The 111,641-nt window shown below is 42.7% G+C and overlaps 5 protein-coding genes across 11 annotated transcripts; 2 read left to right on the forward strand and 3 right to left on the reverse strand.

The window, feature by feature from the left end:
- Window positions 1–1,113: 1,113 nt before the first annotated feature.
- TMEM61 (transmembrane protein 61) lies at window positions 1,114–13,669 on the reverse strand. 4 transcript variants are annotated; one of them, XM_083619389.1, is made up of 3 exons: window positions 13,515–13,669; window positions 3,278–3,703; window positions 1,114–1,828 (listed from the first exon to the last, which is right to left on the reverse strand). In XM_083619389.1, the coding sequence occupies exons 2-3, from the start codon at window positions 3,628–3,630 to the stop codon at window positions 1,537–1,539; spliced, it is 645 nt and encodes a 214-aa protein (XP_083475515.1). In that variant the 5' UTR covers window positions 3,631–3,703; window positions 13,515–13,669; the 3' UTR covers window positions 1,114–1,536. The 4 variants fall into 4 exon arrangements, with proteins under 4 accessions (XP_083475515.1, XP_083475516.1, XP_083475517.1 ...); XM_083619390.1 differs by lacking the exon at window positions 13,515–13,669 and adding an exon at window positions 13,296–13,402; XM_083619391.1 differs by lacking the exon at window positions 13,515–13,669 and adding an exon at window positions 12,372–12,940.
- Window positions 13,670–22,074: 8,405 nt separating this feature from the next.
- Window positions 22,075–33,877, forward strand: DHCR24 (24-dehydrocholesterol reductase). Its single transcript, XM_083619383.1, has 9 exons — window positions 22,075–22,859; window positions 25,091–25,246; window positions 27,021–27,126; window positions 27,354–27,472; window positions 27,560–27,823; window positions 28,675–28,818; window positions 29,859–30,056; window positions 30,203–30,381; window positions 30,820–33,877. Exons 1-9 carry the CDS (start codon window positions 22,629–22,631, stop codon window positions 30,971–30,973), a joined length of 1,551 nt encoding a protein of 516 aa, XP_083475509.1. The 5' UTR covers window positions 22,075–22,628; the 3' UTR covers window positions 30,974–33,877.
- Window positions 33,878–35,005: 1,128 nt separating this feature from the next.
- On the reverse strand, window positions 35,006–50,123 carry CIMAP2 (ciliary microtubule associated protein 2). Its single transcript, XM_083619393.1, has 10 exons — window positions 49,985–50,123; window positions 47,371–47,458; window positions 45,046–45,216; window positions 43,854–43,976; window positions 41,087–41,215; window positions 40,689–40,832; window positions 39,394–39,558; window positions 38,304–38,432; window positions 35,799–35,929; window positions 35,006–35,322 (listed from the first exon to the last, which is right to left on the reverse strand). The coding sequence occupies exons 1-10, from the start codon at window positions 50,035–50,037 to the stop codon at window positions 35,277–35,279; spliced, it is 1,179 nt and encodes a 392-aa protein (XP_083475519.1). The 5' UTR covers window positions 50,038–50,123; the 3' UTR covers window positions 35,006–35,276.
- Window positions 50,124–50,156: 33 nt separating this feature from the next.
- On the forward strand, window positions 50,157–76,063 carry TTC22 (tetratricopeptide repeat domain 22). 4 transcript variants are annotated; one of them, XM_083619373.1, is made up of 9 exons: window positions 50,162–50,293; window positions 51,675–51,779; window positions 59,720–60,464; window positions 63,268–63,323; window positions 65,968–66,083; window positions 66,482–66,600; window positions 67,882–68,043; window positions 68,852–69,004; window positions 70,136–71,970. In XM_083619373.1, exons 3-9 carry the CDS (start codon window positions 59,904–59,906, stop codon window positions 70,664–70,666), a joined length of 1,698 nt encoding a protein of 565 aa, XP_083475499.1. In that variant the 5' UTR covers window positions 50,162–50,293; window positions 51,675–51,779; window positions 59,720–59,903; the 3' UTR covers window positions 70,667–71,970. The 4 variants fall into 4 exon arrangements, with proteins under 4 accessions (XP_083475500.1, XP_083475499.1, XP_083475501.1 ...); XM_083619375.1 differs by lacking the exons at window positions 50,162–50,293; window positions 51,675–51,779 and adding exons at window positions 50,796–50,901; window positions 75,930–76,063 and having other exon boundaries at window positions 70,136–70,634; XM_083619374.1 differs by lacking the exon at window positions 51,675–51,779 and having other exon boundaries at window positions 50,157–50,293.
- An 11-nt stretch (window positions 76,064–76,074) lies between these two features.
- LOC310765265 (lanosterol synthase-like) lies at window positions 76,075–98,405 on the reverse strand (the record flags this gene model as incomplete). The annotated part of the gene is made up of 19 exons (XM_083620040.1): window positions 76,075–76,254; window positions 77,162–77,240; window positions 78,214–78,384; window positions 78,724–78,804; window positions 80,933–80,998; window positions 81,725–81,830; window positions 82,816–82,912; window positions 83,920–84,069; window positions 84,316–84,366; window positions 85,025–85,096; window positions 85,477–85,530; window positions 87,237–87,355; window positions 88,865–88,973; window positions 89,726–89,861; window positions 91,208–91,304; window positions 94,342–94,463; window positions 96,053–96,161; window positions 97,274–97,412; window positions 98,367–98,405. The coding sequence occupies 19 exons, from the start codon at window positions 98,403–98,405 to the stop codon at window positions 76,075–76,077; spliced, it is 1,977 nt and encodes a 658-aa protein (XP_083476166.1).
- Window positions 98,406–111,641: the final 13,236 nt, after the last annotated feature.

The following is a 111,641-nucleotide window of genomic DNA, read 5'->3' on the forward strand; positions in this document are numbered from 1 at the left end:
ATCACCTCAAAATAAACATGTGACTCAGTCCTAATACTCCCCCGTAACAATTACTTTTTTTAACATAAAAAAACCTAGGAAAATAAACTGTTCATTCTCATCTGTTAGATCCTCACAGAATCCAAATATAGATGCACGCAGTGGTTCCACTAAATCGTCTTACTTCCAGGGAAGGCAGTCCTGCTGCCCTCTTCCTTCCCCCCATGTTTCAGATGACATGGGATTCTTCCTCAGCAGCAGCAGAAGCATATTATCTTTTGTAACTTATGAGTAACCATCCTAATAAGAACTGGGGATTGTCTTCCCTCCCACACCTTCCCTGGGCCTACTTCAGACTTGTATGTCCTCAGGCAGAGATGGGCAATCTCAGCCTAGGGGCTAAATGCAGCTCTCCAAGGCCTCTCTAGCCGGCCCTTGAGACTTTCCCCAGTCATGCCCTCTTCTCAGGCTATGCCTCTCACTGGGCTTGCTCTGCATCCTCCTGCTTTTGCCTGGATGAGGTGTCTCTGAACTACGATGATGCCTCTTGCTTGCCTGCATGGAGAGCTATATCCATAAAAACCACTGAAACCAGCACCACCACCCTCTCCATCCCAGCTCACAAAAACCTTCTCAGTAACTCATCAGCAACATTTGCAAAGCACCCCCAGAAACACTCCAGAGCCCATCATAAATATGAAAAATAATGTGGTCTCGATAGATAGTATTTATATTCAAGACTGGGATGCTGGCTTTAAACTGAATTTTGTCCCCATTAAGTATGACCTCATTAAGAGTAACGTTTGGCCAAATATAATCAAAGAATGGCTTCTAGGGGCTACTTAGGAAACCTTTCAGCATTGAAAGAAACCTTTCTCTACCACAATACATGGGGTTGTAATCCAGCAGAGTTGTACCAATGCCATGGGACTTCCATTTCCTTTCTTCCTCCTTCCCCCGAACCATCCCCAAAAGAAATCTGCTTCACAAGGTTCCCAACCCTCTGGAGGTGATTTTGAGAAGCTGGAGGGCTCAGGAGAGGAAGAGGAAGTTTCATTGCATGCACTGGATTTTGCCTTTGGTGTTCAAAACTCAAACATGTTTGCCTATATCCCCGCTATGCATATAAAACAATTCAGAATTGATAGTAATTTTATTAAGAGCATTTCAGAACATTTTCAAAATGTCATATATCCACAGCCTGGTTACCCAAATTCGCTGTGTACTGTCCTTAAAGGCCTGTAACCTATGAAAGCAGTTCTTTCATTTAGCGGAAGTTTGAATTTTCTATGCACTTAGTATGTGCTTCTGAAGCATCATTCTCGGCACATGAAGCATTGTATTCACATTAGTCGCACACTAAGAAAGCAATGTCGAGACTGACCTCCGACAATTCGGCAGGGACCCCTACGAAAAGACAAAACAGTTGTTCGTATTTTTAATAGCTATTTAGCTTTTCCACTCCAGCTTGCCACAAATAACTAATTTAAGAAAAAGGCAGGTGTCAGCTCAAAAGTAATCAAGAGATTCCCAAGACAGGTGAACCCAATCCCAAGATCATCCGTCGCACGAGCGAACACTCTCATAGCTAGGGGGTGGAGTGTCGCAGACGACGCTCGAGTCGTCCCACGATGCTGACTCCAGCCTCGGCAGAATATTCCGGAATAAAACGCTATCAGAGGAACTGCGCCTACGGCCGGCATGGCGTGTGTCATTTTCGTCCACCACTTGATACAAGGGGGGCCTGCTGTCCTTCAGGCTGTTGGGCTGTGTGCTGTTTGGGACGTTTTCAGCAGGCTGACAATTCAAGGCTTCTTCATAGGAGGGAATACTGCTTGGATCCCAGGTGCTGAAACAAACCAAGGCAAAATAAAAACCAATTAAGCATTATTTTTAAAAAGAGGTATCTCGATGCAAAATAAGGTTTGCAAGGGCACATGCAAGCAAGATTAATAATTTTAGCACAATTAGTAATCTTTCCACTCCACAGTTAGTTATTATTATTCCATTGTAGTTATTACTCTTGAAGTCTCAATGTCAAATGTAAAGAGAGAGAAGAAGAAAAACCCACCACCCTCTTTCATGTGTTCCTCAAGGACAATGTCACACATGACGTGTAAATGCAGGTGCAATTCTATGCACACTTACGTGGGATATGCATCTTATTGACCTTATTTCTTAGCAGGTATATACAGGATTGCACTGTGGGTCTCTTGTGCACTATATAAGAACATAAGAAGAGTGTGCTGGATCAGGCCAATGGCCCATCTAGTCCAGCATCCAGTTATCAGAGTTCTTAGCAGATGCTTGGTGGGAAACCCAGAAGCAGGGCCTGAGCACCAGAGCAGTCTGCCTTCCTGCAGTTTCCAGCTACTGGTGTTCAGAAGCCTATTGCCTCTGACAGTGGAGATGGGACACAGGCATCAGGGTTAGCGGTGACAGACAGCTGCATCCACCACAAATTTGCCTAACCCTCTTTTAAAGGCATCCAAGTTGTTGGCCATCGCTGCCTCTTGTGGGAAAACCCACATGAATAGACAGTGCTTTCTTTCGGGGGGGACGCAGGGGGACGCATACCCCTAAACATTTTGTGAATCTAACTTTGGCCTCATTGAGTAGGAAAATGAGAGTTGGAAAATGAAAGTACCCCTAAACATTTTTTTTTTTAGGGAAAAAGCACTGGGTATATAGAAAGCACAAGAGAATTTTCTTTAGTCGAATGTACCTTCTGTGGGTATATTAGAATTACACAGACAGGAAGTGCAAAAAATAATAATAAATGCATACAACATCAATTTAAGTGAAGAATTTGTCCCTGCATCAGATGCCTCCAGCACTTTAGCAGTACCCGTATATTACGGAGACTTGTGCCCTTTCACAATATTTTGAATATCAAGTGTCAGACTTGACCACATTCCCACTGGTTAATGTGCATTTCATGGGCCACTGATCATCACCAGGCCGCAGCGATTACTTTTTCCATTGTGCTTTGCTAAGCAAACATGGCTTGTATACAGGTGAAACTTTCACATAACCTTTGATCATTTGACTTCCCTTTTCTTTTCCAAGGGGTAAAGGGTTTATGTGTGGGAAGCAACAATATACTGAGATCGCAGAGTTCACCTTGAAACAGTGCTAGCCAGGGAAGATGCTACGCTGTAGATCAAAAGCAGCAAATGGAAAAAAAAATGATACCACAAAGCAATATTTTATCATTGTACATCATAGACGTCGTATCCTAGTTTTAGCTAAGCATCAATCTACCCCCATCAAGTTTGGGCGCAAAGATTGTGCTGACCTGCAGGTCTGTTTCTCAAGAGGCTCCACGGTGGAGTAATGAAGGTCCCTTGAAAAATGGTACTGATAGCGGCGAGAAATTATCCCTGCATTGGCTGACCACAGAAGGCCAAAAAGGAGGAGGAGACCGCCAATTCCACAGCAGAAGAAGCTTATGGACCTGAGCATTGCATTAGATGAGGAAGAAGAGCTTGCCACTGGTCCGACCTCTCCATCAGGCATGATTTTTGGCTCACTGCTAGATGGGGCGGCTCCCATCTCACCATCACTCCACCAAGCAAAACAGAGAGTCCCCGTCACCAGCAGGATAGCTCCAGTGATGGTCACTCCATGGCGCAAAGTAGCACTTGCCATTTTAAAAACAGAGGTTGATGATACAGGTCATCTAAAGTTTCACCAGGAAATAGGTCTGATGTCCTGATTCATGCTGGGGGTGAAAGAAAGGGAAGGGGAGAAGAGAAACCATCACAGTGGGAAAAGAATAGGGGGGAAATAAAAAATACAAAGCATGAACGGAGGACGAGAGGAATGCTGTCCTCCCAACACACAAGAAGCAACGTAACGGCCAGTTAATTATTGCAGGTAGCAGTTTTTGTCACAACTTTTCATTAAATGTGCTGCTGCCGTCCCTTCTGTCAAACAGACCACGGTTAAAGCAAACCATTTTGCTTGTTACTATGTTATGTATTCTTGCATTTTTATATTGTAAACTGCCCCGTGATGCTCAAATGAAGGGTTCTATAGAAATGTAATAAATAATAACAAAGACTGATCCTTCTGTGTGATCATCAACCAATATCTGACTTTGGGCGTTTCCAGACTAGCACTGTTTTCAATCACATACTGGCAAATTTGGGTGGCCCAATGAAAGCTGATTTGGCCATCTTGTTCAAGAAACCCACTGCCCTCAATATTGGACTTTTCGCAATAAGGTAAGTGACAGGAAAATGCACTGGAAAGTGTGGGATAACAACTGTTTGATGCCACAAACCTTCCCACAAACAAATCAAACCAAATGCTCAATGCTATCTAACCTCCCTGAAAACCTGGTGCAAACAAGTAAGGAGGAATGCTCAATAAACAGGTCATCTGGAAGCGACCCAAATCACCAACCAGATTCCAATCCTAGATTACCACTGTGCTCGCCCAGGCATTTATTGCTTAAATTGTTTGTGCCTATAGCCCTGACTCTCTGTTTTAGCTGCGCTGCTGAATTTCCATCTGTGACTATATTTTTTAGTTTCTGGGATTTTATTTTATTTTTTACTTGATAAAGGGTGTGTTAGAAATCCTATTAATAAATAAAACAGTTTTGCAGTCCACAACTAAGATTCATTGTGTGGAACAGACTGGGCGAGTATGAAAATAACCCTAATCTACTGGCTCCCATGGGAGGCAGTGACAGGCACCATCTTGGATGCCTTTGCAAAAGGATTGGAGGACAAGGCTATCAATGGCTACTAGTCATGCTGGCTGTGTTTTACCTGCACCGTCCCAGGCAGGTTGCCTCTGCATGGCAGTTGCTGGGAATTGCAAGGAGGCAGATGTGCTCCTGTCTTGTTTGTGGGCTTCCCACAGGTATCTGATTGGCAACTGTGAGAACATGATCCTGGACTTCGATGGATCATTAGATGGACCATTGGCCTGATTCAGCAGGTTCTTCTTATGCATGAGCTGAAGGCCACTGCCGTTACCAGCAGATTCACACATAATGGCAACTGACTACTTGTTGTCTATTTATGATACGAGAGCCATAACTCCCAGGTCGTCATAATTCCATAATTATTGATGCCACTCATGCTATCTAGATTTTGGAGAGGAGGCTGCACAGGATGTACCCCTAGATCTACGGTGTAATAATCACTGTAATTGCACAGTTGAGTCGATAACCATGCAAAAATGAATATGCTTTGTATGAATCAGGTGTTAATCATAATATGCAAGGTTTCGAGTGAAGGGAAAGTGCAAGATGAAATGGGAGAAAAACGTATTCCAAGGACTAAGTGATTTAGCAATTATCTTAAAAGGCGTACAAGTTGTATTGCTGCGGGGAGCCTTAAAGATTTGTTTGGATATTAATTTTTTTCATTATAATTTTCTAACACCTGCAACAATTAGACAATGCACAAAAGATTGCAGTATTTCAAAGCGTGGCCCAGTCTGAAGGTTCACAGCAACCTATAAAGAGAGAAAGGGGAGGGAATTGTTTTGATAAATCTCTAAGAGTGAATAGCCCTGTGTTTGTTCTGAAATATGCAATCTCAGATCTGATGCAGAGGAAGAAACCTAAAAACTGGGATTAATTTGCCATCTTCAGGACGAGTGGAAACTGCACTTTTCACATGAGCTGGGCAAGCTAATTGGGAAACTGAATTACGAGGCAGTGAAAGAAATCCTGGATGATCTTATCCATATTTAATGAAGAGATGTGATGAAATCAGATTTATTAAAGCTGCAGACAGATTGGATGAATCTGAAGTGTATTAATCTACTGCCTCTTTCAGCTTTGGGGAATGCATCCCTGGCACAGCCCAACAATTCTTGAATCACATAAACATGGGACTACTCTGGAACTGATTCTGTCCCATATGACATGGCCAAGTCAATGGTCTTTGTCAGGAGTGCAAAAACAAAAATGCCTAGCCACCGCTGGTACCTAAAAAACTGGATCTGGGGACTGGCATCTGGGCTGCTGCAGATGTTACCTTCAGACCCCCTTTGCAAGCGTGCTCAGGTCTTTCTCTCTACTCTGAACCTGGCTAATTTTTACTAAGATGTTCTAAAGATTCTCTAAACTTTGGATAATTGGTGTGGGCCAGGGAGTCTGGTGGCCCTCCAAGTGTTGATGGGAACAATTCCTACCATCCCTTACCATTTGGTCATGCTGGCTGGGGCCGATGGGATTTGGAGTCCAACAACGTCTGAATTCTGGAGAGCCACAGGTTGCCTTTCCCTGCAGTAAGGTTTCCCATAGTAACGTACTTTATGCCAGAGAGAAATTGAGAGGGGAGATGGGGATTACTGTCAGGGACTCTCAGGTTTGTACCTTTCAAGGTCAGCAGAACTGATGCATTGTCTGTTGCAGTCTCTAAGGCCCTGGAAATACACCTTCCAAGTCTATGAAAGGATCTCCCGCAGCACCAACAATTATATTAGTATGTGCCCCTGTGGGAAATGGTGGTATGAGACCACAGAAGACAAGCTGTCCCAGAAGACATTGCCTTGTGTGCCCCTGCTTTTCAAAAGCCTGAACAGCCAAAAAGGGGTATAGCAGAAATAATAATAAGGTGGTAAGATTTTCTGATATTCAAAGGTTCTGTGGAAGACAGGCAATAGATCCAAATCCAACCCCTAGAATGGAATAGTCCTGTGATCAACAAGTCCCAACTGTAGAAGCCCTGGGCAAGGTATTCTACTTGTGCAACTGGGCTTCCCCCCCTGCTCCCCCAAAAAACAGCTTTGGGGAAGGGTCCGGAGAACCCCGAAAACAGCACGGCGAAGAGGAGAGGGGAGTTGTTCTGTCTGGAAAGTTGAAAAGTTTGCACTGACAGAATGTTCAACGAAGCACAATGCTGAACTCATCCCAATATTTTTAAATTGCTGCAACCCACCCTGGTCCCTTTTGGTAAATAACTGAATGAATAATATTCAGATATGCTGCAAATATAAAAGAGATGCTAAAATGTGAGCTACCTTTGTTGCTCGATCCATGATCTAGCTTCGTCGCCAACAACTCACACCGGTTTCAAAGGAATATCTACTTACCTGCTGGGTCTACAAAATGTGGGTGAGTCAATCCCTTCTTAAATCCACTTGAAGGATTATACGGGGCTTAAGCCGAGGTACGCTGCCTGTCTTAACAACACCAGTTAATTAACCTCACAGAGACAGTCTGCTCACAATAAATTGGATTACAGGATCAGGCTCCTTGCATACCACACATTTCGTGGGATGCCTCTGTGGCCATCAGGAGCAAAGCCAAGAGATGCGACTCAACCATTTTATTAACTAAGATGCTTCAGTCAATGCTTCCCCCCTTCAGGCCCCTCTCCACCAAACAAAGAGGGCAAAAACAGATCATATTGTTATGAGTTTGTGGGTGCCAGACACTTGTAATCCTAGCCAGCTAATCAAGGGAGGCTAGCTTCCTGATGAGGTAACTGGCCATTAAGAGAGCAAAGGAAAGGGCTCTGTGCCAGATGTGAAGTGGGGGGGGGGCCTTCTCCAGCTCTCGGATAGTTAGAAGGACAAAGCTGGGGTCTGAGGGCAGAGTTTGCTGTGATGTGGCCTAGAAGAAAAAGTGGCAGGCTGGAAAAGCAGAGAGAGAGAGAGCGCCATGGCTGATTTTTGCTAGAATCCACGGCTGTGGCTATGGGAGAACAAGACCCGTTGGGGACATTGATGCTGTGAGCACCTCCATTGCAGGCTCAGGTTGCATATATGTGTGAACAAACCAAAAATCATCAAGACACTACTGTCTCCACAGTGCCTCGTTCCCAAAAGGAAACACAAACCCTGGGCGAGCGCCTGGATCCCCTCAAATCTCGCACCGTTGGAGATTGGGGCGGCACGCAGCAATATATTATATAATTTACAGACTGGAGGAAAAGCCATAGAACCCAAGCCTTTAAACACTATATAAATGTGGAGGGATTGTGATGATAATTATAATAAATGCCCATTCTTTCTCTCAAAGAATACAGGTCACTGTAGTTTGTAAAGAATTCCTGGGAATCATAACTCTTTGAGCGGTAAACTACAGTGCCCATAATTCTTTGAGGGAATGATGCTCTTTGACTGTGTTTTAAAGGTATAGTGTTGTGGACACAGCCTGTTGGTTACTGCTAACACTTTGCATGCCAGCAGGTTGCAAGTTCAACCCTCCAACAACAACAAAATCAGGTGGTAGTAATGGGGAAAGATCTCTGCCCAAGATCCCAGAGAGCTTTTGCCAGTTACAGTGGACAGTAGGCTTGGTGGACAGTCTGAACTGGTATAAGGAGGGTGAAAATAGTGATTAAGCAACCACAAAGAGGCATGGGAGGAATCCATCTTTGTGGACAGGAAGGATGGTGACTCAGTCAGGTATGAGAAGTTAGAATCGGAGAGTTTTTCTACGAGTCAGCTGAAGACCAGCTTGCCATTTGTTTTGCATCTGAGGCAACACAGCGAACACTTTCCAGTTCAGCCTTCTAGGATGATTTTTGTGGGGGAGGCTAACAGCTTAACGCAATTTTTATCGCTTACAAAATAATAAGGGAGATTGACAGTTTCATAAGGAAAAAAGTCCTCTCTTCCCCCTTGCATAAAAGCTGCAGCAGTGACATTTTCAGCATCCTCAGCCCACGCTTCCAGAAAAGGAGGAGGGGAATTGTAGTGGATCCCTCCTCACACCAATGGCTGCGAGATCAAAATCCCAAAACTTAGCAGCGCGATCCTACACTTACTTCACAAGTCAGTTCTACTCAATCCAGGGCTTAGTTGCTAAGCTACATGTATTTAGAACTGCACCTTTACAGTCTTGTTTCAGCTATTCCTTGCCTTGATAAGAGATCTGCATTTTTTTATTTATTTGTATTTCATCTTGTTTTCACACACACACACACACACACACATACTCATATCCATGTGTTTTGTTAGCTGTCTTAGGCAGCACCAGATGAACAGGAAGGGTATACATTTACTAAAATACGTAAATACAAAGGCTGAGAAAGTTCAAAGCTTTCAAAAGATATGGAAAGGGAGAATACTGAAAAACTGGGGGGTGGGGGTGGTAAGAGCATCCTTGAAAGGGGGTGCTTAATGGCAGGAATTAAGTGCAGGGGTCCACAGGTCCCCACGTATGTGTCAATAGACTAGCTAGTAAGGCTGCAATCCTAAACCCACTTAACCTGGGAGTACAGTAAGTGCCATTGAACTCAATGGGTCTTACTTCTGAATAAGGCTGCTGCTGCCAGGCTTCCATTCCAAACACACTTACTAAAGAACACAGAGCATAGTTAACATGCATGTTGTGGATACTAGTCTTAACACTCACAAGCAAGACTTAAGTTGCAGAGTGTGGGGCCTCAGGCTCAGGGGTGGGTGGGATACAGCCCTCTAAGCTTCTCTGTCTGATTCTTGGGACTCTCCCAAACCATGCACCCTCCCCAGCCACATCCTTTCTGCCCAGGCCTTTACACCACCCTTGAGTCTTCTCGACTGGCAGGAATGTGTCCCTGAACTGGGACTGGACCTTTTGCTTGCCCAAGGAGGATGGGGGGGGGTGTAGGAGAAATTAGCCTCTGCCCATTATTGCCTCGTTCCCCACCCAGTACTGGCATGGGCCCAGCAAGGCCAAGGTTATTGAGAGGGGAACGCTGGCGGCTTCTAAATCAGCATTCAGATACATAACGGTTTGGGCTGATCGGGGGCATAGGAAGGGGGGTGCAGGGGGTGCGGCCTGCCCTGGGTGTCATCCCTGAGGGAGTGACAAAATGGCACACCGGGGGGGGGGCAGTTACTGTGGGGCCTGGCTTGCAGCGCGCCCGAGCCACACCTCTCCTGGGAGTGACGCAGTGGCTCAGGGCCCCGCGCTGCCCCTGAGGCTGATGCCTTTGAGGAAAGAAAACTTTTCTGCCACCAGGCAGTACTTTTTACACCTACTAAGACTCCCCTCCTGCCGCAAATTCTGGGTGGAAGTAAACTTTAAAAAGTTTTCATGGGCAGGGGGCCCCAGGAGAACATATTGGGAGCATCTAAAGATGGGTTGCACTCAGGCTTCCATAATTGTTAGTACAGGCATAGGCAAACTCAGCCCTCCAGATGTTTTGGGACTACAATTCCCATCATCCCTGATCACTGGTCCTGTTAGCTAGGGATCATGGGAGTTGTAGTCCCAAAACATCTGGAGGGCCGAGTTTGCCTATGCCTGCATTATTAGTTATCACTTTTCATCAGCTGACAATTACCGTATTTTTCGCTCGATAACACGCACCTGACCATAACACGCACATAGTTTTTAGAGGAGGAAAACAAGAAAAAAAAATTCTGAATGAAACAGTGGATGTATCATTTTTGTGCTTCATGCTGCGGCCACAGACATGTGATTTGACGGTGAGTTTGGGGTAGCCCAATGCAAAGATCCTGAGGATCCATGTGGATCCATGCTTTGTAACCACGTTTTTGCACCATTGCAGCCCCAGGCAACAGTGGGTGCATGATTTTTTTGGTGCAGGCTGTAGCCATGGACATGCTGTGTGATCTGATGGTGAATTTGGGGTGACCCAATGCAAAGATCCTGAGGATCCATGTGGATCCGTGCTTTGTAACCATGTTTTTGCACCATTGCAGCCCTGTTTTTGCATCAGATCATTGCTATGTGATCTGATGGTGAATTTGGGGTGACTCAATGCAAAGATCCTGAGGATCCATGTGGATCCGTGATTGGAACCACGTTTTAAGTAGGGAGGGAAGGAAAAACATAGAAGCGACAAGGAGAGGTGTGTGCAGAGAAGCAGCTGGCTAAGAATGCAGGAGAGGGGTTTTACCGGAGGGAGGAAAGGAAGGCAAAAGTCCCCCCCCCCACAAGCCAGCCAGCTCTCTCTCTCTCCCCCCCCCCCCAACCTGCATGTTGCCTTCAAGTCCCAGACGCACGGAGAGGACTTAGAAGGACGCTCGGCTTGCCTGGAGGGGAGGGGTTTTCTCTGCTCTTTGTTCCGTTTGAGCAAACACAGTAAGGAAACAGAAGCGGGTGGGCAGTAAGACCCTGAGGCAGAATGCAGGAAAGCAGCAACTTCCTCCTTTCCTCCCTTCTCCGGACGTTTTGATATTTGCCTGATTTTTGCCTTCACTCGCGCTTGTCAGCTCCAGGGACCACACATTCGCTCGATAACACGCACAGACATTTCCCCTTACTTTTTAGGAGAAAAAATCTGCGTGTAATAGAGGGAAAAATACGGTACTTGAAATGCCACTCCTATGGAGGCATTTTTGGATGGGTTTTGTCATCTGCCCGTTCTATGTATTGCCCAGTCAGAAGCAACACATTGCCACATTCTTTTCTTGATCTCAAGGAAGAAGAAAAACCTTTGCTTTGGGGGAGGTGGAAAATGAAGGTGGAGGGCACGCTGGGGCTAACATATTGCGTAAAATATAGGAGCTACCTTATAAAGAATCAGGCTATGAGTTCCATTTAGCTCAATGTTATTGACACGGACTGGCAGCACCTCCCCAGAATTTCATTCAGGAGTTTTCCCCATACCTACTTGGAGATAATAATAATAATAATAATAATAATAATAATAATAATAATAATAAAAAATCATTTATACCCCGCCCATCTGGCTGGGTTTCCCCAAACCAAAACTGAACCTGGGAATTTCTGCCTGTAAAGCAAGGCTCTACCACTGAGCTACTGCCCTCTTCTAGTGTATGGCTTCTATAAACAGCAACAGGATCCTTAATATGTAGGGTTATCCCCCCAGATAACACCATCCTAGCAGGGGAAACAAAACATTAGCATGCACATTTCTTTATTTGAGGTCTCACCGGTGTTAGAAACTGAGATATGAAAGCTAGGAGCTAATGGCACCTTAAACCTAGGTTATGGGTGCAACAATGGAATGGCTAGGCACACTTTTTTATAACAAGAATACAAAACTGAAAATGAATGAACTGCAGCTAAAATCCTATGTTCATTTTTCATGTGGTTTAGTCCTTCCCCTGCCCACTCCTCTAATATTCTTAGGAGGGTCTCTTCTCCAGCCTTCAGAGAGTAGCTGGAAGTGGGGAGGCAGAAAAAGGTCCTCCTTTCCTTCCACTTTGCAGTTTTAGCCTGAAATCTTAGGCGCAAGCACTGCTCCCGGAGCTCAGAACCTGCTCGCACTGATGAAATTCCCTGTCACAAAATGTGCCTAGAACAATGGGAGTTTTGAACACTGGGTGTTCCAATCCCACCTTTTGCCATAAAACCGTCACAGAGCAGATCGCACAAAGCCAATTACAGATAATGAATCCAACACACCTGGATACATCAGAATCAAACTGAACTCAATCTGCATGCTCCTCCACCACCCATTAGGTACCTGAAACAAACTAAGCTTCAGGTGGCTTACCTGTGTAGCTGTAAGCACTGAGCAGTGATGAACCCTCCTTTCTCCACAACTTGAGGATACACCATTTATGCAAGTTCAGAATATTGGATATATTAAAGTACACCATGCAACCACCTGTGTGCTACACGTTTAGGAACCCTAGCTCTGTATTTTACTAATTACAGCTCTGTGAGATGCTTTCTGTTACAAGTGTGGGCTATTCTTAATGGGAAATGTCTTGCAGGAATAGATCTAAAGTCACTGTGTGCATGGCAGGGAAGGGAAGGAAGAAGAGATCTGGTCGATCCAACAAGCTTAATAGTTGTTGCAGGGTAAGTGCACAGAACAAGTTGTGCAGAATGTGGTCGAGAGGCTCCGCTAAGCTTTATGATTCATCAGCAAACAGATTAAACTGGGTTTATACAAATATGGGTCTAAACTGGCTTCACCAGGCTCGAGGATCGCACTCTTTACTAAACAAAATCTAAGGACGCGAGATTCTTGGCTCCTCCGTCCCACTCAGAAAACGCAAGTGTGATGATGGCATCTTCCCCCGCCAATCTTTCTGCTTTCTGCGTCCATCCAACGCTATTAGCAACCGCAGAAATACAGCAGGGAGGCGAAGAAGCGCGATGCGAAAGCACCCATCAAGCCTAGATGGAAATGGGTTCTGTATCCCCCCCCCCCCCTTCTCACCCGCCCCAGCTGTACTCAACTCTTACAAAGAAAATGCACTGGGCTTTTAAGATACAGGATGAAAAAGCTCTGTTAATGCTATTATCATCTCCGCGAGTGCCGGCTGGAAGCAAACATGCAAAACAAAAAACACACACACAAACGAATGAGGCTTCGAGCAAAATAATCGTGCTTGCAAAAATAAAATAAAATAAATTGCCAGAGTTGCCACTGATCTGGGAGACTTGCAGACCATTCTGAATCCCTTACTGGTTGCAGCGTCTACGACGGCTAACTTTTAAACGATTCGAGCCAAGGGCAAGGCGCAACTACCGAAGCGGCTGGCGCAACGCAGCAAGACAGCGTAGCATCGCCCGCAACGCCCCGCGCAATCCAAGCGTGCTTCAGCAAGAGATCGAGCTTGCGAAGTACGCGCGCAACTCCTCGTCGCGCTTTGTCCCCTTGCAGCCTCGGCCCTGCCATACTTACTTCGCTCGGCGGCAGCTTCGCGGGTTTCCCCCATGCACTTCAAAGGCAGCCAGCGCAGCCGTGCAAAAAGGCGACTCTCCCGAGGGGACAGAAAAAGAAAGCGCCGCGCGCGCAGCAGGTCGGCTGGCGAAAGAATGCCGCCTTACAAACGCAGCTCCCGCGGGGAACTTGGGTTTAGCAGCAGCGCCCTCCGGAGGACAAAGGGAGAACTTCCCCCGAAGTACACCTGGACTGCCAGGCAGGCGGATGGCGGTGGTGATAACGCCTGTTTCTGGCGAGTGCCTCGCATAAATCAGACATGGAGAGGAAAGGAGAAAGGGCAGCTGCCAGAAGGATAAGGAGGTGCTCGGCTCCTACTCCTGTCGGCCCCAGCCAGCCCAGCCATTGGTCTGGGGTGATGGGAGTTCCAAAATGCCCCCTGGAAAAGTTTCTTTCCAAAGTTTCCCTCTTTCCCTACCATACTAAAAGACCACACGTCTTTGGTAAGTTTAAAAATGGTTCACTAACAAACTCTCCAGGTTCGATTGCTTCAGAAAGTTGCACAGAGGCAGTAGAACTTGGCTTAGTTATGAAGTAGTGAAAGTGCCTAAAGTACAGTGGTACCTCGGGTTACACACGCTTCAGGTGACAGACTTGGGTTAAGAACTTTGCTTGGTTGAGAACAGAAATTGTGCTCCAGTGGTGCGGGGGCAGCGGGAGGCCCATTAGCTAAAGTGGTACCTCAGGTTAAGAACAGTTTCAGGTTAAGAACGGACCTCCAGAACGAATTAAGTTCTTAACCCGAGGTACCACTGTATTGGTATAAAGGAACTCAAGAATGGCTGGTGAAAGCCATGTGGCTGGGCTGGAGCAACCAGCTCAAACCTCTTCACACTATGAGGCTCTCAGGTAGACTGGGGGAGAACAAAGGCTTGATTACCTCCCAAGGTGAGGGGAAGTGGACATAGCTAAGCCTGGCAGGACAGCTTACTCTATGGTATTAACCTCTTCATGTGTTAATTAAACTTAAGCATGTTGGTTATATGAGGCTGGTAATCCCATAGTTTGGCCCTACACTGTATGTTCCAAGCATCTTTGATGGCACTGAAAATAAATAAGAAACTTTTGGGATAAAGTTATTAATGTAATATACAATGTTAAAGAGAATAAGATATAAACCAATCCCAAAGTTATTTCACTTGGTAGATTGGATGGGTGGGATACTATCTAAACACAAACAATTTGTAGGGAATAAGTTAGCTTCTGCTGAAAGATTAGTTGGCAAAAGGCTGGAAGAAACAACTCCCATTACTAGAATGTAAGAATAAGCACATAATAGTACATAATACTAATGCCCAAGATTCCATATTATAAGAAACTGTGGAAAGAATAAACACAAGGATATTAAAAGTAGCTATGTTGGTCCATAAGAAAAAGTCCATACCAGGGCAATATCTTTATTATGCCAACAAAAATGTCATAAAATAGTGTACAGGACATGCTTTCAACAGGCTCTCCTACCACCACTATTAAGTTGGGTCCTCCACCACAGCAAAGCCTCCCCCCCACACCAGCAACAGTTCTCTCCCCCAGCCCAGGCTGGCAAAGAAAAACCTATGTAGGAACATAGGAAGCTGCCTTATTCTGAATCAGAGAAGTGGTCCATCAAACTCAGTATTGACTGCCAGAAGAGAACCTGGGACCTTCTGCATGCAGTGCAAAAGCTCTGCCTCTGAGCTAGGGCCCTTCCCCTGCAATGTGTTGCGTGCCATCCTAATACACACACCCAGCCATCAAAGGGATGGGGAAGGCAGAGCTGCCCTCAAAAGTGTTAAACCAGGACCATATTCTCGGTCACTCGCTATATGACAAGCCAGAGAGAAGGCTTCATGTTGCATAATCAACCGTTCTACTCAGCAATAATTCTTACAGCTTTTTTAATAGATCTAAAGGACTCTGCCTCCTGAAACTCATATACTGTACCTTCCCTCCCCGCAACCTTCTCTGCAGCAAAGAGCTCTATTTTGGGAAGTTTTGTGTGACAGGCATTATCTCAGGCCCTTGCAGTGATGAATTGAACGGGGACACAAATGCAGCACTTTTTCCTCCCTCCTTCCTTTCACCCAGCTCCAACTAACTTGAATTTATTAGGGGGGGGGTTCCCACCCCCAGGGATCAAATGCCTCATATGTATCAGTTTACAGGAAGGGAAGTGGCCACAGACTACCCTTGCAAAACTTATTTCATAAAAGGAGAATAGTGTAAATAAGCAACCTCAAGAAGAGTCTCCGTTGAACTGACAAATCTCTAACTTGTGAATGCTCTGCTTCCATGGCAGAGATGCAACCACTAGGGCAGGAGTGGGCAAACTGCAGCAGCCCTAGGGCCACACGAGGCCTTTAGCCAAATTTTATGTGGCCCTAATTTCAAAAGCCCTCTGTATGCAATCAGCTGAAGATCTGGGTGGAGGGAGGTAGCAGAAAGAAAGTGTGAGGAAAGGGGTCACCCCACCCACTTTTGGTTTCGGTCTCTGCCTCCTTGGGATTAAAATATAAACATATAAAATATTCCACACTGTGCCAAGCAGCATCTTCACAGAAACTCCACTCTGCGCCACTGCATGTTTCCCCTTGTCCTCTATCACCATTGGTCGAGTCAGTGCTGATTTCTGTGACCTCGCCAATGGAGGACATCTTTGGGTTGTTATGGATGAGCACAGCAGTGATCAAGAGGTAGAAATGGTCACCACTACTTCAGCGAATGCTGTCACCCCCAAATTGGACAAATGCTTTTCATCTAATGGCCTGCCTACTACTGTAAATAGTGACAATGGACCACCTGTTCAAAGTGTGTAATTTCCTCATTTTTCAGACCATCTTGGATTCAAATATCAAAAACATTGCCTCTCGTTGGTCTCAAGCAAATGGGGAAGTTTAGAGATTTATGAGGACGCTTGAGAAAGACTTATGAATTGTCACAGCAGAGGCAGCCAGTATAAAACAAGAATTGTTTCCATTTCTCTGAAGCTCCGAAACCATACCCTCAGAACTTGCATGGCACCAGCTACCATGTTTGGTGGAAAGGTAAGGACAACATTTGCTCAAATTGACTTCCCACACAGGGATGCACACTGCACCAACGTGATAATAAGGCAAAGCTTGCAATTAAAAAGTATGCAGACCAATGCAAGCGAGACACAGTAGTGCATTTCATAAGGGAGAGAGGGAGGTGATCTATGTTAAGAGCTTTGCAACAAACTTTCAATGCCTTTCAATCCTGTTCCATATGAAATCACAATGATAAATGGCACAATGGTCACTGCAGAGGCGTGCTCATAAAGTCACCAGAAATGTGTCTCACAAACCATTTCATAGCATCACTCAGATTCAAAGACCTTACGATAATGATGACTTCAGTAACTTCTCATCCACCACTCTTGCTGCCTGGAACCCATCAACTCCATGCATTCCAGTGCAGTGTTAGAGATATGAAATCTAGAAGCTAAATGGCACCTTAAACCTATGTTATGGGCGCAACAGTGGAATGTATAGGTGCGCTTTAAAAAAAAAAAACAAGAATACAAAGCTGAAAATGAATGAACTGCAGCTAAAATCTTTCACATGGTCTAACCCTTCCCCTGCCCGCCTCCCCCTAATATTCTTAGGAGGGTCTCTTCTCCAGCCTTCAGAGAGTAGCTGGAAGTGGGGAGGCAGAAAAAGGTCCTCCTTTCCTTCCACTCTGCAGTTTTAGTCTGAAATCTTAGGCGCAAGCACTGCTCCCAGAGCTCAGAACCTGCTCGCACTGATGAAATTCCCTGTCGCAAAATGTGCCTAGAACAATGGGAGTTTTGACCACTGGGTGCTCCAATCCCACCTTTTGCCATAAAACCATCACAGAGCAGATTACAGATAATCTGTAATAAAGCCAATTACAGATAATAAATCCAACACACCTGGATACATCAGAATCAAGCTGAACTCAATCCGCATGCTCCTCCACCACCCATTACGTAACTGAAACAAACTAAGCTTCAGGTGGCTTACCTGTGTAGGCGTAAGCACTGAGCAATGATGAACCCTCCTTTCTCCACCACTTGAGGATACACCATTTATGCAGGTTCAGAATACTGGATATATTCAAGTACACCATGCAAGCACCTGTGTGCTACACATTCAGACAGTAGCAGGAAGGAGGGAGGCAGAAAAAGGTCCTCCTTTCTTTCCACTTTGCAGTTTTAATCTGATATCTTAGGTGCAATACTGCGCCCAGAGCTCAGAAACTGCTCGCGCTGATGAAATTCCCTGTCACAAAATGTGCCTAGAACAATGGGAGTTTCAAACACTGTTCCAAAGATCTCACAAGGTGTCACCGGAGGCCATCACTATGGATCCCTGGCAGCAGGGCTGACACTACCCTGTAGGTTTCTGCTGCCTAAGGTGGGCTGCTTCACTCTGCCCCAAGCTGGCTCTGTTTTGGCTGGCCCTGCCAGTTGGCGTATAAACAATGATTTTGCAAAGAAGTGTAAAAGGGGAAGAAGGGAAGCAGATCTGGGGCTCAGAGTAAAAGACCCAGAGTTCAGGCATTATTTGTTGTGGCAAGTGGAGAGGCTGCTCTTTTAGAGTGACACACATACACACACACACACACAAAAAAAAGATGCACACTATTTCGTGTATAGCTCTGGAATGAGATTGTGGCATATTATCATGGAATGTGGAAAGTGCTCTGATGGAGTAAGATTGTGAAATATATTGTGCGCACGCCCTTGGTTTGGAAGGTTAGCAAAACAATACATGACTGCTGGTAAGAGAATGCTTCAAGTAATTATTTATGGAACTCCGTGTACTCCTGAGAGTACACCAAGTAATTTTTCAATAAACCAGTGGCAACAAGGCTGATCTGAGCAATCCTTGAAACTTTAGCCTTAACCTTCCAACTGAAACTAAGACATAAGAAGCAGCATTTCTCTTCCAGGGGGTGGGGGGGAACCAGGGAAAGAAAACAAATATATTTTCAAGTTGCTTTCTGAGACAGTGGAGACACAGGTAGGCAGCCTGACAGACAACTTCTTGTTTTCTTCACAAAGGCATTTAAGCAGCCCACAAAGAGGCAATATAAAGACTTCACATCTCCCCAGCCTTCAGTCTGCAGAAATGGCTTAAAAGCAGAGCTTTGGGAATGGGCAAAGATACCAGGCTCCAACAAGCAGCATCCATATCTGTCTACTCATAAATGAGGTTTCCGTTCTTCAACTGTAGATCTATCTCTTTAGCTGCTAGTAGAAAAGTCCCTTTAAAGCCAAGGCCAAAGAGACACCAGCATCTACATTCCTCATGGACAGTCCCTTGCCAGGTATGACTTGGTTTATTCTGTGCCAGAATGCTGATATCTATTATATGGTAAACTTTCCAGTAGTCAGAGTATGAGCCAAACTTCATCTTAACCATTTGTTGACATGCTGATACCTCCATGTTGAAAGATATATAAATGCTCCTCACCCCATGTGTGAGAATGTGAGGTTCAATTGTGTATATCTGTCTAGCAATCTGAAGAGAAATCAGGGTATGTAGCAATTTGGAGTAGCCATTGTAGAGATGAACTTTATGTAATTCAGTATATGTTCTTGTACATGCATTTGGCAGTATCTCACAGCCGGTGCACTATTGAGGAATGAAGTAGGCCTCCCTTCTCTAAAAACTGGGTATGTTCAGCCTGGAGAAGAGGAGACTGAGAGGAGATATGATAGCCATCTTCCAATATCAAAAAAGCTGTCACATGGAAGCTGAAGCAAGCTTGTTTTCTCCTGCTCTGGAGAGTAGGACTCAAACCAATGGATTCAAGTTAAAGGAAAGGAGTTTCCAAGTAAACAGCAGGCAGGAAGAACTTTCTGACAATAAGAGCTGTTCGACAGTACTGTAGAATGGACTCCCTCAGGAGGGTGTGGACTCTCCTTCATTGGAAGTTTTTAAGTGGAGGTTGGATGGACATCTGTCATGGATGCTTTAGTTGAGATTCCTGCACTACAGAGGGTTGGACTAGGTGACTCTTGGGGTCCCATCCAACTTTTCGATTCTATGATTCTATGTATACACAAACACATTATACTGTACTGTGGTACCTCGGGTTACAGACGCTTCAGGTTACAGACTCCGCTAACCCAGAAATAGTACCTCGGGTTAAGAACTTTGCTTCAGGATGAGAACAGAAATCGTGCTCCGGCGGCACGGCAGCAGCAGGAGGCCCCATTAGCTAAAGTGGTGCTTCAGGTTTCAGGTTAAGTACGGACCTCCAGAACGAATTAAGTTCTTAACCCGAGGTACCAATGTATTACAAAAAACTATCAGTGGTGCTAGATCAACGTTTAGCAAAATTGTGTTTTTAAGACTTACAGAATATAGAAGGTTGGACACAATTTAGCAGATATTTGATGGTAAGCTACTTGATTCTCACAACAAGGTCAATGCAGGGTTCATCTGACTGTAAGAGCTGGGATATAATTTTTTTCAAAGATGCTAAAAGAAATATTGAATACATGAAGAATTTTAAGTCTGCTGTCTGGTACAGTGAAATCAAACCAGACCATGAAAGGGCCACCTATCTATCAAAATTTACTCCACCCCTCCCCCTGTTCCAGACATGCTTTTACCGAGTTTGGATTCCAAGCCATGCCTATTGATGTCTAGATATGGTTGTAGATTTTCTAACAGACTAGCAAAGGATGGTTTGGGCTTGTGCAGAAAGGCCGAATTGAAGATGTGATGCACTGTATCTTGTACCATCCATTATAAAATTATCCAGTGCTTATGTTTATTCTTCCCTTTCAGGCTTTCTTACAAGGCCAGATGATTTTAACTTTGATAACTTTATCTGAATCTCCTATTTTCATTTCTGTGTTTTAATGGGATTGTTTTATTGCGTGTTTTAATGATGGATGTTTATCTTCTAATGTTTCAATGGATAGGTCAGCTGGCTAGAGCATGGTGCTCATAATGCCACGGTTGAAGGTTCAATCACAGTAAAGGACAGCTGCATATCCCTGCATTGCAGGGGGTTGGACTAGATGATCCTCAGGGTCCCTTTCAACTCTACAATTATTTTATTCTATGCCGCTCAGTTGCATCCATACATAAAAACCTGCTCGATTGCAGGAAGCCTTTTGCAAAATTTGGTTGTATATTAACAGATGTCCAAACAACTTTCCAAAATATATAAAAGTAGTTAATTATGGATTTTTGTTTTAATGTTTTGTAACTGGTTATTTAGAACTGCTTAGAAGAATGTTTTGGCATTAACTGTATGTATGCAGAGCTTTTTGTTACAATACTCACAGGCACAGAAAACAAGCACCTCTCTTTTTGCTGCCCATGGCACCCATAACATGCTTACCAAGATATGAGAACTGGCACATCATTTATTTTATTTTATTTTTAGAAGAACACAGTATGTTTGTATCTTGCTGTGTGTGCAAACTTTCAAAAGTTGCAGTTCCCCACCTGCAATCTAGGGGGTACTGTTACAGAGAATACTGTACCAAGAATTCTGCCAACTCACTCATCCCTCTCCTTCTGCTAATTATTATTAATTTATTCAATTTATATACCACCCTTTATCCAACGATCCAAGGGCGGAATACAACACTACAAACATAATTTAAGCAGAACAACAACAACATAACACACAGCATAACAATACGCAGCAGCATAATAAAACGAGCATAACGATAATGCGTAGGATTGAGTTCTGCTTTCACAAAGAGCTCTCTGTTTAGCAAGCAACGTGAAGATTCAGAACTTGGACACGGCTTCTAACATGGCGAACGCCCAGAGGCTGCAGATGGTTCGCCTCGTGCCGCGGCACTGTGCCCCGGACAAAGGGGGCAGGATTACAACGTTCCAGGCGAGGTGCCACCAGGCAGCACGTGGCCTGAAAGGATGCCCCCCTGGTGCTGCTCCAGACCCTGGCTGCCGTTTCACCCCACCGTGCCAACTGCATTTCCGAGCCCACAGAACTGTATCTGCAGGGCAAGGCAGGGGAAAGTCTCCCTTGGCACGCGAGTTGTCCCATGAGCAGAGGAGGAGGCACATTTGCCAAAATACTTAAGCGCAATCCTATACCGATAAACTCTCAGGTGTGTAAAGGATTGCAACGTTATTTCCCTCTCCTATGTTTTGGTATCCGAGCAAGAGGCCTCTTTGTTCTGACTGCAATTTAGGACGGGCATTCCCCCGTTGCATGGCTTGCGGGAAACCCTCCACAGTACCAGAGACGGGTCACTATTCGTCAGTTCACGAACAGAACCGGGGGTTGGGTCCTCCATACAAAAAAAGCATGCCTTGCAGCGTCATCCCCCCCCCCCCAAGGCGAGAGCACCCAGCCTGCATGCCTGCCTAGGGCGGGGAGGCGGCGCGCGGCACTCGCTCCGCCAACTGGCCTCGTGCTGCTCCGAGGCACCCGGCCGGTACGGGTGTTTAGCTCCCCGCCCCCTCGCCCCCCCCCTCGCCAGCCAATCCCGCCACTCGGCGCCTGATCCGATCCAAACGGCGCCACCCCATTGGTTGGACGCCGTCCCTCTCCTCACCGCCGAGGAGCCCGACCGGCCAACCAGGAGGGAGGTGGGCAGCGCTTCGAGTCGGGCCGGGGGCGGAGCGCCGGGTGTTAAGCGCCGAACGTTGGCTCGGCTGGGGCTGTGCAGGGGAGCGCAAGGAACGGTCGACTCGCGAGCTGGGGGTGACGCCGGTCCGCGAGCGGGTGTGACACGGTCGTGGGGAAGGCGCGCGCGGGTCCCCGACGCGGTTCTTCTGAACCCGGGTCTCCAAACATACTCTGTAAAGAGACTTGCCCCGTTGCGAGGAAAGGAGAGGGGCGAGTGCCCGCCTTGCTTTGCACAGGGCGGCGGCGCTGCTAAGACGGTGCTGACCGTTGTACGTGGGAAGAGGCGGCGGAGGGTAGCGGGGTCTCGGGGGTTGTTGGAACAGGTGGCTGCTAGGTGAGCCAACTGGGGACTGAAGAGGCCGGCTGTGCAAAACAAGTTGTGCCGGCTTGTTGGGTGCTGCGGGAGTCGAGCGGATCCGATTAGGAGAACGACTTGGGTTGTTAGGCGCGTTGCGTGTGAGTGAGTGCCGGCGAGGGTTCGCGATGGGTCCTCTGCTGTCTCTCGGGGTCGGGCTTCTGCTGCTCATCCTGTGGGCCCGCTACAAGGGGCTCGGGTACGTTCTGGTCCACCACCGCTGGGTCTTCGTCTGCCTCTTCCTGCTGCCCCTCTCCGTGCTCTTCGACATCTACTACCAGTTCCGCGCCTGGATGGTGCAGAAGATGCACAGCGCCCCCCGGCAGCACAACCTGCGTGTTCGCAACATCCAGGAGCAGGTGAGAAGGGCGGGCGGAGGGGGAAAGTCCCCCCAACAGGGTTTACAAGTTGGAAGAAGTGCAGGCTGTTCAGTTTTCCTAGTAAGACTCCGGGTGTTCCTGGCCTTCCTTCCCTGGAGCAGAGGTTTTCAAGCATGGAAGTTGGCCAGAGGTTTGAATGAGGCTAAATAGAAGTCTTGAGTTGCAGATCAGGACTACTCACAGCAACCATTGAGTCTGGTGCCCCCCCCCCCCTTTTAGCAGTTTTGTGATATTGCTGATATTGGAAATTTTTCTCATGCAAAAACTCAGAGGAGATATCCTGACAATTATGTTGTTGCCCTGTTACTTTGGGTTGTATCTCTGGCTGCACCCTTGGACCAAAGCAGGGATGGGAAACCTGTGGCCCTCCAGATGATGTTGGACTACAACTACCATCATCCCAGCTATTGGCTTTGCTAGCTGAGGCTGATGTGATTTGGAGTCAGTTTCGCCATTCCTGACCAATCAGCTGTGGGCCTGTAGCAGTGATACAGTGCTAAATTAATATCTTATTTACTTATATACCATGTAATGCTAGAGTAGGTTTCTGAGCAGTTTAGAAATTATTTAAAAACCCAGCCATTAAAATACACTAGAAAACAGTACCATTAAAATTAAAAGGTGGGAAAATCAGATGATGCTCATCTAAGTGGGTTGCCCCAGATGAAGATATCAAGGGACACATCTTGCAAACAGGTGTGTTTTCAGAAACTGGCAGATGGTCAATACAAGTAGTGATGTATTTCAGCAGAGAAGGCATTCCATTACTGTTACACAAACCAATTGTAAGTGGAAGGAAAGGTGCTTCAAGAAAGCAGTGCCAGTATTTGGCACATTATTGCTCTCTAGACAGTATCTTCTTCATATAATCATAGCATTGTAGAGTTGGAAAGGACCACAAGGGACACCTAGTCTTCAGTGGTCCTCTTGTTTATGGATAACAGGCATAAACATTAGTGGAGTCCGTATGTGGCTTGCGTAGGTATGTGCCTGATGCTAGGGAAGCATCAGGCACATAAATCAGGAAGCATTCAAATTGCAGAGAGCCTATTCTGTGCCATATGTCTCCCTGACAGGTCATAATAATAATAATAATAATAATAATAATAATAATAATAATTTTTATTTATACCCTGCCCTCCCCAGCCAAGGCCGGGCTCAGAGCGGCTTACAAGCAATAATAAAAACAATGATTACAACATTATACCAAACAAGCCTTTACTCTTTCGTTCCTGTTGATGAAAATAGCAACTTCCTGTGTAGAAAGGTTACAGCACTTGGGGCTTTTTAGTGTAGAGAAAAGGCCATTAAGAGGAGACAGGCTAGAGCTAGAAGAACACGGTGCACACCAATGGCATTGTATAATCATCATCGTGGGGTTCAGTAGCATGAGATACTTTAACCTCACACTGCAGTTTTCTGCTCATCACAGTGCAAACAAGGCCAGACTGGCCTGTGCTGTCATGCTTTTCAGATAGTAGAGTGTGTTCACATTACCACTTTAAAGCTCAGTGAAGTCCCTTCCGCTGCCCCAATGAATTTCGCAGCACAGCTCATTCTGTCCCCCCTCCCCAGCTTTTCACATCAACATGGCTCCACTAGTGTAAGATTTGTGTCTGTTTGTGTACACACTAGGGTGCATTGGTAGGCAGTGACACCTTTTCCCTATGTAGAAGTGTTCACACCTTGGCTGGAGATGAATTGCAAATGGCTTAAGGACTCTCAATCAGTGTGAAGCTAGTTTGGGGGGAAACTTATAAAACAGTAGTGTAACAAAGTCCAGGATGCATTTGCACCGGAATGGCAGTGAGCACAGTGGGAGTGTGAACACAGCCCTAGTAGGCTCTTATTCTGTCTTAATTGCAATACCAATGCAAATTTTAAAACCTTTTGTGTTAAAGGTACTATCTTGAGAACAGGCAGAAAAACCATTAAGTGGTCCACCAAGACCCTCAAGAGTTTTCAAGTAATCTGGGGGAGGGGGAGTTCAGGAAGTGTTGGCTTAGGTTTTCTAAATTAAGCAGTATATAAATTTTGTTAAGTAAATGTTTGCTTTCAGTTGCCCCATTATATTTAATGGGACTTCCAGGGAAGTGTACGTAGGATTCTTCTAGTCAGAATCAGTTTTCTCAGATGCAGATCTGTTTACTTGCAAAAACAACATCAAGTTGTTATATATAAGGTGTTAAATTAATCTTCCTTTCTTGCAGGTACGAGAATGGAAAAAAGAAGGGCTAAAAACATATATGTGCACAGGACGTCCTGGCTGGCTTACGGTGTCTCTTCGTGTTGGAAAGTACAAGAAGACGCTTAAAAATATAACAATCAACTTGATGGATATTCTGGAAGTGGACACTGAGAGAATGGTAAGCTTGGAATTGATCCTTCTATTTTAGTGATCAACTTTTGTTCAAGGGATGTGGCCATTGCTGAACATCATTGAGCCTGTTGGTTTTTGTGCTTTCTGGTCCTCTTTGAGGTGCCTGACCAAGGATGAGGCACGTGATTTCGAAGCGGAAGAATCAGACCTTGGGACACAGGACCTCTGGTGTGGCAGTACTACTGAGGATGTTTCCCCACTAGCTGGTGTCTTCAGAATTGCTATCTTTTGCTCACTCTGTCTTAGTAGCAGGCAGTGGGGCAGCAGCACTTACCTGACCTCATGTCACTCCAGCTTACTGCAAGGGGCCAGGTTGGCGCAGTGCAAACTCGTTGGTGGAACCAATCTGGCACTCCTTGCACCTTCCTGTCTCCCTCCCAGTAATATGTAGAAACACCAGTGACGGAAGGGCAAGTAAACGCTGCCATCCCACTGACCACTACTTCTCTGTGTTTATGGAGAGTTGCCTACGCATCTTGGATGTGGGAACTACTCACCTTCAGTGCCTTCACCTTGGCAGGATTCAAGCTCTGCTTGTTTTTCCTCATCCATTTCACCACTGCATCTAAGTGGCGCTGTACAGCCTCTCCCACTTCAGATGTTACGGAGATAGAGCTGAGTTTCATCAGCATACTGATGGCACCTTGCCCCAAAACTCATAATGACCGATCCCGATAGCTTCATGTAGATATTACCGTATTTTTTGCTCTATAGGACGCACCTAGTTTGGGGGGGAGGAAACAAGGGGGGGGGGGTTCTGAATCCCAGAAGCCAGAACAGCAAGAGGGATCTGGCTTCTGGGATAGCCTCTTGCTGTTCTGGCTTCTGGGATAGCTGGTGGGATAGCTGATCTAGCTTTGATCGAAGCCTCCGCAGGGCACGGGGAGCTTCGCGGGGCCATCCAAAAGGCAGAATAGCTAGAGGGAGCGCTGCACAGCGCTCCCTCTCCCTGTTCTGGCTTAGCCGGGCAGCCTGCATTCGCTCCATAAGACGCACACACATTTTTCCTTAATTTTTAGAAGGGAAAAAGTGCGTCTTATAGAGCGAAAAATATGGTAAATAGCATTGGAGATACCTGTAAGATAGTACGCTGTGGCAAGTTCATAATGTAGCTACCAAGGGGTTGAAAGGCACTCTCAGTGCTACTCTCTGGACTCAGTTCCAAAGGTAGGGTTGGAACCACTGCAAAATGCATTTATTATTATTAAAGAAGGAGATCAATGTAGATAACTGCTTGATTGTGAAAGAAATGAAACTTGCCATTTCTGTATGCTAATTGAAGGATGAGGCTTCTGTTCATGGGAAGTTGGCTTACACAACTCTGCCTAGCAAGTGGAAGGTACAATAGCCAGGAACAGAGGCATGATCCTACACTTTGTTCATGCACTAGTATATATGTTTGTGATAAACAGTGCAGACAGGAGTTTCTTGGGCCAAATTTTCAAGTTTTTGGTGCAACCTTAGCTGCCTTGTCTGCTGCAGAAAGTACTGTTGTGCTGCTCAGTCTTAAAGCATTCATGCTACAGGTTTCCTAGTTGTAATTTGCCTAATTACATCCAGGATAGGCAAGCATGATTGCAACACTAACCTGTTTAAAGTATTTCTTTTCCACTGTATTTCCTGATTCACAAAGACCGGGGTAACTTTTAAGGTGTGCACCAAATGATGGGGCAGAGTGCATTTCTGTGTTATTGCTTCGGCATCAGATATGTATTGATGGCGGCATTCAGTCTTGGCATATAAAATGTGTTCTTCCTTAGGTTGTCCATGTGGAACCCTTGGTCACAATGGGACAATTAACAGCACACCTCAACCCCATAGGCTGGACTATTCCAGTGGTACCAGAACTTGATGACCTTACTGTAGGTGAGAGGTCTTGGGATTTGTAAAATATAACTACAACTCTTAAATATTTCAATACAGTTCCACTTAGCAATTAAAAGCAAATTATTTTTATACTTTTCTGTGATGCATAAGATCTAATGCTCACTGTATGATTCCCAAGCTGTGAAAATTCACTTGTTATTTAAGTAAGTCCTCTGGAAAATGAAAATACAATTCATGTGATTGTTGTGCAATGATCTCTTGTTCAGGGGGTTTGATCATGGGGACTGGTATTGAATCGTCCTCCCACATCTATGGACTGTTTCAGCATTCCTGCGTGGCCTATGAACTTGTTCTTGCTGATGGGAGCCATGTGAGATGTACACCGGTAAGATAACATTTTAATTTGCTGTGGTTTGTGACGTTATTCCTGCTCTGTATCTGTATGCGCCTTAGTGTTGCGTGCTTTTTGCAGGAGGAGAACTCAGACCTATTTTATGCAGTTCCTTGGTCTTGTGGCACACTGGGCTTCCTGGTGGCAGCAGAAATAAAAATGATCCCAGCGAAAAAATATGTGAAGCTGCATTATGAGCCTGTGAGAGGACTGAAGACAATCTGCAAGAGATTTGCTGAAGAATCTGAGAAGAAAGAAAACCATTTTGTGGAGGGTCTGGTTTATTCTTTAGAAGAATCTGTCATAATGACCGGAGTTTTGACCAATGAAGCTGATCATAGTAAGGTAACAACATTGATTTTTCACTTCTTCAGGTAAATAGGACACCGGCGGGGGGAGAACTAGCCAAACTTGCCTCTGAAAACCAATCTCTTCCCTTCATTCATTCTAAAGTTTAGAGAGCCCATCTGCAGTACAGGCTTCCTTTAGTTTTTATGGTATTTTTAATGCCATAGCTTCCCCTAGAGAACAGTAGTTCATTGAGAGTGTTGCGAATTCTTTTTTGGAGCTCAGCCTCCCTTACAGAACAGTAGTTCCCATGGTTCTCTGGATGGAGGAGTGACTGTTAAACTAGTTTAACAAAATACTGGGCAGATCAATTCCATGAGTGGAATGTCTTGCACATAATTAATCTGGTGGGAGAGGTCATTCTACAAAACTATTTCTCCCACAGGCCTGGGGCAAACCAATCTGCCTGATAGAAGTGCACAGAATTGGCCTGTAGGCAGTTCTTATCTACAAAAAAAAATTGCCAGTGTTGATTGCATACAGACATTTGCCTGTAAATGATGTACATTGCATGACTTGACATCAAGGATAGACAGTGTGTCAGCCTACAGACGTTGTTGGACTGAACTGCCAGTCGGCCCCAGCCATTGCTGGCCAATGCTTAGGGGTGGAGGGAATTGTAGTGCAGCAACATCTGGAGCAGCAACCCTCATAGCGACCCTTGATCAATACAACCTGTTGTTGGTGTTTCCTTGGCAATCTTACTCTTAACAGTTGCAGAAATGTGCTGAACATTAAAAGAACTTGTATTCAATTGCAGCTGTAATTAGAGCCACGTTATGAAACTTTGTCATCTGGCAAAGTAGCTTTTGTGCTGGTGTGTTCATTGTGTTTCTGATTATGTTAAGATCAACAGAATTGGGTGCTACTACAAGCCGTGGTTTTTCAAGCATGTGGAGAACTATCTAAAGGCTAACAAGACGGGAACGGAATATATCCCTGCAAGGCAATACTATCACAGGCATACACGGAGCATATTCTGGGAGCTCCAGGTAAGGTTCCAGTTCGTGCCATATTTGCTGTCAGTCAAGCCCACAGACACATCCTTATCAATTCAACCCTCTCTCTGGTAATGATAAACCTAGTTAGCGAAATAGCTGACTAGGCCAAACTTCTTCCCCATATTATATATCAGGGTAGGAACTAGATCTGACCAGTTGACGTGTCCCAGTTCCCATGGGCCAGTTTGACAGCTGCCTACCTGTTGGTTGCCTGATATCAGTTGATCAGTTGTTTCCTGCTTGGCAGGGGGTTGGACTCGATGGCCCTTGTGGTCTCTTCCAACTCTATGATTCTATGATTCTATGATCAGCGGCTAGGGCAAAAAAAAAATTCATTTGCCCACGCCCTTCGATTTCAAGCCACAGGAGCAAAGGGTAGGCATTTCCCCTCAGGGCTTGTCGTAAGCGCCAATGTGAGCCAACTGGAAAAATGGTTGCGGTCATTCCCCAGACTGAAAAGCATCATATTGCTGCAGCTCACTGCACAGAAGATCCTTCCAATGTTATGTGGGATTAGTCGCTAATTAGCTAAATCCATATGTGCTGTAGCTTTATTTTATTTTATTGTATGTACTAATCAGTGCCACTAGTAATTGTAATCGACTTGATTTTTGTAAACTGCATACAGTGGTACCTTGGGTTACATATGCCTCAGGTTACATATGCTTCAGGTTACAGACTCCGCTAACCCAGAAATAGTACCTTGGGTTAAGAACTTTGCTTCAGGATGAGAACAGAAATCGTGCGGCGGCGGCAGTAGCAGCAGGAGGCCCCATTAGCTAAAGTGGTGCTTCAGGTTAAGAACAGTTTCAGGTTAAGAACGGACCTCCAGAACGAATTAAGTAGTTAACCCGAGGTACCACTGTACAGGTTTTATTTCAATCAAGCAGCATGTGAATTTTGTTAAAATAAATGAATGATGAAAAAGAGTTGAGGTGATGTTTTTTAAGGCAGACAGTTATTTCTGAAGTCGGCAATCCAGATTTGAAACGCGTAGCTTTCTCACAACATGCATTTGGTCTGTTTTCTAGGATATCATCCCATTTGGCAATAACCCTGTTTTCCGCTACCTGTTTGGTTGGATGGTTCCTCCTAAAATCTCCCTCTTAAAACTGACCCAAGGAGAAGCAATTCGGAAGCTCTATGAGCAGCATCACGTTGTACAAGACATGATGGTCCCCATGAAAAGCCTTGAGCAATGTATCGAAACCTTCCACAGTGACATTAAAGTAAGAGCATCTTTCCTACCTTCTAGGTTGTTCTTAGTAGCAGTAGTTAAACAAAACATGTCTCAACTACAGGATTCAGAAGGGCTGAGTAGTGGCTCCCATGTATTGCTTTGTCGTGATTTTTTTTGTTCTTCCGTTGTCTCTAGGTTTATCCTCTGTGGCTCTGCCCCTTCATCTTGCCCAATAACCCTGGCATGATCCACCCAAAAGGAGATGAAGCAGAGCTCTATGTGGACGTGGGAGCCTACGGAGAGCCCAAAACAAAATACTTCGAAGCTAAGGCTTCCACCAGGCAAATAGAAAAGTTTGTAAGGAGTGTTCATGGGTAAGGGTCTAAGTCCCGAAAGGGCATTCTCTCATGTTGTTAGGAGAACTCTCTTGCAGTTACCTTTTCAGCTTGCTGCATGACGATGTTGCAAAAACAAAAAGAATTTTAACTTAATTTTTTATTGGTCAGGGTTTTTTTAAGGATCCTTTTTACCTGAAGGCATATATTATTTAACAAAAACGTGCTTCATTATAAGCTGCTATGACAGACTTCCCTTTTGGGACTACTGGGCAGTCTGAAGTGTTTTCTGCTCTAAAATTCAGAATTGGTTTCATGGGGTTCTATTGGAGTACTGGGGACTAGACAAAAGGGTTCCTTTAGGATAAGATCTGAACGTTTGTGCTGGCAAAATAGCCTGCTCTAAGAAATGATCAATAGTTTCTGCGGCCTTCTGATGCAACAATTTTAAGATCTGTTTTTCGTTCTTCCTTTTAGTTTTCAGATGTTGTATGCTGATTGCTATATGACCCGTGAGGAATTCTGGGAAATGTTTGATGGCTCGCTGTACCACAAGCTGAGGAAGCAACTTCATTGTAATGATGCTTTTCCAGAGGTGTATGATAAAATCTGCAAATCTGCAAGACATTAAATCGGACTCACCTGAGCAAGAAATCGGGTGAAGCTGGATTTTACAATAACTAATTGCTCTGTCCTTAACGAAAGCATGTTGTTGCTGTCCCAAAGACTTCAAGCATATTTGTGATTTAAGAGATATAAACTCCTGCCTTTATATGAAAAAAAATCTACACTTAATAATCTTATAGCTTAGAAATGGAAATTCCTATAAGGTTTAATTATAGGTTTGCTATAGATCTTTTAGTGGTTTCCTGTAGAAAAATGGGAAAAATCTGAGTTTTGAGGATGCTAGAACTGCAGTCTAGCTAGCAATTGCCAGTGGGAGTTTGATAGGAGCTTCACTACTACAAACGTAATGGGATGGGATCCTGTAATTTAGAACATCACCTCTACGCGAGGGTAGTGCCAAATACCTGCCAAATGAGACTGCCTTTAAATTACGTCACTGTTGCCTATACCATATCACTAAGCTTTCCCAGGATTTCCATTTGAATTGTTAAAAGTAACCATGCATTAGATTCACAGTTGTAGACCTGTCTGTCTGAAAGCGTTGGAAGTTATGGTTTGCAGGCAATTTGAATTGTTCAGCCTCTCTCTTTTACTTTGAATTACATTTTTCTTTAGTTGTGTCCATCAAGGTTTCTTTGATGCAGGGGAAGACTTGCTGGTATGCACTGTGGAGGGATTGACGCATTTATCTTTCCTGTTTATAAATGATGTTGCTTTTGTCTGTTCTCCCTCTTGCCCCCAGTTCTACAAGTCTTCCGTGCAAACTGCCGCTGGATGGCCTTTGTTTGTTTGTTTTCCTGTGTTGCTTTTTGGTATTGCTGCTGCTGCTACAAGATACAGAATATGCTATGATTATCTGTTTTTTGGGTAACAAACACTGGATTAGCAGTTTAAATGGATTGTCAGAAATGCAAGATTGGCCTCATTTTTCATAATACACGGAGAAGATCAACACTGATCAGACACTGAGCAAAGTGGATTCATTTTGTTGCCTAACTAATTTAGGCTTTATTTTGTTTTTGAAATGTGTAGCAAATTATGGGTTTTGTGTGGTAGATGATGCACATAACTTTAGTTTGAAAGGCAGTATTCACCATGGGTATCTTTTATTTTTAGGAAGTTTTTATTTTTATTTTTAGTGCCTTAATCAACTGGAAGAGACCTGGATCATTTTAGCCATCCTATTTTTTAGACTTCATTAGCGTTTGGAAATGTGGGTGGGGTAGGAATAGATATCCAGATTTTTAAAATGTCGGAACATGCACCCCACATGTAGATGAAAGGAAACTTAAGCTTTTGTATGATGTAACTCAATCCTATGCACATTTACCCACAAGTCCCACTTTCAGTAAGCCTTAAGAGAGCCACGTACATCCAGAAGCCAAACTTGCACGCAGCCAGCCTTGTAGGAGGACGGATACCATTTCTTCATCCTCTTTACCCTCATCCTGCCCAACAAAAGGCAGAGGGTTTGGATGAAGCAGAGCTGTCCTTCTGCCTAAATCTGTCAGTGAGAGAGATCTCTTGCCATCTGTCAAGCCCTCCAAAGTGATCGCTCAAAAGGTGGGTGACAGATACAGCTGGTGATATTCAGCAGAAACCTGGGGTTGAGAGACCAACACATGATCAACTGGATCCTGAGCCATCCCAGCTGCTGGCAGCCACAGGCCCGAACTAGGCCACCAGCCCAGCCCTGGGAGCTGTTCTAGTGAGGGGGAATTTTGCCCCCTGCTTCTTCCACACTGGCTGGTGTGTTGTCAGTAGGGCTGTGGAAGTAGCAGTGGCTACAGTTCATTAAACCTAGCCTTAGTGGTCCAGGGGTTTGGGTTGCGCACTAGTGAGAGAGGAGTGGGCCTCAACTTTACTTTTATGTGTGCCCCCCTTTTCCATACATTCTGATTAATGTTAAAATGTTAACATGGCTGTTTTCTTTTTCACAATTCTACAAGTTAGTGGTTTTTCTGTTAGGGTAAAGCTTCTGCACCGAAGCAATAAGCCCCCAACGCCTCTAACATCAATGCTTCCTAAAAACTTAATGTAATAGCAATAGGTTAAGTTTAGCTGGGGCCATGAACTTCCCCATAATAAAACTCGCTTCACATCTGTAATCAGTTTTACAGGGGTTAAGTGGGTTTGGGTTTCTTCTTTCCTTTTCATTGCACCAAGTTTAACCAAAATCTGATCCAAAGACTAGCCAAGACTCAAAAATTCTCACGTGGAATTATTTATCTGAACATAGGGAGAAATGTTCGGCTTGGTGAGACAATATGAAAACATCTTACTGTCTGTGGGGTTTTATTTATGACCAGCTGATGGTTTTATTTATTGGAAGAGAATAAACAAGAGCATATTTTAGCTACTCAGTAATGCACATGCGTTTAGACTGATGCATCTGATAACTATTCCTTGTTGGGGGAAAGCCCTGCATACACTGCTGTAGCACATCTGAAAACCATTCTCGTAATGTTTGTGAGAGTAGGAAGTGGCAGTAGCAGTAAAAAGCCACTGTAGCTGTGCCAGATTGTTGGGCATAGGTTGAATCCAGAAAGAGACTGAGAGTTGACAGCGCAGTCCATGCTTGCCATTATTTATCTGTGCAGGAATGAGTTCTAAAGGCAAAGGGGGGGAAAGTGCCAGAGTCTGTAATCTGTAGAGTATGTCTTTGTGTCGCACACGGTTCTGTTTCTCATCACAGGCTGTATCTGCAAGTGTGTTTGTCCTCTTGCTACAACCATAGTGAAAAAGAGTCCCAACCACTCAGATGTCCTAATTTTATACCAGCAGCCACAGTGTACTTACGTTGCAACTGTCAGCTGTTTTGTACTGCTGCTCTCGGGCAGAACTTGCGCTACGACCATAAAAAAAATATGCTATTTTGATGTGACTGAATAAAATGGTGTTGAGAAGATCTTTGCTGTACGTCTCTAGCATCTCAATTCACTTTGAATGGAAGACACATTTGAAATGTCATTTATTGGGCAGAACTCTTTGAAAACTTTCAAGTAGGTCTTCATAGAAGCTGGGTTCAGGAGCTTTTTGAAGTGCTCATAGGATTTTTGAAGCTATCAAAATTCAATCTTTAGCTTTTTCCTAGACTTAATTGTTATTTCTAATCATGGGATCACATCCATATTTAGAGAATATGTTGTATTGCATCCTTTTTTTAAAAAAAGAATTTATGCCTCCATTAGACTATAAAATGTCTCAAAAGTAAACCTTGCCATAAATTTCTACAGGGTCTTGCCTGGCATTATTTTACCACATTATTCAGCAGTATAATAAAATGTCCTTAAAGGAATTGATAAAATGAATTAATACTTCAATTCCTTGTGCTTCAGTACTATCTAGTTCTGAAGTAACGAATATGTGCCCTCTAAACATTGTTGGCCTCATGGTCAGGGATGATGGTCCTTGTAGTTGCATCAACATCTGGAAAGCATCCTGTTGGCTCATGTTGGTCTAGTTAAATAGAATTTTTCGTACACCAAATAGGATTGAACCATTTAGTGTTCAAATGCTGTGACAGTCAATGCTACCCTATGAGATCTGTAGGGAATATGCCCACCCACAAAAAAAGCAAGAAATGGTGTTAATCATCAATAAAACAACAAATTGATAGGAAACACAACTACTTGTATTCATGCCAATCATCCCTGTCTGGATACAGTCTTATGTCTCTAGCAACTGCTGCTATTCTGTTCGTGTGACTGCATTGAAGGATTGCACAAGGTTTATATGTGCACATACGTTGTACACCTGCCAAGTTAACTTCAGGTATTACACTGGAGCCAAGAAGCTCCTCCTCCTCCATCACCACCAACCAGTATGTATTGGTGCTTCTGATACGAATTCAAACTTTCCAGGTAGATCCCTGGCAGAGGAGAGGCACTTTAAAAACATCTGACCCTGATTGTCTGCAATATTTGGAGGAACCAGTAGCAACTGCCAACTGTGATTTCTTTACTCATACAATCGACTAGTACAATTATTATTATTTTTTGCTTGTGTGGACTACGTGTAACAGTAAGCAGTTCAGTTTGTGTCTAGCATTTTTAATATTGATATAATTACATCAGCACGCTGGTTTTCAAAAAACACATTAACCATATTCCACCAAGTGTCTTGATTTGAGTGTTATACATAATTACCAAGAAATGATTGTAGGTGGGTACGGGATACAATATAGCAAATGTTGAGGTGTCTGTGTCCTCTTGGCAGGATTTTTTATGGACATTAACTAGAAATGCAGCTGATACCTGGTGACTTAAATATACTATGTTTCAGGAAGCAACGAGTCTTCAGGTAGATTAACAGAGTCTTTGGGGGCCTTTATTAACAGGCGTGATCCTCTCCCTGAAAAAGAGGATTGAATTGTGAGAGGAGTAAGCCTGCAAAATGTTTACCTTCAAAGAGATGCAAATGAGCTGAAAATTGCACCCAATTCAATAATTAATTTTAGGAATTCTAGTTAAGCTCCACTCCTGGGTTCTAGTTTATTGTTCCCCTGGTTTGTTTAGCCTTACGGAAGCAGAATGGGCAACATCTTTTTATCTCCACATGAGACATTTTCACTCTAAACGCTTCCTGTCCCACTGGCCTGAGCCAAATCCTCAACATTTCACAAGCCCAATTCTATTACTATTCTAGATCCTGAAGAGTTTCCAAATTCTAAAACTAAGTTACAATCAAAACTTGTCATCCAAAACAAGGCATGCAAATTAGGCCAAGTGTACAAATTCAAATGAATTGCTCAAGCACAATTTCACGTACTGTACTTCTAGAACTTAGAAGTTGCTGCTTCCTCTGTGTTTTGTAATTTTTTTACTTACTGTAAGCACTTGTCCCTCTCCAGGTTACTAAGGTAACGCTGTGTATCATGCATATAAAGCGAACGGTATCTGATCTTCTTTCGGAATTTCTCATGTTTCATAGTATCATAGCGGCCAACTCCAACTGGGTTCTATAAACAGGAAAGCAGACAAGGAGCAGCTTTGGGTATCCTGAGATGCAGATCTGTAAAGCCCTTGAGCATCCACTTCTTGTCTGGCCAATGGAATGAAAGTAAGCTCATGCTGGGGAGATGAATGGGCATTAAGCATTCCCTCTGTGCAAAATCCCCTTTTGGCATTAGACAGTAGAAGTGCAAAATGCACAGGTTTGGACTACTTTCACAACTGCTTGTTAATGTTCCCTGGTATGTCTGAGACTTTCTGATTTTTGTGAGCGACATCATGAATGTTCAACTGTGCACTATAGTGAAGATGATACCACCTCACATCTTTATAACACAGGAACAGACATCCACTTCATTGATACCCAATATATATCTACATATCTTGTCATAAGGTCCTCCAGATGTTGGTGGACTACAGCTTCCATCGTCCGTGGACATTGGTCATGCTGGGGCTGATGGGAGTTGTAGTTCAACATACAGAGAGCCACAGGCTCCCCACACATGTCTTAAAGGAAGACTTCTGATCCTCTCAAAGGGAGAATGGGTTGAAAGAATTGTGAACATTGCCTTAAAGGCTTTGACATCACAATCCAAAGGCTCACTCCACTTGTTCATGAATCTCTATAAGTGCAGTGGATTAGTCTAATGAGTAGAATGATTTCAAACCCATCTATTTGGACAATATACCAATGGCTTGACCCTATATTAGGCCATGCCATCTAGTCCTCCAACAGCCCCCCCCCCCCACGATTTCACACTGGGATTCCTGTCACCAGAAATGTCAGTGGCCCTGCTAAAGGGAAATGTTCCACAATCCACCTAGCCTTTTATTGGGGGCAAAGCCTTCTCCCTTGCTGCTGTTAGGAAGTTGCCTAAAAAATAAATTGGCCCATGTAATTCAGCACTGTCTGCACTGACTGGGAGCCGCTGTCCAGGGTTTCAGGTGAAAGTCCACCCACCCACTGACTGAGAATGACAAACATTGGACCTGGGACCTTTGGCATGCCAAACACTGGCTCTTCTTCTGAGCTATTCCTCTTTTCCAATGTTGCCATCAGTACAATTGCTGTAGGGAGAGGCCATGCATCTAAAACGCCTCTGCAAAGGGTCCTCCCCGTCCCCTTGGGGTAAGAATGGCAGTAGAAATGAGAGAGGCTGTTCCGGCTATCAACAACACTCCATTTGCATGTTTTGTACTTGAGAACATCAATCCCCTCTTTCATTTCCATACGTGTACAAGAATTCTCATTCATTTCACCAACTCTGGCTATTTGAACACAGATCACTGAGGAGGCCCCTCTGAAGTAGGCTTTTTTTAGATGTCCCAGTGGCCAGAGCAAAACGATTTGCTCCTCCATTGCATTAAAAACTCTCGAACCGCCGGCAGGTAAGTTCAGTTCTCTGCCAACTTTATCCATGACACTTAATCACCACCAGCAAAGTTCCCCATCAATTATGAAAGAGCCCTTCATTCTTGACCTCTTTTAAGTTCCCTGCTCTCCAGGATCAAGGAGAGAGAACAAACCCTGCCTGGGAGTCCTTACCTGTTCCCTAAGTGGAAGTGAACTCTTTCAAATGAAAGCTTTCGCTGACTGAGTCCTCCCAGCTTTGTTCCAGTTCACCACAGGAACCCAGAAAAGATGAATGCAGATGATACAAGAAAGGGCACAAGGAGAAGGAGGAACAGAGCCAGAGCCATCCCTTTGGCACATCATTACTAAAAGGAGTTTTAGCCTATCAGCAAAAGGGATGCGACACTATCAAACAATCTAAAATAGATTCCCTCAACCCAGCACAGAGTAAGGGGCACTTGAGCCTAGTGGAGACAAAAGTATTTTATTTGAGCACTGCAAAATTCCTGATCTTAAATGTGTTTGCTTGGGGGGAAATAGTCCTAACTTCTAAGTAAGTACACATAGGAGCGTGGTCAAAGTATAAGGCAGGGATGGCCGGGTGTGTGTGTGGCCCCACCTGCAACTGGGCAGTGGCAGAGGAAATGTTTCCAACCAATCCGATTCTCTGCTACTTCACCATTCGTGCCTTTGCCATGCTTCCTGGTGGGCTCATGTGAGATGCCCATTGCTCCATTGAGCCCCTTCTCAGGACAGGCAAATCTATCCATTTTGATTTCTCTCCGTTTCTCATTTTCCCATTTAGTACATACATTACTTGGCAGGAGAACTGCACTGGAATATCTGGAGAAGTGCAAATTTTGAAAGATGGCTGTGTTTCGATTTCCATAGTTTTTCAGGAAGGGCAAGTTAGGTAGCTGCACCTTTATATGCAAACTGAATTCAAATTCTCTCCCTTTCTGCCACTGGGAAAATTACGGTAAGCGGTCTTTCTTAGTCAAACTCTGATCATATAATTTCCCACTCACAGCATTTCCAACAAACAGACGGTATGCTTTCCTGTCAAATCTTTTTGCACCAATCCAGAACGGTGGCTGATTTTCATACTCTTTTCTCTTGATGGGCTTTATGTCGTATGAGCCTGGCCCTGTCAGGTACTGTAATAAGTAAAATAAATTACTTTGAATCAGTGAATGCAACAGTTGTGTAGCAGCACAAAGAGTATAGAAAAGCATCCTGGGGGAGATACAGCTAGCTACATTGAGCCAGAGACACAGCACAACGTTTTGCTAGAGATTCCCCTTGTTCACTTGACTAGCAATATTGTGTGATTGAGTGCTTACCAGTTTGGACGCCACATAAAATACTGGCTTCTATGTACTTGGAGCAAGATATGCCTATGACATTTATGAAACAAAGGTTGAAACACAACCTCCAAAACATATATTAATTTGATGCTATCTCAGAATGGCCTGGGACATGGGTGGCACTGTGGGTTAAACCACAGAGCCTAGGACTTGCCGATCAGAAGGTCAGTGGTTCGAATCCCCGCAATGGGGTGAACTCCCATTGTTCGGTCCCAGCTCCTGCCCACCTAGCAGTTTGAAAGCCCGTCAAAGTGCAAGTAGATAAATAGGTACCGCTCCGGCGGGAAGGTAAATGGCGTTTCTGTGCACTGCTCTGGTTCACCAGAAGCGGCTTAGTCATGCTGGCCACATGACCCAGAAGCTGTACGCTGGCTCCCTCGGCCAGTAAAGCGAGATGAGTGCCGCAACCCCAGAGTCGGTCACGACTGGACCAAATGGTCAGGGGTCTCTTTACCTTTACCTTTACATCTCACAATGGACTCTGCCCCAAACCCCTAGACTCCAGGTGCGTGGCTGGTTGCCCTCAACTCTGCTTGGCTGATTAGCTGCAGTTCGGCATCTACCTAAAGCTGAGGAGTTAGTCCAGCTCTTTGGAAAGCCTGGGGCCCATAGTAGACTGCCCTAGGAGCCTGTTTGTTCTTTGTTGTTTGTTCCCCACCCACCCTTTTCACATCACACGACTTCCCAACCCGGCCATCCGGAAGAAACTGGCACTGTGATTGCAACCAAGAAGCAATGGAAAGTCACCTACTTGTTCACGTGGACACTGGCTGATAGTGGCCCAGAAGATCCGATCGGAGGGGCACTTGGGATTCCAAACATGACTGCCGAAAGTGCCGTGCTTCCTTTTATCCCTTGATTCTAGTTCTTCCAGGAAGCTCTTCAGTGTGGTGCCACTCAGTTCGATGGACTTTTTCTAGAAATATTAAACAAGGAAAGGAGATACAGTTGTACCTTGGATCTCAAACGCCTTGCAACTCAAATGTTTTGGCTCCCGAATGCCGCAAACCAGGATTCCGTTCGACAGCCAAGGTACGACTGTATGTGTATATCAAATCTGTGCAATTTTACAAAAGAATAAGAAGAAGGAAGGAAGTCAACTGAGGGTACTCTTGTTGCTGTTCTTTCATGGAATACAGTTATAATTTTCACACACAACCCCCCAGCTCAATAATCTGAAGGAAGATTGTATCATTGTATCAATGATCTTATATAAAATGAATTTTCAACATGCATTGTGTAGGCTTACAACAGTTAAAATGCACGTAATGCAATTGAATTTGTTGAACTGTAGGATCTGCCCTGATTCTGCTTTTTGTCTACCACTGCTGACTGGCTTCTTTTTCTATACTGTTTTCATTCAACCTGTAAATTTATCCATTTTGGAAAAGGAAAGCAATGCAATATTTATCACTGGCAGAAAATTTAGAAGAAAGGGCCATCCCCAAGATTTCCTATGCCCACCCTCCTCCCAACAGCTGCATTTATTTGCATTGTTCAGCCTCAGATCCATCTGTAGTATTGTATAATACAAGATTTGTTGTAAGGGTGCTGAGATAATTAATGGAATATGTGGTGTATTGGAACACTTGTGACAAAATGCTAAATAAGTACTTAATCATCAATATAATCGGAATAGTTTGCTCCCCCTGGTCTGGAGTGTTAGAAACATTAAAAACAATATTGCAGTGGAGACATTTGAACTCTTACAAATGCCTGTCTAATAATTTAGACATTTTTCATCTGAATCACCAGTGTTCCAAGTAGCAGAACCTGACAGATCACAAAACTTCAAAATTTAACACATACAAAATTTTTTCTTTTTGTGTTTCTATATTTTCTTCTTTTTAAAGACAATCAGAATCTTCTTTAATTCCATCACTCCAAAAGTTGGGGGCTTAAAAGAAGCAGTGTGGGGACGGTTCGTGGACTTTCTGATGTTTTGCCAGTCACTCTGAAGTCTGGCAACTCTATCATTTGAATTACTAACCAGCAACATGACGCTTTAAAAAAAAGTTTGCAAGCAAAGAAGATGAGCGTACATACATCAGTAGCATAATGCCCACAGACAATAGGCTTTGACCTGTCTCCTGTGAAGGTTTCATAAGGGCCTTTTAAGCTGACTACGCGTTTCAGCATCTCATCCACCCCATTTTTGATATTGTAGGTGCCAGGTCCCAAACCACTGCCCTGAAATCAAGGATTAAGAAAGTATTAGGGAGAGGGAGAGGCTTCTTAAGCAGTTTGCAAAAGTGTAGCATCTGTTGCGTTGAATAGGCGAGGACTTGGTCCTGATGTGGCTGTAGGTGTATGAAACTACATGGGATCATAATCCCGTGCCAAAGGTGTGCCGCATCAGCAACACAAGCCTTCTCCAGCCAGTTCAACAGGAAGACTTTGAAGATCAAGAGCAGCTAAGCAGAGAACTAAGAAACTAAACTTGCCACATTGGGAAAGGCGAAGCATTTTGAAGTTTTACTGTCCATTATTCCAAGTGCAGTCACAGAGCGTTTTTCCTTTTTATCTAGGGCAGCATAAGGATTTCCATAGGTTCCTGGGCCAGGATAACATTCCTAGGATGTTAGGGTGGAGAGAAAGAGAGAGAGAGAGCGCATTAACATAACCACAGCAGAGCAATGCCCATCTCTTATCTGGACTCCACATTGTTTCCAATGGTACTTCGAGACTGCTGCTGTTTTTGAGCTGAATGCAACCACATGCTGGCAATTTCATGTTATGCAATTATAGTTGATTTTGATCTCCTGCTCACCAAGTGCATCTTACCAAAATACTGGACATTTTGCATTAAGAGAAATGATGGGGAATTGCACTAGAAAGCACATACATAGTCACATTTAGTATGACACCATGTCATCTAACCTTCCTGCAAACGAATCAGACTCTATGTTCATTAAATAGCTAGTGTCGTCTAATCACCTGGCAAACTACTCAATAATTATTAGCGAAGTCTTGGGCTGGCAGTTCTTATTTGGTAGGGCTCATGTGAAAACAGCAGGCATTCAAAGGGTGGAGCTTTCCCCAGCAATTGGATGGGGCAATGGGAAAAGTTTCACCTACAGAATGAATTTCTGCTTGTCACACTACTGTTAAAGGTACAGCAGGCCTGCCAGAGGAAAAACTCTAGATCAGGGATGGGAAACGTGTGACCCTTCAGATTTTGTTAGGCTACAACTCCCATCATCCCTGACCCTGGGTCACACTGGCCAGGGCTGACGGAGTCCAACAACATCTGGAGGGCCACAGGTTATTAATCCCTGCCTTGCTGTTTTCTGCCACATGTACATAAGCTGGTTCTTCATGTCTACCAATTGCTTCCTAGTTGCCTCTTGCGGAGGAAATAGCTCAGGTTCTTGTAGGAAGGCAAGGAGCCTTCCCTTGACTTCAGGAGCGAGGAGGTGTTATGAGAAAACACCCTTTTAAAAAAACCACACACACACACACTTTTACTGAGATTTGTATCAGCTACAAAAACAACCAAAACCTCGCACACACTAGAGTATTACATATGTCCATATCCTTTGATACTTTAAGACAGTTTCCCTTTTGTGGTACTATTGATATCATCTTTGCTACTGTGACATAAGTGAGGGTAGAAAAACCTGGCTTTTTGGAATATGTCGATTATAGAAAAACATTACAAAAACAATTCCTGGAAATTCTGCACAATAGTTCAGAACAAAGAAAACAGTACAATGCAATGAATAATACTGCGATTAAAGGTATTTTGCAGGCAAAGCAATCTTTCCAGCAGTTAAGAGTTGTAGTATTTTTTTTAAAATGTGTTTCACCTACTAATCCACTGTGAGTCACTCTTGCTTCATAAATGTGTCAGTCCGGTGATGAATAATTTTTATTTTGCTGGTGCTAAACCACAAAACCGTTGGAAGACAGCCAATATATCTGTCCTTCATTCCCACCTCCATGATTCACAAGGAATGGAAGGTGTGCGGACAGCTGAATCTTGAGCCATTCACCACGCCAACTCTCCATCTACATCAAAACCTTTCTTTTTTTACGACACAAGCTCAGTTGTTGTAGCACTACAACTCCCATTATTCCTCACTGTTGGCTATTCTGGCTGGGAATAATGGGACTTGGGAGCCTAATACATATGGAGGACCACAGGCTTCCCACCCCTACTTACGGACTCCTGAGGTAATGAGCAGGTGGTAGACTCTACAGGTGATAGGAGCGGAGGAAGGAGGAATGTACACACTGAAAGGAGCACAAAGCAGGTGACCATAGCAATGGCAGCCATTAGTACATGCATAATGGCTGCAATCTCATTTATGACACGTTAGAACAAGGGGTTTTTAGATGTTGAGCCAAATGTAAACCCAGAGGCGGTTTTAAGGTAGTGTGACCAGTTCGGCTGCACTGGGCACTGTGCTGCTGGGGGCATCACAACAATGCTGTAGAGCGGAGCAAGAGAGGTGAAAGGTGCCAAATTTTAGTGTCAAATACACAGAGCGCCACTGTAATTTGAGAACCCACGGTCCGCCTCTGGTAACCCCCCTAGTAGGAACAAAACCCAAATGGTTGACTTCTGTATGCTGATGCTGTAGTCCCACCCGCCTTTCTTGATGCTCTGGAGAGACATGGGCTCACATTACTGGGGACAGTGGCTTCATGGTGTGGTTTCTCTAAGCCTACTTTTCAGCCTAGACCCATAACGTAGGTTTTAAAGACCGAATGTTCTTGGTAGGTTGTCAATTCTCCTTTTTTAGCAGAGGTTGGATGGCCATCTGTCATGGATGCTTTAGTTTAGATTCCTGCATTGCAGGGGGTTGAAGCAGATGAGCATAGAGTCGGGGATCCCTTCCAACTCTATGATTCCTTTAAAATGGAGACAATTTCTTTTAATAAAAATCTCTATTATTTTCATAATGGAATATGTTGGCGTGGTGAATGGCTCAAGATTCAGCTGTCCACACATCTTCCATTCCATGTGAATCATGGAGGCCGGAATGCATAATGGAATATGTTTTGCATCAATACGGAATTGCACCACAACTGGTGGTTTGAAAGACAGGATCAAAGGAACCAAGACAAACAAATAAAACCCCACAATCCAGGTAGCAAAGTTGAAGACTATACTAAAAATAGCAAATTCAAAGTAGATATGGCAAAAACCATTTGCAAAGAATGTTGCATTTCACACAATTCATTCTGACAAGGACAGATGCCTACCCTGATGCGGTCTTTAAATCTCACTGCTCCGGTGTCACATATTCCTCTAATGCTGTGTGGACGTTTCTCTTGGAGTTGTAAAAAATCTGAGTACTCATAAGTCCCAGGACCCAGCTTTGCTTTCTTGGAGAGAGAAAGGATGCACGTGAATAGGGTTAAGAGATGGCATGTGCAGCTTTAAAACAGCCATCTGGTATGTGGAGTTTGTGGCAGCACAGGAATGAGGTGGAGCATAGCTCTAGGCTTTATTTTATTTTTCACAGCAGATTGTGCCCCCGGCTAGTGGCAGAAACGAGGGTGGGGGTGATTGAAAGGTAGGTCTGACCTGGTACATGACCCCTTTGTTAGGGAAGCCAGGCTCAGATATGAATGTCATAATTCATCAGGAGTTATTCTGGAGTGTATATGCCAAATATTGGAAATAACTGTGTTATATATAATTGGCAGATAGAAGAGTGGAAGCACCTCTTTTTTTGTTTTTGCTTCCTTCCTACTTAGTTTTTGATAGTATTTTATTAATATTAAATAATACTGTTTATGGTTAAGGTAAAGGACCCCTGGATGGTTAAATCCAGTCAAAGGTGACTATGGCATGTGGCACTTCTCTCACTTCAGGCCGAGGGAGCTGCCATTTGTCCACAAACAGCTTTCCGGGTCATGTGGCCAGCATGACTAAACTGCTTCTGGCACAACGGGACACCGTGACAGAAGCCAGAGCACATGGAAATGCTGTTTACCTTCCCACCACCTATTTATCTATTTTCACAGGTATGTTTTTGAACTGCTAGGTTGGCAGGAGCTGGGACAGAGCAACAGGAGCTCACCCTTTCACACGGATACGAACCACCGACCTTCAGGTCAGCAAGCCCAAGAGGCTCAGTGGTTTAGACCACAATGCCACCCGCGTACTTGCCTGAGAAATAGACAGGGGTGACAAGATTCCCCCTTACACTTGCCTGATGCCCATTGTTATGCTTGATGGGCCTTTCCTTCATATTTCACAATGATAACATTCTTGGTTATGTAACAAAGACAAACCACATGCTATTTGGAAAATATTCTTAAAGTTGATACCAGTCTCGGAGAAAACTGTGGGCCCGTGTCCTCGGATGTATCTGAAATGAAACTGGCCAATATTTTAACCCCCTGACTAAACCAACATGTAACAAAGAGCTCGAAGCCAAACACTCACCAGAGCTTTCGCCCTGCTGCATATTTCCTTAAAATTGAAATGTGGCATTTTGGTGAGCCTTGCTGCCTCCTGGGCTTTCGCCCAACTAGAGCTTGACATCTTCTTATGCAGATGACTAGAACTGAAGCCTCCATAGTCAATACTGTAGGTGCCTGGTCCTAATTTTCGGTTCTAAAGGAAGATATGGTTATTTTCTGCATTTGCTTGCATAGCTACAGTTCTTTGGAAAAACAGCATCGTCAGGGCTAGATAAATTATTAGGTGAAAAGTCTGTACATTCTGAAGCACCCTGGTTCAATGGGTATCCTTCAGCATTAGTTATCCCTTTTCAGCAGGATATTTTAATATGCTAATGAAGGCCTCGACTGATATCTGTTAGATTACAGATATTGCTCTTGGATCTCCACCCACCTACCCATATCACTGATTAATAGACCTCTGACATCCACAAATGAAACCATAATACTCCGTTTCCAGCATAGCCTAATTCATATTCTAGAACGGAATGGTATGAGGTTAGTTGCACCAGTGGGAAAGACATAGAATTGTAAAGTTGGAAGGGACCACAAGGGTCATCTAGTCCAACCCCCTGCAATGTAGGAATCTTTGACTTGAACCCATGACCCTGAGATTAAGAGTATCATGCTTTACCGACTGAGCTATCATTGTAGAGCAGAAGCAAGTAATAAAATGAGTGAGGGGGCGGGGAAGAAACAGAGGGTATCATAAGTTTCTTCCTTCCTTCTAAAAGTAATGCTACCAGGTGAGGGACTTAGAGGATAGGTGGGGTCAGTACCGAGACAGTTATGAAGATTTCCATTTAACATGTACCTATAAGTAGTTCAAATTTAACCCACTGTTTACCATCCCTTCTACTTTGTAACAGCTTTCTTGTGTTAATATTCCTCCAAGGTTTTTGATAGGAGGGGTTCAAAGCATTACACTCCCAGAGGGTCCTGTTTCTCCCAGTGCTGCTGCCTTGGATTCAATCTCTCTATCCACATAACGCTTTGACCACCCTTTTGTTGCATTTAACAGACTGACACTTTTTTCCCCTCATTCACACCACAGCCAACTGAAATCCTAAAACTTCCTCTTAACAAAAACTCTGGCATTATCTTCTGATTAACCATCACAGAGCTCAGGGAGGGGCTCTTCCCATTTGTTGGCTGCCAGAGAGTCCGTTGCTTTCTTGATGGCTCTGTCCCTTCTCTTAGTCCTCTTTTAATAGTCTGTCTCCCCAGGTGATTTACCTGCCATGGGAAGCTGGTTTGACGTGTATTTTAACATGCTAAATCCAGCATCTGGCAGCCCACAAGCATTGATTCAATTCTAACACCAAATTCAGGAATGGTGGCTGCTTTGCACCCACAAACTCTGGCACCCCAACTCATAACAATATGATGCCGTCGTCCTTCTGCTCGAGGAGAAGACAACTTTCACCCTCTCCAATAGCAAACTCGGGCTGTGAATGCTGACAGAAATGAGGCTAAAACGCAGGCAATGAAAAACAAGGAGGTGGCATCATAATGCTTTGAGAGACCCCGAGATTTCCAGAACTATAAACAGTGCTATTTTCTGGGGGGATGCAGGGGTACGCATACCCCTAAACATTTTGTGAATCGAAGTTTGGCCTCATTGAGGGGCAGTATTTCAATATGAGTAGGAAAATGAGAACACCCCTAAACATTTTTTTTAGACAAAAAGCACTGACTATAAAAGATATTAAAACAGACCCTCAGGGGGCAAAATATCTGCCAAAAGGGGAAAAAAGGAGGATCAAGCACATTTAGTAGCCACAGAATGTTGAGTATCAGTTGGAAAGGAAAAGAAAAACTGAAGTGGGGGTGGAATAGCATATCCTGGAGGAAAGCATGGCTGGATAGAACCATGAAAAAGAGCACTCCTATTAGGACTCGGAGTCCCAGTCCATTTCATTAGAGAAAAGCCAAGTATGTCTTGACCGTGCTCTAGAATGATCAAGGAGTGGAATTCCTCTAGGGCTAGGCAATGTACGTCTAAATTGGCTTGTATGATACTCCACAAGGGTGGCATGCAAGCAACTGCTTCTATGAGCAGACTACTCAAATGAAATAGTTTGACATCACAACAGCAAACTCCCAAGAGATTGTCCCTCTGTAAATAGTCAGTTTGCAGCTATAGTGGGAGACAAAGTTCTGGATGGTCTAAAGTAGATGCGGGGTTGGGGTGGTGGTGGTGGAGGGAATACTGTACATTAAAAAAGTATTGTTCAATCACGCATACAGTAAAACTGAAGACTAGGTTTGCTTTGTGCATGTGAGGCACCCTGAGATATAGACTCACCAAGTCTGAGCAGACCGTTTTGGTGTATGGGGCCTGCAGGTAAGTACTTGGTCTCTTGACATCTGGATAAATTGCTGACACATCAAATCTAGCCAGAGAAATACAAATATGGAGAGCTGAAGGATCCCGCTGGGGCCATTTGAATCAAAGTCATGTAACACAGTTGCTTTCAAAACAATTTTTGACACTCTAGCTATATAACCACAATAATAGCTTCAGGGTATATATAGGCAGCCAACCTGTGTTTGGAATGATGCAGAGTGCTGCTTCAAAATCCAGATCCTGCATCTCAGTGTCTCCAGCAGTGCTATTATTCGAGAAAAAGAGGTGCCAGAACTCCCCTTGTTCTCTTAGAAGGGCAATGGCACCCACCTGAGAGGTGCTGGAACTTGAGTTCCAGCAAATTCCAGCTGAGAAAAAGCCCTGGTCTCCAGTTAATCTGTCTATAAGGTTAGAACCAGTCCAGGTGTTTTGCTGTCTGGCTTGGAGCCTGGAGGACAAGATGGTGCCTCCCTCCCTCCCTCCCCCCACTTCCATATACAGAAGCTAAGCAGGTGGGCACTTGACTCTTACTTCAGTGCTGCCTGGTAATGATGAGCAGCAACCCCCCCCCCCATCATACGTGAGGGCAGCAGGGGGTACATGCCACTTGATCCTTCAACACCTTCGCACAACTCCTTACCTACCAGCATCTGCTGCCTGAGGTACTTGCCTGTCTGCCTAATAGTAGGACCAGCCCTGTATGAGGTTGTTTCAGAGCTCGATCTGACTTGCAGGATTCTGGTACAGGGTAATCTACATTAAAATCCTTCCCCCCATATGCCCCCCTGCCCCTTGAAATTGGTTCAAGGGGCTGTTGGGAGGATCCCCAGAACAGCACATGAAAGGGGGTGTTTGTTTCATCTGGCAAGCTGGTGTGCTTACAGAGATAAAGCATTTGTAATAGAAGTAACATTTGAATTGAATTTGAAGTGTCTAACAGCTGAGGCAAATGGGAAGCCCTCTAAGGTGTGAATTAGGGGCGCCCAACTTGTGACCCTGCAGATGTTGTTGGACTCCCTTTTAAAATGTTTGATGTTTTATGATGCGTTTATATGTGCTGGAAGCCACTCAAAGTTTCTGGGGTAACCCAGCCAGATGGGTGGGGAATAAATAATAAAATTATTAGTAGTAGTATAATTATTATTATTTTATTGGCACCAGCCAGTGTGGCCAATGTTCTGGGATGATGGAGTCAAACATCTGCAAGGCCACAGGTTGCACACTCCCGCTATGGAAGGAAACTACAACCCTATTATGTCTTATTATGAGTACATTTTTGCGGTTGAAGTTGTCTTCTATTAAGGAGCCAACAGATCTGTGTTCTAGGTTGATGTGATGCGCAGAATGCAGTTCTGAGCAGGTTCAGGGGTAGGTTTGTTTGCTTGTGTAGGATTGTGACTTAGGGCATGTCTACATGGACTTTGAACCAATGCAGTTCTGAGCAGGTTCAGGGGTATGTTTGTTTGCTTGTGTAGGATTGTGACTTAGCGTATGTCTACATGGACTTTGAACCAAGATAAATACAGATCTACAAGACAGAAACTGTATATGAGCCATACTTGTGTGAATATTTGTATGTGACAACTTACATTTCTTGCAAAATTAAAATCCATGGTGAATTATTTGTAAGCACTGTACCACGAACACAAGTGGTATATGAACTGTAGCTTGGTTTTTAAAACACAAAATGCCTGCATTACTCAAAGCTGCCAGAAAAGAGCGCCCTCTGCTCAAAATCCCAGAAATCTGGAAGGATGGCTGTGGTTTCTCTCTCTCTCTCATATTTTTTTTTAAATTCAACCAGATATCCACATACATCATCCCAAGAACATAAAAGAAAAAGACAATAACAACAACAACAACATCCTCAACAACATCTACATCAAAAAGAAAAAATCCTAAGCACGATGTTAAACACAAAATGACAAACTGAAAATGGTCTTATTACTATAGACCCGACTTCCTGTCCACTCCTTACCTCAGATAATCTTCATTAGTTTACTGCCATTACACCATACATTTGATCAAAATGTAAATACGATTGAACTATGTTATCTCTCACTGCAAACTTAAAACTGCTACTAAAGTTATTCAAATGCTGCGACAGAATTTAAACTGGGATAATTATTTTTCAAGTATATTTTAAAGGCTTCCCATTTTGTTTTGATTTGTTCTTTATTTTTTCAGACAGGCTATCTAATTCCGCATATTCCACTAACTTTGAAATCCATTCTTTCTTTGAGGGTATTTTATCACTCTTCCAATTTGCTGCTATAAGAACTCTCGCAGCCACCATGGCATATAAAAAAAATTCTTTTGCTTTTTTGGGAATATCCAGGTCTGTAATTCCCAAAAGAAAGGCTTCTGGTGTTTTTCCTAAGGGAAGGATGGCTGTGGTTTCTCAAGTGGGAAAGTCACTCACCACATGCTCAGAGACTCTTATATTTTCCGTCTTTCAGGACTGATCGTTGACAAGCCCTAGCACAAGTTATGCCCTGTCTTCGAGAAGGTGTAATCTTTTTTTTATTTTTAAAAAAGAAACCAACCCGATTCCTGTGGGAGCAGCCCTTACCTTGCCGTTTGACTCCAAAAGGGGGCACCTGTGAATCCCTTTGGCTCCTCCATCCTCTGATGCTTGGAGCAGAAGAAGGACAACCCCCTTCCTTCTTGGAGATTGCTTCTGACAAGAGCTCTGGAACTTCACTGCCATGACAACACTAGATGCTTGGCTTTCTGTTTCCAAGTGGCTGGGAGGAGCAGGTCTTCAGACAGCCTGATATGCTCATGAGGATTTCTTGGTGCTGAAGGCACCTGTGGTGGTTCAGTGCCAGAAATCCCATGTGGTACAAAAGGACATTGTTGTGATTTAGGTCATGTCCAGGTGATAAGAGTCTTCCACAGTTTATCTCGCACTACAAGCTGAAGTAAAAATATGGGAAAGGTTTAGGGAGTGGGAGAGGTGGTGTACAACGGTTGCTCTTTCAGGACTGTCACCACTTGTCTTGATCGTGACATGTGGAAGGATCAGCCCCTCCATCCAACCTTCAGGAGCCAACGCCTTTCAGCTAAAGGGAGAGGCAGAGAAACAGTTGTAGTTTGCAGCCAGTTTTGCAGCAAATAAAGAATCATTTATATGTTTATGATACACCAGGATTTCTATATATTTGTATATATTATATTATATTATATTATATTATATTATATTATATTATATTTATATATATATTCTGAAGACCTTTCTGCGTGGCCTCCAGGCTAGATGACAGTAACTGAAAGGTGATAATAGTACAAAATAATACAACAACGAGGTTCTTTGACAAGGTAGTGGTGACTTATAAACTTCAGGGTGGGGAGGTGATAGTGGCAGTTATCCCTCTCCAGGCCTCAGCTGATGTGGCAGTTTCAACTGCTGCTTTTCAGAGGTTCCGTGGGGACCACAGAGGAGACTAGCACCCCCATCCATGAGAGCTCCCCAGCAACCATGACCAGGTAGTACCAGGTGTTTTAATCACTGGGAGAAAGGCATCTCCTCACACATGCAGTTAGATCAGGCATAGGCAAACTCGGCTCTCCAGATGTTTTGGGACTACAACTCCCATCATCCCTAGCTAACAGGACCAGTGGTCAGGGATGATGGGAGTTGTAGTCCCAAAACATCTGGAGGGCCTATGCCTGAATTAGACACTCTGCTGTTGGGAGCAGTGAAGGACGATAACCGAAACTATTCACATCCCAGCCTGGTGGTGATGGTAGTGTGGCTGAGAGTTCAGATCAGTGGTTTGGAACCTCCAGCCCATGGAACTATTCAGGCCTGCTAGGCCTCAGAAATTGGACTGCCAAGCCATACCTACCTTTCCCATGTCTGCTGTCATATATGACATCAAGCAGGGGAAGTTCAAGCCATGAGGTCCTCATTTCTTCCTTGGTAGGGAAAACTGGCACTTTCAAAAGATGCCAAATATGAAAAGAGCCAAGTCTTGGCTGCAAAGGAAAAACCAGGAGCGCATTTCTGATTCGTTATTTGCAGCTGCAGCTTGAATTCAAGCCAGGGAGGCAAAGGTAGAGTCTTCTTAAGGAGCTCCAGCTGCAAAGGGAGCTTTTTCCTTCACACCTGAAGGTACAATCACCTGATAGACAGATCCAGTTCCCCATCCCTGTTTTAGATGGAGGTAGGTAAATGGGGGTGCAATCTGAGGCTGTATCGGCTGCACTCTGATGCAAGGTTAGCTGCTGAAGGAATGTTTTTGTCTTCACAATACAAGCAATAAAATTCTTATGAAGACACCATCAATCTCCAGGGTTCTCCAAAGGAAACCCAAGACTACCTCTGGAACTTCCCACCCCTAGGGGAAAAGGAACAAGGAATGGTAATTTGTCTTTTATATTTCTGTGAGTTTGTGGGTGCTAGGCTCCTATAACCCCTGGATCCAGCAAGTGTTAGCATTTAATCAAAGCTGATATTGTTAAACTGGGTGCCAGACCCATTCTTTTTTTTTTCAAAATAATTTTTATTGATTTACATCAAAACAATAAACAAATTAGTTCACATCATTTGTTTCACAGTTTACTTTTTTCCTAGACTTCCTTCAGCTTTTCCGCAAATCATTCGTAGCCATCATCTAAATTACGCATTTCTTAGTTTTATATTGACATTCTTTATATCTATCAATTTATTCCCTTTAGACAATATTTCATAATTTTTCACAGTGCTTCTTTAAATCCCCTTAGCGTTATCTGACCATTACTTATACTTTCCAGATATTCCACGAATTTCCCCCAGTCCTCGATGAAAATTTGGTCTCTTATATATCTGATCTTTCCTGTCAATTTGTCTAACTCAGCATAATCTAACAATTTTGTTCTCCATTCTTCTACAGTCGGTATTTCCTGTTGTTTCCACTTCTGAACCATTAACACTCTTGCCGCCGTCACCGCATAATGAAAAAATTTGTGATCTTTTCTTTTTATCTCATTTCCTAAAATTCCTAGTAAAAAAATTTCTGGTTCCTTTTTAAATGTGTATTTTAATATCTTCTTGAGTTCATTATATATTTTTTCCCAGAAGTCTTTCACTTTCCTGCATTCCCACCACATATGGTGGAAGGAACCCTCCTTATCTTTACACTTCCAACACCTGTTGCTTGTCTTATACATTTTTGCTAATTTTGTGGGTGTCATATACCATCTGAAGAACATTTTCATAACGTTTTCTTTTAGTTGCATGCATGCGGTGAAGTTTAGACCCTCTTTCCATAGCTTTTCCCAATCCTCAAATTGTATGTTATGACCCACATCTCTGGCCCAGTGTATCATTACCGACTTTACCTCTTCGTCTTTTAGATTCCATTCAAGCAACAACTTATACATTTTGGATAAGATTTTTCCATCATTGTCTATAATTTCCCTCTGAAATTTGGAGTCCTTATCTGCATACCCATGTTCTTTACACTCCTTTCTAAACATTTCATTGATTTGAAAGTAATGCAGCCAGTCATGTACATGTTCTTTAACTTGCTCAAATGGTTTCAATTTCCATTTGCCTCCTTCCCTAAATAATAGTTGATTGTATGTTATCCATTTGCCTCTCATATTTAATTTCTTTACAGTCATGACTTCCAGGGGAGATAGCCAGTGTGGAATTCTAGGTTCTAGTAGGTTTTTATACCTCTCCCATATTTGAATTAAAGGACCTCGGAAGATGTGGTTCTCAAAACCTTTGTGTACTTTCCTTTTATCATGCCATAAGTAAGCGTGCCATCCGAATCTATTGTCGAACCCCTCTAAATCAAGAAGTTCATTATTTTCTAGTTTAATCCACTCTTTCAGCCAACAGAGGCACGACGCCTCGTAATAAAGTTTCATATCTGGCAGGGCAAAGCCTCCCCTTTCTCTTATATCTGTCAACAGCTTAAATCGAATTCTAGGTTTTTTGCCCTGCCAAATATATCTTGATATCACTCTTTGCCGCTCTATAAAAATTCTATTCCCCTTAATTATAGGGATGGTCTGAAATAAAAATAGCAATTTTGGTAGCACGTTCATCTTAATTGTGGAAATCCTGCCCCAAAATGACAGTCTCATTCTTCCCCACACTTCCAGGTCCTTTCTTATTTCATTCCATACTGACTCATAGTTGTTCTTATATAAGTCTATATTTTTGGAAGTTAGCCATATTCCTAAATATTTAACCTTTTTAGTCACCTCAATCTGTGTTTGTTGCTGTATTAGCTCTATTACACTTTGATCCATGTTTTTCACAATCATTTTTGTTTTTTTTAAATTTAATTTGAACCCTGCCACATCTCCAAATTGTTCCATTTCATCCATTACTTCTTTTACTGTATTTATTGGCTCTTCCATCATGATTACCAAGTCATCTGCAAATGCTTTAGTCTTGTATTCTCTTTTGCCGATTGTCACTCCTTTTATTTTCTCATTTTGTCTAATAGAGTTTAGAAGCACTTCTAACACTGTTATAAATAATAGTGGGGAAAGCGGGCATCCCTGCCTCGTTCCTTTCTGTATTTTTATTTCTTCTGTAACTACATTATTTATAATCAGTTTTGCTTTTTGTTCTGTGTAGATTGCCCTTATTCCGTTAAAGAATTCTTTACCTACTTCCATATATTCTAAATTTTTCAACATAAAGTCCCATGTTATATTGTCGAACGCCTTCTCCGCATCGACAAACATCATTATAGCTTGCTTATCAATCCTGGCAGATAGATATTCTATGATGTTAATTATATTTCTTACATTGTCTTTCATCTGCCTGCCTGGAAGAAAGCCTGCCTGGTCTTTGTGGATAATTTCTAATAATACGTTCTTCATCCTCTTTGCCAAAATTCCTGCAAATATTTTATAGTCAGTATTTAGCAGTGAAATCGGCCTGAAGTTTTTAACTTGTGTTAAGTCTGAGTCCTGTTTAGGGATAAATGTAATATATGCCTCTTTCCATGTTTCCGGGATTTCTCCTACTCTTAAGATATTATTCATAACTTCTTTTAGTGGTGTCATCAATATAAGTTTCAATTCTTTATAATAACACGCGGTGAATCCATCCGGCCCTGGGGCTTTTCCCCTTTTTAAATCTTTTATTGCCTCGTTGATTTCTTCTATTTCAATTGGGGTGTTCAATCGTTCTTTTTTATCTGTCGGGATCTTCTGCACTTTTTTATCTTTCAAAAATCTTTCTATTTTCCTGCAGTTATTTCTTTCTTTATTTTTATATAGACTTCTGTAGTAATCAATAAACCCCTTTCTGATCCCCTTCGGGTTAGTTATCTCTTCTCCATCTGATATTATTCTGTTTACTGTACTTTGTTCCTTTCGTTTCTTAATTTGCCATGCCAGCCACTTTCCTGATTTATTTGAGAATTCGAAGTTCTTTTGTCTCAATTTCTTAATATTCCATTCCACTTCTCTATTTATAATAACCGCAAACTGGGTTTGTAAAACCTTAATGTTTTCTTTTATTCTCAAATTATTTGGTTTCTTGATTAATTTTTGTTCGTTATCCATTATTTGTTTCAGGATTTCTTCTTTACCCTTTTCTCTAATTTTATTCTTAATCGCATTTTGCTGTATGAAGAACCCCCTCATTACTGCCTTACTTGCATCCCATACCACTTTTAACTTTGTTCCCTTGTTACAGTTATCAGCAAAATAATCTGTTAACTTCTTTTGCGCATTTTCCACTATTTTCTGATCATCCATAAAATAATCTTTTAATCTCCATCTAAAGGTTCTCTCCTCAAAACCTTTCAATTGGAATTCTATTGGGTTATGGTCGGAAATTACTTTCGGCTGGATTTCTATTTGTTGAGTCCTTGGGATCAGTTCGTTCGAGATCCAGATCTGATCTATTCTTGACATTGACTGGTTCGGTTCGGAATAATAAGTGAATTGTTTGTCTAGCGGATGTCTAAGACACCAAATATCCATCAAATTATAATTTTTTATCATTGAGAAAAAAGATTTGGGTAGCTTCCCCTCCTTACTTATTCCTTCTCTAAGTCTATCCATTTCTAATGAAACTACCCCGTTCATGTCGCCCATTAGTATGATTTTCTGATCCATATATTCAAATAGTTTTTCTTCTAGGGTTTTGTAAAATTCTGTCTTATTTCCATTTGGCGCATAGATCCCAACTAGAATCAGACTTTCTCCTTGCCAATTAATTCGAACCGCGATTATCCTTCCCTCTTCATCTTTAAAAATTTGTTGGGCTTCAATTTTGTTTTTAATATATATAACCACTCCTCTTTTTTTCTCTTTATCCGAAGATACAAATTCTTTCCCTAATCTTTTGTTAATTAGCACTTTCCTATGTCTCCTTGCCACATGTGTCTCTTGTAAACAAATGATATCTAAGTTTTTCTTTTTTAAATACTGTTCAATTTTATTCCTTTTCTTTTTTTCATTCATCCCATTAATATTCCAGTTCCAGATTTTTAGCATCATAATTTTCAAGTTTTTAATAAATTTAATTTAAGTCCCTATAATTTAGCTAGTTCTTCTTCTTCCTCTTCTTCTTCTTCTGTATACCCTCCGTTTTCTCCCTCTTCCTCCTCTGGTCTTTGTTTTCCTGGTGAACCTCCCTCTGCTCCTTTAATTTCTTCTGCTTCTGGTCTTAATTCTTTATACTTTCTCAGAAATTTCCCCGTTTCTTCCGGGTTTGTCAATCTGTGTCTCTTGCTTCTATACATGAATGTAATTCCTTCTGGGAACTCCCATCTGAATTCAATGTTGTTTCTCTTCAATGTCTGTACCAGAGCTTTATAGGGATCTCTTCATTTAAGTAGTCTAATTGGTATGTCTTTAAAAAGAATTATGAAATTCCCATCTATATTCAATCTTTTTTCTCTATTCTTCTGTAGGATCATATTTCTCATTTCTCTATCTTTAAATGTAATCAGACAATCTCCTGTAAATCTTTTTGTTTTTGTTGATTTTACTCTCATTCTAAATACGTTTTGAACTGATTTTGCCATTTCTTCTATTGATAGGTCCAACCATTGCGCTAGTTCTTTTATCAATTTCTCCTTAATATTTTCTCCTTGTAGCTCTGACACAGCTCTAAATCTCAGATTAACCTCCCTCTGTCGTAATTCATTCATAGCTATTACATCTTTCATATCCTCTTGTGCTTTATTTAGTTCTAACATCTCTGCCCTTATCCTTTCTTCTTCCCGCTTAACATCTTTATTTCCAATCTTGTCTTCTTCAATCCCTCTTCTACCGATTGTGTCCTTCTAAACACTTCTTTAATTTGACCTTTCAGTTCCTTAACTGTTTCATCAAATTTTTTATCCATTCTCCCAATTTTGTTGTCTACCTGCTCTAATTTAGACTCTAGGTTCTTTTCGCTCTGTCTAATTTCTGCAAACATTCTTAGAATATCAGCCTTGAAGTCTGCTTCTTGCTTAGACCCTTTCCTCTCCGCAGGTGTCCCCCCATCAGTCCCCTTCTTCAATGGGTTAGACATTTTATTCTATTTAATCCCACCAATAAGAATAGTAACCTCTTGCCAATCCCTCAGAATTTACCAATTTAACCTTTTTCAATTATTCAATTTCGGATTTACACTTCTGGTTATTTAAGATTCAACTCCCACCTCCCAACTTTACCCTCTTGCAATCAATAATCTCTAATATAACTGTATATCAATTTAGTGTCCATTCCTATCCACCTTCTTGCCTCTACTCAGGTTATTCCACTTTATAATGAGTTATAAAGAAAGAGAGATGGAGATCTTCAAATTCAGAAGCAGTCTATGAGGTACACCTCCAGGACTAACGGAAAAAATAATAGCAAGGCAATTCAATATCTAATTTCAGCCATGGTAGAAAATAACTCAGTTCTGGTTCGAAATACTTAAAATACCCAGTTTGTAACCAATGTCCAATGTCCGCTGTTCTAGCCACTCTTCAATTATCGACAGGTTGGAAGAGGTGATAAGTCCTTCAGTAAGGGATAAAAAATAAAGAGGACTGAAAAAGTAAAAAGTACAAACAAGAGAGGAAAAAGGACAAAAATGAGGAACAACTTGTATTGTCTTCCTTCAGCCACTAGAGGTCTCAGAGTCTCATTAATATCTCGTTGTTCCAATGGGGGGGGGGGGGAAGGGAAGAAACAGTTTATATATATGTCTCCAACAATTCAAACTCTTCTATATCAAAGATTTCAAAAAAGGAAAAAGGAGCAAAACTAATCAAAAATAAATGTATTTTACAGTAGCCAAAAGTTGTTCCCAAAAGTTGTTCCCAAATGTTCTTATTCTTAGTATTATTCCTATTTGCTGAGCTTGTAAGTTCTTAATGGCGTCGGAACCTACTCTTCCGTTTCTATGCCTTTTATTCTGTAAGCGAAAATGGAGGAGCTTTCCTTCTCTCAATTTATTCCCTCCGTTACACCGGGGACTTCCAATTTATACAATTTACTCTTCTGCTCTCCCTTATTTTGATAATGTCTCTAATAAGAAGTTACTTTTTAAACAGTTTTTTATGGGAGAGAAACAGTATCCGCTAAGGTAACTCACTTTCACTTTCCAGCTCTGCTGGTTGTGCTGCGTCGGAGTTGATTTCGGCTAAAGCTGAACTCCGCAGGCTTCTCTTTTCCTCTCCAGGGCTTCCTTGTTGTTCAAATTAGCTTGTAGATAATTTAGCTTCGGATTTCTTTAATTTGAGAGCGTAGCGCTTCCTCGGCAAGCTCGGGGCTTCGCTATTCGGAGGTAGATAATGGCTTCCCTCGACCCGCGACTCCGCTCCGCCGTTCTCTTCGCTTCTTTCGAAGTTACCTGACGGCCGAGCTTTCCGCTTCTGGTCTCGCCGGGAACCTGCCCTTCTGGACACCCACCAGAGGTAAATTTGGGGGGCCACTGCGTCCTGTAGCACCCCTAATCCTCTCAAATAGCCCGGGATTTCCCTCACGGTAAAATCCCCGCTTGCGACGAGGTCGTGCTGCACCGGAAGTCCCAGACCCATTCTAACCCCTGGGCCCAGCAAGTGTTAAAATAGAAGGCAGACTAGCTTCCTGTGTTTAGGTGATAGGCCGTTAAGAGAACCAAGAAAAGGGGTTTTGTGCCAGGTGACAAATGGGTGGGGCCCCTCCTTTCCTACTTCTTAGATAGTAAGAAAGACAAAAACCAGAGATTAGACTTGAAAGTGTGTGCAATGTGACCTAAAAGTTAAGCTGCAGGCTGGACAGCCAGAGAGGCAGAGCACAATGTTTGATCTCTGCTTGAATCCAAGGCTGCAGCTTTGGGAGAAACAAGGCCCTTTTGAGACGGTAATGCTGTGAACCCCTCCATTGTAGGCTTAGGTTGTGTATAGATATGTAAGGTAGGGAAAAGCAGTGCATTTTTTTCTAAAAAAATGTTTAGGGGTACTCTCATTTTCCTACTCCTATTGAAATACTGCCCCTCAATGAGGCTAAACTTAGATTCACAAAATGTTTAGGGGTATGCATACGTCCAGAAAAAAAGCACTGGAGAAAAGTAAAGGTAAAGGACCCCTAGATGGTTAAGTCCAGTCAAAGGTGACTATGGGGTGATGCACTCATCTCGCTTCCAGGCCAAGGGAGCTGGTGTTCATCCACAGACAGCTTTCTGGGTCATGTGGCCAGCGTGGCTAAACCGCTTCTGGCCATGATGGAAGCCAGAGTGCACGGAAGTGCCGTTTACCTTCCCAGCGCAGTGGTACCTATTTATCTTCTCACACTGGCATGCTTTCAGACTGCTAGGTTGACAGAAGATGAGACAGCAACAGGAGCTCACCCCGTCACGCAGGTTCGAACTGCTAACCTTCCGATCGGCAAGCCCAAGAGGCTCAGTGGTTTAGAGTCTCCGCTGTGTCTCATTTCCAAAAGGAAATGCAAACCCTGGGCAAGTTCCCGGAAACTCTGGGATCTTGCACTGCTCGGAGATTGGAGTGCTGTGCAACAATATGGTTTGTACTAGGTTGCATCCCACTCAGTTCCAAACTTGACATTCTAAAGCATTTCTTGTAATGGGTTGGCATTATGGGTAGCTGGGGTGAAGCACCATTTGCTCTCCCTGCTGCTAGCCTTTTCAAAGGCATGTTAATAACGTACTTGAAATGCAAGTTTGTTCAAAGGAGCCGATCACTGTATTTGCCATACACCGGTAGCCTTCCAGGACCTGGAGCTTTCTCCTTTATTGACAAATGAGGGGTTGCTTGAGCAGTTCTTGTCTTTGCTTTCTGCGATTCACTGACCAAATGAGAACCCTGAACCAGCTGGTTGGCTGTGGAATGACAAGCGTTCTATTTTGCTCCTCCCTTCCCAGACTTCATGTGAATCAGCTAAACCAGAAATACAGGTAGAGAAAGAGGTGGAGGATTTCCAAAGGCAAATACCCCGACAGGACAGTAAAAAACAAACAAAAAAACCACGTCTTGAATGGAAAAATAACAGGGGAAAGTAGCTGTTCGAGAGAGCCTGGAGTGGTTGATACTCTTTCCAACGTGAAAATGGAAGAAGCCGAGGTGGACATTGATACTCTCATTGACGAGATGGATTACATTCCAGGTCACTTTCACTTAGATATGAACTTGAACTTTGAGTCTTCTTCACCTATGAATTTCCAAGGGAGAGACTTGAAGCTGAAACGAGAAAGCCTAACCTATGAGTTAGAGCTCGAAACTGGCTTCCAGCAGTATGCCATCAGAAACCTCCTTGGGGTCTTTTCTTTCTACCTGGAAGAAGTGGAACAAGCCAAGGAGATTTTCCTCTGCATCTCTCAGGAGGACCCTGAGAATCTGAACACTTGGGCCAACCTCGCCTACGTTTATGATAGACTGAACAACGAGCAAGAAGAGGCTAGGTGCACCAAAAGACTCTCCCTCTTAATGGGCTTGGATTCAGAAGACCACAAGCCGCAAGGGGACCCCCAGCTCAGAACAGCCCGTTGCTTGGCTGAGCAGGGCTATGCTTACGCCTTCGACGTTGGGCTGGTGAATGAAGAAGAGAAGATGGAGAAACTGACTGCAGGCCTCACTCTCTACGGCAAGGCTCTTGCTTATGGGAAGCAGGTAGGCAGGCTGTTTTACCTTCTGATGTCACTTGCCATTCAATGGGTCATTCGTTGGAAGAGGGATACTAGCCAATACACACACACACACCTTTTCATTTTCTGTTTCAGAAGGCGCACCATACCCGTCTGTTGTCTACAAATGTTTTAGAAGTGTGGGTGCTGCATAAGATGTTGTTATTTATTTATTGCCTTTATATCCCAGCTTTTCTCCAAAGAGCTCAGGGCGGCATCCATGGTCTCCCCCCTCGTCATTTAATCCCCACAACAACCCTGTGAGGTAGGTTAGGCATCTTAGCTGTTGATCTGTGTAGGGAAAGGTGCTTGTTCTTACAGCAGCAATGATATCTCCAGTTAGCTTGCTAGGCTATTTTGGAGGGAAACAACCCCTCTGAGAGCTGAGTCAGGCCAAGAGAAAGCTCTTCTCATTAAGAACCACCGCTTCATTTAAACCACTTGTAGCCTTCAAACACCCAGTGGCGTAGCGTGGGGGGTGCAGGGGGGGCGGGCCGCACCGGGCGCAACATCTGGGGTTAGGGCAAATCCATGGGTTAGGGGGCGCAAATCCACGGGTTAGGGGGCGCAAATCCACGGGTTAGGGGGTGCAAATTACTTGCCTTGCCCCGGGTGCTGACAACCCACGCTACGCCACTGCAAACACCTAATCCTGCACAAATGTGCAAAAGCAAACAAAAGGAGGTGCCAATGGATAATATTGATAAGCCGACTTTTAGAATGAGAGCCCTAGATCCTCATGGCCTCTTGAGGGCTGAGAGGCCCTTTTGTCCTGCTATGCTTCAATGGCACCTCAGTTTGATTGTGAAGCTCCCTGCTTTGGGAGGTGGCTCAGAGGGAGAGCATCTGCTTTGCGTGCAGAAGGTCCCAGGTTCAGTTCCTGGCATCTCCAAACAGGCCCCTGTCCCAAATCCTGGAGAGCTGCTGCCAGTCAGTGTTGACAATACTAAGCTAAATGGACCAATGGCCTGACTCTGTGCAAGGCAGCTTCCTATGGAGCTGTCTCTGCTCTCTATCTCCCCTGGCTTCTCACTGCTTGACCAAGACTGTTCTGTTCCAGCAGGCATTTGACCTGATGGTTGAAGCTTTTTTGTATGTGTGTGTGGTTAATAACCATCCTGTTAGGAAATATGTCAGACCCATAGTCTTTGCAGCAGATGAAATGCCTATAGAATGGCTTGCACATGTGTCACAACCAGCCCATGATAGTTTTCTGGGGCATTGCTCAGACACATCAGGTTACAGCAACAGCTGCCAGCCGGGCAATGCATTCTGCTACCCTCATTCACCACCATGAAGCTGACACACAGGTACAAAGTCAGGGCATGACACTCACATTTCTAGCACAGTGCTGCATAGGAGCTTCAGGTCTTTAGGTTCTTTTGAAAATGTGGCTTCAGAATCACAGGGAAAGGTTGGAGGAACTTAATCACCTCATTATTATGCACTCTAAAATCATATGTTTAGAATTCTACCCCTCTAGTGACTCATTTTTTGGTTGGTCATGTCATGTTTTATGATATGCATGTACAATTTTTGTAATAAGAAAATAATAAAAAAATCTTTTTTTAAAAAAGTTGGAGGACTGGAAACAGCTATGATCACTGGTGGAGGTGGGGCTTGTTTGGTATCCTCCCAGATGGGAGGAGCATGCTGCCACAGGGGAGGGGGTAAATTTAAACAAGGATTCTGTAACTGGGCGCAACCTTGATCAATTTTAAAAAAAATAAATCTAAGATGCTTTAGACATGTGGCTTTAAGAAAGAACCAGACATAACCAAAGATGAGGCCAATTCAAATATTTTATTTGGAATGTTCAAACAAAGGTGCAACCTTTTGCACACCCAGTTTGTCATCCCCTGCAGCAACAGTCAACAGGGAATATGCAGGTGGCTGAACTGGAGCACTGTTTGTCAAAGCAAAATGTTTGCACTGAGGGGCAGGGCTATATTTATGTTTAAACTACAACTGTGCAGAGTCCAAACTTCTTAAGACATTAGAGAAAGCAGCAGCAGCAGTGGGAGGGACATCAAACTAACCATACTAGTAACGACAAAAGTGTTTCAGAAAATAATTGTCGCCTTGAGTCACAGAAAAATGTTGCTATTCTACCTGTTTTGCTCAGAGCTTCTTTTAGCTACAGCCCGTTTCCTGTTACTCATGGCTACCCACTTAAATAAATCTTAGCTAATTAGACTGAGTTGTTTATTGATCAATCAATCAATAATCAATTGAATGTGAATCAATGTGTATATATCAGCATATATACAGACACACAGAGAGACAAGAAAAAGAATATGTTCTCTGGATTGTGCTCCTTGGAATTAATCCAACTGATATCAGTGGGATTTACTTCTAGAAATGAAAGAATTGGTCAGTTTTGATTTCTCTTAGTTTCCCATTTTCCCAGTCTTAAGTTCATTTCATCACATTCCTGCATCAGTTTGTAGTTTTCTTGTCACCATTTAATGTGCATCTCTCCTAATATGCATTGCATTATTAATATTACATTATTGAACATGGCGAGGACAGGAGTAGCTGCCAAAGTCCTTGATTTAATGGAGCAACTGGTGTTCAGCACAGACCTGAAGGCACCTGAAGCCCATCACCTTAGAGAAGCTAAGCAGGTGGCTGGTTGGGTGGCCACTGCTTGGGAACCACGTGAATGCCACCTTGGATTCCACAACCGAAGAATGGTTGGAAAATAAATAGAAGGCAATGATATTTTAAAATGTATTTGCAGGGAGGCAAATACTGCTTTTCTAAGAACTTCTCTCTCCCTCTTTCAGATCCCTTTGGAGGAGAAACGAAGCTGGTACTTCACTATGGCCACCCTGCACATCAGGTGAGGCAAGAATCAGGACGAAAAGCCACCTCAAAGGAAACAGAAACAAGATGGGCTCTGAGGGGCAAGTCTAGAACTTTTTGTGATGGGATGCACTTAGGGCTTATCCACATTTACTTTTTGCCCCATGCTTTCTTGGGCACAGGTCTGTGCTTCCCCGGTTCCTGACTGAGTGCTTTTTTAAAAAAAAATAGCCCAGTGCTTTTCCCAGGAAAACCCAATATTTACTGCTGAATTGGATCAAATGGTAGGGTTGCCGTAGTTTTTGAGCTATTTTTAATTAAATTCGCCAAAATCTACACTACCGGCGTGGGCTGCCATATGTCCTGATTTTCCCAGACATTTCAGTGATTTCTGACTATGTCCAGGAAATTCTGGATGCGCGGCAGCCCTAGCAAATGGCAACTCATGTTTTCTACGGATTGCTGTTTGCTCCAGCGCCAGTGAGTTTCGTGGCTGAGTGGCCCAACTAGACATCACTGCATCAGATTCCCAGCATGCTTTTCACTCATAAATTCTGCCATCGCCAGACTTGGATCAGAGGTGTGGTCCTATGATGTCCTATTCCCCTACACTGACTGAAATTTGTCTCACAAGGGACAAGTTGCAGGTGATGGGGGAGCAATTCAGGTCAGGAAAGCAGCATTAGAAAAGAGTTAAACAAGAAACAAAAAACCCTAACACTGCTGCCCTGATCTGAATCAGGAATCCTGTGGCCGTATTTACCGTTATTCATAACTGCAAGAGCTCCATGAGGGCATCTGATCACAGACCTCCCAGAATTACATGGTTTGATCCATAGTCCAGAGCTGTAGTCCAGTCTACGCCAAGCAGGTACCTTCCAGCTATTTTGGACTACAACTCTCCATCAACCTCAGTCAGCATGGCTGATGGGGAGTCATGGTTCAAAACAGCTCAAGGGCACCAGGTTGGCAAAGGCCACTATACCACACAAGAACATCTGGAGTGAGTTAAGGCCCAACAGGACACGAAGCATATCACTTTCAGTTGCAAAAAGAAAGGGAGAGGGCAGGTTCAGGAGGGGCAGCAGTTGGCTCTGCCCCCTGGCACAGCACGAGTCCCTAGCCTGCATCCCTGTTCGCCAAAGCCGGGTGCAGGCTAGGATCCAGGAAGGGCATCGCTGTTCCAGTTCCCTCGTTGGTGCTCCCATAACGCTGCTGCACTAAGAGGGGTGAGTGGACTTTGCAGCAAAAAAACAAAACAAAACCGCCCTTTACCTTTTTAGCCTTGGAAGGAAAGTTACTTACCTGGAAATAACCCCCACTGAAGTAGGACTTACTTCTGAGTAGATGCACTATTGCACTATTATTAGAGTTAAGCATTTGTGGATTAGGGCCTAATTTATCAGCACTACAGTCTTAGAACCACCATAGCGCACAGGGAAATACTGATTTTGAATGAGCGTAAGTACTGTTGTTAAGGCTAGGTTGAGTGGGTGGGGGGTTGTTTTCCATTTACTTCTGCTATGTTTCTTGTTGGCTGTATTTCATATATTATGCTGGTAGGCACCTTGCACCATACAGAACTATGAACCAATCAGCATTAGATCAAAGACAACCACAGAGATTTTGATCCACGATCTTTCCTCCCTATGTTACATCAAAGGGGTTTTGTTACAAAATCAGAGATAAATCAATTGTCATGGAAAGCACAGTGTCAACAATATAGAACATGAAAATTAGAAAGGACAAAGAACAATGCTTTGCAGAAAGACTTGCCAAAGCATCATTCATTACTGTATAGGGCGTAACATTTGACAAGTTTTAAAAACAAGATGTGCCTTAATCTTTCCCTCCCCAGTTAATGACCACTCCCAAAGCTGTTTCCCAACACTGCAGCTAGCCTAGAAAAAAGCCTTCTATTGGCTACAACCAATGGCTTAGCTATAGCAAGTGTTCCTTCCTATAACTGAAGTAGAAATGGTATATTTTTTAAAAAAGATTAATCATACTATATGGGGCAAAGGCAACCTGACCATTAGGTCCAGTCGTGACCGACTCTGGGGTTGCGGCGCTCATCTTGCTTTATTGACTGAGGGAGCCGGCATACAGCTTCCGGGTCATGTGGCCAGCATGACTAAGCCACTTCTGGCGAACCAGAGCAGCGCACGGAAATGCCGTTTACCTTCCCACCAGAGCGGTACCTATTTATCTACTTGTTCTTTGATGTGCTTTTGAACTGCTAGGTTGGCAGGAGCTGGGACCGAGCAACAGGAGCTCACTATATGGGGTACTATACTACTATAGACATATAATTCTAAAGTTCTTGTTAAAAAAAAATTTCTTTTCTCAGTCACTCCTCTGTTTTCTTCACTTCTTACTACTCTCTGTGGCCCCCCATTTACATGACTTTCACCTGTGCCCCCCTTGGAATATCCTTAAGGCCCCCAGTTGAGAAACGCTGCAAAGGGTTATTTTGCAGCAGATGGTGGTTATTTTGGGGAACTATATATTGCATTTTATGTATTTTGTATTTTATATTAACTGTTTTGAAATATTGCTGCCAAACCCATTGGATGGGGGTAAAACAGTGGCATTTGGAGTAAATCATTTGCTTGCCAGTTTTAGAGCTCTGTATATGCAGAACAACAAATCACAATAGCCTTTTTCTCTCTTCACTTCAGGTTGGATGTGATGTGGATGAACAAGGGCAATGATGAGGAAAAAAGGTTGCCAGCCTTCAACAGAACCTTGGTTTTGCTTCAGCAAGTCCTGAAGTGCTCCAGCCTACATTATAGAGGTAGGAGAAGTCACTTGCACAATCAAAAACATGTAATTACATGTGTAATTCACACATGCAGCTCTGCATCCCAGAAGACTGTTGCAACCCAGGTGTGTGTAATTGGGCTCTTCAGCTCAGCTAGAAGACGTCCAACTGAGTCTTCATTGCTGCAATCTCCATGCCCAGTGAGGCAAACTACTCTTTATTTTCACAAGTAGTTTGTTTCATCAGCTGGTAAACCTCAGTGCTTGGTTTAAGCTGGCATAAAATGTTCCTTTGGAACTTTTCTACTATAACCCAACCTCAGTAACTGTCTGTAAATCATTTTGAATTGCTTTGGAGAAGGTAGAGTAGAATTTACAATGCCGTTTGTAATATGTTGCCCTGCTTTCAATTCTGTCCTCCTTCTCTTCTAGCCTTGGCCTGGTGCTATCTTGGGATATTGTTTGAAAGGAAATATTCCTTCTCAGATACCCCTATGGCTATTCATGACTGTGGGTACTCTGGGACAGATCCCCTCGACTGCTTTGGAAAAGTAGGTTACGAGTTGTTGGGGTTTTTTTTTGGGGGGGGGTCCTGTCTGGATGATACCATGGGCCCCTATCTGGGGGGGGGGGGTAGAATGCATAAGAACAAGCTTTCCAAACCAGTTCCTTTGTCAGGTTAATGGCTTTACCTGGCTAGTTAAGGACCATGATTTAGCATAATCAAAGAAGTTGCTCTGTACCATAAAACAAATGGGTGAGATTTTTCACACACACCCCTCACCCAGCTGCAGGGCTGGATTAACCATTAAGCAAAATGGGGGGGGGGCACCACAGAAATTTTCCTTGGATGAGTTTTTAACATTAATAGTCACAATTGCTCAGCTGAGCTTCCATTTTCTCACTTGAAGTACCTTATATCAAAAATCCCAACAGAACAACTATGCAATAAGGCAGGCTGGGTGCCTTATTTCTACTAAGTTTAGAAGCAGATGTGTTGTGTAAGGTTAGTTTTGAGGATCTGATCAAAGACTTTGCAATTAGAAAAAGTAGGAGAAAAATTTGTCAAATATAAATAAAGTGGAAGTACTGTATACAAAAGTATACAAAAAGTATACAAAAATAAACATTGTTTTCCACCTTACTGTGGGTTTTCTTTCATTTTGAAAGATAAAATGTTATTTTACTGTTTATTACTGTTTATATTTTGAATAAGATATATATGGAGGCCCTCTAAATTATCTTAATCTGGCCCTGCCCTGCTGCTAGCAGAACAATAGCCAGAGTGGGTGGAGCTGCAAAGCTGAAGCTAGAAGCTGCAGAGAGAGATGTATTTGGCCTGTGCTAGATCCAAAGCTGTGGCCAGTGGAGAAGCAAGATCTGCTGGGGTGTTAATGCTGTGAGTGTTTCAAGTGGTGCTAATTATAATTATGGATGTATGTATTATAAAACAAAGACCCCTTCTACCCTTGAGGATGAACACAAAACTAGAATTCGTTGACTCTGGGTGTACCTATTATTGGCTTCCCTGTCTTCCCCCCTTTCCAATAGGTGCCAGCTACCACTTGCTTATGAGTAGATATATATAAGGCAGTGCTGTAATTGACAGAAGGGAAGAGATACCCTCTTTTGCTCATTTCCTTCTCATCCAGAGCAAGGTGCCGCCTCAATTCACGTCCTCACACACTTCAGTCCTTCCAAAGGGCATAATGTACAATGGCGGCCAAGCTGAATGTTGACACATAAATTTCTCCTTTCATTGCCCATTGTTCAACAGAGCAAGGAGAAGTTCACTAATGGAACAATGTATTGTGGATTTGTTTGTTTTTAAGGCAATAGAGATAGCTAGAGAAAACCCACTGGTTCTGAACCGCCTAGCAAAAATCTTCCACTTCCTTGGCAAGCAAGAGATGGCAATGGCAGTCTGCAACATGGCCTTAGATGTGCTGCCAGATCCAGTACTTAACTGGCAGGCATATTGCATGCGTGCCAAGGTATGTATTTCTCCTTTAAAAACAAGGCCTTTGTAACATACAAGTGCTATGGGAGACCAGCTGGGGGTTGTTGTTTTTTTGTATTAATAGGGGCAGGGGTGGTGGTGTCTGTCAGCATTGTGCTTCCTGAAAAGCCATCAATGCAGCTGCCTATCTGGGCAGCATCAATTATTTTGGTTTAACTGCATAAACATAAAGTCTCTTCTTGCAACTTCTCGTAACGAGGGCACTGCTTAAATTCCAGTGCCACCAACTCTGTTAGAACATATGAACCTGCCTTGGTCCATCTAGCTTAGTAATATCTGTGTCTATTTGATATAAGCTGCTTATTTTAAAGTTATTGTGACTTTTTTGTATTGGATCAGATTGTTATTAAGTATGCAATCTTTGTTGTCCATTTTGTTACCTCTTCAGCTTGTAAACCACCTTGTGTATAGTAATTATAGGTGGTATACAAATTAAAAGTGAATGAAGGGCAGTATCTGGCAGAGGCAGTAATTTACTGATTTAGACTCTGAACTTAATGGACTTATGGGAGGGGGCTTCAGATGGTCGTATGCATTACTTCACTTACATCCATATGTGGTGAGTCAGCCTTGCTGTGTCTGAAGCCTCCCCTTCTCATTCTGAGGAATGGGGGGGGGGTCCCCACACTTCAGCCCCAAAGTCCTACCTTGATGGTACCACCGGGTCTTTCCAAGCTCTGAGACCCTTTTAACAAGAGAGGTTGGGGAATAGAGAACAGTCATACAAACTAATGTGTAAGGAGGGGAGGGCAAAAAATAGTTTAATAGCTCTTTATTTTTAGATGCTGCTTAAACTATATTTGCGTGATTTGGATCGTGTGAAGATGGGCCTGGGAGGAATGCCAGACCAGAGAAACCTCTCTGATGCCAAAGCTGATCTCGAGAACGTCATGAAGGTGCATCCGTGTCTGAAGACTTACCTTGACCTAGGCCAGGTGAGTGAAAGCAACCACCTGGTCCAGACATATTCATTGTCTTCACTTTATTTCATCTGTATGATAATAAAAGTGTTGTTGTTCATTCAGGATTTAACAGGACTAAGGCTGCATTCTTAACTTCAGTACCTTGGAAGCGAGCGCTATTTGAATCCAATAGTATTTTTGAGTAAACATTGTTAGCATTGCACTTTTTAATTATTTAATTTTAGAGTGTTAATTCTAGAGAGATCTCAGAAATGTAATCAGAATGTGATGAGAGCATATCCATTTTTAACCACTAGTAACATCTAGAGAAGTTCCTGTATGTGCATGGATCTCTGAAGGGATGGGCAACATAAGGAGCTATTCTGAACTTTTAGTTCGACTACTTGCTATGGTTTTATTTGGTGTGACTCACCCACAAGCCAGGTGCTTGGGAGGAAGCCTTGTTGAAGTAGCCATAGTTTGTGAATCTTTTGTTGCCTTCTCTAAAATAATACATTAATTTAATAGAAAGTTCCTGCCTAGCAGCCTACTTAACCAACTCAAGGTTCCAGTGGTGTTGACCTATGTAAAGCCCTGACGTTGCCCTGGAATAGCTTTGTCTCTGTGGGGTGCTCTCTCTCCCTCAACTTGCCCATTCTGAGGGGAAAATGCTTTCAGATAAAAAATGAAGAGCTGAATGTCACTGAGGTCCTGTTTTAGTTTCTTTAATGACTGATCATACAGGGGCTTCTTGACTATAACTCTGTTATTACACAGCCTCACTGTTAACACACAGCCTCACTCTACAAGCTTTTAAGAAAGGGAGGGGAAATCTATGGCCCTCCAGATGTTGCTGGACTACAACTCCTATCATGCCTCACCATTGGCCATTGCTGGCAGGAAATGCAGTTCAACAACTACCGGAGTGCCACAGGTCCCCCTCCCCCCCCGTGCTTTAAAAAAAAGTACAAGATATTCAAGAAAAATTTTTATGGTTCATTACCATTATATTAAAAAATGTATTTTCTGGCTGTTACTCAACAGTGAACATTTATGGATTTGTTTTCTGCAAGCTGTAAGCCATCTTTGTTCTTTTGACATGTTTGTTTAAATAAATACTGAGTGTTCCTCCTTTCCCTCCCTGCCCATCCACTGCTCTTCTAGGTATGTTACTACATGGGAGTAGATGCCATGCAGGAACTTTTACTTGTAGATGAAAATGCCGTGAACAATGCCCTTGTGTTCTTTGCTAAAGCCATGGAATTAGACCTGGGGAATGTTTTGCCTGAAATCCAGCTGCTGAGGGGGAAATGCCTTCGGATAAAAAATGAAGACCTGAATGCCATGGAATGCTTCAAGCAGGCAATAGAGCTGGATGGTGTGGGTTCTGTTTACACAGAGAGCTTCCGTTGCTTAATGGAAATGCTGCTTACCTTGTTCAGTCAGAAGAGGATGAATACAGAGATGCTGATGAAGGAAGTAGAGTTGTGGGTGAAGAAGGCTGAGGAGAAATATCCCAAACAGCGAGTGCAGCAGGAGCTTAGGCTGGTGTGTCGTCACTACACAGCTGAGGTGCTTGAGCTCTCCAAAGCCATGGTGGCCAGAGGGAAGACTGAGCTGGTGAAATTGCTCTTTGAGACCATGAGGTGTGACTTTAACAAAGGTAGACGGAATGAACGCTCACTCTCCTTTTGAATGGCTGGTTTGCTTTTCAGCCACGTGGCACAGCAAGAGGTTTAGCTCTCCCCATAGTTTGCGGAAAGAATTATGAAAAGCTATATAATAAAATGTGATACTTTCTAGAGCACCCACCAAGTATTATTCTCCCATATACATGGAGGAGTCGAGGTATGTGTGCTCATATTAAAAAATGAGCGTGCTTAATTTTTTCCAAAGCAAAACATTAAACAAGCTCAAAACGTTTACACTATGTATGTATGTATGCATAGCACACAGAAGCAGGTCAACAGTAGATAAAATAGCCTTCATTTATTACTGGGAAGCAGGTAAGGTGTAAGTGATTTACAGCAACGCTCTGATTTTTAAAAATTGGCAACAAGAAATTTCAAGGTATATCTGGCAGGGTAAGAAGCCGAGGATAAAATTTAAGATATTGACAGACGCTAAAGAAAGAGGAGGCTTCGCCCTGCCAGACTTGAAATTGTATTATGAAGCATCTTGCCTCTGTTGATTGAAGGAATGGATAAAATTAGAAGACACGGGTGTGTTAGATCTGGAAGGTTTTGATAATAGATTTGGGTGGCACGCGTATTTGTGGTATGACAAGAAACGGGTACATAAAGGTTTTGAAAATCACATTATAAGAAGGTCTCTGATTGAAGTGTGGGAAAGGTATAAAAACTTGTTGGAACAAAAAACTCCATATTGGTTGTCGCCGTTGGAGGCGATGAGTGTGAAGAAAGTCAATATGACAGGGGGTTGGGTGACATATGAGAAGTTAATGTGTAAAAGCGAAGGAAAATGGAAAATGAGATCATTTGAAGAAGTCAAGGATTATGTGAATGACTGGCTGCACTTTTTTCAAATTAATGACATGTTCAGAAAAGATCTAAATCAGAGGGGTTTTGCTGATAAAGAATCAAAATTTCAGACAGAAATACTGAATAATGACTACAAGATTTTAGCAAAAATGTATAAGATATTATTGGAATGGTGCACGAAGGATGAGGAGGTAAAATCAGTTATGATTGATTGGGCCAAAGATATGGGGCTCAACCATCAAAACTTAATGTGACCAGATATTGATACTTATGTCCTTGCTTTGGATATATACATTCATTTAACTTAATTGTAGCAACCTAGGGATGTGCTCTTCCGTTTGGAAGAAAACCACCACCATCACCCCATATTTTTCACTTAGTGAAAAAGAGATATAATAGCAGGTGTTTATTTAGAATTTTTTTAAAAAAATCAAGAATATGTAGGTACCTGTTTGGTTTTGTCTGTTGAAAATATAGAATGAAAGCCTCCAAATTCACTATATTTTGTTGTTAGGTATGTTTTACATTTTCTGCACCTGCCTTTGAATCAATCGTTGTCTTCACATATCATGTGGGCTTCTTGCTAGGCCACATATTGAACTCACAGAATGGATTAATTCTGAACGGATTGTGGGGCTGTTCTTTTGCCGCATTTCCAGAGCAATTAATTAAAACCACCAGATATGTTAACAGTCATATTCAGAATCATATATTCAGTAACTTATTTACTGATCTTATCAAGTATGCAACCCGTGGGTGCCAACTTCCTGAGGCCCTGCATGGCTGAGCACCTACAAAATTCCCCACAAAGAGGATGGGAACCCACACATTTCAGTGCCAAGGCCATACAAGCTGCATGGCACCCATGGCCACGGGGCCAAGCTGGCACTCCTGTGCAACCAGTTACATTGGTGCTGCTATTCTGAGATATACTCACTGCATTTAAATAATGAATTTCTTGCGGGACTCTCCAAATAGCCAACACCTGTTGATTCATGCTTGGACATTAGCTCATGTGATAGTTTAAGCTGTTCCTGGTCGCAAGACATGTTGTTGTTGTTGTTGTTTTAAATGATATTTATTAAAATTTCAAGAGAAATTACAGAAGTAATAAAGAAATAGAAAAAAGAAAACAAAAGATACAAAATACAGAGGAAATAAAAACAATTAAAAATAAATCCATTTTTCCATGTCTTGCCTTTCATTTACTTGTTTCCCTGACCTCCTCACACCTCCCTTTTTTGTATTCCAGTTCGAATGGTTAATTCAGCAAATCCTTTCCCTCTTTGTTTTTATCTTAATTCTTTGTCTTAACATATTATAACTTTATATTTTCATCTATTAACAATCCATTTTTACATGCTCCTTTTTAACATTGTTGCTAAAACCGCTTCATTTCATTCCGACATCATTTTAGCATTCCTTAATTTTACAACGTTTCTGTAAATAATCTTTAAATTTCTTCCAATCTTCTTCCACCGACTCTTCTCCCTGGTCTCGGATTCTGCCAGTCATTTCCGCCAGTTCCATATAGTCTATCACTTTCATCTTCCATTCTTCCAACGTGGGTAGATCTTGTGTCTTCCAGTACTTTGCAATGAGTATTCTTGCTGCTGTTATAGCGTACATAAAAAAAGTTCTATCCTTCTTTAACACCAATTGGCCGACCATGCCCAGGAGAAAGGCCTCTGGTTTCTTCAAGAAGGTATATTTAAATACCTTTTTCATTTCATTATATATCATCTCCCAGAAAGCCTTAATCCTTGGGCACGTCCACCAAAGGTGAAAGAATGTGCCTTCATTATCTTTACATTTCCAACATTTATTATCGGGCAAATGGTAGATTTTTGCAAGCTTGACTGGTGTCATGTACCACCTGTATATCATTTTCATAATATTCTCTCTTAAGGCATTACATGCAGTAAATTTCATACCTGTGGTCCACAACTGTTCCCAGTCAGCAAACATGTTATGTCCAACATCTTGTGCCCATTTAATCATAGCAGATTTAACCGTTTCATCCTGCGTATTCCATTTCAACAGCAAGTTATACATTCTTGATAGTATCTTAGTTTTGGGGTCTAACAGTTCTGTTTCCAATTTTGATTTTTCCACCTGGAAGCCAATTTTTTTGTCCAGATTGTAAGCCTCCCTTATTTGATAGTAATGAAGCCAGTCTCACACTTTATCTTTTAGTTTCTAAAAACTCTGCAATTTCAATTTGTCTCCTTCTTGTTCCAAAATCTCCCAATATTTCGGCCATTTGGCCTCCATATTGAGCTTTTTCTGAGCCTTCGCTTCCATCGGTGATAACCACCTTGGGGTTTTGTTTTCAAGTAAGTCTTTATATCTTATCCAGACATTAAACAATGCTTTCCTGACAATATGGTTTTTAAATGCTTTATGAGCTTTAACCTTGTCATACCACAGATATGCATGCCACCCAAAAACGTTATTAAAGCCTTCTAAATCCAAAATGTCTGTGTTCTCAAGAAGCAGCCATTCTTTCAGCCAGCAAAATGCTGCTGATTCATAATAGAGTTTAAAGTCTGGCAGGGCAAATCCACCTCTTTCCTTTACATCGGTTAGTATTTTAAATTTTATTCTGGGCTTCTTGCCCTGCCAGACAAATCTAGAAATGTGTCTCTGCCACTTCTTGAAACAATCCATTTTGTCCAAAATTTGCAATGATTGAAACAAAAATAACATTCTTGGCAATACATTCATCTTTATAACAGCAATTCGACCTAGCAAGGAAAGCTTCAGATTTGACCATATTTCTAGATCCTTTTTCACTTCTGACCAACATTTCTCATAATTATCTTTAAATAAATTTAAATTCTTAGTGGTCGTATTAACCCCCAGGTATTTTACTTTCTTAACCAGTGTTAAACCTGTCTCCTTCTGAAACCTCTCTTTCTAAATCGGTGTTAAAAAATTTTCGAGAACCTTTTCAAAGCCTTGACCAACCCCCATCCCCTGAAGATTTTTCTTCATAAAACTCCAAGAGATATTATCAAAAGCTTTCTCCGCATCTACAAATATTAAGACTGCTTTAGTATTAATATTCACTTGCAGTTTTTCCAAAATGTTAATTATATTTCTCGTGTTATCAGACAAGTGTCTGCCCGGGAGAAAGCCAGCTTGGTCTTTATGTATCTCCTCCACTAATACTTTTTTTAATCTTTTAGCCAAAATATCTGCAAAAATTTTGTAATCCAGGTTGAGCAGGGATATGGGGCAGTAGTTCTTAAGTTGTGTCTTTTCAGACTCAGTTTTCGGTATAAGTGTAATGTAGGCTTCCTTCCACGACTCTGACGCTTTTCCCCCCTCCAAAATTTCATTACAAACCTCCTTTAGTGGTTGAATTATCCAATCTTTCAAAGATCTATAGTATTTTGAGGTTAAACCATCCGGCCCTGGAGATTTGCCCAACTGCATATTCTGGATGGCACCTTCTACCTCCTGTTCTGTTATTTTATAGTTCAACATTGACTTGTTTTCTTGAGAGATTTTTTGTAATCGATTTGTTTTTAAGAATTGGTCTATATCCATCTCTTTCTGTGGCCCTTGTGTATATAACTGTTTAAAGTACCTCTGGAAACATTTTCTAATTTCCACTGGATTCTGTATATTCTTTCCTTCCACTTCCAAATTAGTAATGGTGTTAAGTTTTTGTCTTTTTTTCATTTGCCAAGCTAACAGTTTCCCACATTTATTAGCTGATTCAAATGTCCTTTGTCTCATCTGTTTAATTTTCCATTCTATTTCCTGATTCATCATTTTCATATATTGGACTTGGTATAACTTTATTTCTCTCAGAATCTCTTGTGACTTTGGTTTCGCTTTCAGTTTCTTCTCACCCTCTTTTATTTTCTCCAAAATTTTGTCTTTTTTCTCATTTTGAGTTCTCTTCTTTATTGCGTTCTGTTGAATTAGAAACCCCCTCATAACCGCTTTGCTTGCGTCCCAGATTACTCTTTTTTCAATGGTAGTGTTCATATTTATGTCAAAATAGTCTCTCAAGGTTTTTTGGGCCTTCTTGGTAACCTCTTCGTCTCTAAACAAGGTGTCATTCATCCTCCATCTGAAGGAACCAGTTGGTGTTAGTTTCATCTCCATTTTCACAGCATTATGGTCGGAGCAAGTTTTAAGGCAAATTTCCACTTTTCGAATCTTAGGAGCCAGTCCTCTAGTTATCCAGATTTGGTCAATTCTTCTCCATGTCATTTTGGCTTCAGAGAAGAAAGTTCCCTCTCTACCCAAGGGATTCTTTGTTCGCCAAATATCAATTAAGTCCATATTGTCAGTCATCTCAAAAAATGTTTTTGGTAGTCTGCCATCCTTGGTGACTACCTGTCTCTGTGCCTTGTACCTGGTCGCAAGACATGTTGTTAGCCTGGCAAGGAAAAGACAGTCTCTCAATTGTCAATGCGCCCTTCATTCTGATCTTATAGGAATGTTTCAAGTGATCTAATGTGGCATTATAATAGAAGAAAAACAGCACATGCTACACGGCGAATATCAGCCAAGAGAGAAAAGCACTGGGTGATGTTGAGAAGGATGAAACCCAAGCTCTCAGGAATGACAGGGCACCTGTGCTCAGCACCCTCCATTCTGACTCTGCTCTGCATGCACAGATCCATTCTTCAGGAGTCCTTTAGCGACAGGGCTGCTGGGATATAGCCGGGAAAAGCGGGCAAGTGCAAAGATAGGGAAGATGATTCGGTAGGCATTGTAATGCAGAGTACCAGATTTGTAGAACGCTGTAGCGATGTCACCCTGAGGAGAAGCAAGAGAGAAATTCCTGAACAACCGACATGCAGTCTTCTGTCCTGACTTCATGGTGACTGAGAACCCAGTTGTATGATCACTGTAACCTCTTTTAAGAGCAGCAGTCACATACAGTATCACTGAGCTTTTGGCTGGCAAACAAGACTCTGGAAGCAGGAATCAGAGACCAGAGCCAATTAAAATGTAGGAAAGGCAACTAAAGACATTGTGGCATCTCAGGCAGAATATCCAAATGGTTCCATGATTAAAAAATAAAATAATTAACTGGCAGTCTATGGCTTTTTAAGGGCACCCCTCTGACCTGCCACATCTAACAGTAGGGCCAGCTGTGTCCTGTGCTCTGATACCACACAAACTCAATCCTGATGGCACATTTTGATGCCACAGCAGTAACAAGAAAGGTGCATGAATCACTTGGGTGCCTAAGGCAACAGAATACTTCCCACAGGAACATCAGAGTGTTCAATAGAGGGAGAACATGGGCAGCACTTGTAAGATCTCACCTGCCAATGCCACACAAGTGTCCATGTGTGTCCACAATACATTGCCGCCATCTACGAAAAGCATCTTTATGACAGCAACAATGCCAATGAGAGTACATTCTGATCTGCCTCATTTAGTAAGTGAGGGGTGGAAAACTTTTGATCCTCCCTATATTGCTGAATTGCAACTCCCATCATCCCTGTCTATTGCCTGTGTAGGCTGGAAGGCAACAACTTAGCCACCCCCACTCTCAGTTCTTGGTGGGAAATGCTCTGCGTTCATTCATTTTACATATATTTGGAGGACATGATCCATTTCATAGCTGGCTGAAATATACTGTTTCTGTGAACCTTTAAAGTATATTGCTATGAGGATATTTGATTAGGAAAAGAAATTAAAAGTATTAACACACCTGAGGCCACTCCCCAATCGATGTCTGTCTGTCAATCAAAACTTGTATTCCTCTTTCCAGAACCCGAACATCAGGATATCTGCAAAGCCACAAAAATACTGGACATTAGTTTTGTTAACAGCACCCAGTGAGGGCTGGGGGCTGGAGCGAGGGGAAAGCCTATCAGTTTTCTTCTGGGAAGAAGCTTATATGACTACAATTTCTTTTTAAAAGAAAGAAACCCTCATGGGCTCACAGAAACTCAATGGGTCCCCCTAGGGGAAAGACCTGTAAGTGCATGAGTCCTTCACACAAGTTCCAAAAAGTGAAGCAGCTAAAGAAATGAAATTTCTCCACCTCTGCCCTTAAGACGGCCTTAACTGCCTCTTTGTTTGGCATTATTTCAATTGTTTGGACTAAGAAGCACCTGAGAACATCTACATATCAAGCTGCAGGAAAATTCAGTCCTCTGTAAGTTTACAAAAGCTAGCTATGCAGCATGAGGGACACAACATGTGAGAGGGAAGTCTGTGGCCTGTTTTTCCATAGGTTTTCAACGGAGTAATGGCACCCAACGAAAATAAGCACAACCAAAGATACTTCCAGAAGCAGGCGCCTCTTGTAATGGAGGATTAGGCTGCAAACACACCGTAGGTTTAGAGCAAATTACTTCCTACAAGGAATCCTGGGAACTGCAGCTCTGTGAAGGATAAAGTGCAGTTCCCAGGATTCTCTAGGGAAAGTCATGTGCTTTAAAGGTACACAGCTCACTGCTTTTGGGTGCTGGTAGCTCCATCTCCCACAGCTAGCCTGCTTCAGCCAACAGGCCCAGAACAAATTTATGCAAGTGATGCAATGCACTCATAGTGAATGGATAATGTGTTTTTGTGAAAAAAGACTTTGGAGGAAATGGACTTGGGGCAGATCAGCCCCCTCTTGCCAAACCCCATGAACTTAGAAGCATGTTTCTTTAGCACGCCTTAATTGGTTTGTCTAACTGCTGCAGAAACCACTTGGGCAAAAGCAGACAGAAGCCTTTGCTAAGGTAGGTAACTGCCATCTTCTGTGCTTACCTAACAGCCATCAGCCCCAACAGAGCCCAGGAGGTTTGGTGGATCTGGGAAACAGTGTGCTGAATATATTTGCGAAACCTGTAGGATTCAAATTCCTCTCCCCAGCCACCGTCTTCCATTTGCTTGGAGACTAAGAATTCACAGGCTTTGGTCACTTCCTTGCATGCCTCCCTAGAAAATATGAGAGGGGATGAGAGAGAAAATAGCCCATGAGATGCCTCATTGGGTTTTGTTCCACTGTTGGCCTTGACTGCATCCAAAGAATCTCATGCACAATTACCTGCAGGTAAGGCCCACTAAGCTCAGCTGGATTTACTTCTGAGTAAGCATGCATAAGGGCTGGCGCTGTCAATATTATATGCACATGACTCCCCTGCCTTTGATATTTTGGGTGGAGGAGCCTGACGGTCTCTCCACTTCACACCCCCCCCCCCGAAGCTCAGCTCCATCAAGGGCTCCCAGCAGAGCAACATTCATACTAATCTTCTACCCGAAAGGCTGCTTACTCACCCACCACGGTAGATGTATCCCATACATGCAAATGCCTCTAGTCCAAACCAGGTGCCATATGTGAAGCATACGCCCCATCGCCTGTCAGGGAGGAAAAACCCATCAGCCGCTGAATGAAAGATACTGAGACAAATGAGAGACTACACCCTTTGAGTATACCCTTCCATTCACTGTTTGTTTCATAGAATCATAGAGGTGGAAGGGACCATGAGGGTCATCTAGTCCATGGGTAGGCAAACTAAGGCCCAGGGGTCGGATCCGGCCCAATCACCTTCTAAATCTGGCCCGCTGATGGTCCAGGAATCAGCATGTTTTTACATGAGTAGTATGTCTCCTTTTATTTAAAATGCATCTCTGGGTTATTTGTGGGGAATAGGAATTCATTCTCCCCCCCCCCAAAAAAAAATATAGTCTGGCCCCCTACAAGTCTAGGGGACTGCTGAAAAAGTTTGCTGACCCCTGATCTAGTCCAACCCCCTGCAATGCGAGAATCTTTTGAATTTCATGTTCCTAGTCAAAGTCAGAATCTCTTATTGCTATATAACTTTTTATTTTATTTTTTTCTTGTTGTACATTTAACTAGATCTAATTTATATAACCAATTATTTTTCTTACTGGCTGTAGATCTAAGGGTGTGAATTCTCATGATGACTCATGAAGGGATCAGTATGGGATCAGTACATAGTGTTACCAACAGTACAGTATGTTTTCTCTCTAAGCCTAATGATAATGTGAAGGTTTGTGCAACTACCTAATGCAACTACATTGTTAAAAGACTGCTCAGTTGAACGGTCACAAAATCCTGCCTCAGAACAGACATAGATTTACTGAGGGTGGAAAAAGCTGCTGATGCCTAGATATTGGTACTACATTTTAGGCTGCTGGTTTCAAATCACTCCTCAGACAGGCTAACATCAGTTATTTGTTGTGAAAAAGACCCCTAACTGCCCTCTTAGCTGTCACATGCTGAATTTGCCTATTTCATGCATCAGGGTTAAGTCTGATCCAGCTCTGTTTATTTTTAGGATCTCATTGCATCAAAAAAGAGGCTGCATACTCATCCTTTCATTCCCGTGCATAGAGTTAGGCTGCAGCATTCCCCTCCACAGCGAGAAGGCAATTCTCTGCATTTATGAGAAATCCCGTTCCTTGCTTGTGTTTTACCCTCCATCCCAAAATAGTTTCATATTTGTAGATCATACCAAAAGAGCAAGCTGTTGCCAGTGCAAATGCAGATAAACAGGACTGTGCCTGTGATTGGTCACCTCAAGACACAGGTCAACCAAACTGACCACCCCCCCCCCAGGCCACCAAATGAAAGTTCTATGCTTGTCTGCCCCCATCTGGACTTCTGGACAGAATCTTCTACCCAAACCCCTTTACCAGGGTTCCCTGAGATAAGGCACCAAATGAAGGGGGTGATGCACCATTTTACCCCCCAAGAAATAGACCAAAAATTCATCCCATGCCTTATCCACTGAAAGTTGTGACAATTGCTATGAGAAGGCAAAACCACCAATTGGGCCCAATTTGTCTGCATGCAAATTCCTTCCTGGTCCTGAAAACAGTGACCGATTATCTCCACAGCAAGGTCCTCCATACACATTGCCCACTTACCTCAAAGGCAATGCCAATTTTTAGGTGGGTGGGATGATCAGCTGCCAACTATGTTGCTGGCTCCCAGTGCAGATGGCTTAAATACTCCAGCGGAGGACTGGAGTGAACCCTCAGTATCTATCTCTGCTGCTGAAGCCCCACTCCACTGTCAGGTCACTATTGGCCAATTTATATTTTAAAAATTGACAGGCGTTCCCATCATCCCCTCTGGTCAGTTGAAGAAAACAATTGGCCATGAAGAACAAAGGACCTGCCCCATCCACGTCCCCCGAGGGGTTGCACTGGGCCACAATCATAGGCCGTATCAACATAGGACAGCTGACTGTCAACTACACTACAAGTGGTCAGCTGATCCACAGCACTTCGTCTACTAGGATGACACACCAGCTGAAACAACGAAACAGCGTGTTGCATTAGCTAGTTCTCTCCTTTTTATCTGTCAAACTGTTGTGTAGGAAAGACATTCAAAAGGTGAAGGTTTCCACAGCTCAGTCAGCAAAGTCATTCTTTGAGAACACTATGTATGCATTCAGAAACTCCGCCAACCAGTGCCACAGTCAAGTTCAGTGTGGGATATTTGTAAGCCACTCACCCTAACCAGGAGCCATCAGCTTTCTGCATATTACGACAAAACTGCAAAGCCTTATTTAGAGTATCACTGAGAAGAAAAACAAAGGAGTCTTCTTACATTTCAAGCTAAATAGACAATAATTAACCCAAGTCCCTTGTAGCAATGGCATTCAGCCGCCTAAAGTAGCCTTCGACTTTTTCGGAACTTGGACCCACCCCAAACATGCATTTAGTGGCCCACTTCTTAATGTTTTGATGACGTTAGTGTTGCTATTGTGACCCACCTTAGAGCAGGCTGTGATCCAGTAGTGGTCCTGCCAGCCTCCCAGGTGATGGCTAATTAAGATCAAGAGTGTTCCTCATCAGTCTTTGTTTAAACCACCAGCAACAACTTTACATACTGTATCACTTCTATGTTGGAAATAACATGTATGCTGTAAGTTACATGTACATAAACATTTTTGGAGGGGTAGCTGTCCTGGTTTGCTGCAGCAAAAACAACTAAGAGTCTTGTGCCACCTTAAAGCCTAACACATTTTATTGTGGCAAAAGTTTTTATGGACTGGAGTCCACTTCAGATGTACCGTGTGATCATTAGTTGCCAGGTATGTAAGCAGATGGAGGTATATGTATATATTTTAAATAATGACTGGAGTTGCAATCAAATACAAAAAAAAATTCAGTCTTTGCAACTCCTGAGCTCTTAACATGGAATATTCTATTAGAATACAGAATTCAAGACTATAGAATATGAATTCATGCTGTAACAATAATATCCTTCTCAGCTTCTGGGGATTTCCCCCCATACCTTTACCTGATTTCATCTTCCCGGTGATTTGGGAATCTTTTCCCAAAATGTTTCAATCCCTGCATTACTGACGAAGTACATTCTGTATAGGTGTGGTCGACCATACAATCAGCTGAAAATCATAGAGTGAAGTATTTTACTTTATGTTTCAAGGTGGCTTACAGATTTATAAAATGCTAGCATCCCCGAAAATATCCTTTAAAAGGGAGCCAAAACCTAGCAGTTTAAACAGCAGGAGAAAAAAAAAAACCTCTATAAAAACAACAGTCAAAATGTCAGCCCTTTGCCCACCAAAAGCTTATCAGGAAAACCGGTCATGCATTTTGTGTAGAGGACTATCAACGAGATCCTTCTTTGTCTAGATCAGGGGTGGGCAACCTGCATCCAGAGGGTCACATACAGACCTCAGCCTATTTTTAGAAGTGCAGGAAGAGCCCGAAGGGAGAGGAAGATGGTGGTGGAGGTGAAACAGATGGGGTGATATGAGAGGAAATCCCTTTGCAAGCAAACAGTTGAGAACCCTGCAAGAATTATTGGTCTCTCCCCTAGCAGCCTGTTGGGCACAGAGCAAAAGAGAGAGAGGAAGAGAAGAGGGTGTGGCAAAAGGAGGGAGAGATTGCTCTGGCCACACTCCCTGCTGGCATGCAGTTCACAGCAGAATACCCTCAAGGGAAAGTGTCCCCTCCCTGAAGGCTGTGAGGTGGTGGGGTCATCCTGGGAGAGGTGGCTTCAGAGTTTTGACAGTCAGACGATGTGTGATGTGAGGAGACCATTGATTTCTAGCTGACTTTGTGTACCTGTTTATCATTTTGGTTCCATGGTCAGAGCCACATGGACTGTCCGTATCACGCCATCTTTGTTCTGCCTGTTCCAGAAACCAACCACCAGCCTGCCTTAGAACACCTCCCCTTTCAGTACCTACAGTGGACTCTGACAACGTGAACAATTGCCAAGGTCCTATGGCCAAAACAAACTGCCTTCAAACATGTGACTTCAGTTCATGGTCTCTATCCCCAAAACTATGAAATTGTAAAGAGGACCAGAATTCACAAAAGATTCCCATTTAAGTTGTTCTGATATCAAGGCTGTGTTCTTACCATATATCTCTGTGCAGTTCATTATCTCCAGTAGCCTACTCCCTCGTCTGGTTTCATAAGAAGCAAAACCACCATCAGAATTTCGCATGCTCAGAATCTGCAAAAAAGTACAAGTGCGATGGGGGGCGGGGAGAGGGTTTAAGAACAGGCATGGTGTTCCTTGTCCTACTTGCAGAGGAACATGGCTGGTCGCTCCTGTCCAGCCCCACCAGCCACTCCTGTGCCCCTTCCTCACTTGCCTTTTTTATAAACTAAAAAACCCCAAATGTTATGGAGGAGATCCTCCAACTCCTTCATCATTTTAGTTGCCCCTTTCTCTGCAAGAATTCCCATGATTCATGTGGCCATTTTCTGTTTTTCAAGTCTGGATAGATTCCTGCTGTTTCAGACTTTGCCACAAGCACCAAATGCAATTCAGGCGCCACTCCACCCGGCTACAATGGTGTGTAAAATCAGAGTCTGTGCTCTTGACAAACCAATCTCTTTATTTTAAGTGGAACTAAACAAAAGGAGAGTGGCTCGCCGTATATATGTAGTCGTGCCAGTTGGCCCTCTCTCACCATATTAGGCCAATGGAGAACTCAGTGGATGGGGAGATTCTGTTGTTCTAGCAAACCCTAGAAAGTGTCATTGCTCCTCATGACTATGATGAGGATTCCAGGACAAAATTTGCTAATTTGCACTATCTCCAAATTACTACTGTAGGAACAGAGATTAACCGATTATGTATTTGACTTCAAATTGTAAGTAAAGTGTAATGATGCAATAGCTACTTTCTAATGAACAAGATCAATGGTCCATCTGTTGTCAATCCTAAAGCCCAGTGAGCTTTCGATCCAGCTTACTGGGGGAGATTGCTCTCAGTCCTGCTACCTTACAACCCTTTACCTGAGCTTAAGGAACTCAAACTTCAAGACTGATCATCCTTCACAGAGGATACAATGCTGCCATAGGGACACTTCCACCAATTGTCTTAGCCTACGGTCCCACAAAGCCAATATTCTCCTCAGCACTATTACTGAATGCTAGATGACCTCAGTCTTCCCACAATAGCTTTCTCCTGCCTGCTTCCCATTTTCTCTTCTGAACTTTCCCCCTTCTCACCACATTGACAGCATCAAAGAGGCGCTGAGGTGCCACATGATCGTCTATGAAGGGGCATTTTTCCTCCAGCAGCATCAATGTCCTCATGGCCTCAGCAGTGCAGTCACTGACTATCCAGTCATTCTCTCGATTGCTGAAGGGGAATCCACCCTGGGTATTGAAGAAAATATATTAGGACTCCTTGGGCAGCCATCAGTGTAGAATAATCTCCTCCCAAAAAGATCCCAATAAAGCAACCAGAGATTTGACGGGTGATCCATATTTCTTCTTCAGGACACTAGACTAGATGGGCCCTGGCCTAAACCAGCAGGCTCCTTAGGTTCTCAGAATTAACACTTAAAGACTCTTTTTTTGCTGGCTATGGGTCACACAGACAGGACACAATTCTGGATGTACCTTGTTCATCTGGCGATAATATCTCTGGTAGTTAGGTGGGTTATCTATAATCTGAAAAACAGATTAGCAGCATATTAATAAAAGATAATCAGAATATATTTATAACCAGAGAAAGCCAGTGTGGCATAACAGTTTGAGTGTTGGACCTGAGAGACCAGGATGCCAATCCCTGCTTCCTCTCAGCCTAAAATTCCTCACAGTGTTGTTGTGTGGATTCAGTAAGGAGGAAGAAAACCATGTATGCCACCTTAAGCTCCTTGGAGAAGAAGATGGGCTATGCAATAATTAACAAACAATAGAAAAGAATAAATAAATTAACTCAGTCAGAAATATGTTCTGTAATTTAGAAGACAGAATATGGCTACAACCTGATGCAATGGCAGCACATAGGGTTGTGTCCGGTGCTAACACTACTCAAAGCAAACTCACTGAAATTTATGAACTCAAATTGGGCAGGTTTATTAACCTGAATTGGTTTGCTCTGAATAGGATTCATACTGCGTACAACCCATAGTGTCAGTTGAGGTAAATTGCAGTGGATATACAAGGTTTTACACAGGACTGAAGTCACACTATAAAACCGAATTGATATTACTTGTCAATGTTACCTTGCAAAAAGAGACAAGTGTTTCCCCCCTGAGTCTTTTGCTGAGACAGCTGAAAGCAGTATTGAGTTCCTGTGTATGTTATTCCAAGATCTGTGCTTTACCTGAGAGGCTTTCAAGAATTCATGGGCTTTTTTCAGACAGGATGCATAGTCAGGATTGTTCTGAACCCCAGCCTAGAAAAAGACAGAAGTTATGCTTAAGGATTCTGACCCAGGAAAGTCACAGAGAAAATCTCAGACACTTACACAAAAGCATCACTTCGGACAGCCACAAAAATAAATGCAATTTCTTCAGGGATAACTTCAGTGTTACAAAAGGAATACTCAGTGTGTGGATTTCTGGACCTCATGTCCTAAGAATCACCTGGAGAACATGCCTTTCTTGGTTAACCATGACAGGCATACGAGGTGTTCGGATCTCGTAATGTGTGTGCTTTGGTTAAATAATGAACACACACTCTCTACATGCCAGTTCATTCATCTAAAATATATATGTAAATGGAAATTATTGTGGAAAGAACAAAAGCAGAAGATTTGACAATATGAAATGATACCTCCAAGAAGCCTTGAATGGCAAATGATGTATCCCAGGTCTGTGATCCCATGACCTGATATAAAAAAAAGGAAGAACAGTTTTGACCATTAGATCAGGGGTGGAGAACCAATGGCCTGGGATCTAAAGGCAGTCCTCTCTAACCAGCCCTTTGGATGCTTCCCCAGTCATGTCCACTTCCCAGCCTACACGCTCCCCAACTGGCCTTGTTCTGCACCCTCCTTAGGGGCTGGAATGTCTCATGGAACTGTGATAAGCCCTCCTGCTTAACTGAGTAGAAGATGGGGAAAGATGTGGGTGGACTGGTGTGGAAGCCTCTGAAATTTGTGTGGTCAGAATTGTGTGGGAGTGGTGAAGAATTGGTTTCCTCCCATTTTTATTTTATAATACACTATTTTAAAAGAAAGCAAGAGCACTGGGAGTAAATCAGTAACTAAAGGGCTCTTCTGCACCTTCGCTTGGCCCTCGTTTTGATTGTATTGTGTACTGATCAATTCCTCTTGTTCTCTCAGTTAAGCAGCATGTGTTTTGGGATTCTTGGCACATCAGATAAGATCTGAATCAGCATTTTAAAAAGGTGCTACATGATCTGGTATTATCTTACATCTTATCTCCTAGCCCTAACCCTGGGGTGAAGCTACACTTTATGCAGGAGAGCCATGACTGGATCTCCTGATATTTTGATATTCACTTCAAATAAGCTGGTGCTGTCAGGCAAGGAGAAGACAGCTGAGCTTCAGAGTCACCAAAGCAATGCAAATTGCAGCCCATAATATTTCCCAACATATTGGTTCACACTATTGTACCTTTATTAACATACCATCTTGTCCCATCCTGCAGAGATATAAAAAGCAGAGATTATAGCAGACACAAGACCATGTAGTTACCTATCTGCATTGCATAATAGGAGACCCAAATCATCCTGATATCTCTTCCATACAACACCATGAGTGAGGCATGGGTGTGCATGAGATCTGCCTATACTGCAAATAAGGATATGTTCACATCACTGGCTTAAAACGCAGCAAGGTCATTTTATCCCACTGCACTGCAAGGCACATTTTCACAGGGTTGTTCACATCTGATAGGGGGCAGAGATATCTTTATAGAGTGTGCATGCCCTTTCTGGTTTCCCCACCCCTGCAACCCCCTGGAACTCCTAGTGATGAAACTGCCATCTGAGCATCTGTGCTCATCTGTGCACATATGACAGATGTCACAGGTATAAACACCTTTCTGAAGTTCAATGTGAATGTGAAAGTTCGTTTTCTAGTCTGGTTGATCCTTTTTTGACGAAAGATCAAGGTCTGCAAAACCACACTTATGCAAGACCATGTTCAGGACACTACAAAGATGGGTGGAATAAATATGCCAGCCTTACCAAAGGTAGTCATAAATTCTGGAGGTATGTTCTTGAAAAGCTGGAGAATTGGCTCCATCAACATGCCGTCTTATTAGCACATGAAACGCTTTACAAATCTACAGGACAAAAGAGATATCATTCCAGTCAGAAATTCTCCTCCACTATACCTCCATGCTTAGCACACTCATCTGCCACATGGCTATGTCTCTGCATGTCACCAGCCAAACACAGAAACTCATTCAAGTGGGCAGAACAAGATTGCCACAACCATAGCTCTACCTTTGGAAGTATACTGGTTTCTGGGGGAAATCTTCCTCAGGAGAAGGAACATATGCTGCCATCAAAAGTAATTTGGTCCCGATACAATTATTTCTGAAATACATTCACAAAGGACCTACCGGACTAGAATTGGTGGAATTTGAGAATATGTCATCAGCCTTTATTTGCTCATACATTTCTGCGATGGCTTTCTTTCTGAAACTGGTGAAATGGTATCTTTCATACAAATTTAAGGTAGCTGCAGAAGGAATAAGAGAGACACTATGAACATCACAATCATGTTAATGTAGTTCTATCTTCCTCGTGTGTTTTGGGCTACAATCCTCCATGCAATTACCTGGAAGAAGGCGCCATTGAATTCAATGGCACTTGCTTCCAAAAGATATTTTGGCTCAAAATAGAGGCAGGATTTCAGCCCCCAAATTTCAAAGATGATTTCGGGGGGAATCTGCAAAAGTAACATGGGTGTGAACAAGGGGTTTACCAGGGAGTGGGAACCAGTGGTTTAGGGTCATTTGGTTTTTTCCCTTTGCCTTTCTAAAAGTGAGGAGCTTGCATGCCAAGTCACCATGAATGACCTCATTGCCTCCATTACAGTGAAATAACCAGACAGGACAAAGAGAGTAAATGTAAAATGGGTCAAATAGGCCACAACTTTATTGATTACAGATGTGAATGTTAGCCATAGGCATTGGGTATATCATTTGAAGTCCAACCTACCGACTGGAAGTTTTTCTAAGGTCAACCAACCCAATACTATGACCTACACCAAATTGGGGTACCCCCCAAAGGGTCCCTGGTCAATGAGTGCTATAACCCTAACCCCCGCCTGGATGTTCAGACAGAAGCAACTCCTTGTGGATCCCTTTAATGGGACACCCTCTTTCATGTGTGGACCCAAGTGACACCACTTAGCAGATTTGTGATTGGCCATCTTGTTACCCATTTAAAGGGTAAGCGGAATTCTCAGCAGCTGCAGGCTGACCATTTTCTTTCCCCCAGAATTCAGTGGGAAAAGGAGAACAGCTGCTACCACACCAAAATTGTGCCCACCAATGGTGGTTACTGTGGCAGCTGACATATCCCCCAGAATTCAGGACATTCTCTGTAGATTAAAATGGCAGATACCAGCCAGAGTCTGCCAAGACAAACACAATTTAGCTTTCAACAGTTGAAGATTTTTTTAAAAAATAAAAAATCAATTTTTTTAACACAGAGAAAAAACCCAAAATGCCATGCCTTCCATCTGTGGTAAACCCCGCCCACACTTCCATGAACATTTTGCAGATCCCCTTCTCAAAACCTTTCTACGATCATTTGTCCCGAACTACCCTGTAGTCTGACAGGCAAAACCACAGTGATGATCACCATGAATGTTTATGAAACAACAAAATCCATAATTCCATGGCGTATGTCCATAGCATGGTTCAGGCTTCTTGCTCACAAAGCAAGGCTCTTACTTGTATTTGCTACAAAGGTTTGTATTGTGTTTGTTGTCAGAGCTGACTGTTTGCTTCCAGCTAACAAGCTGTGATAATATGAAACCTGGAAGATGTTGTATGTTTCCATGGATATATGTCTGGGCCAAGGACATGCAAAACATCCATGTCTTATTCCTCAGAAAATGTGTTTGTCTATACCAACAGAAGTCTCTTCCTCTCTTTCTCTGTGCCAAGTAAACCCTAGAAAACCTACGTTGAAGACCCGAATTCCTGGAATAAGACTTGCCAAATCCTACATCACTCACCAAAAGCAGCATTCAGCATCCAGCTATGTGCAGCTTGCAAATCGGCTTCGTAAATATTGTTCCTCTGGGCTGGCCAATCAATGGTGGAGAAGTCCTCCACATAAATCTCCTAGAAGGAAACCATGAAGTGAAATAACTTTCTTAGTAAAGAAGAAGCAGGATATTAGTGTACTTGACAACTGTCATTTCAGAGCTTTAAAAAACCCAGAAAATTCATGTTAGTGTGGCAAAATCTGCTCTGTACCCACATAACGCAGTGCTTTGTGCTAGGAAGGGAGCCCACCCCTCCCTGTGGTATGGCATCAGCTTTCATAGTCCACTTCATCACCATTTTGATACTTATATGAAAAGAGGTATGTTATAATAAATAATATTTTAATGAATTAATGAATTAAACATTAGAGGAGGGTACTCCATAGATTAATGGTTCAACAGTTCTTCATTAATTTGTTTTTGAGTAATTCTGAAGAGGGGTGGAGAAAACACCTTTTACCACCCAAAAAGAAAGGGAGAAAGAAAGAAAAAGATGCATCAAAAAGGGGGAGTCTGGTATTACGGTACTGTGATGGAGGAGGCAACATGGGTGTTGTCTGTCAGTTTTTAGGAGAAGAGGCAAAGGTCTAAAGCAATTATCTGTGGAGCACGAAGCACAGAGCCATTAAAATAAATTAAAACAAAAACATGGCATTTTGAAACACCAATGCTCTGAGCTTGGCTTCTGCCTTAAATGGAAAAAGGACACCCAGCTCAGCCTTCTCCCTGTCAGATACAAGCAAGCAATCCCCCAAGTGCAGATCCAAGGGAGTATGAGGGTCCCACTTTGACTAAGGATGGTGGGATGTTTGGAGAATGTTGCCTTGCCTGTCTTAGACTCTGGATCAATTCATCTTCTTCTACAGTCAGGCGAGTGGCATAGCAGTAGCTCATCACGAGGGTGATATGGCGAGCGTGACACCAGTATGTTGAGGGATGTCCCGGCAGCCATGTAGGAAACAGCCTATTTCAGAAAGAAGGAAGAAACAGGTTCATGGAAGACAATGTCAGGAATCCTGGATGTAGTGGTAACACTAAAAGCAGGTTATAGTGCCCTTCATCCAAGGATCACAGGGCAGTTTACGGTATAAAAAGACAAAAAAGCTTAACATAATAACAAACAAAACAATCCACTATATTTTTTGTGCCTTATTTTGCTTTCCAGTATTGTCGTTTTTATCTTCATTTTATCATAGCTAGGGATCTCAAAAACTGGAAGCGGCCCAGGCCTCTTTGGACCTCTGAGAGTGCCTGCACTCTGAGCTTGGAAATGAAGTGTGGAGGGACCAGTGCAGTATTGCCATGATGTGCACATTGACATAATGTGCACCAAACATCTTTGTAGCTGTGTTTTGTAATCCCAAGCACATCAAAAAGGCAGAGAGATGGTTGCACATGAGCAAACTATTATATAGGTAGAATCTACACACATATAAAAAATGTTCTGAAAATGCTTTTAAAAAATACCTTGAATTTTCCATAAGGCTCACCATCACCATCTTGTGTCACATTGTATATTGCTCTTAAAACACACTTAAAACTTTTATTTGCAGCTGTATAGCTGAGTCCATAGTCTCTTATATATACAGATTGAAACCCTGTTATACCCTATTACCAAAAAAAAAAAAAAAAAAAACCATGATAGACAAGAATTCACTGGTCACAGAGACCAAATGGTCTCAGCATTTCTTTACACACGTAGTTCCTGAAACCTAGTATCTTCTGCAAGCTTCTGGTTACTTCTTTCTTAAAACCAGTGCTTCTTTTCTGGGGGTATGCAGGGGTGCACATACATCTAAACATTTTGTGAATCTAAGTTTCGCCTCATTGAGGGGCAGTATTTTAATATGAGTCAGAAAATGAGAGTACCCCTAAACAATTTTTTAGGGGGGAAAGCACTGCTTAAAGCAGTCCTTAAATCATTAAAATCATTTCCCAGGCCTATGGGCTGCAGTTTGAGCTCCATTTGTGGCTTGCAGTTTTTGCTCCTTAACATGCAGCATATGCCACATCCATGACATGTGTCTGCTCACCACTCAGGCAGAGGTATGGCAACCAGCCATACCTCACTCTGACTCATGAGTAGATGTTCTTCATCTGAGTAACCTCTACATGAAATCCTGTGAGGAACAGGTTCTGTCACAAACAGACATGAAGTAGTGAAGATTAATATGGATTTCTCCGTTTCCAAGTCATTGCTATTTAGTGAAGGATCCACCTACTGTGTAATACTGTTGCAGCAGAGACCTTTCTTTGGCAATTCATGATCGGCAGGGTGGGTTGGGGATGAGTAAACTTTAGGACACATACCATAGCTCAGGAAACAGTGTATTCATTCCCTCCCAGCTGTACAAATTCATAGTAGCCAGCCAAACTTTGCCCAGATGAGGGATTCCAAGAGCACCACCTGGAAAGAGAATTAACAAAGTCTTTGTTTCCATAGACTGAAGGGGCAAAGTCAAAGAAACCTTCAGTGAAAACCGAGATATGTTTATAGCCTTGTGAGATTGAAAGCTCAACTTGTTTAGAGTTTAGTGATGCAGTGCCTCAGAATTCCACTAGAGTGCTGTGCTGCAGCCTCCTTTTGATTGGTTGTGGGTACAGGTAGCCAGAGGGAGGTGGTGACAGCACTTGGCGTAGGCACGAGAAAAAAGCAGTTAAGGAATTGGCGTTCTGGCATTCAGCTGGATAGTTGTATAGCTCCCGAGCTATGTGTTAAATCCACTCTGTAATCAGAAAAAAGTCTCTGAACTTAGTTTGAGAGACAGTGATTAGTGTATTTTAAGAGTAAATAGACAAGAGAAAACTGGGAAGCTGAATTGGGAACAGCACATGTGAGAGGACATATTATTTGGATTCTCAATTCAGTAAGAAGGGGAGAGATCTTCTTGAAAGAGAAGAATCCCAAACCAGTCGGACGGGTGAGCTGATCCCCTGGTCTGTTATACTAGAGGAGCCTCACAAGTAAGATTTATAGAAGGTTGGGAAACTGACAGAAAGTACCATCCTGAATTGCACCCATGAATTCATGGAGATCAGGCCGCTTTTTTACCAGGTGGATATATGAAAGATAATTTACGGAACATTATTGATGTGATTGAATATCTAGAAGTTAGAACTGATAAGCAAGCAGCTTTGATTTTTATTGATGCAGAGAAAGCTTTTGATAATATATCATGGACATATATGAAAAAAGTAATTGAAATAATGAATTTTGGACAGGTCTTTGCTAAGGGTATTGAGGCAATTTATTCTGAGCAACAGGCTAAATTAATAGTAAACAATACAGTTACTGAAAAATGTAATATAACAAAGGGAACAAGACAGGGGTGTCCATTGTCACCCCTGTTATTTATTCTGGTGTTAGAGACTTTGTTGAGAAAGATAAGAACAGATGAAGAAATCAAAGTCATCACAATTGGAACTAGGTCATACAAACTTAAGGCATTTGCAGATGATTTAGTATTAACAGTAGAAAATCCTTTGGAATCGGTACCAAAAGTATTAGAGAAATTGAATGAATTTGGCCAAGTGGCAGGTTTTAAGTTAAATAAAGGAAAATCAAAAATGCTGGTTAAAAATATGACAGAACAAAATAAAAATGAACTTGAACAAATAACAGAATTAAAGATAAAAAAGTAAAATATTTAGGGGTCGGTTAACATCAAAAAAATATAAACTTATTTCAAGATAATTATGTAAAAGTGTGGAATGATATGTCGGGTAAATGTCGAGTACATGTTGGAAATGTAAAGATAAAGAATGCACTTTTTTCCATATGTGGTGCACCTGCAAATTAGCAAAAGCATATTGGGAAATTATATATAATGAATTAAAGAAAATGTTTAAAATAACTTTTATTTAAAAACTAGAGTCTTTTCTATTAGGTATAATAGGAGAAGAAATCCCAAAGGAGAAAAAGGTCTTATTTATGTATGCGACAACAGCAGTGAGAATGTTATATGCCCAGGGATGGAAGGAAGAAAGAACCTCATCAAAAGAAGAATGGATAACGAAATTAATGGACTATGCCGAAATGGCGAAATTGACTGGGAAGATCAGACACCAAGAGGACAAAATATTTTTTTAAAGATGGACTAATTTTGTAGAATATCTGAAGGAGCATTGTAAACACATAAAAACTTTAGCAGGCTTAGAATAGCACTGGTGATATAATCAGGGTAAATTTTGTAATAAGGGAAATGAATAAATTAGAGAAATATATAAAGATGCAGAAAAGATAAGTGGTAATGATGGGAAACTGGGGAGGAGGATGGGGGGAAGTCTGGGGGTTGAGAACCTCCAAAAGGTAGTGTTTTGTTGTGTTGATATGAATGTAAAATGTAAGCAACAAATTCTTAAAATAAAATATTAAAATATATATATAAAAAGATATTACCACCCTGTTTCAGGACCAAAGTATTACGTAAGTCCTAAGCTATAACACCTAGGCAATTAGCTGAAGAAATTGAAGTGAAAATAAGCTGTGTTTTCCACATTGTTTAGACGCCTGTAACAACGACTGAATTTAATATATTTATATATGTTAACTGCCCTGTCATACGCTCATTGCCTGGCTTGGCCACACTCCACACATTGGAGGGCAAGTCTAGCAGCAGCTGCACAGCTGTCAGCTACATTCAGTGTAGAGTTTCTGAACAGGTTTGAGCCAAAGGGTCCCCTCTTCATTTCTATATTGGACAGAGTGAATGCCCTGATCATCCTGGAACCATATGCATATGTTTCTCAGACTGTATCCATGCAAAAGTAACTACAGTGGTACCTCGGGTTATATACGCTTCAGATTACATACGCTTCAGGTTACACCCTCCGCTAACCCAGAAATAGTGCTTCAGGTTAAGAACTTTGCTTCAGGATGAGAACAGAAATCGTGCTCCAGCGGCGCGGCGACAGCAGGAGGCCCCATTAGCTAAAGTGGTGCTTCAGGTTAAGAACAGTTTCGGGTTAAGTACGGACCTCCCAAACGAATTAAGTACTTAACCCGAGGTACCACTGTACTTCACCTCCCACTGTGCCATTAAACCCTATGTATGAATGCTACTGCAATAAAAAGGCTATAACTCACCTCATTCTTTGTATTTATTAAATAATATTTTATCACTGCATTTGTGCTTTACGGAGTGGCACAAAAGGGCCCGTGTCCAGACCCTCCCAAGAGTTCCCAATATAAATTTTGGAGGAGAAAAAAAACAGGAGGGAAGATATGACCAGCATCTTCTGTTTGATCATAGAAATGGTGTCAATGTGCCAATCTATGGAGATTTCTAAAAGGACCCACAAAGGAAGGAAGGAAGGAAGGAAAAGAGACAGAATAGAGAGGTGCTCCCAAATAACTGTACAACACCAGGACCCCCAAGTTTTGCCTGGGTACTACGCTCAAGCAAAATGGATTGATCCAGCCCTGCCAGAGATTTCTGCCTTACCTTTCTTATGGAGATTTATCCGAGCCCGCACTACATCTGGATGGTCAGGCCCAAGTCCAAGGATTCGCATAGCTATGTAGCTAAAGGTTGTGCCAAATACTGTTGACTGTTCTGTAAAATGGCTACCATAAAGAGAGATCAAAGAGCCATTAGAAAGTACACCAGAGTGCTTGGATGTCTAAGAAGCTGTTTGAATTGTTTAGTTTCCATTCTTCTGGTGCATTAACTTAAATTCAAAAACTTCTCTGAGAACTGGTCAGAATACAGTGGTACCTCGGGTTACATACACTTCAGGTTACATACGCTTCAGGTTACAGACTCCGCCATCCCAGAAATAGTGCTTCAGGTTAAGAACTTTGCTTCAGGATGAGAACAGAAATCGTGCTCCGGCGGCGCGGCAGCAGCAGGAGGCCCCATTAGCTAAAGTGGTGCTTCAGGTTAAGAACAGTTTCAGGTTAAGAACGGACCTCCAGAACGAATTAAGTACTTAACCCGAGGTACCACTGTACTCCAAGAATACCCAGTTAGCTAGCCATTAGCCGGGATACCACAGAATACCTACTTTTGTTTTCTATTTCCTTTTTTAAAAAAAGTAATGCCTTAATGAAGGACATGTAGTGCTTTGAAATGTTTCTTTTCAGGAGACAGCATGGGCATGAGAGCAACTCATACAGCCAGAATACCAGTTGAAATTCCATTCCAGATAAATAAAGCTGATCTTGGTCAATGAGAATGTAGATTCTGAATTCAGATTCTGAATTCAGATTCAAAGCTGAGTCAAACCCGGAACCATTTTGTGGTTTGCTATTGGTTTGACAGGATACATTTGGATGGAGGCAACCTGGCCTCACCAGACCATTATCAATTGTAATACTTCCTAGAGATGGTGCTTTTTAAAGGAAAGAGTGATGTCGGATATCATTGTGGTGATCACACAGGGTCCCCGGACGTTTCACCATCTATTGATCCCTGTGCCACCACTATATTTCCCACTGCCACCACCCAGGCTCTACCTCGTACAACCCTGAGTCCAGTCAGGGTTAAATTGGAACATAAACTTTTGTTTATTTATTGCAGTTTAACAAGCGTGTGGTTTAATAAACGGTATCAGTCAATTACATTCATGGGGTGCCTATCCAGACCTATAACTTCCGCTACCTGCTCTTACTCACTAAACCATCTCTCAGATATTTACTTGTCTTCCTAGCCCCTAAGTATTCCTGACTCAGCTTATTTCGTTACACTAACTCAACCTACCCACAAACTCTAGCCCAATTCACTCCCACTCCAACCAACCACCCAACTCCCAACAAACTCCCCCCTTCGCCCCTCCCAGAGCTGGTTTTATAGTCCGTCTGACTCCACCCCCTGGGTCCTGATTGGGTAACCTGTTTAACTATTTCACCTCCAGCACTCTCTCATATGTTAACGTCACAATCATGTCTTCATTATTGTTGCCTCTCTCCACCCCTCATGCCACAATTCTATTTTTCTCTGCCACAGCTGGGCAGCTTCAGTACATGCTGAGGCCAGCTGGCATTCTGGTCATCTGCCCTGCTGCCCAGTCCACATGGTGAGTATTGCTCATAGTAAAAAGACGGCAGAATGCAGAAGTGATTTAAAGAAGCCTTCATGGGGGAATTGCATCATGGACCAGCCCAAGACAAATATATGCAGAATTAGAACATCACACCCTCCTTGGACTACTCACAAACTCCAGCCACCATCTGGAAGCTGTTTTGAGAGGATGTAACGCAGGAGCTCTCTCTCGGCCTCTTCTGGCAGTGAGATCTTGGCAGCATAGCATGACATCAAAAAACCTGTTTGATTTTTCAAAAAAGATAACAATGTATAATACTTGACTATCTCAATTTTGGTTTGATTTGTTTGGATACCACCTGATTGGATATCGAAATGTAACTTGTGCTTTTGTACCCCTGATAGGTGGTGTGTGTTTTTTTCCTATCTTGAAACAGAAGAAAAAGGTCAAACATAACAAGATTTAATTATCTAGCAAGTTTAGGCAAAAGATCATCACTTCTGCCTCCTTACTAGAAGGTGCATGATTTCATTCTGGACTATTCAATGTTGGATGCTGCTTACAGTGATTGCCTGGAGCTGTATGCACAACCCCTGTGTGGTGAACCATTGAACAACAGGCAGCAGGATGCTCAGTGAATTTTCTTCAGACTGCTGGGGTCTTACCCAATCCTGTCAGGTGATGCCAGAGGACAAACCTAGGACCTTCTGCATGCAGGGACTGAACTGAATTCAGCTTCTCTCACTTCTCTCACTTCATTTCAAAGTTTGGTTCACTTTTTCGCATCAGTTTGTGATTTTTATTTTTATTTTAGTTCTCATGAAAATTCATCATCCCAATATACAAATTTTGCAAAGCTATTATTGCTGTTTCTGCTGTTGTTGTTACTCTAGTATATGCCATTCTGCACATTATGTGACTGGAGACCTGCACTACAAAATTCAGTGAATAGCAAATGTCAGTGGATGCCTGTGTTTCAGTTCTCATGCTGTTTCTGAAAGGTGAGAGCTCTTTGTTCCTTTCATACTAAAGGCTTACAGGTCCATTATTCTAGATTATTCTGACTTCATTGGAAAGAGTGATAGCTTCTGCTTTGTTGCAGAAAATCCCAAGTTGGATCCTGGGCATAGAGCTGGGGAAATCACAGAGGGTTGCTACCAGTTCAGTGTTGAGATAAATGTGCCAGTGGGATAAGACAGCTTCCTATGTTATTATGATGAAGAGCTTTGTACAGGCAAAAGAAAGACAACTGATTTAAGCAGTTTCAGAGGTTTCTCAAAATGTCCACCTATTTGTGCCTGGCCTATCTGGTAAAAAAAGAAATAGATGTGCAGAAAATACACAGGGAGGCCCGTTAATATATTTGTGGTAAGTCTGTTAGCGTTCCTATACCTGGTCCAAGAGCGACGACACCAGAGCACTCCATAGCCCAATGGCCATCTTCCACTTGCAGGCCAGAGAAGAATTTAATCGCTTTCTGGACTGCTTCCTGGGCCGTATGGGCTTTGGGCAAGTCTGGAAAGAACTTACTCTGTAAAACAAAATGGGGGAAGTAAGAGAAAAGTACAGAAATTAAAAAGGCTGGCTACAGTACAAAGTATGCATACTGTTATAATCCTGCTACATATAATGCAACTGTTGGGTCATTTGAAAATAAATATAGCAGAGAAAGGTAGTCAGGATAGGGACCATGGCAGATGGGGAAGTGTCATTTAATACTTCCCCTCTCAGCAGTACTCTCAATAAAATCCCCCCCCCTCGCCAGCTGCTATTTGTGCCTGGGGACACCAGCAGGCTGGGAAAGGCAAAACTCCCTCCTTCCCACCCACCACAACCCCCATCCTGACTGGGTCCTCATGTAGTTGAACAACAGTCATGTTAAATACAAAAAGCTGTTTAATGTAATGGATGGTTTGTTCCTGAGAGACCATTCCAAAATAAAGTTTTACAACCACACCATGATTCCGCAAGGGAAATCAACAGCTGCAAACATCTCACAATGCTTCACATCAGTGAGAGATCACAGCTGTTCGGAGATCCAGGAGACTTTCTCTAAACAAACTGCATAGAGAATGCATGTGCCTCAGTATTTTCACACACATAAAGTGCCTCATACAAATGCATCATATGTGCATCATGGAAATGATTATCAGGATACTGGAGAATAATCATTGAGAGCAAGAAAGCGGCTTTCTAGAGAACATCTCTGAGCTCTTAGATCAGAGAACCATAGAATATAAGGGACCAGAAGATCATGTAGCCCAACTCCCTTTCCACAAGTAAGAACCCTACACTGACTCTGGCTTGCAGATGAACTCACTCAGCTTTCAAGGTATCAAGCACAGAGCAGCTACCTTGTAGAAAGTGATAACCAAGTTATGTATTTCAGTATTTCCTGCAGATTGTCATATTCATCTTGCAGGCTTGGTTTTTTTTCAAGTAGGGTTTCATATTCAACCCTGACATTAGCAAGTTGCAGTTGTACAGCACCAAGTGGCAGGTGGTTGGGGGAGATGACCTTCATGATCCCTTCCACAATTCTATGATTGCAATAACCAAGCTTCCTGTGCTCCTAACTGAGGTGTCAGAAGATGAGAAGCCAAAAGAAAAATGACCCAGCCCCTGGGAAACTGCTGCTAGGCAGGGCCAAGCCAGCAGTCCTCATGCCCTGTGCTCCTTTTGTAGCCTTTCCGTGTTGTACCATCTGTTATCATTAAGCCACTTACAGTGTCCAGCCCTAAAGTGTAAGCCTCGAGTGCATTCTGTTCACAGACACATTCTTCACTGTCTGCCACGTAGTACCATCTATGCCGCCCTTCCACGGAGCTGAATCGCCAGCGAGTCAGATCAGTTTTGGGTTCTATTTCATGTGCACCTTTTCTTCTGCGCAGACTTCTACCAAAGAACACAGAGGAGGTGGGGAGTTTGAAACATGCAGGCAGATCTTCAGTTTGTTATCCTACCACAGGAAATTATTCTGAAATCAATTTGGTGGTCCTTCCAGCCAGAAGTGAGGGACAGACTTGACTATTCATTTCAGTGGGTCTATTCATGACTAATTTGTCCACTGATTTCAGTGAGTCTACTCTGAGTATGGCATAGTCATATACCACCAATAGATCCTTTGCTTTTTCTAGCTAGCTCATTATGGAAACACTCCCTATTCTCTACAACCATATTTTTGTCCCAGTAGTTCAGAGCAGAAAGCGGTTGACAGGGATGGCTTATGAGTTTCTTTTATATCCTGCTTCATTCCAATGACAGAGCTCATTTTAGGGTTCTTAAGTATGGAAGTCCCAGATTGATCAACATAACTTACTTTCAGATAATTGGGCATAGGGCCACACCTTTAATTTCCAGTCTGTTCACCTATTTTCATTTCCCCAAGTCTGCTCCTAAAACTGCCCCCCCAACTTCTCTTAGTTATTTTACAATATCTCTTCTAACTTGGAAATGCTGAATTTTCACGTGTCTGTCTTTCACATTATCTCTTTGGTGGAATCTCTTGCACACCTTTCCTGGAGAAAAGCCCCAGTGAAACAGTGGTACTTACTTCTGAGTAAGCATGCATAGGATTGTCTTAGTAGACTATTCCATGTTTAAAATTTAGGGGTGATTTTCTCATAATTGGCCTATTATAGGCCTCCACTAATTGAACTGTTTTAGACATCAATAATTGACAAATAATAAGGACCACTGATTCAGTTCCAAAGAGAGTTAATATGTATGTACTGTGCTGCACTCTGCTTTAGTAATTAATTTATATGCAGCCCGATATTTTGCCCATCTTCTAGTTATTCCCATCATTTATCAAATTGGGTTTGCTAAGTTTAACATCATCAACACATCTAGTTTCATGTCATTTCTCAACTGCAAATCTTTTTCTTCAAAGTTATTATAACCAATGAAACTTCTTTACACCAATTTTCATTTCTGTTCCTAATCACAATACAAAACTTCTGTTCTATTTTCCACAGTATTTCCGAATGAAGAAAAGCCAAAATGCTGCCTTTTTATTACTTAATAAAGGTAAAGGTAAAGGTACCCCTGCCCGTACGGGCCAGTCTTGACAGACTCTAGGGTTGTGCGCCCATCTCACTCAAGAGGCCGGGGGCCAGCGCTGTCCGGAGACACTTCCAGGTCACGTGGCCAGCGTGACAAAGCTGCATCTGGAGAGCCAGCGCAACACACGGAAACGCTGTTTACCTTCCCGCCAGTAAGCGGTCCCTATTTATCTACTTCCACCCGGGGGTGCTTTCGAACTGCTAGGTTGGCAGGCGCTGGGACCGAGCAACGGGAGCGCACCTCGCCGCAGGGATTCGAACCGCCGACCTTTCGATCGGCAAGCCCTAGGCGCTGAGGCTTTTACCCACAGCGCCACCCGCGTGATTTATTACTTAATACATCAGGTTAATTGCCCTTCCCATCTTATTTCTGTGAACTTCTGTAATAAAGCTTGCTTAATCAATATGAATTAAGTCAAGCAATTGGCACACTTTGTTATTTTATTTAACCATCATCCTAATTCAAAGCATATAGATTGCACACAATGTACTTACGTCCCATCAGACATCTTCTTGGGTTGATGAAACTGCCTCAGATTGTTCTGGTTATATTTTAGATGCTGCCAGACAGCCACGCAGGACACTGAATAGGACACTGAACTCTTGGACTCTGGGCTAGAGTTCCTGCCTCAGAAGGTCCACAATTCCTAAAACATTCAGGCTCACATCCAGTAAAATACTTGAAGGTTATATAAAGACTGACCTAACCAATCACAGCAAGAATAATTTTACAGGGTGGGATCAGGAGTGTTAATGTAATCAGTGAAAGGCACACCCACAATAACAAAGGTCCGTGTATGGCAGGGCTATCCTTGATGCATTGCACAGACTTTTTCCTGGAGATAAAAATCTATCATGAGTAAAGTAACTTCCCCAAAGGATGTGTGCTGAAATTTCTTCAAAGCCAGACTCTTAGCTATGCTATCTGATCCTTCTACCCTAATGCCCTATGGATGCTAATACAGCATAACATGAAGATTTCCAAAAAATGAAGACAACATCCACATATGGGAAGGAATCAAATTATATCATATGTAGAAATTGTGAAAGTGCCTCTTTTTCAGTGATGATGCTTTCTGCAAGCTGCCATGCACCTGAGATCTAGGAAAACCTGGTTGAGAGTGCAAGGGTAAAAGAAAAATCTAGAAAATCTGGCCCAGGGGCAAATAAGAAGAACAAATAACTTTATCCTTTGCTCCACTGCCACAGTGCTTTGCTGTTAAGAGCTTTTTTTGATGTCCGCAGTTGCATCAACCACCAAAGCATTTATAAATATCAGCTCACTAAAGAATCCACCCAAAGTTTTACAGCCTCAGATTAAGAGATGATTGAAAGATAAATGTATTAGGTTGATAGAACCAGTTTTATCTCCTTCATGCCAGAATGCTTTAATTCAGGGGTAAAGCCGAGCTGGTTGGTTTGCAATGTGTTGTATTCCCAGGATCAATCACTCTCAGAAATCCCATTGCCCCTGCGCTGTCAATACAGTCTAAACATTACTCTTTTGAGCAATTAATCTTAGTCAAAGATCTACAGGGTTGAGTCACCATTTGAACATCACCGTCTCATGCTGAGATCCTGCACTGTGCATCCATGAACATAAGGAAAACCTACTAGGAATTATCTCTTGCTTTGAAATATTTGATTTCAGATTTCTGAATCACTATTTCCCCTGCACACATTCAATTCTGATGTAAATAATCACTGATTTAGGTGTAGTCCTTTTCGTTTCTGTATACGCTATACTGACTAAATAATCTAGGCTTGGCTTTGGCTTTTATTTCATTGTAACCACTGTAGCACAGGGAATTCATAAAAGAGTTTTTTATACTGTGTTGTTCTGAGCGTATCAGGGCCAAAACAGAAGTCAAAGAGATGCCAAAGATGGGTGTATTGCTAGATTGCTTCCGCAAAGCGATTATATGCTTCTACAGCTGGCTAAATGTTTGACTATTGTCACTCAAGTGAATCTGCTGTTTCAATTTATTGATTTCTTAATTTCCCCATTTTCTTCACATGCCATTCTGTTGTAATTGTTCACTTGAGGATTCTTCCACAGAGCCAACTCTTCATGGAAGAATGGGGCTACATGTTCCTTATGATGTGGAGGCAGCCCTATTCTTCCATGTAGAGTTGGCTGTGGAATAATCCTCAGTTGAACATTTAAAGCACATTTCCCTCTCCCAAAGGATCTTGGGAGATGTTGTTTGTTAAGTGTTCCTAGGATTCTTTGGGAAGGATGTTCTGAATGTGTGGTGCGTATGTAGCCGAGGTGGAAAAGACAGAGAGCTACAAAGGGAATCCAAATTCCTATCTCATTTGTCCTCACCATAACCTGGTGGTGAGGATTTAACTGAGAAGCACTGTCTAGCCAAAGTCATCCATGCAACTTTGGGTGAATCTGCAGTTGAATATGGCTCTCCCATGTTGACACCCAACACTGTGTTCCTACTAATAAGAAAACTTTATCTGAATTGGTTCTACCCTGATGTACTACTGTTCAGATAAACTGAAGAGTGCAGATAGACAAAACACCATGTTGCATCTGCACCAGCGAAGCCGGATATCTTTTCTGCAATAAAACGTATCTCTCCCATATTGGTCTCTACAGCCATGGCAGGCACTATACCTCTCCAACAGTTTGACTTTACCCCCAATGGCGCACTCTTCCATTGTCTTTCAAGAAAGGTGAATGCCTTCATATAACTTTAATCACTATGCTCCAATGCACAATCCTACCTCTTCAAATCTTTACAGTAGACTTAGCCTTTATACCCAAATCCCAGATGAATTCAATTGTCACACTCCTACCCCTTTTTGCTCATGCATGTCACACAGCCTTTAGTCTAAAAACAAGGAAAACAAGAATTGCATCCAAAGACCAGAACAGTTCTGTGAAGAATTTGGAAAGCCAGGAGTTTTGTTGTTGTTCCTCATTTATCCAAAGCTATTGGTCATTCACTTGGGACATAGTGATTTCATACTATGTTATATAAGGCAGGATTTATTAGGAATATACATGCCTATTGCTCATTGGTTCATACTCCAAATCTTCAGGGGCTATTTATTACAGTATGTCAGTAATTACATTATGACACAGACATTATTTCAAGCTATCTTGCTATACTCATATATAACATATCATATAGATAGATAGATACACACACACACACACACACACACACACACACACACACAAAACGTAGTAGCAAACAAAAACAATACCCCAACACACACCACAGTGTTGGGTTGAAATAACAACAGACGAGTGGTGAGTGTCATATGGGAGGCATCTCTCGAGCAAGTCTCGGGGAGTCCCTTTTATTGAATATTACAGCATTGCCACACATGTGCTTATTGCTGATTGGTTAACACAAATACAAAGCAAAAGGTTGCATATAGGCATTAATCACCGATAGATTAAAGGCCGGGAAAGGGAGCACAAAACTAGACAGGCATGAAAACCTCCTAATTAAAATATAACTAGTGATTGATATAGCAAGACTTAAACAATTATGTTCCGATAGATGTGGTCAACTATGCATTAAGAACAGGGTCAGAGTATAATGTTTTCCTGAACTCAATGTGAACTGAACATTCTAAGGTGATGAAGGAACGTCTTAATATTAGAACGATTTGTGCAGCATGTGCAGAAACAAAGCTTAGAAGCAAGAACTTCCCATCACCACAGTTTAAAAGCCATTGATTGTTTAAGTATCCAAAGGTTAACCAGCAGCAAATTAACCTGAGCCTTGTCTTTGGGAAGGGGAATGACTGGTGAAGGGAGAAGCAATCAGGGAGAGTGGCACCCATGACAAGCTTTCAAAATTCAAAAGTGATTACAAGCCCCAAAATGTTGTCAACCCTTGATGTAAAATGAAGCACATTGGAACAAAAACAATAGCCCTAATGACTGCACATAATTGAACTTGCCACACTTACCCTAGGATAGCCTGAGAATGCCCACTCAGTTAAGGAAGGTAAATTTTGCTACCATCCACGACCTTCCCCCACCCCCATGTTGTTGCCCTGAGGAAACCACCCAGTGCTTAAGGAAGAAAGAAACAGAAGGAACTAGTAAAACTTCCCCATATTACCAAAACTAACTCTATCCTACAGCTACCAGGCTTCCTCAATTTGAAGAAAAAAATCTCAGTGCTATTATGCCTGATCAGATAACGAAAAAACAAACCTGAAATATATGGCTGATCAGGTTTTGAAAAATGTATACTGTATTGTGCAAGTAACAGTGAAGCAAGCTTTGGAGAAGAATCACCAGCATGGAGAACAACAGTGTGACAGACTTCAGTGGGAAAAGATTTAGAACCAGAAAGTTGTTGACAACAGAGAGACAAGCAGCAAGCCAACTGAAAGTATCAAATGGAGCTACTGAAAGAGCAAGATTTTTTACTTTGGTACACAGCCATATAAAAGGACTGCCAGTCCTTTCGTTATATGGATCCTAGATCATGTAAAGCTTTAAAGATCACAGATAGCACCTAAATGGGCCCCAAAGCATAGTGATAGTCAGTGCAACAGATGCAAACAAGCTATATGTGAATGCATAATAAAATAAATATCATCCTCTCTTCTTACCTTCCTTTCCTTGTATGTGATGTCTTTTCTCCAGACAGGGACTGTCCTAACTGCTGATCTTTGAAAGTCATTCCAAGAGCTTCCCCTGTGCTGGGCTTCATTCAGGGTGGGGAGTATCCTGTCCTCCCAAATTATTGTCTAGCATGTGCAGCCTTCGCCACTGAATCCACATCTCTTGAATGTTGCATACCCTCTGTCATTCCTCCTCAAGCACACAAATTTAAGCTATATTTTGTGTTGCGCTGGGGGAGGGTCATGGTCAAGAACCACTCAGCGAACAAAGCCTTTCTTAGATTTCTGTCAAATTTCCATTTTCCAAGAAAGGATTTGAAGTGGTGTGAATACCTGCCAGGAAATTAAGTAAATGTGCCTCTTTGTCCTGATCCTTTTGGGGCGTGTTTGCACATATCAAAGAGGTATCATTAGTATATCATTAGCCCTCACATTTCTCCAGTCACTTCTTCATATAAGTAGTTAACCACCAGCCATAAAATATAATAAAACTTAATGTGGCCATATATTGATACTTATATCCTTATAACCTGATTTTGGATATATACGTTCATTCAACTTAATTGTAGCAACCTGAGGATGTGCTCTTCCATTTAGAAGAAAATCACCACCATCACCCCATATTTTTCACTTAATGAAAAAGAGATATACCGTATTTTTCGCTCCACAAGACGGACCTGACCATAAGACACACCTAGTTTTTAGAGGAGGAAAACAAGAAAAAAAATATTCTGAACGAAACAGTGGATGTATGATTTTTGTGGTTCATGCTGTGGCCACAGACATGTGATTTGATGGTGAGTTTGGGGTGACCCAATGCAAAAATCCTGAGGATCCATGTGGATCCGTGCTTTGTAACCACATTTTTACAGCCCTGCCTTGTCACACCCTCGTTGCCTGGCCACACCCCACACATTGGAGGGCAAATCTAGTAGCAGTTGCACAGCCTTCAACTATGCTCAGTGTATTGTTTCTATGGAGATTTCAAAAAGGGCCCACAAAGGAAGGAAAGAAGGAAGAATAGAGAGGTGTTCCCGAATAACTGTACAACATCAGAACCCCCCAGCTTTTTCTGGGCCCTGCTCTCCAGCGTATGGATTGACCAAGCCCTGCTGGAGATTTCTGCCTTACCGTTCTTATGGAGATTTATCTGAGCCCGCACTACATCTGGATGGTCAGGCCCAAGTCCAAGGATTTGCATAGCTATATAGCTGAAGGTTGTGCCCAATACTGTTGACTGTTCTGTAAGATGGCTACCATAAAGAGAGATCAAAGAGCCATTAGAAAATAGACCAGTGACTCCAGATGTCGAGAAATCTCTTTGAATTGTTTAGTTTCCATTCTTCTGATATATTACCTTAATGCAAACTGCGAACCATTTTGTGGTTTGCTATTGGTTTGACAGGATACATTTGGATGATGCCAGCCTGGCTTCACCAGACGATTTATCAATTTTAGTACTTCCTACAGATGGTGGTTTTCAAAGGCAATAGTGAAGTCCGATATCATGTCTTCATTATTGCTGCCTATCTCCACCCCTCATGCCACAATTTTATTTTTCTCTGCCACAGCTGTACAGGCTGAGCCCAGCTTGCATTCTGGTCATCTACCCTGCTGCCCAGTCCACATGGTGAGTATTGCAAATGAAAGGCTCACAGTCAAAAGAGAACAGAATGCAGAAGTGATTTAAAGAAGCCTTCCCGTGGAATTGCATCATGGACCAGCCCAAGACAAAGATATGCAGAATTAGAGCATCTCTCCCCAGGCCAGTGTAGAGAAGCTCCTTGGACTACTTACAGGCCCCAGCCACCATCTGGAAGCTGTTTTGAGAGGATATAGCACAGGAATTAATTAGACTAAATTAAAAGATGCCTGCTTCTTGGGAGAAAAGCAAAGACAAACCTAGATAGCATCTTAAAAAGCAGAGACATCACCTTGCCAACAAAGGTCCGTATAGTTAAAGCTATGGTTTTCCCAGTAGTGAGGTATGGAAGTGAGAGCTGGACCATAAAGAAGGCTGATCACCAAAGAATTGATGCTTTTGAATTATGGTGCTGGAGGAGACTCTTGAGAGTCCCATGGACTGCAAGAAGATCAAACCTATCCATTCTGAAGGAAATCAGCCCTGAGTGCTCACTGGAAGGACAGATTGTGAAGCTGAGGCTCCAATACTTTGGCCACCTCATGAGAAGAGAAGACTCCCTGGAAAAGACCCTGATGTTGGGAAAGATGGAGGGCACAAGGAGAAGGGGACAACAGAGGACAAGATTGTTGGATAGTGTTCTTGGAGCTACCAGCATGAGTTTGACCAAACTGCGTGAGGTAGTGGAAGACAGAAGTGCCTGGCATGCTCTGGTCCATGGGGTCATGAAGAGTCGGACATGACTAAACGACTAAACAACAAAGCGCAGGAACTCTCTCTTGACCTCTTGTGGCAATGATATCCTGGCAATATAGCATGCCATCAAAAGACCTGTTTGATTAAAAAAAGAAAAAGAACAATTTATAATACTTGACTATCTCAGCTTTGGTTTGATTTGCCACTAAATCACCTGTTTTGATATGAAAAATTATATTGTGCTTTTGTATCACTATTGGGTTTTCTTATCACCTTGAAACAGAAGAAAAAGGTCAAGGATAACAATATTTCATCATCCAGCAAGTTTAGGCAAAAGATCATCGCTTCTGTCACTTTACTTGAAGGTGCATAATTTGTACCTGCAATTTTCAATGTGAGATGCTGCTTACAGAGATTGCCTGGAGGTATATGCACTTCCCCTGTGTGGTGAACCACTGAACTGCAGGCGCCAGGCTTCTCTGTGAAGCACCTTCAAACTGCTGGTCCATCTGGGGATTCAGAGAGGTCTTACCCAGTCCTATCAGGAGATGCCACAGGACAAACCTGACCCTGAATTCAGCTCCTCTCACTTCCTCATTTCAAAGTTCAGTTTTCACATCAGTTTGTGATTTTTAAGAAAACTCCTCATGAAAATTCACCATCCTAATATACACATTTTTGCAAAGCAATTTTCCTGATACTATGCATTTTTGATGTTATTTTCATGAATAAATGCATTTATATGCACACCTTAGTCTAGAATATGCAGCTGGACACATTACTTGGCATGAGAACTACACTACAAAATTCAGCGAAGAGTGAATTTCAAAACATGCCTGTGTTTCAATTCTTGAGTTGTTTCCAATCGTGCTAATAAGGCCTCTCTCTAATCTCAATCTTCATGCCAATCACATTTATATATTTATATATTTGTTTATTTGTTTGTTTACCAATTCGATGTAGTAAAACTTCTAAGTGGTTTACAAGAAATATTAAAATTATCCATAAAAACAATAGATAATTCAGATTGAGAGTAAAAATTAAAAAAACACATCCCCTATGTCATGCCAACAATGGACAATATCCTGCCCAATGAATTCAGTGGATTATCCCCCTGTTCAGAATGTACTGAAAATATATTCTGCTTTGTGAGAAAGGCTTAGTTTTCCTAAACAGGGGTGAATTGTTTCGTTTAAAGGATAAAACATTAACTAGTGGCAATTCTGAGACTCGCGAATATTCCAAAAATGTGACCAAAGGCAGTCTGAACTGGCTTGAATAATATAAACATCTCTGCTTACCCAAGAAGAGGAAAACCTATTTAGCTGTAAGGTCACAGGTAAGATGTCTTTTTTCCTTTCATAGCTAAAGACTCACAGCTCTATTCTTCTAGATTATTCTGCCTTCATTGGAAAGAGTGATAACTTTTGCTTCGTTGCAGAAAATCCCAAGTTCGTTCCTGGGCATCTCCACATAGAGCTGTGGAAACCACAGAGGGTTGCTACCAGCTGAATGGACCAATGGGGTAAGGTAGTTATTTTGATGAACAGCTTGGTACAGTCAAAACTAGTTTAAGCAGTTTCAGAGGTTTCTCCAAATGTCCAACTATTTGTTCCTAGTCTATCTGGTAAAAAAAGATAAATAGCTTTATAGAAAATTGTCAGGGAACTGCCATCGGAGCCAAGAGTGGAGGTAAGGCTCCCCAACGATGCAGGAGAAGGGACCAGCAGGGAGAGAGAGAACACTTCCTTTGGGGAAGGAAATCGGCGTGACACCAGGAAGAAAGGGGAGCAGGGAAGGACTTCGGAGAGATGGCTCCAAGACTCTTCCGCAGAGACCAGCGGGGAGAGCCCAGGACCTCCGCTGGCCACGCCCACTCTGTGCAGAAGACTTCCACGCAGCGAAGCTAGGCAGAGACTTGGGGTCAAGCAGCTTTTATGTTGGAAGAAGTTCAGGAAACACCCACTGACGGATTCTGCCAGTGACTGACACAGCCATGGAGAAAGGGCTGTCCAGCCAGGGAAAGGTTTAGCCAGACAACGTTGCCTAGAGCAGCAGCCCCCTTACGCACGAGCAACCCCAATTCCCTCTACAAAAATATACAAGGAATTCCTTCTTAGCCAGTTAATATATAAGTAGTAAATCTGCTGGTGTTCCTGTACCTGGCACAAGGGAGAGGACACCAGAGCACTCCATGGCCCAGTGGCCATATTCTGCTTGCAGGCCAGAGAAGAATTTAATTGCTTTCTGGAGTGCTTCCTGAGCCGTGTTGGCTTTGGGCAAGTCTGGAAAGAACTTGCTCTGTAAAACAAAATAGGGAAAATAAGAGAAATGTACAAACACTAAAAACACTATCTACAACACAAGGTATGGAAATGTAACATTTGTCTTGTTACATTTAATGCAGCTGATCGGTCATTTAAAAATAAATATAACGGGGAAGGGTAGTCAGGATTGGGACCATGGTAGATGGGGAGGTGTCATTTAACACTTCTTCTCCCAGAAGTAGTCGCAATGAGATGCTGCCCCTTACCAGCTGCTACTTATATTTGCCTGGAGATACCAGCAGGCTGGGAAAGAAGCAACTTCCTCTTCTCCAGCCACCACAATGCTCATCCCAATTGCACTTGTTGTTTTGGTTTAAAAAAACAGTCATGCTAAATACAATAAGTTGTTTGATGTAATGGATGGTTTAGCTGTGAGAGACCGTTCCAAAATAATGTTTTACAACCACACCATGATTCCTCAAGTGAAATCTACAGCTGCAAACATCTCACAATGCTTCACGTCAATGGGAGATCACAGCAGTTCAGAAATCCAGCAATCAGTCAGAGGCCTTTCTCTGTATTTTCACACACATCAAAATGCCTCATGCAAATGTATCATCTGTGCATCGTGGAAATGAGTATCAGGCACAGTATATTGGAGATTGATCATCGAGAGCAAGACAGTGGCTGTTTTCTAAGAGAACATGCCTAAGCTCTCAGATCAGAAAACCATAGAATAGGAGGGACCAGAAGACCATGAAGCCCAACTCCCTTTCCAAAGGTAAGAATTGCAGGCTTAGGTACTTCAGTATTTCCAGTAGATTGGCCTGTTCACCTTGCACGCTTGTCTTTCTTTCTACAGTGGTACCTTGGGTTACCGGTACATTTCTAGAGATCAAAAGGAAGTGGTTTTGTGCCATAGAACACATGGAGATCTCTTGCCAGCGGATTGATCTCTGCTGCCACTCAGGCAAAATGGAGTGGTGGGGAGGGCGAGGGAGCAGAAGAGGAACATTCAACTGGTCTTCTGCTTGCTGGAGACCAAGTACACGCTGGCAATGGAAGTTGATGTGTCAGGTTGAATGGGGCAGTGCTCCACCAACATCAGCCAGCACCCACCTGCCTGCCTTTTTACAAATATCCAGTGCAGGGGGTGGCCTTGGTTGTGCCAGCTTCCTCTCGTTGTGTTGTTGTTGTTTAGTTGTTTAGTCGTGTCCGACTCTTCATGACCCCATGGACCAGAGCACGCCAGGCACTCCTGTCTTTCACGGCCTCCTGCAGTTTGGTCAAACTCATGCTGGTAGCTTCGAGAACACTGTCCAACCATCTCATCCTCTGTCGTCCCCTTCTCCTTGTGCCCTCCATCTTTCCCAACATCAGGGTCTTTTCCAGGGAGTCTTCTCTTCTCATGAGGTGACCAAAGTACTGGAGCCTCAGCTTCACAATCTGTCCTTCCAGTGAGCACTCAGGGCTGATTTCCTTCAGAATGGATAGGTTTGATCTTCTTGCAGTCCATGGGACTCTCAAGAGTCTCCTCCAGCACCATAATTCAAAAGCATCAATTCTTTGGCGATCAGCCTTCTTGATGGTCCAGCTCTCACTTCCATACTTCACTACTGGGAAAACCATAGCTTTTACTATGCGGACCTTTGTTGGCAAGGTGATGTCTCTACTTTTTAAGATACTGTCTAGGTTTGTCATTGCTAAAACTCAGCAGGGAAGGAGGATGAAGGCAGAACTAGAATTAGTTGGCTCTGCCAGTCATTTGCTCTGGTGCCGCGCGCTGCTGGGCTCCCTCCCTTCCACCCTATCAGTCCCAACAGGTGCCAGCCACTACTGGAACACACAGACTTACCTGCTGTGGTGGTAAATCTTGTTCCTCATGTGCTCACAATAAAAATATTAAAAAATTGTGGGAATACTTATGGTCATGCTTTGGCATCTTGCTCTGAATCTTCTTTAGTATGCATGCATGTAAGCCTTATACCCTATGAAAGGCCTACCTCCTCCTCACCTAGTTTTTCACCTCCTCCTCCTAGTTTTTCACCTCCCACCCCCCACCCCACGGTGTGTCCTGCTGGTGCTTTTCCAAAATTTATTTTAAAGTTGGTATCTTATGCACACTTGGGACTAAGTCAAGAAGTGATTTTGTTCTGTGAACCGCCCTGAGACATCAGAATATAGGGCGGTATATAAATTCAATAAATAAATAAATAAATAAATAAGCCACGTTATCTAAGTGAAATTTATTTTCAAGTTGACATGCATAAAAGTGGACTACAAGACATGTAAAATCTGCTCATGTGACCCCTTTCTATGCTGCTATGAAAGTTGTATGTGCATGTACAAGTGCATGATATAAAATCAGAGAAAAGAAAAGTGCTTGATAAAACACTTCCACAAGGAATTGTAAAAACTGATAAACGTTTTGCAAAACTGAGAGGGTGGAGGGAAAGTTGAAAATAGGTATCAGTATCTGCAGC

This window comes from Podarcis filfolensis, assembly GCF_964270895.1.
Source record: "Podarcis filfolensis genome assembly, chromosome: 6".
Taxonomy (NCBI): Eukaryota; Metazoa; Chordata; class Lepidosauria; order Squamata; family Lacertidae; genus Podarcis; species Podarcis filfolensis.

Bases quoted from the DNA above. Each gene is read 5' to 3' on its own strand.
- TMEM61 (XM_083619389.1), bottom strand. From the start codon at position 3,630: ATGGCAAGTGCTACTTTGCGCCATGGAGTGACCATCACTGGAGCTATC. The intron at 1,829-3,277 runs GTCAGCACAATC...GGTTTGTTTCAG, and splicing joins CTTGAGAAACAGACCTGCAG to CACCTGGGATCCAAGCAGTA.
- DHCR24 (XM_083619383.1), top strand. From the start codon at position 22,629: ATGGGTCCTCTGCTGTCTCTCGGGGTCGGGCTTCTGCTGCTCATCCTG. The intron at 22,860-25,090 runs GTGAGAAGGGCG...CCTTTCTTGCAG, and splicing joins TTCGCAACATCCAGGAGCAG to GTACGAGAATGGAAAAAAGA. The intron at 25,247-27,020 runs GTAAGCTTGGAA...GTTCTTCCTTAG, and splicing joins AAGTGGACACTGAGAGAATG to GTTGTCCATGTGGAACCCTT.
- CIMAP2 (XM_083619393.1), bottom strand. From the start codon at position 50,037: ATGGAGGAGCCAAAGGGATTCACAGGTGCCCCCTTTTGGAGTCAAACG. The intron at 47,459-49,984 runs GTAAGGGCTGCT...TTCTCTGGCTAG, and splicing joins TTTTGGAGTCAAACGGCAAG to ATTTGATGTGTCAGCAATTT. The intron at 38,433-39,393 runs GTAGGTGACTTT...TACTTATTACAG, and splicing joins GCCAGTGTCCACGTGAACAA to TACCTGACAGGGCCAGGCTC.
- TTC22 (XM_083619374.1), top strand. From the start codon at position 59,904: ATGGAAGAAGCCGAGGTGGACATTGATACTCTCATTGACGAGATGGAT. The intron at 60,465-63,267 runs GTAGGCAGGCTG...TCCCTCTTTCAG, and splicing joins CTCTTGCTTATGGGAAGCAG to ATCCCTTTGGAGGAGAAACG. The intron at 68,044-68,851 runs GTATGTATTTCT...CTTTATTTTTAG, and splicing joins CATATTGCATGCGTGCCAAG to ATGCTGCTTAAACTATATTT.